The 144,179-nt window shown below is 42.7% G+C and overlaps 1 protein-coding gene and 1 non-coding gene across 2 annotated transcripts; one reads left to right on the top strand and one right to left on the bottom strand.

The window, feature by feature from the left end:
- Positions 1-42,927: 42,927 nt before the first annotated feature.
- On the bottom strand, positions 42,928-115,863 carry LOC124777277 (prostate-specific antigen-like). The gene is made up of 5 exons (XM_047252651.1): positions 115,778-115,863; positions 75,592-75,796; positions 61,579-61,874; positions 55,294-55,486; positions 42,928-43,065 (listed from the first exon to the last, which is right to left on the bottom strand). Exons 1-5 carry the CDS (start codon positions 115,861-115,863, stop codon positions 42,928-42,930), a joined length of 918 nt encoding a protein of 305 aa, XP_047108607.1.
- Trnat-ugu lies at positions 64,375-64,449 on the top strand. The gene has a single exon. It is a non-coding gene; the product is annotated as a tRNA-Thr (tRNA).
- Positions 115,864-144,179: the final 28,316 nt, after the last annotated feature.

Here is a 144,179-nt window from a genome sequence, read left to right as displayed (position 1 = left end):
TAAAACATTATACGCAGTTGTTCCTTGTGGAATGTAGAGTAGATCGTCAATTCCAAGCATCTTGAAGCTTCCGAAAGTTGTCGCAATGAATGACTGACGCAAGAAAGACAACGTAGTACTATTAATGCTTCAGAAATATTTAAGAATGCGTATTTACATCGCAGAGACTTGATGATGCGTATAATTAATTTTCAGCTTGCAAATTAAAATGTAACATCCCTATTTAGCCCTGTTACCATCGAACCTAGCTTAACATTTCTGCACCAGTTGGAGAAATATGGGCCTCCTCCTCCGCTTACAGCCCTGCTTCCTCCATCCGAGTGATCCTTCTTCGCCAATTGCTACATTTGCCACCTATCAGAACTCGCTTTTTAAAATCATATGCCATTCCAATTTTTTTCTCGTAAAACATTATACGCAGTTGTTCCTTGTGGAATGTAGAGTAGATCGTCAATTCCAAGCATCTTGAAGCTTCCGAAAGTTGTCGCAATGAATGACTGACACAAAAAAGACAACGTAGTACTATTAATGCTTCAGAAATATTTAAGAATGCGTATTTACATCGCAGAGACTTGATGATGCGTATAATTAATTTTCGGCTTGCAAATTAAAATGTAACATCCCTATTTAGCCCTGTTACCATCGAGCCTAGCTTAGCATTTCTGCACTAGTTGGAGAAATATGGGCCTCCTCCTCCGCTTACAGCCCTCCTTCCTCCATCCGAGTGATCCTTCTTCGCCAATTGCTACATTTGCCACCTATCAGAACTCGCTTTTTAAAATCATATGCCATTCCAAATTATATCTCGTAAAACATTAGACGCAGTTCTTCCTTGTGGAATGTAGAGTAGATCGTCAACTCCAAACATCTTGAAGGTTCCGAAAGTTGTCGCAATGATTGACCGATACAACAAAGACAACGTAGTACTTTTAATTATTCCGAAATATTTAAGAATGCGTATTTACATCGCAGAGACTTGATGATGCGTATAATTAATTTTCGGCTTTCAAATTAAAATGTAACATCCCTATTTAGATCTGTTACTATCGAACCTAGCTTAACATTTCTGCACTAGTTGGAGAAGTATGGGCCTCCTCCTCCGCTTACAGCCTTCCTTCCTCCATCCGAGTGATCCTTCTTCGCCAATTGCTACATTTGCCACCTATCAGAACTCGCTTTTTAAAATCATATGCCATTCCAAATTTTATCTCGTAAAACATTATACGCAGTCGTTCCTTGTGGAATGTAGAGTAGATCGTCAATTCCAAGCATCTTGAAGCTTCCGAAAGTTGTCGCAATGAATGACTGACGCAAGAAAGACAACGTAGTACTATTAATGCTTCAGAAATATTTAAGAATGCGTATTTACATCGCAGAGACTTGATGATGCGTATAATTAATTTTCAGCTTGCAAATTAAAATGTAACATCCCTATTTAGCCCTGTTACCATCGAGCCTAGCTTAACATTTCTGCACTAGTTGGAGAAATATGGGCCTCCTCCTCTGCTTACAGCCCTCCTTCCTCCATCCGAGTGATCCTTCTTCGCCAATTGCTACATTTGCCACCTATCAGAACTCGCTTTCTAAAATCATATGCCACTCCAAATTATATCTCGAAAACATTATACGCAGTTGTTCCTTGTGGAATGTAGAGTAGATCGCCAACTCCAAGCATTTTGAAGGTTCCGAAAGTTGTCGCAATGATTGACCGATACAACAAAGACAACGTAGTACTTTTAATTATTCCGAAATATTTAAGAATGCGTATTTACATCGCAGAGACTTGATGATGCGTATAATTAATTTTCGACTTTCAAATTAAAATGTAACATCTCTATTTAGCCCTGTTACTATCGAACCTAGCTTAACATTTCTGCACTAGTTGGAGAAATATGGGCCTCCTCCTCCGCTTACAGCCCTCCTTTCTCCATCCGAGTGATCCTTCTTCGCCAATTGCTACATTTGCCACCTATCAGAACTCGCTTTTAAAAATCATATGCCATTCCAAATTTTATCTCGTAAAACATTATACGCAGTTGTTCCTTGTGGAATGTAGAGTAGATCGTCAATTCCAAGCATCTTGAAGCTTCCGAAAGTTGTCGCAATGAATGACTGACGCAAGAAAGACAACGTAGTACTATTAATGCTTCAGAAATATTTAAGAATGCGTATTTACATCGCAGAGACTTGATGATGCGTATAATTAATTTACGGCTTTCAAATTAAAATGTAATATCCCTATTTAGCCCTGTTACCATTGAACCTAGCTTAACATTTCTGCACTAGTTGGAGAAATATGGGCCTCCTCCTCCGCTTACAGCCCTCCTTCCTCCATCCGAGTGATCCTTCTTCGCCAATTGCTACATTTGCCACCTATCAGCACTCGCTTTTAAAATTCATATGCCATTCCAAATTGAAACTCGTAAAACATTATACGCAGTTGTTCCTTGTGGACTGTAGAGTAGATCGTCAACTCCAAGCATCTTGAAGCTTCCGAAAGTTGTCGCAATGAATGACTGACGCAAGAAAGACAACGTAGTACTATTAATGCTTCAGAATTAATTAAGAATGCGTATTTACATCGCAGTGACTTGATGATGCGTATAATTAATTTTCAGCTTGCAAATTAAAATGTAACATCCCTATTTAGCCCTGTTACCATCGAACCTAGCTTAACATTTCTGCACTAGTTGGAGAAATATGGGCCTCCTCCTCCGCTTACAGCCCTCCTTCCTCCATCCGAGTGATCCTTCTTTGCCAATTGCTACATTTGCCACCTATCAGAACTCGCTTTTTAAAATCATATGCCATTCCAAATTTTATCTCGTAAAACGTTATACGCAGTTGTTCCTTGTGGAATGTAGAGTAGATCGTCAATTCCAAGCATCTTGAAGCTTCCGAAAGTTGTCGCAATGAATGACTGATTCAACAAAGACAACGTAGTACTTTTAATTATTCCGAAATATTTAAGAATGCGTATTTACATCGCAGAGCCTTGATGTTGCGTATAATTAATTTTCGGCTTTCAAATTAAAATGTAACATCCCTATTTAGCCCTGTTACCATAGAACCTAGCTTAACATTTCTGCACTAGTTGGAGAAATGTGGGCCTCCTCCTCCGCTTACAGCCCCCCTTCCTCCATCCGAGTGATCCTTCTTCGCCAATTGCTACATTTGCCACCTATCAGAACTCGCTTTCTAAAATCATATGCCATTCCAAATTATATCTCGTAAAACATTATACGCAGTTGTTCCTTGTGGAATGTAGAGTATATCGTCAACTCTAAGCATCTTGAAGGTTCCGAAAGTTGTCGCAATGATTGACCGATACAACAAAGACAACGTAGTACTTTTAATTATTCCGAAATATTTAAGAATGCGTATTTACGTCGCAGAGACTTGGTGATGCGTATAATTAATTTTCGGCTTTCAAATTAAAATGTAACATCCCTATTTAGCCCTGTTACCATCGAACCTAGCTTAACATTTCTGCACTAGTTGGAGAAATATGGGCCTCCTCCTCCGCTTACAGCCCTCCTTCCTCCATCCGAGTGATCCTTCTTCGCCAATTGCTACATTTGCCACCTATCAGAACTCGCTTTTTAAAATCATATGCCATTCCATATTTTATCTCGTAAAACATTATATGCAGTTGTTCCTTGTGGAATGTAGAGTAGATCGTCAATTCCAAGCATCTTGAAGCTTCCGAAAATTGTCGCAATGAATGACATATACAACAAAGACATCGTAGTACATTAATTATTCCCAAATATTTAAGAATGCGTATTAACATCGCAGAGACTTGATGATGTGTATAATAAATTTTCAGCTTGCAAATTAGAATGTAACATCCCTATTTAGCCCTGTTACCATCGGACCTAGCTGAACATTTCAGCACTAGTTGGAGAAATATGGGCCTCCTCCTCCGCTTACAGCCCTCCTTCCTCCATCCGAGTGATCCTTCTTCGCCAATTGCTACATTTGCCACCTATCAGAACTCGCTTTTTAAAATCATATGCCATTCCAAATTTCACATCGTAAAACATTATACGCAGTTGTTCCTTGTGGAATGTAGAGTAGATCGTCAATTCCAAGCATCTTGAAGCTTCCGAAAGTTGTCGCAATGAATGACTGACGCAAGAAAGACAACGTAGTACTATTAATGCTTCAGAAATATTTAAGAATGCGTATTTACATCGCAGAGACTTGATGATGCGTATAATTAATTTTCAGCTTGCAAATTAAAATGTAACATCCCTATTTAGCCCTGTTACCATCGAACCTAGCTCAACATTTCTGCACTAGTTGGAGAAATATGGGCCTCCTCCTCCGCTTACAGCCCTCCTTCCTCCATCCGAGTGATCCTTCTTCGCCAATTGCTACATTTGCCACCTATCATAACTCGCTTTTCAAAATCATATGCCATTCCAAATTTTATCTCGTAAAACATTATACGCAGTTACTCCTTGTGGAATGTAGAGTAGATCGTCAATTCCAAGAATCTTGAAGCTTCCGAAAGTTGTCGCAATGAATGACTGACGCAAGAAAGACAACGTCGTACTATTAATGCTTCAGATATATTTAAGAGTGCGTATTTACATCGCAGAGCCTTGATGATGCGTATAATTAATTTTCAGCTAGCAAATTAAAATGTAACATCCCTTGTTTAGTCCTGTTACCATCGAACGTAGCTTAACATTTCTGCACTAGTTGGAGAAATATGGGCCTCCTCCTCCGCTTACAGCCCTCCTTCCTCCATCCGAGTGATCCTTCTTCGCCAATTGCTACATTTGCCACCTATCAGAACTCGCTTTTTAAAATCATATGCCATTCCAAATATTATCTCGTAAAACATTATACGCAGTTGTTCCTTGTGGAATGTAGAGTATATCGTCAATTCCAAGCATCTTGAAGCTTCCGAAAGTTGTCGCAATGAATTACTGATACAACAAAGACAACGTATTACTTTTAATTATTCCGAAATTATTAAGAATGCGTATTTACATCACAGAGACTTGATGATGCGTATAACTAATTTTCAGCTTGCAAATTAAAGTGTAACATCCCAATTTAGCCCTGTTACCATCGAACCTAGCTTAACATTTCTGCACTAGTTGGTAAAATATGGGCCTCCTCCTCCGCTTACAGCCCTCCTTCCTCTATCCGAGTGATCCTTCTTCGCGAATTGCTACATTTGCCACCTATCAGAACTCGCTTCTTAAAATCATATGCCATTCCAAATTTTACCTCGTAAAACATTATACGCAGTTGTTCCTTGTGGAATGTAGAGTAGATCGTCAATTCCAAGCATCTTGAAGCTTCCGAGAGTTGTCGCAATGAATGACTGATACAACAAAGACAAAGTAGTACTATTAATGCTTCAGAAATATTTAAGAATGCGTATTTACATCGCAGGGACTTGATGGTGCGTATAATTAATTTTCGGCTTTCAAATTAAAATGTAACATCCCTATTTAGCCCTGTTACCATCGAACCTAGCTTAACATTTGAGCACTAGTTGGAGAAATATGGGCCTCCTCCTCCGCTTACAGCCCTCCTTCCTCCATCCGAGTGATCCTTCTTCGCTAATTGCTACATTTGCCACCTATCAGAACTCGCTTCTTAAAATCTTATGCCATTCCAAATATTATCTCGTAAAACATTATACGCAGTTGTTCCTTGTGGAATGTAGAGTGGATCGTCAATTCCGAGCATCTTGAAGCTTCTGAAAGTTGTCGCAATGAATGACTGATTCAACAAAGACAACGTAGTACTTTTAATTATTCCGAAGTATTTAAGAATGCGTATTTACATCGCAGAGACTTGATGATGCGTATAATTAATTTTCGGCTTTCAAATTAAAATGGTACATCCCTAATTAGCCCTGTTACCATCGAACCTAGCTCAACATTTCTGCACTAGTTGGAGAAATATGGGCCACCTCCTCCGCTTACAGCCCTCCTTCCTCCATCCGAGTGATCCTTCTTCGCCAATTGCTACATTTGCCACCTATCAGAACTCGCTTTTTAAAATCATATGCCATTCCAAATTTTACCTCGTAAAACATTATACGCAGTTGTTCCTTGTGGAATGTAGAGTAGATCGTCAATTTCAAGCATCTTAAAGCTTCCGAAAGTTGTCGCAATGAGTGACTGACGCAAGAAAGACAACGTAGTACTATTAATGCTTGGGAAATATTTAAGAATGCGTATTTACATCGCAGAGACTTGATGATGCGTATAATTAATTTTCGGCTTCCAAATTAAAATGTAACATCTTTATTTAGCCCTGTTACCGTCGAACCTAGCTTAACATTTCTGCACTAGTTGGAGAAATATGGGCCTCCTCCTCCGCTTACAGCCCTCCTTGCTCCATCCGAGTGAACTTTCTTCGCCAATTGCTACATTTGCCACCTATCAGAACTCGCTTTTAAAAATCATATGCCATTCCAAATTTTATCTCGTAAAACATTATACGCAGTTGTTCCTTGTGGAATGTAGAGTAGATCGTCAATTCCAAGCATCTTGAAGCTTCCGAAAGTTGTCGCAATGAATGACTGACGCAAGAAAGACAACGTAGTACTATTAATGCTTCAGAAATATTTACGAATGCGTATTTACATCGCACAGACTTGATGATGCGTACAATTAATTTTCGGCTTCCAAATTAAAATGTAACATCCCTATTTAGCCCTGTTACCGTCGAACCTAGTTAACATTTCTGCACTAGTTGGAGAAATATGGGCCTCCTCCTCCGCTTACAGCCCTCCTTCCTCCAACCGAGTGATCCTTCTTCGCCAATTGCTACATTTGCCACCTATCAGAACTCGCTTTTTATAATCATATGCCATTCCTAATTTTATCCCCTAAAACATTATACGCAGTTGCTCCTTGTGGAATGTAGAGTAGATCGTCAATTCCACGCATCTTGAAGCTTCCGAAAGTTGTCGCAATGAATGTCTGACGCAAGGAAGACAACGTAGTACTATTAATGCTTCAGAAATATTTAAGAATGCGTATTTACATCGCAGAGACTTGATGATGCGTATAATTAATTTTCGGCTTTCAAATTAAAATGTAACATCCCTATTTAGCCCTGTGAGCATCGAACCTAGCTTAACATTTCTGCACTAGTTGGAGAAATATGGACCTCCTCCTCCGCTTACAGCCCTCCTTCCTCCATCCGAGTGATCCTTCTTCGCCAATTGCTACATTTGCCACCTATCAGAGTTCGCTTTTTAAAATCATATGCCATTCCAAATTTTATCTCGTAAAACATTATACGCAGTTGTTCCTTGTGGAATGTAGAGTAGATCGTCAATTCCAAGCATCTTGAAGCTTCCGAAAGTTGTCGCAAAGAATGACTGATACAACAAAGACAACGTATTACTTTTAATTATTCCGAAATATTTAAGAATGTGTATTTACATCGCAGAGACTTGATGATGCGTGTAATTAATTTTCGGCTTTCAAATTAAAATGTAACGTCCCTATTTAGCCCTGTGAGCATCGAACCTAGCTTAACATTTCTGCACTAGTTGGAGAAATATGGGCTTCCTCCTCCGCTTACAGCCCTCCTTCCTCCATCCGAGTGATCCTTCTTCGCCAATTGCTACATTTGCCACCTATCAGAACTCGCTTTTTAAAATCATATGCCATTCCAAATTTTACCTCGTAAAACATTATACGCAGTTGTTCCTTGTGGAATGTAGAGTAGAACGTCAATTCCAAGCATCTTGAAGCTTCCGAAAGTTGTCGCAATGAATGACTGACGCAAGAAAGACAACGTAGAACTATTAATGCTTCAGAAATATCTTAGAATGCGTATTTACATCACAGAGACTTGATGATGCGTATAATTAATTTTCAACTTGCAAATTAAAATGTAACATCCCTATTTAGCCCTGTTACCATCGACCCTAGCTGAACATTTCAGCACTAGTTGGAGAAATATGGGCCTCCTCCTCCGCTTACAGCCCTCCTTCCTCCATCCGAGTGATCCTTCTTCGCCAATTGCTACATTTGCCACCTATTAGAACTCGCTTTTTAAAATCATATGCCATTCCAAATTTTACCTCGTAAAACATTATACGCAGTTGTTCCTTGTGGAATGTAGAGTAGATCGTCAATTCCAAGCATCTTGAAGCTTCCGAGAGTTGTCGCAATGAATGACTGATACAACAAAGACAACGTAGTACTATTAATGCTTCAGAAATATTTAAGAATGCGTATTTACATCGCAGGGACTTGATGGTGCGTATAATTAATTTTCGGCTTTCAAATTAAAATGTAACATCCCTATTTAGCCCTGTTACCATCGAACCTAGCTTAACATTTGTGCACTAGTTGGAGAAATATGGGCCTCCTCCTCCGCTTACAGCCCTCCTTCCTCCATCCGAGTGATCCTTCTTCGCTAATTGCTACATTTGCCACCTATCAGAACTCGCTTCTTAAAATCTTATGCCATTCCAAATATTATCTCGTAAAACATTATACGCAGTTGTTCCTTGTGGAATGTAGAGTGGATCGTCAATTCCGAGCATCTTGAAGCTTCCGAAAGTTGTCGCAATGAATGACTGATTCAACAAAGACAACGTAGTACTTTTAATTATTCCGAAGTATTTAAGAATGCGTATTTACATCGCAGAGACTTGATGATGCGTATAATTAATTTTCGGCTTTCAAATTAAAATGTAACATCCCTAATTAGCCCTGTTACCATCGAACCTAGCTCAACATTTCTGCACTAGTTGGAGAAATATGGGCCTCCTCCTCCGCTTACAGCCCTCCTTCCTCCAACCGAGTGATCCTTCTTCGCCAATTGCTACATTTGCCACCTATCAGAACTCGCTTTTTAAAATCATATGCCATTCCTAATTTTATCCCCTAAAACATTATACGCAGTTGCTCCTTGTGGAATGTAGAGTAGATCGTCAATTCCACGCATCTTGAAGCTTCCGAAAGTTGTCGCAATGAATGTCTGACGCAAGGAAGACAACGTAGTACTATTAATGCTTCAGAAATATTTAAGAATGCGTATTTACATCGCAGAGACTTGATGATGCGTATAATTAATTTTCGGCTTTCAAATTAAAATGTAACATCCCTATTTAGCCCTGTGAGCATCGAACCTAGCTTAACATTTCTGCACTAGTTGGAGAAATATGGACCTCCTCCTCCGCTTACAGCCCTCCTTCCTCCATCCGAGTGGTCCTTCTTCGCCAATTGCTACATTTGCCACCTATCAGAGTTCGCTTTTTAAAATCATATGCCATTCCAAATTTTATCTCGTAAAACATTATACGCAGTTGTTCCTTGTGGAATGTAGAGTAGATCGTCAATTCCAAGCATCTTGAAGCTTCCGAAAGTTGTCGCAAAGAATGACTGATACAACAAAGACAAGGTATTACTTTTAATTATTCCGAAATATTTAAGAATGTGTATTTACATCGCAGAGACTTGATGATGCGTGTAATTAATTTTCGGCTTTCAAATTAAAATGTAACGTCCCTATTTAGCCCTGTGAGCATCGAACCTAGCTTAACATTTCTGCACTAGTTGGAGAAATATGGGCTTCCTCCTCCGCTTACAGCCCTCCTTCCTCCATCCGAGTGATCCTTCTTCGCCAATTGCTACATTTGCCACCTATCAGAACTCGCTTTTTAAAATCATATGCCATTTCAAATTTTACCTCGTAAAACATTTTACGCAGTTGTTCCTTGTGGAATGTAGAGTAGAACGTCAATTCCAAGCATCTTGAAGCTTCCGAAAGTTGTCGCAATGAATGACTGACGCAAGAAAGACAACGTAGAACTATTAATGCTTCAGAAATATCTTAGAATGCGTATTTACATCACAGAGACTTGATGATGCGTATAATTAATTTTCAACTTGCAAATTAAAATGTAACATCCCTATTTAGCCCTGTTACCATCGACCCTAGCTGAACATTTCAGCACTAGTTGGAGAAATATGGGCCTCCTCCTCCGCTTACAGCCCTCCTTCCTCCATCCGAGTGATCCTTCTTCGCCAATTGCTACATTTGCCACCTATTAGAACTCGCTTTTTAAAATCATATGCCATTCCAAATTTTACCTCGTAAAACATTATACGCAGTTGTTCCTTGTGGAATGTAGAGTAGATCGTCAATTCCAAGCATCTTGAAGCTTCCGAGAGTTGTCGCAATGAATGACTGATACAACAAAGACAACGTAGTACTATTAATGCTTCAGAAATATTTAAGAATGCGTATTTACATCGCAGGGACTTGATGGTGCGTATAATTAATTTTCGGCTTTCAAATTAAAATGTAACATCCCTATTTAGCCCTGTTACCATCGAACCTAGCTTAACATTTGTGCACTAGTTGGAGAAATATGGGCCTCCTCCTCCGCTTACAGCCCTCCTTCCTCCATCCGAGTGATCCTTCTTCGCTAATTGCTACATTTGCCACCTATCAGAACTCGCTTCTTAAAATCTTATGCCATTCCAAATATTATCTCGTAAAACATTATACGCAGTTGTTCCTTGTGGAATGTAGAGTGGATCGTCAATTCCGAGCATCTTGAAGCTTCCGAAAGTTGTCGCAATGAATGACTGATTCAACAAAGACAACGTAGTACTTTTAATTATTCCGAAGTATTTAAGAATGCGTATTTACATCGCAGAGACTTGATGATGCGTATAATTAATTTTCGGCTTTCAAATTAAAATGTAACATCCCTATTTAGCCCTGTTACCATCGAACCTAGCTTAACATTTGTGCACTAGTTGGAGAAATATGGGCCTCCTCCTCCGCTTACAGCCCTCCTTGCTCCATCCGAGTGAACCTTCTTCGCCAATTGCTACATTTGCCACCTATCAGAACTCGCTTTTAAAAATCATATGCCATTCCAAATTTTATCTCGTAAAACATTATACGCAGTTGTTCCTTGTGGAATGTAGAGTAGATCGTCAATTCCAAGCATCTTGAAGCTTCCGAAAGTTGTCGCAATGAATGACTGACGCAAGAAAGACAACGTAGTACTATTAATGCTACGGAAATATTTACGAATGCGTATTTACATCGCACAGACTTGATGATGCGTATAATTAATTTTCGGCTTCCAAATTAAAATGTAACATCCCTATTTAGCCCTGTTACCGTCGAACCTAGCTTAACATTTCTGCACTAGTTGGAGAAATATGGGCCTCCTCCTCCGCTTACAGCCCTCCTTCCTCCAACCGAGTGATCCTTCTTCGCCAATTGCTACATTTGCCACCTATCAGAACTCGCTTTTTAAAATCATATGCCATTCCTAATTTTATCTCCTAAAACATTATACGCAGTTGCTCCTTGTGGAATGTAGAGTAGATCGTCAATTCCACGCATCTTGAAGCTTCCGAAAGTTGTCGCAATGAATGACAGATACAACAAAGACAACGTATTACTTTTAATTATTCCGAAATATTTAAGAATGTGTATTTACATCGCAGAGACTTGATGATGCGTGTAATTAATTTTCGGCTTTCAAATTAAAATGTAACGTCCCTATTTAGCCCTGTGAGCATCGAACCTAGCTTAACATTTCTGCACTAGTTGGAGAAATATGGGCTTCCTCCTCCGCTTACAGCCCTCCTTCCTCCATCCGAGTGATCCTTCTTCGCCAATTGCTACATTTGCCACCTATCAGAACTCGCTTTTTAAAATCATATGCCATTCCAAATTTTACCTCGTAAAACATTATACGCAGTTGTTCCTTGTGGAATGTAGAGTAGAACGTCAATTCCAAGCATCTTGAAGCTTCCGAAAGTTGTCGCAATGAATGACTGACGCAAGAAAGACAACGTAGAACTATTAATGCTTCAGAAATATTTAAGAATGCGTATTTGCATCACAGAGACTTGATGATGCGTATAATTAATTTTCAATTTGCAAATTAAAATCTAACATGCCTTGTTTAGTGGTGTTACCATCGAACCTAGCTTAACATTTCTGCACTAGTTGGTAAAATATGAGCCTCCTCCTCCGCTTACAGCCCTCCTTCCTCCATCCGAGTGATCCTTCTTCGCCAATTGCTACATTTGCCACCTATCAGAACTCGCTTTTTAAAATCATATGCCATCCCAAATTTTATCTCGTAAAACATTATACGCAGTTGTTCCTTGTGGAATGTAGAGTAGATCGTCAATTCCAAGCATCTTGAAGCTTCCGAAAGATGTCGCAATGAATGACTGATACAACAAAGACAACGTAGGACTTTTAATTATTCCGAAATATTTAAGAATGCGTATTTACATCGCAGAGACTTGATGATACGTATAATTAATTTTCGGCTTTCAAATTAAAATATAACATCCCTATTTAGCCCTGTTAGCATCGAACCTAGCTTAACACTTCTGCACTAGTTGGAGAAATATGGGCCTCCTCCTCCGCTTACAGCCCTCCTTCCTCCATCCGAGTGATCCTTCTTCGCCAATTGCTACATTTGCCACCTATCAGAACTCGCTTTTTAAAATCATATGCCATTCTAAATTTTACCTCATAAAACATAATACGCAGTTGTTCCTTGTGGAATGTAGAGTAGATCGTCAATTCCAAGCATCTTGAAGCTTCCGAAAGTTGACGCAATGAATGACTGACGCAAGATTGACAACGCAGAACTATTAATGCTTCAGAAATATTTAAGAATGCGTATTTACATCACAGAGTCTTGATGATGCGTATAATTAATTTTCAGCTTGCAAATTAAAATGTATCATCCCTATTTAGCCCTGTTACCATTGAACCTAGCTTAACATTTCTGCACTAGTTGCAGAAATATGGGCCTCCTCCTCCGCTTACTGCCCTCCTTCCTCCATCCGAGTGATCCTTCTTCGCTAATTGCCACATTTGCCACCTATCAGAACTCGCTTTTTAAAATCATATGCCATTCCAAATTTTATCTCGTAAAACATTATACGCAGTTGTTCCTTGTGGAATGTAGAGTAGATCGTCAATTCCAAGCATCTTGAAGCTTCCGAAAGTTGTCGCAATGAATGACTGACGCAAGAAAGACGACGTAGTACTATTAAAGCTGCAGAACTATTTAAGAATGCGTATTTACATCACAGAGACTTGATGATGCGTATAATTAATTTTCAGCTTGCAAATTAAAATTTAACATCCCTTGTTATGTCCTGTTACCATCGAACCTAGCTTAACATTTCTGCACTAGTTGGAGAAATATGGGCCTCCTCCTCCGCTTACAGCCCTCCTTCCTCCATCCGAGTGATCCTTCTTCGCCAATTGCTACATTTGCCACCTATCAGAACTCGCTTTTTAAAATCATATGCCATTCCAAATTTTATCTCGTAAAACATTATACGCAGTTGTTCCTTGTGGAATGTAGAGTAGATCGTCAACTCCAAGCATCTTGAAGCTTCCGAAAGTTGTCGCAATGAATGACTGACGCAAGAAAGACAACGTAGTACTATTAATGCTTCAGAAATATTTAAGAATGCGTATTTACATCGCAGATACTTGATGATGCGTATAATTAATTTTCGGCTATCAAGTTAAAATGAAACATCCCTATTTAGCCCTGTTACCATCGAACCTAGCTTAACATTTCTGCACTAGTTGGAGAAATATGGGCCTCCTCCTCCGCTTACAGCCCTCCTTCCTCCATCCGAGTTATCCTTCTTCGCCAATTGCTACATTTGCCACCTATCAGAACTCGCTTTTTAAAATCATATGCCATTCCAAATTTTATCTCGTAAAACATTATACGCAGTTGTTCCTTGTGGAATGTAGAGTAGATCGTCAATTTCAAGCATCTTAAAGCTTCCGAAAGTTGTCGCAATGAATGACTGACGCAAGAAAGACAACGTAGTACTATTAATACTTCGGAAATATTTAAGAATGCGTATTTACATCACAGAGACTTGATGATGCGTATAATTAATTTTCGGCTTCCAAATTAAAATGTAACATCTTTATTTAGCCCTGTTACCGTCGATCCTAGCTTATCATTTCTGCACTAGTTGGAGAAATATGGGCCTCCTCCTCCGCTTACAGCCCTCCTTGCTCCATCCGAGTGAACCTTCTTCGCTAATTGCTTCATTTGACACCTATCAGAACTCGCTTTTTAAAATCATATGCCATTCCAAATTTTACCTTGTAAAACATTATACGCAGTTGTTCCTTGTGGAATGTAGAGTAAATCGTCAATTCCAAGCATCTTGAAGCTTCCGAAAGTTGTCGCAATGAATTACTGATACAACAAAGACAACGTATTACTTTTAATTATTCCGAAATATTTAAGAATGCGTATTTACGGCACAGAGACTTGATGATGCGTATAACTAATTTTCAGCTTGCAAATTAAAGTGTAACATCCCAATTTAGCCCTGTTACCATCGAACCTAGCTTAACATTTCTGCACTAGTTGGTAAAATATGGGCCTCCTCCTCCGCTTACAGCCCTCCTTCCTCTATCCCAGTGATCCTTCTTCGCCAATTGCTACATTTGCCACCTATCAGAACTCGCTTTTTAAAATCATATGTCATTCCAAATTTTATCTCGTAAAACATTATACGCAGTTGTTCCTTGTGGAATGTAGAGTAGATCGTCAGTTCCAAGCATCTTGAAGCTTCCGAGAGTTGTCGCAATGAATGACTGATACAACAAAGACAACGTAGTACTATTAATGCTTCAGAAATATTTAAGAATGCGTATTTACATCGCAGAGACTTGATGGTGCGTATAAATAATTTTCGTCTTTCAAAGTAAAATGTAACATCCCTATTTAGCCCTGTTACCACCGAACCTAGCTTAACATTTCTGCACTAGTTGGTAAAATATGGGCCTCTTCCTCCGCTTACAGCCCTCCTTCCTCCATCCGAGTGATCCTTCTTCGCCAATTGCTACATTTGCCACCTATCAGAACTCGCTTTTTAAAATCATATGCCATCCCAAATTTTATCTCGTAAAACATTATACGCAGTTGTTCCTTGTGGAATGTAGAGTAGATCGTCAATTCCAAGCATCTTGAAGCTTCCGAAAGTTGTCGCAATGAATGACTGATACAACAAAGACAACGTAGGACTTTTAATTATTCCGAAATATTTATGAATGCGTATTTACATCGCAGAGACTTGATGATACGTATAATTAATTTTCGGCTTTCAAATTGAAATGTAACATCCCTATTTAGCCCTGTTAGCATCGAACCTAGCTTAACACTTCTGCACTAGTTGGAGAAATATGGGCCTCCTCCTCCGCTTACAGCCCTCCTTCCTCCATCCGAGTGATCCTTCTTCGCCAATTGCTACATTTGCCACCTATCAGAACTCGCTTTTTAAAATCATATGCCATTCTTAATTTTACCTCATAAAACATTATACGCAGTTGTTCCTTGTGGAATGTAGAGTAGATCGTCAATTCCAAGCATCTTGAAGCTTCCGAAAGTTGACGCAATGAATGACTGACGCAAGATTGACAACGTAGAACTATTAATGCTTCAGAAATATTTAAGAATGCGTATTTACATCACAGAGACTTGATGATGCGTATAATTAATTTTCAGCTTGCAAATTAAAATGTATCATCCCTATTTAGCCCTGTTACCATTGACCCTAGCTTAACATTTCTGCACTAGTTGCAGAAATATGGGCCTCCTCCTCCGCTTACAGCCCTCCTTCCTCCATCCGAGTGATCCTTCTTCGCCAATTGCTACATTTGCCACCTATCAGAACTCGCTTTTTAAAATCATATGCCATTCCAAATTTTATCTCGTAAAACATTATACGCAGTTGTTCCTTGTGGAATGTAGAGTAGATCGTCAATTCCAAGCATCTTGAAGCTTCCGAAAGTTGTCGCAATGAATGACTGACGCAAGAAAGACAACGTAGTACTATTAATGCTTCAGAAATATTTAGGAATGCGTATTTACATCGCAGAGACTTGATGATGCGTATAATTGATTTTCGGCTTTCAAATTAAAATGTAACATCCCTATTTAGCCCTGTTACCATCGAACCTAGCTTAACATTTCTGCACTAGTTGGAGAAATATGGGCCTCCTCCTCCGCTTACAGCCCTCCTTCCTCCATCCGAGTGATCCTTCTTCGCCAATTGCTACATTTGCCACCTATCAGAACTCGCTTTTTAAAATCATATGCCATTCCAAATTTTATCTCGTAAAACATTATACGCAGTTGTTCCTTGTGGAATGTAGAGTACATCGTCAATTTCAAGCATCTTAAAGCTTCCGAAAGTTGTCGCAATGAATGACTGACGCAAGAAAGACAACGTAGTACTACTAATACTTCGGAAATATTTAAGAATGCGTATTTACATCACAGAGACTTGATGATGCGTATAATTAATTTTCGGCTTCCAAATTAAAATGTAACATCTTTATTTAGCCCTGTTACCGTCGAACCTAGCTTAACATTTCTGCACTAGTTGGAGAAATATGGGCCTCCTCCTCCGCTTACAGCCCTCCTTTCTCCATCCGAGTGAACCTTCTTCGCTAATTGCTTCATTTGACACCTATCAGAACTCGCTTTTTAAAATCATATGCCATTCCAAATTTTATCTCGTAAAACATTATACGCAGTTGTTCCTTGTGGAATGTAGAGTAGATCGTCATTTCCAAGCATCTTGATGCTTCCGAAAGTTGTCGCAATGAATGACTGATTCAACAAAGACAACGTAGTACTTTTAATTATTCCGAAATATTTAAGAATGCGTATTTACATCGCAGAGACTTGATGATGCGTATAATTAATTTTCGGCTTTCAAATTAAAATGTAACATCCCTATTTAGCCCTGTTACCATCGAACCTGGCTTCACATTTCTGCACTAGTTGGAGAAATATGGGCCTCCTCCTCCGCTTACAGCCCTCCTTCCTCCATCCGAGTGATCCTTCTTCGCCAATTGCTACATTTGCCACCTATCAGAACTCGCTTTTTAAAATCATATGCCATTCCAAATTTTATCTCGTAAAACATTATACGCAGTTGTTCCTTGTGGAATGTAGAGTAGATCGTCAATTCCAAGCATCTTGAAGCTTCCGAAAGTTGTCGCAATGAATGACTGATTCAACAAAGACAACGTAGTACTTTTAATTATTCCGAAATATTTAAGAATGCGTATTTACATCGCAGAGACTTGATGATGCGTATAATTAATTTTCGGCTCTCAAATTAAAATGTAACATCCCTATTTAGCCCTGTTACCATCGAACCTAGCTTAACATTTCTGCACTAGTTGGAGAAATATGGGAATCCTCCTCCGCTTACAGCCCCCCTTCCTCCATCCGAGTGATCCTTCTTCGCCAATTGCTACATTTGCCACCTATCAGAACTCGCTTTTTAAAATCATATGCCATTCCAAATTTTATCTCGTAGAACATTATACGCAGTTGTTCCTTGTGGAATGTAGAGTAGATCGTCAATTCCAAGCATCTTGAAGCTTCCGAAAGTTGTCGCAATGAATGACTGACGCAAGAAAGACGACGTAGTACTATTAATGCTTCAGATATATTTAAGAATGCGTATTTACATCGCAGAGACTTGATGATGCGTATAATTAATTTTCAGCTTGCAAATTAAAATGTAACATCCCTATTTAGCCCTGTTACCATCGAACCTAGCTTAACATTTCAGTACTAGTTGGAGAAATATGGGCCTCCTCCTCCGCTTACAGCCCTCCTTCCTCCATCCGAGTGATCCTTCTTCGCGAATTGCTACATTTGCCACCTATCAGAACTCGCTTTTTAAAATCATATGCCATTCCAAATTTTATCTCGTAAAACATTATACGCAGTTGTTCCTTGTGGAATGTAGAGTAGATCGTCAATTCCGCGCATCTTGAAGGTTCCTAAAGTTGTCGCAATGAATTACTGATACAAGAAAGAAAACGTATTACTTTTAATTATTCCGAAATATTTAAGAATGCGTATTTACGTCACAGAGACTTGATGATGCGTATAACTAATTTTCAGCTTGCAAATTAAAGTGTAACATCCCAATTTAGCCCTGTTACCATCGAACCTAGCTTAACATTTCTGCTTTAGTTGGTAAAATATGGGCCTCCTCCTCCGCTTACAGCCCTCCTTCCTCTATCCGAGTGATCCTTCTTCGCCAATTGCTACATTTGCCACCTATCAGAACTCGCTTTTTAAAATCATATGTCATTCCAAATTTTATTTCGTAAAACATTATACGCAGTTGTTCCTTGTGGAATGTAGAGTAGATCGTCAATTCCAAGCATCTTGAAGCTTCCGAGAGTTGTCGCAATGAATGACTGATACAACAAAGACAACGTAGTACTATTAATGCTTCAGAAATATTTAAGAAAGCGTATTTACATCGCAGAGACTTGATGGTGCGTATAAATAATTTTCGTCTTTCAAAGTAAAATGTAACGTCCCTATTTAGCCCTGTTACCATCGAACCTAGCTTAACATTTCTGCACTAGTTGGAGAAATATGGGCCTCCTCCTCCGCTTACAGCCCTCCTTCCTCCATCCGAGTGATCCTTCTTCGCGAATTGCTACATTTGCCACCTATCAGAACTCGCTTCTTAAAATCTTATGCCATTCCAAATTTTATCTCGTAAAACATTATACGCAGTTGTTCCTTGTGGAATGTAGAGTGGATCGTCAATTCCGAGCATCTTGAAGCTTCCGAAAGTTGTCGCAATGAATGACTGATTCAACAAAGACAACGTAGTACTTTTAATTATTCCGTAATATTTAACAATGCGTATTTACATCGCAGAGACTTGATGATGCGTATAATTAATTTTCGGCTTTCAAATTAAAATGTAACATCCCTATTTAGCCCTGTTACCATCGAACCTAGCTCAACATTTCTGCACTAGTTGGAGAAATATGGGCCTCCTCCTCCGCTTACAGCACTCCTTCCTCCATCCGAGTGATCCTTCTTCGCCAATTGCTACATTTGCCACCTATCATAACTCGCTTTTTAAAATCATATGCCATTCCAAATTTTATCTCGTAAAACATTATACGCAGTTGTTCCTTGTGGAATGTAGAGTAGATCGTCAATGTCAAGCATCTTAAAGCTTCCGAAAGTTGTCGCAATGAATGACTGACGCAAGAAAGACAACGTAGTACTATTAATGCTTCGGAAATATTTAAGAATGCGTATTAACGTCGCAGAGACTTGATGATGCGAATAATTAACTTTCGGCTCCCAAATTACAATGTAACATCTTTATTTAGCCCTGTTACCGTCGAACCTAGCTTAACATTTCTGCACTAGTTGGAGAAATATGGGCCTCCTCCTCCGCTTACTGCCCTCCTTGCTCCATCCGAGTGAACCTTCTTCGCCAATTGCTACATTTGCCACCTATCAGAACTCGCTTTTTAAAATCATATGCCATTCTAAATTTTATCTCGTACAACATTATACGCAGTTGTTCCTTGTGGAATGTAGAGTAGATCGTCAATTCCAAGCATCTTGAAGCTTCCGAAAGTTGTCGCAATGAATGACTGACGCAAGAAAGACAACGTAGTACTATTAATGCTTCGGAAATATTTAAGAATGCGTATTTACATCGCACAGACTTGATGATGCGTATAATTAATTTGCGGCTTCCAAATTAAAATGTAACATTACTATTTAGCCCTGTTACCGTCGAACCTAGCTTAACATTTCTGCACTAGTTGGAGAAATATGGGCCTCCTCCTCCGCTTACAGCCCTCCTTCCTCCATCCGAATGATCCTTCTTCGCCAATTGCTACATTTGCCACCTATCAGAACTCGCTTTTTAAAATCATATGCCATTCCAAATTTTATCTCCTAAAACCTTATACGCAGTTGCTCCTTGTGGAATGTAGAGTAGAACGTCAATTCCAAGCATCTTGAAGCTTCCGAAAGTTGTCGCAATGAATGACTGACGCAAGAAAGACAACGTAGTACTATTAATGCTTCAGAAATATTTAAGAATGCGTATTTACATCGCAGAGACTTGATGATGCGTATAATTAATTTCCGGCTTGCAAATTAAAATGTAACATCCCAATTTAGCCCTGTTACCATCGAACCTAGCTCAACATTTCTGCACTAGTTGGAGAAATATGGGCCTCCTCCTCCGCTTACAGCCCTCCTTCCTCCATCCGAGTGATCCTTCTTCGCCAATTGCTACATTTGCCACCTATCATAACTCGCTTTTTAAAATCATATGCCATTCCAAATTTTATCTCGTAAAACATTATACGCAGTAGTTCCTTGTGGAATGTAGAGTAGATCGTCAATTTCAAGCATCTTAAAGCTTCCGAAAGTTGTCGCAATGAATGACTGACGCAAGAAAGACAACGTAGAACTATTAATGCTTCAGAAATATTCTAGAATGCGTATTTACATCACACAGACTTGATGATGCGTATAATTAATTTTCAACTTGCAAATTAAAATGTAACATCCCTTGTTTAGTGCTGTTACCATCGAACCTAGCTTAACATTTCTGCACTAGTTGGTAAAATATGGGCCTCCTCCTCCGCTTACAGCCCTCCTTCCTCCATCCGAGTGATCCTTCTTCGCCAATTGCTACATTTGCCACCTATCAGAAATCGCTTTTTAAAATCATATGCCATTCCAAATTTTACTTCGTAAAACATTATACGCAGTTGTTCCTTGTGGAATGTAGAGTAGATCGTCAATTCCAAGCATCTTGAAGCATCCGAAAGTTGTCGCAATGAATGACTGACGCAAGAAAGACAACGTAGTACTATTAAAGCTTCAGAAATATTTAAGAATGCGTATTTACATCGCAGAGACTTGATGATGCGTATAATTAATTTTCGGCTTTCAAATTAAAATGTAACATCCCTATTTAGCCCTGTGAGCATCGAACCTAGCTTAACATTTCTGCACTAGTTGGAGAAATATGGGCCTCCTCCTCCGCTTACAGCCCTCCTTCCTCCATCCGAGTGATCCTTCTTCGCCAATTGCTACATTTGCCACCTATCAGAACTCGCTTTCTAAAATCATATGCCATTCCAAATTTTATCTCGTAAAACATTATACGCAGTTGTTCCTTGTGGAATGTAGAGTAGATCGTCAACTCCAAGCATCTTGAAGCTTCCGAAAGTTGTCGCAATGAATGACCGATACAACAAAGACAACGTAGTACTTTTAATTATTCCGAAATATTTAAGAATGCGTATTTACATCGCAGAGACTTGATGATGCGTATAATTAATTTTCGGCTTTCAAATTAAAATTTAACATCCCTATTTAGCCCTGTTACCATCGAACCTAGCTTAACATTTCTGCACTAGTTGGAGAAATATGGGTCTCCTCCTCCGCTTACAGCCCTCCTTCCTCCATCCGAGTGATCCTTCTTCGCCAATTGCTACATTTGCCACCTATCAGAACTCGTTTTTTAAAATCATATGCCATTCCAAATTTTATCTCGTAAAACATTATACGCAGTTGTTCCTTGTGGAATGTAGAGTAGATCGTCAATTCCAAGCATCTTGAAGCTTCCGAAAGTTGTCGCAATGAATGACTGACGCAAGAAAGACAACGTAGTACTATTAATGATTCCGAAATATTTAAGAATGCGTATTTACATCGCAGAGACTTGATGATGCGTATAATTAATTTTCAGCTTGCAGATTAAAATGTAACATCCCTTGTTTAGTCCTGTTACCATCGAACCTAGCTTAACATTTCTGCACTAGTTGAAGAAATATGGGCCTCCTCCCCCGCTTACAGCCCTCCTTCCTCCATCCGAGTGATCCTTCTTCGCGAATTGCGACATTTGCCACCTATCAGAACTCGCTTTTTAAAATCATATGCCATTCCAAATTTTATCTCGTAAAACATTATACGCAGTTGTTCCTTGTGGAATGTAGAGTAGATCGTCAATTCCAAGCATCTTGAAGCTTCCGAAAGTTGTCGCAATGAATGACTGACGCAAGAAAGACAACGTAGTACTATTAATGATTCCGAAATATTTAAGAATGCGTATTTACATCGCAGAGACTTGATGATGCGTATAATTAATTTTCGGCTTTCAAATTAAAATGTATGATCTCTCTTTAGCCCTGTGAGCATCGAACCTAGCTTAACATTTCTCCACTAGTTGGAGAAATATGGGCCTCCTCCTCCGCTTACAGCCCTCCTTCCTCCATCCGAGTGATCCTTTTTCGCCAATTGCTACATTTGCCACCTATGAGAACTCGCTTTTTAAAATCATATGCCATTCCAAATTTTATCTCGTAAAACATTATACGCAGTTATTCCTTGTGGAATGTAGAGTAGATCGTCAATACCAAGCATCTTGAAGCTTCCGAAAGTTGTCGCAATGAATGACTGATACAACAAAGACAACGTAGTACTTTTAATTATTCCGAAATATTTAAGAATGCGTATTTACATCGCAGAGATGTGATGATGCGTATGATTAACTTTCGGCTTGCAAATTAAAATGTAACGTGACTATTTAGCCCTGTGAGCATCGAACCTAGCTTAACATTTCTGCACTAGTTGGAGAAATATGGGCCTCCTCCGCCGCTTACAGCCCTCCTTCCTCCATCCGAGTGATCCTTCTTCGCCAATTGCTACATTTGCCACCTATCAGAACTCGCTTTTTAAAATCATATGCCATTCCAAAGTTTATCTCGTTAATTATTATACGCAGTTGTTCCTTGTGGAATGTAGAGTAGATCGTCAATTCCAAGCATCTTGAAGCCTCCGAAAGTTGTCGCAATGAATGACTGACGCAAGAAAGGCAACGTAGTACTATTAATGCTTCAGAAATATTTATGAATGCGTATTTACATCGCAGAGACTTGATGATGCCTATAATTAATTTTCAGCTTGCAAATTAAAACGTAACATTCCTATTTAGCCCTGTGGGCATCGAACCTAGCTTAACATTTCTCCACTAGTTGGAGAAATATGGGCCTCCTCCTCCGCGTACAACCCTCCTTCCTCCATCCGAGTGATCCTTCTTCGCCAATTGCTACATTTGCCACCTATCAGAACTCGCTTTTTAAAATCATATGCCATTCCAAATTTTATCTCGTAAAACATTATACGCAGTTGTACCTTGTGGAATGTAGAGTAGATCGTCAATTCCAAGCATCTTGACGCATCCGAAAGTTGTCGCAATGAATGACTGACGCAAGAAAGACAACGTAGGACTGTTAATGCTTCAGAAATATTTAAGAATGCGCATTTACATCGCAGAGACTAGATGATGCGTATAATTAATTTTCAGCTTGCAAATTAAAATGTAACATCCCTATTCAGCCCTGTTACCATCGAATCTAGCTTAACATTTCTGCACTAGTTGGAGAAATATGGGCCTCCTCTTCCGCTTACAGCCCTCCTTCCTCCATCCGAGTGATCCTTCTTCGCCAATTGCTACATTTGCCACCTATCAGAACTCGCTTTGAAATTCATATGCCATTTCAAATTTTATCTCGTAAAACATTTTACGCAGTTGTTCCTTGTGGGATGTAGAGTTGATTATCAGTTCCAAGCATCTTTAAGCTTCCGAAAGTTGTCGCAATCAATGACTGATACAAGATAGACAACGTAGTACTATTAAAGCTTCAGAACTATTTAGGACAGCGTATTTACATCACAGAGACTTGATGATGCGTATAATTAATTTTCAGCTTGCAGATTAAAATGTAACATCCCTTGTTTAGTCCTGTTACCATCGAACCTAGCTTAACATTTCTGCACTAGTTGGAGAAATATGGGCCTCCTCCCCCGCTTACAGCCCTCCTTCCTCCATCCGAGTGATCCTTCTTCGCCAATTGCTACATTTGCCACCTATCAGAACTCGCTTTTTAAAATCATATGCCATTCCACATTTTATCTCGTAAAACATTATACGCAGTTGTTCCTTGTGGAATGTAGAGTAGATCGTCAACTCCAAGTATCTTGAAGCTTCCGAAAGTTGTCGCAATGAATGACTGATACAAGATAGACAACGTAGTACTATTCATGCTTCAGAAATATTTAAGAATGCGTATTTACATCGCAGAGACTTGATGATGCGTATAATTAATTTTCGGCTTTCAAATTAAAATGTAACATACCTATTTAGCCCTGTTACCATCGAACCTAGCTTAACATATCTGCACTAGTTGGAGAAATATGGTCCTCCTCCTCCGCTTACAGCCCTCCTTCCTCCATCCGAGTGATCCTTCTTCGCCAATTGCTACATTTGCCACCTATCAGAACTCGCTTTTTAAAATCATATGCCATTCCAAATTTTATCTCGTAAAACATTATACGCAGTTGTTCCTTGTGGAATGTAGAGTAGATCGTCAATTCAAAGCATCTTGAAGCTTCCGAAAGTTGTCGCAATGAATGACTGACGCAAGAAAGACAACGTAGTACTATTAAAGCTTCAGAACTATTTAAGAATGCGTATTTACATCACAGAGACTTGATGATGCGTATAATTAATTTTCAGCTTGCAAATTAAAATGTAACATCCCTTGTTTAGTCCTGTTACCATCGAACCTAGCTTAACATTTCTGCACTAGTTGGAGAAATATGGGCCTCCTCCCCCGCTTACAGCCCTCCTTCCTCCATCCGAGTGATCCTTCTTCGCCAATTGCTACATTTGCCACCTATCAGAACTCGCTTTTTAAAATCATATGCCATTCCAAATTTTATCTCGTAAAACATTATACGCAGTTGTTCCTTGTGGAATGTAGAGCAGATCGTCAATTCCAAGCATCTTGAAGCTTCCCAAAGTTGTCGCAATGAATGACTGACGCAAGAAAGACAACGTAGTACTACTAATGCTTCAGAACTATTTAAGAATGCGTATTTACATCACAGAGACTTGATTATGCGTATAATTAATTTTCAGCTTTCAAATTAAAATGTAACATCCCTTGTTAGTCCTGTTACCATCGAACCTAGCTTAACATTTCTGCACTAGTTGGAGAAATATGGGCCTCCTCCCCCGCTTACAGCCCTCCTTAATCCATCCGAGTGATCCTTCTTCGCCAATTGCTACATTTGCCACCTATCAGAACTCGCTTTTTAAAATCATATGCCATTCCAAATTTTATCTCGTAAAACATTATACGCAGTTGTTCCTTGTGGAATGTAGAGTAGATCGTCAATTCCAAGCATCTTGAAGCTTCCGAAAGTTGTCGCAATGAATGACTGACGCAAGAAAGACAACGTAGTACAATTTAAGCTTCAGAACTATTTCAAAATGCGTATTTACATCACAGAGACTTGATGATGCGTATAAGTTATTTTCAGCTTGCAAATTAAAATGTAACATCCCTTGTTTAGTCCTGTTACCATCGAACCTAGCTTAACATTTCTGCACTAGTTGGAGAAATATGGGCCTCCTCCCCCGGTTACAGCCCTCCTTAATCCATCCGACTAATCCTTCTTCGCCAATTGCTACATTTGCCACCTATCAGAACTCGCTTTTTAAAATCATATGCCACTCCAAATTTTATTTCGTAAAACATTATACGCAGTTGTTCCTTGTGGAATGTAGAGTAGATCGTCAATTCCAAGCATCTTGAAGCTTCCCAAAGTTGTCGCAATGAATGACTGACGCAAGAAAGACAACGTAGTACTATTAATGCTTCAGAAATATTTAAGAATGCGTATTTACATCGCAGAGACTTGATGATGCGTACAATTAATTTTCTGCTTTCAAATTAAAATGTAACATCCCTATTTAGCCCTGTTACCATCGAACCTAGCTTAACATTTCTGCACTAGTTGGAGAAATATGGGCCTCCTCCCCCGCTTACAGCCCTCCTTAATCCATCCGAGTGATCCTTCTTCGCCAATTGCTATATTTGCCACCTATCAGAACTCGCTTTTTAAAATCATATGCCATTCCAAATTTTATCTCGTAAAACATTATATGCAGTTGTTCCTTGTGGAATGTAGAGTAGATCGTCAATTCCAAGCATCTTGAAGCTTCCCAAAGTTGTCGCAATGAATGACTGACGCAAGAAAGACAACGTAGTACTATTAAAGCTTCAGAACTATTTAAGAATGCGTATTTACATCACAGAGACTTGATGATGCGTATAATTAATTTTCAGCTTGCAAATTAAAATGTAACAGCACTTGTTTAGTCCTGTTACCATCGAATCTAGCTTAACATTTCTGCACTAGTTGGAGAAATATGGGCCTCCTCTTCCGCTTACAGCCCTCCTTCCTCCATCCGAGTGATCCTTCTTCGCCAATTGCTACATTTGCCACCTATCAGAACTCGCTTTGAAATTCATATGCCATTTCAAATTTTATCTCGTAAAACATTATACGCAGTTGTTCCTTGTGGGATGTAGAGTTGATTATCAGTTCCAAGCATCTTTAAGCTTCCGAAAGTTGTCGCAATCAATGACTGATACAAGATAGACAACGTAGTACTATTAAAGCTTCAGAACTATTTAGGACAGCGTATTTACATCACAGAGACTTGATGATGCGTATAATTAATTTTCAGCTTGCAGATTAAAATGTAACATCCCTTGTTTAGTCCTGTTACCATCGAACCTAGCTTAACATTTCTGCACTAGTTGGAGAAATATGGGCCTCCTCCCCCGCTTACAGCCCTCCTTCCTCCATCCGAGTGATCCTTCTTCGCCAATTGCTACATTTGCCACCTATCAGAACTCGCTTTTTAAAATCATATGCCATTCCACATTTTATCTCGTAAAACATTATGCGCAGTTGTTCCTTGTGGAATGTAGAGTAGATCGTCAACTCCAAGTATCTTGAAGCTTCCGAAAGTTGTCGCAATGAATGACTGATACAAGATAGACAACGTAGTACTATTCATGCTTCAGAAATATTTAAGAATGCGTATTTACATCGCAGAGACTTGATGATGCGTATAATTAATTTTCGGCTTTCAAATTAAAATGTAACATACCTATTTAGCCCTGTTACCATCGAACCTAGCTTAACATATCTGCACTAGTTGGAGAAATATGGTCCTCCTCCTCCGCTTACAGCCCTCCTTCCTCCATCCGAGTGATCCTTCTTCGCCAATTGCTACATTTGCCACCTATCAGAACTCGCTTTTTAAAATCATATGCCATTCCAAATTTTATCTCGTAAAACATTATACGCAGTTGTTCCTTGTGGAATGTAGAGTAGATCGTCAATTCAAAGCATCTTGAAGCTTCCGAAAGTTGTCGCAATGAATGACTGACGCAAGAAAGACAACGTAGTACTATTAAAGCTTCAGAACTATTTAAGAATGCGTATTTACATCACAGAGACTTGATGATGCGTATAATTAATTTTCAGCTTGCAAATTAAAATGTAACATCCCTTGTTTAGTCCTGTTACCATCGAACCTAGCTTAACATTTCTGCACTAGTTGGAGAAATATGGGCCTCCTCCCCCGCTTACAGCCCTCCTTCCTCCATCCGAGTGATCCTTCTTCGCCAATTGCTACATTTGCCACCTATCAGAACTCGCTTTTTAAAATCATATGCCATTCCAAATTTTATCTCGTAAAACATTATACGCAGTTGTTCCTTGTGGAATGTAGAGCAGATCGTCAATTCCAAGCATCTTGAAGCTTCCCAAAGTTGTCGCAATGAATGACTGACGCAAGAAAGACAACGTAGTACTACTAATGCTTCAGAACTATTTAAGAATGCGTATTTACATCACAGAGACTTGATTATGCGTATAATTAATTTTCAGCTTTCAAATTAAAATGTAACATCCCTTGTTAGTCCTGTTACCATCGAACCTAGCTTAACATTTCTGCACTAGTTGGAGAAATATGGGCCTCCTCCCCCGCTTACAGCCCTCCTTAATCCATCCGAGTGATCCTTCTTCGCCAATTGCTACATTTGCCACCTATCAGAACTCGCTTTTTAAAATCATATGCCATTCCAAATTTTATCTCGTAAAACATTATACGCAGTTGTTCCTTGTGGAATGTAGAGTAGATCGTCAATTCCAAGCATCTTGAAGCTTCCGAAAGTTGTCGCAATGAATGACTGACGCAAGAAAGACAACGTAGTACAATTTAAGCTTCAGAACTATTTCAAAATGCGTATTTACATCACAGAGACTTGATGATGCGTATAAGTTATTTTCAGCTTGCAAATTAAAATGTAACATCCCTTGTTTAGTCCTGTTACCATCGAACCTAGCTTAACATTTCTGCACTAGTTGGAGAAATATGGGCCTCCTCCCCCGGTTACAGCCCTCCTTAATCCATCCGACTAATCCTTCTTCGCCAATTGCTACATTTGCCACCTATCAGAACTCGCTTTTTAAAATCATATGCCACTCCAAATTTTATTTCGTAAAACATTATACGCAGTTGTTCCTTGTGGAATGTAGAGTAGATCGTCAATTCCAAGCATCTTGAAGCTTCCCAAAGTTGTCGCAATGAATGACTGACGCAAGAAAGACAACGTAGTACTATTAATGCTTCAGAAATATTTAAGAATGCGTATTTACATCGCAGAGACTTGATGATGCGTACAATTAATTTTCTGCTTTCAAATTAAAATGTAACATCCCTATTTAGCCCTGTTACCATCGAACCTAGCTTAACATTTCTGCACTAGTTGGAGAAATATGGGCCTCCTCCCCCGCTTACAGCCCTCCTTAATCCATCCGAGTGATCCTTCTTCGCCAATTGCTATATTTGCCACCTATCAGAACTCGCTTTTTAAAATCATATGCCATTCCAAATTTTATCTCGTAAAACATTATATGCAGTTGTTCCTTGTGGAATGTAGAGTAGATCGTCAATTCCAAGCATCTTGAAGCTTCCCAAAGTTGTCGCAATGAATGACTGACGCAAGAAAGACAACGTAGTACTATTAAAGCTTCAGAACTATTTAAGAATGCGTATTTACATCACAGAGACTTGATGATGCGTATAATTAATTTTCAGCTTGCAAATTAAAATGTAACAGCACTTGTTTAGTCCTGTTACCATCGAACCTAGCTTAACATTTCTGCAGTAGTTGGAGAAATATGGGCCTCCTCCCCCGCTTACAGCCCTCCTTCCTCCATCCGAGTGATCCTTCTTCGCCAATTGCTACATTTGCCACCTACCAGAACTCGCTTTCTAAAATCATATGCCATTCCAAATTTTATCTCGTAAAACATTATACGCAGTTGTTCCTTGTGGAATGTAGAGTAGATCGTCATTTCCAAGCATCTTGAAGCTTCCCAAAGTTGTCGCAATGTATGACCGATACAACAAAGACAACGTAGTACTTTTAATTATTCCGAAATATTTAAGAGTGCGTATTTACATCGCAGAGACTTGATGATGCGTATAATTAATTTTCGGCTTTCAAATTAAAATGTAACATCCCTATTTAGCCCTGTTACCATCGAACCTAGCTTAACATTTCTGCACTTGTTGGAGAAATATGGGCCTCCTCCTCCGCTTACAGCCCTCCTTCCTCCATCAGAGTGATCCTTCTTCGCCAATTGCTACATTTGCCACCTATCAGAACTCGCTTTTTAAAATCATATGCCATTCCAAATTTTATCTCGTAAAACATTATACGCAGTTGTTCCTTGTGGAATGTAGAGTAGATCGTCAATTCCAAGCATCTTGAAGCTTCCGAAAGTTCTCGCAGTGAATGACTGACGCAAGAAAGACAACGTAGTACTATTTATGATTCCGAAATATTTAAGAATGCGTATTTACATCGCAGAGACGTGATGATGCGTATAATTAATTTTCGGCTTGCAAATAAAAATGTAACATAACTATTTAGCCCTGTGAGCATCGAACCTAGCTTAACATTTCTGCACTAGTTGGAGAAATATGGGCCTCCTCCTCCGCTTACAGCCCTCCTTCCTCCATCCGAGTGATCCTTCTTCGTCAATTGCTACTTTTGCCACCTACCAGAACTCGCTTTTTAAAACCACATGCCATTCCAAATTTTATCTCGTAAAACATTATACGCAGTTGTTCCTTGTGGAATGTAGAGGAGATCATCAATTCCAAGCATCTTGAAGCTTCCGAAAGTTGACGCAATGAATGACTGATACAACAAAGACAACGTAGTACTTTTAATTATTCCGAAATATTTAAGAATGCGTATTTACATCGCAGAGACTTGATGATGCGTATAATTAATTTACGGCTTTCATATTAAAATGTAACATCCCAATTTAGCCCTGTTACCATCGAACCCAGCTTTACATTTCTGCACTAGTTGGAGAAATATGGGCCTCCTCCTCCGCTTACAGCCCTCCTTCCTCCATCCGAGTGATCCTTCTTCGCCAATTGTTACATATGGCACCTATCAGAACTCGCTTTTTAAAATCATATGCCATTCCAAATTTTATCTCGTAAAACATTATACGCAGTTGTTCCTTGTGGAATGTAGAGTAGATCGTCAATTCCAAGCATCTTGAAGCTTCCGAAAGTTGTCGCAATGAATGACTGATACAACAAAGACAACGTAGTACTTTTAATTATTCCGAAATATTTAAGAATGCGTATTTACATCGCAGAGACGTGATGATGCGTATAATTAATTTTCGGCTTGCAAATTAAAATGTAACATAACTATTTAGCCCTGTGAGCATCGAACCTATCTTAACATTTCTGCACTAGTTGGAGAAATATGGGCCTCCTCCTCCGCTTACAGCCCTCCTTCCTCCATCCGAGTGATCCTTCTTCGTCAATTGCTACTTTTGCCACCTACCAGAACTCGCTTTTTAAAACCACATGCCATTCCAAATATTATCTCGTAAAACATTATACGCAGTTGTTCCATGTGGAATGTAGAGTAGATCGTCAATTCCAAGCATCTTGAAGCTTCCGAAAGTTGTCGCAATGAATGACTGATACAACAAAGACAACGTAGTACTTTTAATTATTCCGAAATATTTAAGAATGCGTATTTACATCGCAGAGACGTGATGATGCGTATAATTAATTTTCGGCTTGCAAATTAAAATGTAACATAACTATTTAGCCCTGTGAGCATCGAACCTAGCTTAACATTTCTGCACTAGTTGGAGAAATATGGGCCTCCTCCTCCGCTTACAGCCCTCCTTCCTCCATCCGAGTGATCCTTCTTCGCCAATTGCTACTTTTCCACGTACCAGAACTCGCTTTTTAAAATCATATGCCATTCCAAATTTTATCTCGTAAAACATTATACGCAGTTGTTCCTTGTGGAATGTAGAGTAGATCGTCAATTCCAAGCATCTTGAAGCTTCCGATAGTTGTCGCAATGAATGACTGACGCAAGAAAGACAACGTAAAACTATTAATGCTTCAGAAATATTTAAGAATGCGTATTTATATCACAGAGACTTGATGATGCGTATAATTAATTTTCGGCTTGCAAATTGAAATGTAACATCCCTATTTAGCCCTGTTACCATCGAACCTAGCTTAACATTTCTGCACTAGTTGGAGAAATATGGGCCTCCTCCTCCGCTTACAGCCCTCCTTCCTCCATCCGAGTGATCCTTCTTCGCCAATTGCTGCATTTGCCACCTATCAGAACTCGCTTTCTAAAATCATATGCCATTTCAAATTTTATCTCGTAAAACATTATACGCAGTTGTTCCTTGTGGGATGTAGAGTTGATTATCAGTTCCAAGCATCTTTAAGCTTCCGAAAGTTGTCGCAATGAATGACTGATACAAGATAGACAACGTAGTACTATTCATGCTTCAGAAATATTTAAGAATGCGTATTTAGATCGCAGAGACTTGATGATGCGTATAATTAATTTTCGGCTTGGAAATTAATATGTAACATCTCTATTTTGCCCTGTGAGCATCGAACCTAGCCTAACATTTCTCCACTAGGTGGAGAAATATGGGCCTCTTCCTCCGCTTACAGCCCTCCTTCCTCCATCCGAGTGATCCTTCTTCGCCAATTGCTACATTTGCCACCTATCAGAACTCGCTTTTTAAAATCATATGCCATTCCAAATTTTATCTCGTAAAACATTATACGCAGTTGTTCCTTGTGGAATGTAGAGTAGATCGTCAATTCCAAGCATCTTGAAGCTTACGAAACTTGTCGTAATGAATGACTGACGCAAGAAAGACAACGTAGTACTATTAATGCTTCAGAAATATTTAAGAATGCGTATTTACATCGCAGAGACTTGATGATGCGTATAATTAATTTTCTGCTTGCAAATTAAAATGTAACATCCCTATTTAGACCTGTTACCATCGAACCTAGCTTAACATTTCTGCACTAGTTGGAGAAATATGGGCCTCCTCCTCCGCTTACAGCCCTCCTTCCTCCATCCGAGTGATCCTTCTTCGCCAATTGCTACATTTGCCACCTATCAGAACTCGCTTTTTAAATTCATATGCCATTCCAAATTTTATCTCGTAAAACATTAATCGCAGTTGTACCTTGTGGGATGTAGAGTAGATCATCGGTTCCAAGAGCCATGAAGATTCCGAAAGTTGTCGCAATGAATGACTGATACAAGAAAGAGAATGTAGTACTATTTACGACTAAGAATTATTTAAGAGTGCGTATTTACATCGCAGAGACTTGATGATGCGTATAATTAATTGTCGACTTTCAAATTAAAATGGAACATCTCTTTTTAGCCTTGTGAGCACAGAACCTAGCTTAACGTTCTCCGTTAATTGTAGAAATTTTGGGCTTCCTCATCAGTTTACAGCCTCCTTCCTCTGTAGGAAAAGACCTGAGACGGCAATAGCAGCATTCAAACACTCTGCGCCATTCTGATCTGTAAAGATCAGTTTCCTGTTAAGGAATTTTTTACTTCCATTTGTAATTAAACTTTGCGTCCGCTGTAATAATAAAATTGAATACCGTTCCTTAAGCGACTAAGCGTAGAACCTAACTCAACATTTATCCGTTGACGGGATAACTATATTTCCTCCTGTTCGACTTGCTGCCCTCCCTCCTCTCACCAGATGTGCCTTTTACGGTAATAACAATATTTTTTGCGATCTAAACTCGTTGCTTAAACTCCTGTGGCATAGGAAGTGAAATCTGTTTAAACAACATTTGTCATTCTGTCTGAAGTTTGGCCCTGTTTCGTATGAAAGAGATCTGTTATTTCACATAAAAACCCCAAAAGGCCACTTCATCAAGCTTCTATCGTACAATACCCAATTACAATACCAATATCTCAGTTCATTGATTCAACTATCGCTGGATTTTCGTCTGTATTTGAAAAATTCACTGTGTTGGATTTGTTTTGATAAGATGGCGCGCCATCTGGAAGAAAATATATTTCGCCTTGGCAATATGCAACCAACAATGAGCATTAGTAGTAGGAATTGCGCAACCGGTTTCGTTTGTTGCGCTGTGCGGGTGAGGGGATTGGGTGACGTAGCCAGATCAGTCCATGTTTAATTTTACTGAAAACTCACAACAGTGTTGGCCATAAAGCTACTGCCCTTCAGATGTATTCATGGTGCCCATTATACAGCGATAGATCTATCATTGCTTCAGGTAAGTAAAGCCAGCGTTTATCTTTTTTAGAATTAATCTGTGATGCTTGTCATTAATTTTAGTAGGCTTATATATATTTTAAGTTTTCATTTATGCTGAGCTGGTACACCAATCTACATTTGCAATGTGTTCTCCTCAGACCCTTCTTTTCATCTTATTAGTAGAAATTAAATAATACTTAATTGTAATAATGTGCTTTTACTGATGACGTTAAGGATTCCGCATTAGAAAGGCAGGAAAGGCACTTCTCGTGAAACTTCAGTCACCTTTCTTTCTCTCTTGTTTACAGCAATTAATGATGTTATCAGCTTGAAATGTATAATAGTTTTAAGAAACAATCACAACGATAGATGTTTACATGGGGGTCGAAATTTTAAAGTAAGGCTGCTAGGTTAAGTGAAGCATATGTAGTTTTTTTATATTTATCATACATTACGTTCAAAACAAAAATATCAGTTTCCTAAAGCGCTTTAATAGTACTCCCAAAAATTCTCGAGTGAACAGAGTATGAAGCTTTCCTAACGCCATAATACTTAAATGAAAGACCGATAACTCGATGGGCAGTTTACTTCCGGTGTGAAGCAGAGTTCTGCTTTGAAACATTCGTGCATAGTTGATACATATTTTTAAACAGAATCCCATGCTCTGCAAGCTTCCGTGAAGCGTGAAATACAAAAGCATTGGACAAAATAATCAGCGCCAGATACGTAAGGGCTGGAATGCTGGTTCGAGTCTAGACCCGGTCATTACTTTATCACTTTTTTTTCCCTCAGTTCTAATACCTACTACATACAAAAATATGCTAATCAGCGCAAGTTTAATTTTCATTTTTATGAAAACTGCGCGTCTTCTTAATTCTTATTACTTACCACACGCAGAAACCCAGTTTTTATTGCAGATATAAATCACTCATCACAGATCCTTTACATATAAAAGAATCAAAACATTAAAAATTAATTTTTTCCGTTTTCATGTACCCTATACTTCACGGAAATGCCTATGGATCATGAAGGTATGTTTAAAAAATTACTACAGCTGGGAATCGATGGCCTCCCATGTGGCAGTCGGGATGGTCCATCGATCGTGACCGGGCCAAATATCTCAGGAAATAAGCGTCAAACGAAAAAACTACAAAGAACGAAAGTTGTCTAGCTTGAAGTGGGAAACCAGATGGCGCTATGGTTGTCTCGATAGATGGCGCTGCCATAGGTCAAACGGATATCAATTGCGTTTTTTTTTATATAGGAACCCCCATTTTTATTTTATATTCGTGTAGTAGGTAAAGAAATATGAATGTTGTAGTTGGACCACTTTTTTCGCTTTGTGATAGATGGTGCTGTAATAGTCACAAACATATGGTTCACAATTTTAGATGAACAGTTGGTAACAGGTACGTTTTTTAAATTAAAATATAGAACGTAGGTACGTTTGAACATTTTATTTCGGTTGTTCCAATTTGATACATGTACCTTTGTGAACTTATCATTTCTGAGAACGCATGCTGTTACAGCGTGATTACCTCTAAATACCACATTAATGCAATAAATGCTCAAAATTATGTCCGTCAACCTCAGAGCATTTGGCAATACGTGTAACGACATTCCTCTCAACAGCGAGTAGTTCGCCTTACGTAATGTTCGCATATGCATTGACAATGCGCTGACGCATATTGTCAGGCGTTGTAGGTGGACCACGATAACAAAGATCCTTTAAACTTCCCCACAGAAAGACATCCGGGGACGTCAGGTCCGGTGAACGTGCGGGCCATGGTACGGTGCTTTGACGACTAATCCACCTGTCATGAAATATGCTATTCAATACCGCTTCAACCGCACGCGAGCTATGTTCCGGACATCCATCAAGCTCGAAGTACATCGCCATTCTGTCATGCAGTGAAACATTTTCTAGTAACATCGGTAGAAGATTACGTAAGAAATCAGCATACATTGTACCATTTAGATTACCATCTATAAAATGGGGGCCAGTTATCCTTCCTCCCATAATGCCGCACCATGCATTAACCCGCCAAGGTCGCTGATGTTCCACTTGTCGCAGCCATCGTGGATTTTCCGTTGCCCAATAGTGCATATAATGCCGGTTTACGTTACCGCTGTTGGTGAATGACGCTTCGTCGCTAACTAGAACGCGTGCAAAAAATCTGTCATCGTCCCGTAATTCCTCTTGTGCCCAGTGGCAGAACTGTACACGACGTTCAGAGTCGTCGCCATGCAGTTCCTGGTGCATAGAAATATGGTACGGGTGCAATCGATGTTGATGTAGCATTCTCAATATCGACCTTGAGATTCCCGATTCTCGCGCAATTTGTCTGCTACTGATGTGTGGATTAGCCGCCTCAGCAGCTAAAACACCTACTTGGCCATCATCATTTGTTGCAGGTCGTGGTTGACATTTCACATGTGGCTGAACACTTCCTGTTTCCTTAAATAACGTAACTACTCGGCGAACGGTCCGGACACTTGGATGATGTCCAGGATAGCGAGCAGCATACATAGCACACGCCCATTGGGCATTTTGATCACAATAGCCACGATATTGACCTTTTCCGCAATTGGTAAACGGTCAATTTTAACACGCTTGCAGCAGCTTAGTACACTGCTCTACAGCCTACAGACTTTTATTTTAAAGAACGGAAGAAGAAAAGAAACAAGAAAAACAGGCGATAAAACGGTGACGTCAAGTGTAAAATGGCGAAAAAATGCGGAAAGTTAAAACTGAAAGCAAAAGGGGTTGGCAACGTTAAGAAAAGACACAGGAATCAGACAAGTATCATAGTACACACACAATTAAAAAACACGGCGACAGTCTGGTTTCTGTTCGCAAGAGATAAAAGGCACACCCAGCGACAGTATGATGGCCGTTCACAACACGCGGAATGTTGTGTGATACCACGTACTTATACGTTTGTGACTATACAGCGCCATCTATCACAACGCGAAAAAAGTGGTCCAACTAAAACATTTATATATCTTTACGTATTCCACGAATATGTAATAAAAAATGGGGGTTCCTACTTTAAAAAAACGCAGTTGATATCCGTTTGACCTATGGCAGCGCCATATATCAGGACAACCATAGCGCCATCTGGTTTCCCCCTTCAAGGTAGACGGTTTCGTTCTTTGTAGTTTTTTCGTTTGATACTTATTTCGTGAGATATTTGGCCCGTTCACTATCAATTGACCACCCTTTATATATAAAAATTACCAAACTCCAAATGCCGTGTGGCCTCTTTGCCATTTTTCCGACTTATGGTAAAAAATGTCCGTTTCAGTTCATGGCGTAAACTTGGTATGGCAGCTAGTGAGTATATAGGACCTAAGACGAGGAAAGTTACAGCGGAGTTGAGAACTTTCCGCGACAAGTGGACTGTGAGCAATTTTTTTTTTTTCGTGGAACATAAAACAAAATCCATATGTCTGTTATGCAATTAATTTCTCTCGGTTCCTAACGAATACAACATCAAACGGCATTACGAGACTACACATGCAGTTATGTTTGATAAGAACAAGAAACAATTTCGACAACGCCAGGCACACGACTTAAAAAGAAGACTTCCTGTTCAACGTCAGATATTTACAAGGACGAATTCAGAGTCAGCATGCTATGTGAAAGCGAGCTATGCAGTAGCTCTGATACTTGCAAAGGAAAGAATCAAAGCCACATTCAGATGACGAATTGGTTAAGGAATGCTAAGAGACTGTCGTAGAAATTGTGTGTCTACATCTATATCTACATCTACCTCTACGTGATTACTCTGCTCTTCACAATAAAGTGCCTCGCAGAGGGTTCAATGAACCACCTTCAAGCTGCCTCTCTACCGTTCCACTCTCGAACGGCCCGCGGGAAAAACGAGCACTTAAATTTTTCTGTGCGAGCCCTGATTTCTGTTATTTTGTCGTGATGATCATTTCTCCCTATGTAGGTGGGTGGCAACAGAATCTTTCCGCAATCGGAGGAGAAAACTGGTGACTGAGATTTCATGAGAAGATCCTGTCACAACGAAAAACGCCTTTGTTTTAATGATTGCCTCTCCAATTCACGTATCATGTCTGTGACACTATCTCCCCTATTTCACGATAATACAAAACGAGCTGCCATTCTTTGTACTTTTTCGATGTCTTCGTCAGTCCCACCTGACGCAGGTCCCACACCGCACAGCAATACTCCAGAACAGGGCGGACAAGCGTGGTGCAAGCAGTCTGTTTAGTAGACCTGTTGCACATTCTAAATGTTCTGCCAATGAATCGCAGTCTTTGGTTTGCTCTACCCACAATGTTATCTATGTGATCGTTCCAACTTAGGTTATTTGTAATTGTAATCCCTAAGTATTTCGTAAGATTAGATGGGTAGATCACATAACTAATGAGGAGGTATTGAATAGAAATGGGGAGAAGAGGAGTTTGTGGCACAACTTGACTAGAAGAAGGGATCGGTTGGTAGGACATGTTCTGAGGCATCAAGGGATCACCAATTTAGTATTGGAGGACAGCGTGGAGGCTAAAAATCGTAGAGGACGACCAAGAGATGAATACACTAAGCAGATTCAGAAGGATGTAGGCTGCAGCACGTACTGGGAGATGAAGCAGCTTGCACAGGATAGAGTAGCATGGAGAGCTGCATGAAACCAGTCTCTGGACTGAAGACCACAACAACAACAAGTATTTAGTTGAATTCACAGCCTTCAGATTTGTGTGACTTATCGCGTAATCGAAATTTAGCTGATTTCTTTTAGTACTCATGTGAATAACTTCATACTTTTTTTTTTCAGGACAAATTGCCACTTTTCACACCATACATATTTCTTATCTAAATCTTTTTGCAAGTCGCTGTGATCATCTGATGTCTTTACAAGACGGTAAATGACAGCATCATCTGCAAACAATCTAAGTCGGCTACTCATATTGTCTCCTATGTCGTTAATATAGATCAGGAACAATAGAGGGCCTATAACACTTTCTTGGGGAACGCCGGATATTACTTCTGTCTGTCCAGAAAAGAAAAAGGACTTCTCAAGGATCAGCCTGTCTCGTCAAACTATTACTATACGTGTGGACGACATTGGAAGACAAATTGAAGATAATTTAACAAATCGTGCATCTGAGTTTATATTTTATTCTCTAGCTTTGGATGAATGCGCAGATGTCACGGATAACGCCCACGTGGTGGGAGAGGTGTTGATGGCCATTTTAATAAAACAGAAGAATTAGCGGCATCGTATCCACTTAAGAATACCACGAAGTAACGAGATTTGTTGGAAGCAGTTGTTTTGCCATTAAGTCATTTTTCGTTAAAACTTAACAACCTATCGTGACTAACAACGGATGGAGCTCCAGCAATGGCTGGGAAACACGATGGTTTGGTTGAGTTGATTGAAAATGAGGCTCGCAAAGTTGGCAATTCGTCGATGTTAAACTCTCATTGCATTATGAAGTCGAAAGGATTGAATCGCCGTCAGTTCCAAGAATTCCTGAAGTTTTTGGATTCAGAGCATGAAAACATTTCTTATTATACAGAAGTGGGGTTGCTTACCCGAGCGAAAAGTTTGAAAAGAGTGTTTTATTTGGAACAAGAAATACAATCATTTTTTTGAAAGTAAAACAAAGAATCTCCCGGAGCTCGAAGACAAAGGATAGCTTTCCGACTTTGCGTTCTTGGTCGACATAACTAGCTTCCTAAGTTATGTTAATACTCGCCTCCAAGGAAAAGATCGGCTGATTAATGTCATGCATGATCTTATTTCCGCATTCCAAATGAAACTTGGGCTTTGGGAACAACAGTTACGAACAAAAACTTCACACTTTTCCTACACATCAAAGAAATCGGACGTCAGTCAGGCGGCAGTGATTAAAAACGCTTCTTTGATATCTGTCTCGAAATACTAATTGGAAAAACCATTTCAAGATTTTAAAAACACATCGTCTGCTTGTTTATGTATTTTCTATGCCATTCTGCGTAGAAATGAGTTAACTACCGTCACATTTGCAAATAGAAGGCTGAGAAAAGCATTGTGATGCACAGCTGAAAGAGAAATTTAATCAGGTTGGTTTGAAAGAGTTCTATAAAACATATTTGGACAAGAAGAAATATCCAGCGTTTTACAAATATTCTATAAAAATGATTTTATTAGTTGAAAAAATTCACGTGTGTGAAGAGATTTTTAGCCTGATGAGTTACATCAGATCACAAATGAGAACACGAATTACTGATGTTCATGTGGAAAACTGTTTGCGTATAGCAACAACTTCAGCTGACATCAACACTGACTCAATTAGATAAGTCACATAAAGCCAAACACCCCACTAATACTATATTTAATTAATTAAATTGTATAATAAATCTTCTTTCATAAGATTTGTTTGAAAAATAGATAGTTTTTGCTTGTTTTCGTTCAGAAAACAAAAATTTATAATGCGGCCATCGGGGAAATCTCCTCTCAAAAATTTGGCTCGCCTGCCGAAAAGGTTGGCCACCCCTGCTTTAGAGCGTTGTGACACTCCACTACTGATACAAAGACGTAACAGAAGTACTGTTTAAGATTCATAAGTATTTTTTCCAAGAGGAATATCTATCGCAGTGGACATGGTGACAAATGGAAGTTCGTGTCCACTGTGATATTACCTTTCCTCAGCCAGCTAAGCGTAGAACCCTGCTTAACATTTCTCCATTAATTGCAGAAATGTAGGCATCCTCCTCCCCTTACACTACTACTTCCTCTCACCAAATGTGCTTTTTTCGGCATTAACAATATTGATCCTCTCTAAAGTGAAAAGCCTACATGGATGTCTTCTCCTCAAATACTATTCGCTTTTCTATAATGTTGGGCATAATGAGCAATTTTGGGTGAGAGGACGCATGATGGTTTGGAGCAGTGGGATACGTTGCGACTGATAGCTTGACGGAAGAGGAGTTGTGTTTATGGTTCATAAGTATTTTACAAGAGGTGTATGAATCGTAGAAGACGTGGTGACAAACGAAATTTCCTGTTCATTGAGCATCCTACCAATCATCAAATGTTCCTTGGTGGGCCACGACAGTAGCTTTTTCAATGGAAATTTATAGTTTAAAGTCAAATGACAATGCGAGTCATACACCTCAATTACCATACGCTTTGGTGTCATGTCCGGTGCAATGAGCAGTTTTCGGTGAGAAGGGGTGTGATGATTTACAGAATTATGACACTCCACGACAGAAAGAAGGAGGCTACAGGAGTCGTGTTTATGATGAATGTAAATGTTTTACAAGATGAATATGTACCATTGTGTGCATGGAGACCAAGAAATATATTTGTATATATATTACAGCTAATAATAAATTACAATTTCTTTTTTAGCATTGTATGCTTTAAAACTATCTAAACATTTCCTCGTTAAATGCGGAAATATTATCTTCCTCTTCCCTTTACAACCCTTCTTCCTTTCACCCAATGTGCCTTATTAGGGAATAACATTAGATTGTCCGATCTGATCTCATTGGTTGAAGGCTAATGCCAATGTGAGAGACACCTCCTGTAGCACCGTACGCCGTTGTGTGATGTACGGTGGGACGGGCAGTTTGGTGCGTGAAGTGAGGTGACAGCTTTAAGAATTACGACATTCCTCAACCAATAATGGGACTATCAGGGCTCATGTTTAGGGATTTGAAGTATTTTACAAGAGGAATCTTAATTGTGAAGCCCACGGCGTGAAATGGAAATTTCTGGCATCTGTGATAGTGTAGTGCCTCAAGAATTTCGGTGTAAAATTCTAGAAACACTCGGCCTTCCACCGTCGCGAACACCCGATATTTTAGGTACGAGTGCGGGAGAGTGAGAACGTTTCTACCGATCCACCTGTTTCTACGTGCAGGTCGGAAGTTTGTTATTAAAAGGGGCGAGTCACTGACGACGACGAGTTTTTGCCGCCAGCGCCACAGAAGACGTGATGAAAACTCAAGGAATAATTATGTAATATTCTTTGATGTGTTATTGAAAGTGATTACTGTAGAAAAAGAAAAGAAAAAAATTGACTGTATACTTTTAACTTACTTCAAGCCTTAGCTCTGCATGAGGCAGGACTCATGTGATGTCCATAATTTAATGGATTGTTACAATCTATGATGTTGTACTTGTGTTTTATCGAGTCTGACGTTTAAAGACCTCAGTTGGCTTACCAGAGTTTACATACTTATGTGAAAAAAGAGTAAATGTTGCTTTGTGATGAGAGTTCAAAATGTACCATGAATGAACTGAAAGTGTTCCACGAATACACAAATTATTTCAAGAATAGAGACGTAGCTTAATAAATCCTGTAATCCGCTATAGTCTTCGGAGAAGAAGCTTTTGGGAGATAGATGTAACTGATTACCCAGAGAATAGGATCGGCTGCACACAATACGTATGACAACTGCGAGAGACGTGTGAGTTTTGCACCCCAGTTGGGTGATATCTAGGGCTATTGTTTGGTGAATTATTGCACTCGTGGGCTCATAGTGGAACGTATTAGGGTTGGCATTGGTGATTCAGATCTATTTTACAAGAGGAGTATCGTCATGGAGCAAGTGGTTACTACTGAAAATTTGTGTCCGCTGTTTTTGTTAAGTTGGAATACAGTAAATAACGCCCTCAACGATAACCCAAGCTCGATGTTTCTCCTTTTTTGGGGAAATTTCGGCCTCCTCCTCCCGTTGCAGCCCTCCTTCCTCTCAAGAGTGAATATTCATCGGCAATAACAATAGCTTCTCCGATCCCAAACCATTGGTTAAAATGCCAGCGAGAATGACGTCTCCTCTAGTACCACTCGTTTTGGTGTGACGTATGTCGCGGTGGGCATTTTGGGAATTCAGATGGGGTGAAAGTTTGCAGAGTTGTGAGATTCCAGGGCTGATAATGGAACGTCTCAAGACACGTGTTTATGTCTCAGAAATAATTTTCAAGTGTAACATGAATTGCGCAGCACGTGGTGACAAATGAAAATTCGTATCCACTGTAATGTGAAGCTCTAATACCTTTAGTAACATCATAAACTTTAAACGCAGCTTCAAACAGCTGTTTAATAGGTGAAATGTTGGCGTCCTTCTCCCCTTACAGCCCTCCCTCATCTCACCAAATAGATTTCTTCGGCAATAGAAATAGCTTCTTCGAACTGAATTCGGAGGCTAAGTCAAATGCGAATGTGTCCTACACCTTCTCAGTTACCTTGCAACTTTTTGTGAAGTGCGGTGTGAAGAACGGTTGAGGCTGTCAGGTGGGTTTAAGTTACTGAAAATTCTGACATTCCTGAGCTGAAAGTGGGACGCCTCAGGATTCCTGTTTATCCCTCAGAACTTTTGTACAAGAGGAATATGGATCGTGCAGCACATTGTGACAAACGAAAGTTTATGTCCACTGTGATAATAAATTGGGACAGCTCCACCATCTCTCCTTCGCAGGAAAGAGAAGTGTGCTGGCGCCTTTGGAACGAGCCACCAACAACACAGCTCTGTACCGCAGTTTCCGCCATCTCTAGGCGCAGTCCGTTAAGCCTGCAGCAGCCTTTGCTGTATCTGATGGCACCAAATCCGCCAGATATAGTGATGTTATCTCTGGCACTAGCTCGCCACCTCGAGCCTGTTCACACTGGCACGATTTCCGCTCATCTGCCTGTTGGTCGGCCTCACAGGATGCAGTCCAGCCGCTCACCAGTCATTCGATACTGGATGTTCACAGTAGTTGTTCTCTGGGCTAAGAGCCGACAGAGTAAGTTGAACCTAAAAACCCATTCCTCGCAGCACGCCCCACGTTTGTCAGACCTTACGTCTTTACATACCACATCCAACCCTCCGAGCTGCTTCGTCCATGGAGTATACGGACTCTGACATCCGTCGGTGTTACTCTATTAGGACAGACAGTAAACTCTGCTTCGAGATGTAGGAACAGTTATTACGTTTGTGTTATACTCTTATCTTCATGTCAAGACCATCTTTACTTGTATTAATTCAGAAGGTGTCTCAGCAGTATTTGCTTGAGGTACTGTGTAATAAGGTTCTACTCTTATTTCGGCTTCCTGGGGACACCTCTTCATTGTAGCGTGCATCACTTTTAACGGGATTTGGCAGTATTGAATCCGAGTACCCGCTTTAACGTCCTCCGCTTCAACTTAGATTAACATTTCTCCTAAACTGGAGAAATAATCGCCTCCTCCTCCTTTTACAGGCTGCATGCCTTCCTCTCACCATTTTCGGCATAAGCACTACCTTTTTTTAATTTGGACTAATGTCACCGTGAGTGACATATCCTCAAGTATGATTCGGATTTATATGCTGTGCAGTGTGATGGACAGTGTGGGCGTTTGGTGGGGAGTTTAAGATTCTGGTGGCATATCTGGGCTGATATTGTGCTGTATTAGGTATAACTCACAACCGTTTTACAAGAGGAATATCGGTGGTGAAGGACATAGTGGCACATGAATGTTTGTGTCAAGTGTGATATTGAATTGGAATATCTTTTTGATGTCCTCATCCTCAAACCTCGCTTAACATTTGACCTCAATTGGAGAAATAATGGCCTCCTCCTCCTGTCACGGCCCGCCTGTGTCTTGCCAAACGTAGCTTCTTTAGTAAAAGGAACAGCTTTTCCTACGTGGACTCAAGGGGTTGAAGTCAAATGTGAACGTGAGCGTTTTTTCCTCAAGATACCATACGCAATGTTGAGATGTACAGTGAGATGGGCAGCGTGGATGCTGAGGGAAAGGGGGAAGTGGTGCTACAGCATATATATCGACCATGCATTCGATTTCTGTGTGCTTACGCAATACATCACTGTTAGCAGTATCCGCCGGAATATATCTATAAGTAGCAGTTTGAGTCGACCCAAAGGGAGGTGACCCTAAAAAACTAATTGTAGGGCAAACTTATGTTAAGCTGATATTCATTGAAAGATCCACACAGGAGTTCAGATTTGTTGACTGCACGTCACTTGTACGCTTCTTCGCCTTTATTCATTAATAGGGGTCAGTTCACATGTATGATTAATAAGAGATGGAGTAGATGTAACAAGCAACAGCAGGAAGAGATCGATTTGTAAGTGCACAATAACCAAAATTGCACGCTCTGTGAAGTGGTGGGAAACACATTATTTCCTGCCAAATGCTGCTCCACGAGTACAAAACCAGATATATAGCACAGGAAATATAACCAGAAAAAGGTCGCGTTGACCAATAAATATGAACAAGATCGAAATATTTTTAATTTCCGTTAGGCATCCCATATAGGAGTTAAAAGAGTCTGCGACGACTTCTGGGTTGCGCTACACTTTTTAGGCCCGAAAAACCACATTTTTTCAGTTTTTCGCTTATAACTCGAAGCCGATACATCCAAAAAACACTAAATGGAAGAGAATACAATTTAGCCTGTAATGAGCTACTTAAAATCTTAAATCAGTTTATCCTTAGCCAAAAGCGATCGTCGTAATTCGGCAATTTTTACCATATTGGTGGAAAAGTGATTTATGCTCATGTTCCACCGCCCTTGACTCAAGAAACGGCTACATCAAATCAGAAGTTTCATAGGTGAAAGTTGTAGAGCATCAAATTCGCCGTAAAAAAGGGCTCCTAAATTTTGAAATTGATTCACTCATTTGCAGAGATACGGATAATAACGTGAGAGTGCCGACCACGGTGGCCGTGCTGTTCTAGGCGCTTCAGTCCGGAACCGCGCGACTGCTACGATCGCAGGTTCGAGTCCTGCCTCAGGCATGGATGTGCGTGATGTCCTTAGGTAAGTTAGGTTTAAGTATTTCTAAGTTCAATGGGACTGATGACCACAGACGTTAAGTCCCATAGTGCTCAGAGCCATTTGAACCATTTGAATAACGTGAGAGTATACCTAGCGCTGGTTCCTCATCATACTTTGTTGTAAAATCAGATTACTTCTCACACCCAAATCACACTCATTCGTCCAAATATTGAAATTTAAGGGCAATTTAGTTAGAGGCATGTTTACCTAGGTAGTTAGCTTATTTACTACTTTAATTATTGAAGTATGTAATTTACAGTGTTTTGTGTTCATTGACTGTGTTTATGGTAATAATGCAAGGATTATGCAACAAAAGCGATAAGAAGCATAGGAAATATTCAAGAGGAAACCTTTAAGGAAGTCCATTTCCTGAGGAAGAACCGAGTAGTATGCCTACGAGGCGTGAAGTGTACAGTCAAAATGAATGTTGGACTCCTCCCTGTCAGTCCTGGTACATTCTTCCGGTCAGTCCTGTTCCACATGGAGTCACCACAATAGCTCGAGTCATACCTCGTCTCAAAACCAACCCCATCTACATTAACTCTTTTTGATGAGGACGAAATAATGTACGAGAGAATAGGATCTCTCTAATTTGTCCAATCCAGTCAGTGTTAAAATCACAAGCAACACGGACATCGTCCTTGACGTTGGGTTCGCCTTACACCGATATGTTTGGAATACTTATGAAGTGTTTTCCTCCATCCTTATTATTATTTTTTGTTTTGTTTTGGTTTTAGGGCGCAAAACTGCTATGGTCATTACCGCCCGGTCCGTGACTTAGGAAACAGTGAAAAACCGAAAATGGAAACCAGCAGCAATGGGAACGAAAGTCATATAAATGGAGAAACTAAAAGCAGAAGGAAGGCTTAAAAATCCACTACAGAAAGGGGTTGGTTGTCCCCAAAAAAAGCTTCAAATGACTGACGTCATTTCACTGGCACTAGTAAACTCGAGAACGCGATCAGCTGAGCGCGTGTCATCTGCTAAAATCGGCGATATATCAGGCGATAGCTGTAGACCGGAGCGTAACGGATTGAAATAGGGGCACTCAATTAAAAGGTGTCTTACCGTCCACAGCTGAGAGCAGTGGGGACAGAGTGGGGGAGGATCGCCGCTTAAAAGATGTCGATGGCTAAAAACACAGTGCCCTATCCGGAGTCTAGTTAAAATTACCTCCTCCCGACGACGCGTTCGGGAGGAAGAGGTCCAAGCACAGGGAAGAGCTTTCACGTCCCGCAATTTATTATGAGGAAGTGTCGACCAATGCGCGTGCCATAAAAGAACAACTCGACGACATAAAACGCTCCATAGATCGGTGAAGGGAATCGACTGAATAGCTGGCCGAAGAAGAGAGACTGCAGCCTTGGCCGCTATAGCGGCCGCCTCATTGCCACAGATACCAGCGTGTCCCGGGAGCCAAAGGAACGCTACCGAAACGCCCCCCAGGTGGAGCAAGCGCAGACAGTCCTGAATCCGGTGGACCAGAGAGGGTGGACAGGGTAAAGAGCTTGGAGACTGAGGAGAGAGCTGACAGAATCTGAGCAGATTACGTACTGTATCCGCTGATGGCGGCGGATGTAGTGGACAGCCTGGAGAACAGCGTAAAGCTCCGCAGTATAAACCGAACACTGGTCGGGAAGCCGAAAGTGATTTGGGGTGTCGCCAACAATATAGGCACTCCCTACACCTAACGATGTTTTCGAGCCGTCGGTGTAAATAAATGTGGCGTCTGTTATTTGTGCACATAGAGCAGCAAATGCCCGACGATAAACAAGTGAAGGGGTACCATCCTTGGGAAATCGACAAAGGTCACGGAGCAGGCAGATCCGGGGACGGAGCCAAGGCGGTGCTGTACCCCAAGTTGTCAAGGTGGTTTTAGGAAAGCGGAAGGAAAGAGAATGGAGCAGTTGACGGAAGTTCCTCCATCCTTGAAAAGTACAAATACTACCTCAAAGAACGCTTTGGAATCGATTATACTACAGTGTTTTATGGATATGCTGAGGAGAGAGCTGGAGAAAAGGACAAAATCTGTTGAACGTGCCCGAAGTACCCCTGCTATGTCATGCGCTTTTGCTTTATTTCATGAGAAAATGTCACCGCCTATGCCAAAATAATCTTTCTTAATAAACCAATTTAACAATACCCGTCTTATCTCGGTGTTGACGGCAAAAGCATGTGGTGAAGAGTCAAACAGCCTAATGAGGATGCAAGCTCCCTGATTGTTGATACAGTCATAGAAAAATCGAGACAGGGAGGCAACGTCCATTGCTGTGAAGATATTAATTTGTTGGTATTGTTAAGTGACAACATAGCTAATAGTAGTCAGCGTAGAGAGCTGCGCACCAATAGCTTCCTTATGAAACCTGGAAAGGGAGTCAAAAAACATTCATGTACACTGGCAACAGTTGTAAGCTTTCTCAAGAAGTCAAAAACATGTGTTATTTCTTTATGTTTTCAGTGGCTGTGACACCACATCTACATTTCCTAGATATAGTAAAATCGAATTTTACGTCACTCCTGATAAGACACGGGTGGCAGCTTACAACATTTCAATGAAATTCGTCTGCTACAGAGCCAGAGAGGTTTTTGGAGATACAATAACTTCAGTTTGGTATGCTTGCCACCGCTCGTCAGAACTCCCTAACGGTCTGCTTGCAAATTCAGATCTGGCAGCGCAACCACCCAACCACCCATACCCCACGAATTGTTCATCACAATATCCCACACGCGAAAGATTTCATGCCCAACAGATTGTTTCTGCAAGAAAGCGTCAGTAAAGTGCTCGGCTATATGCAACAACTGCAAGGGGATTTTATATTTTAACTCTCTAAGAGAAGAGGACATCTTCCTTGATTGGACACATATCGACAATGAGACTGACATCGTGGAAGAGGACGTCGAGCTAGATCCCATGCCACAAGATGACAAAGGACTGGATTTTTCTTCTCCCGGGAGTATCGTCCTAGAAACACAGAGAAACGTCAAAAAGTGAACTGTACCCTGCCGCGCGGGATTAGCCGAGCGGTCTTGCGCGCTGCAGTCATGGACTGTGCGGCTTGTCCCGGCGGAGGTTCGAGTCCTCCCTCGGGCAAGGGTGTGTGTGTGTTTGTCCTTAGGATAATTTAGGTTTAGTAGTGTGTAAGCTTAGGGACTGATGATCTTAGAAGTTATGTCCCATAAGAACATATTTTTTTGAATTGTACCCTAATGTAATCGCCTCAAAAATGTTTTTAAAAATGTGTCGCTCATCAATTCTATATTGTAATTTGAAGTATTTTTCCATTAATAAAACATTTCATATCTTTTGTTTATTTGTAAATTCGCTTATTATCATCTTCGACCGCCGTGACAGTTAATTTTAACAAATAGAGCTAACTTCTTACGTACGTAGGTACCTAATCAAATTGCCCTTAAATATAAATACTTGGACGAATGTGGATGAGTTGAGGACAGAATATAATTTCATTTCACAATAGAGTCTTAGCAGATTTAGCACTACGAATACTTTCAATCTTTTATTTGCAACTTTGCAAAGGAGTGAGTTAATTTTAAAATTTAGGAAGCTCTATTTGGGCAGAATTTGATGCTTTACAACTTTACTTTACCGCTAAGTTGATAAAAATTGCCGATCTCTGACGATCGATTGTGGCTAACCTGCTGAACCGATTTTAACATTTAAGTAGGTCATTCTCAGCGAAATTTTACGTTTTTTAATTTCGGTATTTCAGTAATTTTTGGTAGGCTGTATCGTTTTCGATTTATAAGCGTAGAACTGAAAAAAGTCGAAAAAATTTCGTGGTTTTTCGGTCCTTAGAAGCTTATCACAATCCAGACATCGTTGCATACTCATTTAACATTTATCTGCGGTACCTAACGTTAGTTAAAAATGGTTCAAATGGCTCTGAGCACTATGGGGCTTAACATCTTAGGTCATCAGTCCCCTAGAACTTAGAACTACTTAAACCTAACTAACCTAAGGACATCACACACAGCCATGCCGAAGGCTGGATTCGAACCTGCGACCGTAGCAGTCCCGCGGTTCCGGACTGCAGCGCCTAGAACCGCACGACCACCGCGGCCGGCGCAACGTTAGTTAAAATTGTTTCCAGCTTGTGTAGCTTCATTGGCCAGTAAAGGTCTAATTTTCCTACACTGTTAAGAGCTCATACAGGTAGTTTCTGACAGTGGTTACAGCTGCATGGTTACAGCTGCATACACATCACAAACGGAACAGGGAAGTGAGTGGAAAATGACGGTGGTACAAAATGTTTCCTCCGCAACACATCGTAGGGGATCGCAGAGTGTAGGTGGTGATGAATAATTTGATAAAGACGAAAATGAACACGAAGATCTACTTCAAAGCAACTACTAAAGCACTGATGTAGACCCAAAGGTAGATTACAGGGTGTAGGTGTAGACACAAATTTCCGTGCAGGTACAGGTGTAGTTATAGAGTTGGATGCAGATGTAGATGCAGTGTAAGGCAGCTTGTAGGAGGTAGACACAGACGTAGACGCGAATGTAGATGTAGACATAGACATGTACACTGATCAGTCAGAACGTTGTGACCACCGACCTACTATCGATATAAATCCGTCCAGGCGATGGCAGAGCCACCTGGTGACGAACGACTGCTACTCAGACACACGCACGGTGCATGTACTGCGTTTAGTATCAGAGAGCATGCTGTCCGTGTGTAGAATGAGGAAGACGCGGGATTTATCTGAGTTTGACTGAGGCCAGAATGTGATGACCCGGAAGTTTGGCACAAGCATTTCAGAAACTGCACGACTTGTCGGGTGTTCGAGGGATGTTGTGGCGAGTGTCTTAAACACGTGGCGAAACCAAGGTTTTTAAGGCTGGGCAGAGTACAAATATTTCTGTACTCACAATGCACCGAACATTACAAACGACAGGCCTCCAGAGACGACGACCCATGTATGTGCCAAAGATAACACCACGACACCAGCCATTACGATTGAAATGGGCTCGTGACTATCGGCACTGGACGTAGGTGCAATGGCAAAGCGTTGCTTGGTCTGATGAATCACGATACCTTCTTCATCATGCCGAAGTGGGACCACGAACCTGTCGTCTTCCAGGGGACAGCTTATTGACACCTGTACTGCGGGACAGAAACAAGCTGGCAGTGGCTCCATCATGCTCTGGGAAACATTCAGGTAGGCAGCCATTGGGGCAATGGAGCTCGTGCAAGGCAGTATGACGGCCAAAGAGCATCGTACATTGGTTGAAGACCACGTACACCCCTTCATGACGATCAGGTTTCCTGACGGCAGTGGCATTTTTCGCCGAGATAGTGCGCCATGTCACAAGACCGAGAGTGTGATGGAGTGGTTCGAGGAACACAGTGGCGAGTTCCAAATGATGTGCTGGCACCCCAAATCGCCAGATCTGAACCCAATAGAATATATCTGGGATGTGATTCAATGCGGTCTCCCCCCGTAATTTACACAAATTAGGTGATTTGTGTGTGTAGATATGGAGTCAATTTCCTCCAGCGACCTACTGAGATGTAGAGGAACTGTAATGTAGCTTGCATTGGATAGATAAAGATGTAGATGTGGACGTAAATGTGAGATGAAGATGTAAATAAAATGAATATGAAGATTAAGATGAAGATGTAGATGTAGATGCAATATCAGATAGCATGAAGAGTATAAATGTACATATAAATGTAGATGTCCAATAATATAAAGTAGCTTTCAGTGTACAGGTAAAGATGTAGATGTAGGTGAGTATACATCTAGGTCTACGTGTACGTGATTACTCTGCTCTTCACAATAAAGTGCCTGGCAGAGGGTTCAATGAACCACCTTAACCACCTTCAAGCTGTCTCTCTACCGTTCCACCCTCGAACGGCACGCGGGAAAAACGAGCACTTAAATTTTTCTCATGATGATCATTTCTTCCTATGTAGGTGGGTGCCAACAGAATGTTTTCGCTATCGGAGGAGAAAACTGGTGACTGAAATCTCAAGAGAAGATCCCGTCGCAACGAAAAACGCCTTTGTTTTAATGATCGCCACTCCAATTCACGTATCATATCTGTGACACTATCTCACCTATTTCACGATAATACAAAACGAGCTGCCCTTCTTTGTACTTTTTCGAAATCATCCATCAGTCCCATCTGATGCGGATCCCACACCGCACAGCAATACTCCAGAACAGGGCGGACAAGCCTGGTGTAAGCGGTCTCTTTAGTACACCTGTTGCACCTTTTAAGTGTTTGCCAATGAATTGCAGTCTTTATTATCTATATCATCGTTCCAATTTAGGTTATTTGTAATTGTAATCCCTAAGTATTTAGTTGAATTTACAGTCTTCAGATTTGTGTGACTTAACGCGTAATCGAAATTTAGCTGATTTCTTTTGGTACTCATGTGAATAACTTCACACTTTTCCTTATTCAGGGTCAATTGCCACTTTTCGCACCATACAGATATCTTATCTAAATCATTTTGCAAGTCGTTTTGATCATCTGATGACTTTACAAGTCGGTAAGTGACAGCATCATCTGCTAACAATCTAAGACGGCTACTCAGATTGTCTCCTATGTCGTTAATATAGATCAGGCACAATAGAGGGCACATAACACTTCCTTGGGGAACGCCGGATATTACTTCTGTTTTACTCGATGACTTTCCGTCTATTACCACTAACTGTGACCTTCCTGACCGGAAATCACGAACCCAGTCACACAACTGAGGCGATACTCCGTAGTCACGCAGTTTGGTTAGAAAACGCTTGTGAGGAACGGTGTCGAAAGCCTTCTGGAAATCTAAAAATATAGAATTAATATGACATCCCTGTCGATAGCACTTATTACTTCATGAGTATAAAGAGCTAGTTGTGTTCCACAAGAACGATATTTCTGAAACCGTGCTGACTATTTGTCAATAAATCGTTTTCTTCGAGGTACTTCAAAATGTTCGAATACAGTATATGTTCCAAAACCCTACTGCCAATCGACGTTAGTGATATAGGTCTGTAATTCAGCGGACTACCCCTATGTCCCCTTTTGGGTATTGGTGTGGCTTGAGCAATTTTCCAGTCTTTCTGTGAGAGATTGGTTGCATATAATTGCTAAATATGGAGCTATTTTATCAGCATACTCTGAGAGGAACCTGACTGCTATACAATCTGGATTTGAGGCCTTGCCTTTATTAAGTGATTTAAGCTGCTTCGTTACACCGAGGATATCTACTTCTATGTTTCTCATCTTGGCAGTTGTTCTTGATTGGAATTCAGGAATATTTACTTATTCTTCTTTGGTGAAGGAGTTTCGGAAAATCGTGTTTCATAACTCTGCTTTAGTGGCACTGTCACCTTTGTCATCGCTCAGTGAAGGTATTGATTGCGTCTTGCCACTGGTGTGCTTCATGTATGAACAGAATCTCTTCGGGTTTTCTGCCAGATTTCGAGACAATTTCGTTGTGGAAATTATTAAAAGCATCTCGCATGGAAGTACGCGCCATATTTCGAACTTCTGTAAAACTTTGCCCATCTTGGGGATTTTGTGTTCTTTTAAATTTGGCATGCTTTTTTCGTTGCTTCTGCAGCAACGATCTAACCCGTTTTGTGTACCATGGGCGATCAGTAACATCAGTTATTAGTTATGTCGGATATATATCTCTCAATTGCTATCGATACTATCTCTTTGAAAACATTCCAGAACTTTTCTACACTTACATGATCAGATCGGAAGGAGTGAAGACTGTCTCCTAAAAAGGCGTTAAGAGCATTTTTATCAGCTTTTTTAAATACATATACTTTGCGTTTCTGTTTGATGGCTGTAGGTGTTACGGTATTCAGCCTAGCAGCAACTGCCTTGTAGTCGCTAATCCCTGTATTCGTTACAATACTCACTATTTATCCAGGAATATTTGTTGCTAAAAGATCAAGTACGCTTTCACAACCTTTTACGTTTCGAGTGGCCTCGTGAACTAATTATTCAAAATGATTTTCTGAGAAAGTATTCAGTAAAATTTCGGATGACGCTTTATGCCTGCCGACGGCTTGAAACGTATAGTTTTTGGAGAAGAACGAGGGTAAATTGTAGTCACTATCGACCATAATTGTATGAGAGGGGTACTTATTTGAAATGAGACTCAAGTTTTCTTTGAACTGTTCAGCAACTGTATCTTCTGAGTAGGGGGGGGGGGGGGGGGGTAAAACGCTCCAGTTAATAGTTAAGTCCGATTGTCAGGTATAACCACTACCATTACTATTTCACACGAACTATCTACTCCAATTTCGCTACAAGGTAAACTACCTCTGACAGCAATAAATATTCCAGCACCAATTGAATTTCATTTACCCTTTCTGGACACTGTTTGATCGTTTGTTGAAAAAGTTTCGGCTGAACTTATTTCCGTCCGGCTTTAGCCAGCTCTCTATACCTACAACTATTCGAGCTTCAGTGCTTTCTATTAGGTCTAGGAGCTCTGGTTCTATCCCAACACAGCTACGACAATTTACAACTACAACACCAATTGTTTCTACAACTACCTTACTGTGTTTTACCTGCCCACTTTTAGACAGACGTCCCTTCTGTGGTTCCCTGAGACCCTCTAACCTAAAAAACCGCCCAGCCCTTTCCACACAGCCCCCGCTGCCCGTGCAGCCGCCTCCTGTGTGTAGTGGACTCCTGACCTATTAAGCGGAACCCGGAAACCCATCAAACGATGGCGCAAGTCAAGGAATCTGCAGCCTACACAGTCACAGAAGCGCCTGAGCCTCTGATTCACACCCTCCACTCCTCTCAGCATCAAAGGACCACAGTCGGTTCTATCGACGATACTGCAAATGGTGAGCTCCGCCTTAATCTCAGAAGCAATACTGACAGTCTTTACCATTTCCGCTAACCGCCCGAAACCAGACAGAATCTGCTCTAATCCAAAGCGACACACATCACTGGTACCGACATGAGCCACTACATGCAGTTGGCTGCACTCTGTATTATTCATGACGTCCGGAAGCACCTTTTCCACATCCCAAATGACTCCCCCCGGAATGCACACGGAGTGCACACTGGCTTCCTTCCCCTCCTTGGCAGCCATGTGCATAAGGGGTCCCATTACGAGCCTAGCTTAGGAGCTCCCAACTACCAGCAAATTCACCCTCTGTGAGTGCCCAGACCTTGCATGCCGAAAAGCTTCCTCTGGAACAGTGTTGGACGACTGCATCCGGCTCAGAGGCATCGTCAGCCACAGATAATGCCCGAAATCTGTTCGTCAAACGAACTGGGGAGGCCCTACGATTGGCCCCTTGGAATGTTTTTTCGCTGCCTGCCAGACTTTGGAATGATCTCCCACTCGACCACGGGTGAGGGGTCAACCTCAGTGCAGGCAGTACCCGGTGCGGCCACAGCAGTGGACCGATCGGAGGACACGTTGGACATGCTCGACGTCCCTCGCATCCCTGCGTTCGATCCCTCACAGTGATGCCTCCTGGCAGCAGCCTCAAGCTGTGTTATGGAAGCCAAAGCAGCCTGGAGCTGTGAGCGAAGGGTCGCCAACCCATCTCGCGTCTGTACAGTCACAGTTCCTATCCATTACTGCAGTCGCTCCTGTTTGAGGCTTGTAGAAATATGCAACAAACGAACGGTGTACTCGCCTTATTAGCAGCAGGAAATCGAAGTGCTCCCTCACTGACAGTCTAACTGACATTGAGCTGTTCTAGCAAAACAAACAAAAGCCTGTACGATACGAGGGTCGACAGCAACGACGGCACTGTACACTGCACTGTTATTGAAATAAAAGGTTGTGCCTAGGTAACCACGCAAGAATTTACAAAAATAGTCTGTGATCTACCAAGATAACTGAAAAAAGTCGCTCCTGTTTGAAGCTCGTAAAAATATGTAACAAGCGAACGCTCTACTCTCCTTATTAGTTGTAGGAACTAGCGGTGCGTTCTCGCTGACTGTCTAACTGACACTAATGCAGATTCAGTCAATCATTTACGCTAACTACATTTGACGAAGAAGACTGTGACTGACTAGCATTGGTAGCAAGTGAGCTCTGCCATGTGGTACGCATTAGCTTACAGAGTGAGTGAGGCAGGTGGGGACTCACCATGAAGGTGCGGTTTCCGCCGCAGGCGACCTGCTGCAGTTGCTCGGGGCTCTTGAGCAGCTCGTCCCTCGCTGGGTCGGCGTCGACCAGCGCCTTGGAGACGCCGAGCAGCAGCCCGCGACACACCAGCGGCGCGCCGCCGTCGCCGAAGCACAGCGACTTGCCCTCCTCTGCCTTGGCGCACAGCATGCCCCTGCAGACGCACGAGAGGTGCCAGCAAGGCGTTCGGCACACGCTCTATATCCAGCTTGACACGGCCAGGATGTAGTCGAACGTGTGGATCGAGTACATTGGCCGAGTCGCGCTAGACATAGTAGCCCTCCTGTATCACAATATGTGGAAGATATCGCAACGAGGCTTTCAGCAACGATCAAGAACAGAAGGAGCTTGTTCTTCGGACACATATTTGGAATGGACTAGGCGAGGCTGACACGTTAGACGATACACTCTCATGCATCAAACGACGCATCACGTACGAATTAATCGAATGGGATGGAATTCAGTAGATGTGTTCTTTATATGCATGGGACAAACAAATGATTAAAATTTCAGAAAAACCTGTTGACTTATTCAAGAGAAAGACCTCCACAAACTGAACAATTCAATAACGCACTGGTCCGCTTCTGGCCCTTATGCAAGCAGCTATTCAACCTGGCTTGATTGATACCGTTGTTGGATGTCCTCCTGAGGGACATCATGCCCAGTTTTGTCCAGCTGGTGCGTTAGGTGGTCAGAACCCCAAGCTCTAAACGTTCTCAATTGGGGAAAGATCCGTCGATCTTGCTGGCCAAGGTAGGGTCTGGCAAGCACGAAGTGAAGCAGTAGCAACTCTCGCCCTGGGTGTACGGGAATTATCTTGCTGAAATGTAAGCCCAGCATGGCTTACCATGAAAGGCAACAAACTGGAACATAGAATATGGTCGACGTACTGCTTCGCTGTAAAGGTTTCGCAGATGAAAACCAAAGGTCTCCTACTATTATGGCACCCAAGACCATCCGCCCTAGTTGTCAGGCAGTATGGCGGGCGACAGTCAAGTTGGCATCCAACCACTGTCTGGGGCATCTCCACACAACTCTTCGCTGGTCATCGGAGCTCACTTCGAAGTGTAACTCATCACTGAAGAAAGTTCTACTCCAGTCAATGAGATTCCAGGCCAAACACGTGTCTGGAGACGCCCCAGAAAGCGGTGGGACTCCAACCTGTTGCCCACTATACAGCCGTAGAACCCGGAGTGATGGTCTAGGGTGCCATTTCTCTTCATAGTAAGACCTCTTTAGATGTCATCTGCGGCACACTTACAGCATATCGCTACATTGATGGTATTCTGCACCCCGTTTTGGTGCCCTTTATGCAAAGCCATCCAGAGCTTACAGTCCAGCAAGATAATACCTGCCCGCACAATGGGAGAGTTTCCACTGCTTGTGTTCGTGCTTGCTAAATAGTACCTTAGTCATCCGCGTCGCCGGATGTCTCCCAATGGGATATGTTTGGAGCATTGTGGGCACAGCCTCCAACCACATCGGGAACCAACGTACGTTGGACGTCGAGGAACAAAGTGATTTGGAATAAATGGGAATAAAGGAAACAGAGATTTGCGACGCTTCCATTATAATTATCCGGGCTGTCATAACGTGGTCGGTTGATGAATTCTGTGTCAATTCCCAACGTTTCGTCCCCATCTGCGGAGGACATCTTCAAGGGGGTCTGTAGTTCGATGGAAGGTCCAACACACCCACTGGCTCGCTACTGACAGCCTGGATAATTATAGTGGACATGACATTTCCGCCCGTGAAAGTCTATATTTTAGTATTTGCGACACTTGTAAGAAGTGAATCAAGAAAGACTGTGGAACCTTGCACGGAGCCCTGTTGGTCAATATTTACACCACCGCAGTGAATTCCTGCCGTCTCGTTGCTCAGTTATGGAACACTTTTCTGCTTCTTTTCTGAAATGTTTTGATACCAAGAAACGCTGTATCACAGCAGTCTTCTTTCCAATGCTGTTGAAGGGAGTACTGCATGCCATTTAGAAAATGGTTTTTGTTTCAATGTCTTGGTTGATACAAAACTTAACAGCGTTAACTGTACAACGAAATATGTTTCTTTCTGCCTAATGCAATTGGCGGAAAGCCTCGTTTTCATATTATGAACCACTCAAGATAGAAAACGTGCGTTAAGTCTTACACGTGGAGAAAAATATGTTCAAAAGCAGGATATAAGTTTCTGCAGAAAGGAACAGGGCAGATATAACATTTTTATGTAGCTTCAGTGTAAACAAGGAAATTAAGCATTGCGTTACAGCTACAGAAAGCCTCCCAGGTAGAGTAGCAAGACTTATTTAAAAATAACCATGGAAGTTGTTGAGAGAAATTTGTTACATTTACTGTGTAAATTAATTTACATGGTAATGGATTCATTACATACATTTATTAGCGATAAGTAATGCATTTGGTTGCGGCTTTTGCACTTAATATCACAGAAAACGATTAGCTACGCCAGACGCACGAAAGTAGTTAGAGTGCGATAAATTATCTACTTTGAACATGGCTTGCAGTTAATCCTTGCAATGTTTGAATGTTGCTCAGTATGTTTCTCTCAAGCAATCACGTGTTTCCATGACACATACAGATAAAAAACAACAATATAGCATTGAGTTAATAATTGTCTGAGGGTGACTTACCTGGCTGTTAGTTATGACTTTCAGACGAACAAAGTACTGGCAGATGGAGTGTTTCAGCAGAGGTTTGGTGCCTGTCATCACCACACGGCGGTCGGTCAGTAGTCATGGGTGGCTGTGGTACCACGTGTCTGCGACTGACGTCAGCAGGCGGCGCGTGCAGGCGGTGGCTGCGGCTGTGCTCAGCTGGGCTACTACTGGCATCTACTGGCAATGACTTTGGCTGTCTCTGCCTAACCTTCGACCAATGTCTTCAGTGAACTACCAGCAGATGCTGGTATGCTTCACCTAAGGCCTAGAAGGCCTAGTGTCTCACAAAGGAGTATCTGACCTCAAAGTTTTGCACATGTTTCTGTAAGTGTCTTCGTTCCACCATTATAAATATTTGTTAGTAACTTTCGGTGGTGTTGTGTGACACCCTGTTTACCCAAACCGAACGAATACCCGTTAGCGAAAAATGTTCTTTTCTAGAACATACTTACTTTTTCCAAATGTGTAATCTCCATGTCCTGTTGAGTCATGAATCTAGTCACGCCCCTGTGATAGGTTCCTCTAGGGTACTGCTTGTCACTGATTTTGCAGATCGTGTCGGTGAGTACCAGTCCTTGCTATCTATACTCAGAAACACAGACAATAACGCTTATAGTTGCCTATCTGGTCACTGTCTGCAGAAATGCCTTCTCTCGCTTCCACGTCCTTTGTGCCCCCCTCACACAGGTGTATTACAAAACCCGTGCACAAACATTGTCACATTGTGGTCGAAAGGCGTTAGACTTTACAAAGAGTTCATTTGTTTGTTTTGTTTTTTGTTTAGGGAGCCAAAACAACTAGGGTCATAACCGCTCACGTCGAAACTGTAGAACACGAAGACAAAGAGGAATTAAAGACGACTACATTTGAGTCCAAATCGACGGAACAGAAGACAGCTAAAAACAGGCTATAAAATATCCCATATAGAAACCGAGGTCCAGAACTAAAAATTAAATGACCTTCGCCATATTGGTACGGCGGATAAAAAGTAAAAATCGGTCTACAGCCACCGCGTCGTTCGCTAAAACGGCTAATAACGCAAACAGCAAACACAAACGAGAAGGTAAGCGATTAAAAAAAAGGGAATTCCGTCAGGAAATTGCGGACCGTCAGTAGCCGATCGCAGTGTGCACAAATGATGATGGCCAAAACGACAGTGCCCAATACGCAACCTAGTTAAAAAGATCTCTTCGCGACTAGAGAGCCGAGAGGAAGACATGCAAGCCGCTGGGAGAGGCTTAATAACCAGGAGCTTGTTCCCTTGAAGGGAGGAGCAGTGGTGATGCCAAAGTGACACCACCTGCTGACAGACGGCAACGCAGAGATCATCGGAGGGAATGTAAGAACTAGCGGGCTGAGGTACGAGAACTGCAGTCTTGGCGGCAGTGTCAGCGGATTCGTTTCCTGTCAGACTGACGTCATCAGGGATCGACATAAACACCACAGTGGCTCCATCAAGAGTGACCAAGTGACAGCTTTCCTGGACACATTGCACCAAGGAATGAGTAGTGTACAGCACACAGAGGCTTTAATGGGTACTGGGAGAATCAGAGCAGATGACCCAATTGAAATGCCTGTGTCACCGGATGTACCGCGTGGTCTGATACAAGGCGGAGAGCTCTGCTGTAAACACTGAGCAGTGTTCCGGAAGCCGATACCGAAAAATATCGGCACCAGTACGATGAGTTATAGTGACTACCGACTGACAGTAAGTCACGTTGTAAAATGAGGACGATGGTTCAGAAGGAAACTTGTGATACAATACAAAAAATGACAGAGGTCAAGAATTTGTGAAAATTTTCTGAGATCAGCAACGTGTTGTCGTTAATACACTCTGTCAGAAAAACAAACAAAAAATCGACTTGGCAGTGTCCAAGTTGGATTAAAATTAAAACTGAGTTCATTTTATTGGACTTAATTAACCCTCGAGCAGGCGCGCCACATTTTCGTTAGTCGAGGAGGCGCACGGGGCACTTTATACTCCAGTAAATAATTTACATAACACAGTCTCAAACTTTGGGAAAATGATGCTTGTTTTGTGAATACTGTTACTGGGCGTTTTAATTCTTTTTTTTGTGAACCTGACTGATTATTTGAATTTTTATAGGCTAAAATTTAAACATTTCATGAAAAGTTAATACAAAGTAATACAAAATTGGCGTTTCCAGGCCATGGTCCCGTACCTCAAATTTACACATTTAGCGTTATACGTCATCCCTGAAAAAGAGACGCACCAACAAGAAATTATACGATTGAAACGGAAATCAAACGTGATGTACATGTCCACACACAGAAATGATTACAACGTCAGAAAAATTGGATGATTTATTCGAGAGAAATAGCTTCACAAATTCAGCAATTCGGTAACCAATTCGTCCAGATGTGGCCCTTATACAGGCAGTTATTCGGCTTGGTATTGATTGACAGAGTTGTTGGATGTTCTCCTGAAGAATATCGCGTCCAATTCTGTCAAACTGGCGCGTCAGATCGTCAGCATCACGAGCTGGTTGGAGGCTCCTGCCCATAATGCTTCAAATATTCTCAACTGAGGAGAGATCCGGGGACCTTGCTGACGAAGGCTGTGTTTCGCAAGCACAAAGAGAAGCAGTAGAAACTGGCAGAGTGTGCGGTCGGGCATTATCTTGCTGAAATATAAGTCAAGGATGGTTTGCCATGAAGGCCAACAAAACGGAGCGTTGAATACGGTCGACGCACCGCTGTGCTGTAAGGGTGACGCAGATGACAACCCAAACGGGTCCTACTGGCCATCGGAGTTCGATTCGAAGCGGGACTCGTCACTGAAGACGATTCTACTCCAGTCAATGAGATTCCAGGCCGAAGACGTGTCTGCAGACGCCCAGGCGGGATACCAACCAGACTGTCGCCTGCCATACCGACCGGTAACGAGGAGTAATGGTGTGGGGTGCCACTTTTTCTCATAGCAGGACCCCTTCGGTTGTCATCCGCAGTACTCACACAGCACGGCGGCACGTCGACGATATTCTACTTCCCGTTCTGCCGCCCTTCATGGCAATCCATCGTGGGCTTACATTTAAGCAAGATAATGCCCGCCCGCATACTACGAGCGTCTTTACTGATTGCCAAACGCTACCTTGGCCACCAAGGTCGGTGGATCTCTGCCCAGTTGAGAAAGTTTGGAGCATCATGGGCATGATTCTCCAGCCGTCTTGGGATTTAGACGATCTAACGAGCCATATGGACAGAATTTGGTAAGTTATTCTTCAGGAGCACATCGAACAACTCTCCCAACAAATGCCAAGCCGAGTAACTATTTGCATAATGGCCAGATTTGGACCAGTGCGTTATTGGCAAATTTTTGAAACTCTTATCTTGAATAAAACATCCATTTCCAATCATCTGTTTGTCTGTGCGTGTACGTCATATCTACTGATTTACGTTCCGTTCAAATAATCCCTTCGTGGTGCGTCTCTTTATCATATTCATTTATTATTTATTTATTTTAGTGTATTTTCACAGAAAAGTTCCTCAGACTAAAACTGGACGCTATACATAAACTGATATTCGTAAGTAATCTGAGTGTGATGCTTTGTGAGTACCTGTGGAGACGCACACCGTAGTGGCGCTGGCAGAGGCGGCTGTTGAGGACGTGCACCAGGACGTATCGCAGGAGGTAGAGCGTGCCGTGCGCGGTGCCGTTGGCCCGCTGCCAGCCGGCGGCCATGCAGAGCTCCCCCCGGCGCGGGAAGCGCCAGTTTCGGCCCAGCGGCAGAGAATTCACCAGCAGAGACTCGCGGAAGGGGTGGAGCGACCTGACCAGTCCCATGTCGAACAGCAGCCGCACGTGTGACGGGAAGACCGCGAGCTCGCTGCATCCGCGCTCCTGCTCCCACTGCTGGAAGTTGCAAAAGCTCGCGGTGTAGAACTACCTTAACCTACCAAAACTAACTGTGGGCAGCTCACCTCTTTAAGAACTAACCTGTAATGGATTGTGAGCAAACTTGAAAGGATGATTCGAAAATTACGCGCCTAGGCACAGCTCTTAAAGTAAGGGAATCTCAAAACAAATAGCTCACTCTGACTAGCGGTATGTAACTGGAGTAACATGTTGGTTAAGATTTTGTCCTGATGTCTAATATCTCTCTGGACACAGACTACGCGCCTACACGCACGCACTTTCGATGCAGTTCCGCACTGTCGCCTGATACACAAAGTAAGAGCCTACGAAATATCAGACCAGCTGTGTGGCTGGATTGAAGAGTTTTTAGCAAACAGAACACAGCATGTTATTATCAATGGAGAGATGTCTACAGACGTTAAAGTAACTTTTGGCGTGCCACAGGGGAGTGTTATGTGACCATTGCTTTTCACAATATATATAAATGACCTAGTAGATAGTGTCGGAAGTTCCATGCGGCTTTTCGCTGATGATGCTGTAGTATACAGAGAAGTTGCAGCATTAGAAAATTGCAGCGAAATGCAGGAAGATCTGCAGCGGATAGTCACTTGGTGCACGGAGTTGGTTCAAATGGCTCTGAGCACTATAGGACTCAACTGCTGTGGTCATAAGTCCCCTAGAACTTAGAACTACTTAAACCTAACTAACCTAAGGACATCACACACATCCATGCCCGAGGCAGGATTGGAACCTGCGACCGTAGCGGTCGTGCGGTTCCAGATTGTAGCGCCTTTAACCGCTCGGCCACTCCGTCCGGCCGGTGCACGGAGTGGCAACTGACTCTTAACATAGACAAATGCAATGTATTGCGAATACATAGAATGAAGGATCCTTTGTTGTATGATTATATGATAGCGGAACAAACACTGGTAGCATTTACTTCTGTAAAATATCTGGGAGTATGCGTGCGGAACGATTTGAAGTGGAATGATCATATAAAATTAATTGACGGTAAGGTGGATGCCAGGTTGAGATTCATTGGGAGAGTCCTTAGAAAATGTAGTCCATCAACAAAGGAGGTGGCTTACAAAACACTCGTTCGGCATGTACTTGAGTATTGCTCATCAGTGTGGGATCCGTACCAGGTTAGGCTGACAGAGGAGATAGACAAGATCTAAAGAAGAGCGGCGCGTTTCGTCACAGGGTTATTTGGTAACCGTGATAGCGTTACGGAGATGTTTAGCAAACTCAAGTGGCAGACTCTGCAAGAGAGGCGCTCCGCATCGCGGTGTAGCTTGCTGTCCAGGTTTCGAGAGGGTGCGTTTCTTGATGAGGTATAGAATATATTGCTTCCCCCTACTTATACCTCCCGAGGAGATCACGAATGTAAAATTAGGGAGACTCGAGCGCGCACGGAGGCTTTCCGGCAGTCGTTGTTCTCGCGAACCGTACGCGACTGGAACAGGAAAGGAAGATAATGACAGTGCCCTCCGCCACACGCTGTTAGGTGGCCTGCGGAGTATGAATACTGATGTAGATTTTCACATTAAAAAAAGTGAAAAAGTCGAAGAGAAACAATGATAAATTCAATAGTCCAATTTATTCATAAACACAATTATGGTACCAACGAAAAAATTGAATAATCCAAAACCTATAACAACCATACCACCCATTTTTGCATTAAGATTAAATGGAAAGCAGTGTCGCTCTCCTGTCAATGAAATAACTTCTTGCCCTCTCAAGAATTTACTCTCTCTCGGTGTTCCAGATACCTGGCAACAATGCTCCATCGGAACAATGACTGAAAGTTGGCGATTAAGCCACACATTCAGTGCCAGTGCAAAAGGAGATGAGACAGGCGATCGACTTGGATTCCAGAAGTGTGAAATGAAATTGAACTACTCTGCCGGTGCCGGCCGCTGTGGCCGAACGTTTCTAGGCGCTTCAGTCCGGAACCGAACTGCTGCTGCCGTCGCAGGTTCGAATCCTCCCTCGGGCATGGATGTGTGTGATGTCCTTAGGTTAGTTAGGTTTAAGTAGTTCTAAGTCTAGGAGAATGATGAACTCAAATGTTAAGTTCCATAGTGCTTAGACTCATTTGAACCATTTACTCCGCCGGTGCTGCAAAATATGGTCACTGTAAGGGAGTGTTTATACGAGGGAAATAAGATCCGATAGGGCGCGAAGTGGAAACCACAGTGCAAAATCCGATGAAGCTTCGCATACAATGTTGGGCAGTATCTCTTGTATACCCGTCGATCGCGTCAAGTCGCTCGTTTCAGTTCTGAGCGCACAGTGAGCACGAATATTCCAAGGACAAAAGTGTCTCCATATGAAGATGGTATTTGTTCTTTCGGACATGTCTGAAAGAACTGCGCGAGTAATGAGTATAGTGGGCAGCGGGCACTACAAGTGCAGTGTGTGGACAGTAAGTTGGAAATGTGGGTCTCACAGGGAGCATACAGAGATAAGTCCCTGGAGTCACACTACGCTCTGTGTCCTCGATGGCTCAGCTGGATAGAGCGTCTGCCATGTAAGCAGGAGATCCCAGGTTCGAGTCCCGGTCAGGGCACAATATTTCAACCCTTGATATTTATCGACGCCTGCAAGCAGCTAAAGGTCTCGATTTCATTGTAATCTCAAAAATGTCTCCCATCAAGTATGAAATCCTGGTGAGAGATTTCGCCTGATGTTACGCAGGCGCATAACATGACTGTCATGCGTTTCGTTCTTCATGACAATTCCCGGGCGCGCTCTGCAGGAAGAATGAAGATGCTCCTATAGCGTTTTCGATGGGAAGTGTTTTATTACCCGCAATACAGACCCTAATTGGCTCCTTCTGAGTTTCATGACTGCTCACATGAACAGCTGGCTATTAAGATAACATTTTGGCACAGACAACGAGCTGTGCACCAGCGTAGGAAGTATCGGAAAATGCAGACGGCTGGCTTGTATGGCGATGGTAGTGGAATATTGCTTCAACGTTATGACAAATGTCGAAGTCGGAGAGGCGACTACGTAGAGAAGTAGCTGGAAGGTGTAGCTAACTGTTGCAAATAAAACATTTTTAATTTTCATAGTAGTTTCCTTTTCGCGATCGATCAGACCTTACTTTCCGAATCGCCCTCGTACCTATACGCCTTGCGGCTAGTTGTCGTGTGGCTGTACCTTGCCACACACGGAAGTAGAGGAGCCCAGTGTGAACACTGCTGGAAATGAAATCACTCGCACGCACATTTTGAGGAAGAGGCATGCAACCTACACGCGTTCCTCTACTTGCGTGAGGTGGAAGCGCAGTCGCATGGCGACTAGGTGCAAGGCGCACAGGTGTAAACACACCATAGTATGACATAGTATGAGCTGTGTACTGCGGAAGTGCTGTCAGCCTACGTGAAGATGGAGTTCTCAGCGTCTTCGCAGGACTTCAAAGGTGTGGCACTGCTGCGCCAAGTCGATCAGGGCACCCTCGCGTCCTACCGGGATGTCGGACCAGTGATCCTCGCGTCCTAAGATCAAGTGTGTCTCTTGCGGTTCTCACTTACACCCTCTGTGATCCTAGTCACCAGAAGGTGCCAGTCGCCTATCGCATAATTAGAAACCACTGCATTCCAATCAAGAAGATTGTCTCTGACAGAGAATTTCGTCAAAAATAGCGCATCTTTTCCAGCCTCCATTGACAACACTCCTACCACCAAAAAGCATTCATCTCAACGTTGCGATCTTAGTTCACACATCTCTACGCCAACCGCACGTTCTACCGCCAATGTTCCATAGCCTCGTTATTGGATTCCAGAAATTCGTAGAGGACAGCTACGAGGCTAGAGTGTGTTTCCTGTGGCCTGTGCTTGTCACAAGCAAGTTACCATGTTCTGAGGTGAAAGCACGGACATTGCTGTTATGAAACAATAGAAAATCTGAACAAAGCAGCCGTCTATGAAAGAGCAAAGGGACACATGGAATTGACAGCTACAGACATTTTAATCGTTATAAAATTAATAATGAGAGGGAAATGGAACGACAAGAGAGCTCTAAATACAAAGACAAAGGTTGTGTCATTGTGGTTATAGACTCCTTGCACGAGAAACATCAATATCCCAGGAGACTCACGAACATTACATGGCACCTAACATTCATAGATTGCTGCTACACGAAGCATCTACACCGTATTGATCTGGTCCCATCTCTAATTGTGCGCCTGCAGTGAGAAACAGGATATCAATCACTTTTTTTTTTTTTTTTTTTTTTTTTTACCGGCTGCCCAAACAAACGCTACATGTTACCTGCTTCAGAGTCTAGTAGTCACGGATTGCTGTTGGTCGACATGCGTCACCGTACTGCTTTGCTTGAATGACTTCAGAGTATATCAACTTTTATATGCATTTTTGTTAGAAGAACGGGTCCATTTTTAATCTCATTGTACAATAATTTTATGTTTATGTTAGTGTACAATGTATTGAACTAGACGTGTACGTTTCTACGTATCTACAACTATACTCAACAAACCACTATGAAATGCATGGCAGAGGGTATGTCCCATTGTACCAGTTATTCGAGTTTTTCCCTGGTCCATTAACGTATGGAGCGCAGGATGAATGGTTGTTTCACTGCCACTGTGAATGCGGTAATTATTCTAATCTTATTCTAATCTTGTCCTCATCGCTGCAAGAGCGATACGTAAGGGGTTGTAGTATATTCCTATTGTCATCATTTAACGCCGATTCTTGAAACTTTGTAATCAAGATTTCACGGGACTCTTTACGTCTATCTTCGAGAGCCCGCGAGTTCAGTTTTTTCAGCGTTTCTGTGATACTCTCTCACGGATCAAACAAACCTGTGACCATTCGTGGTGCCCTTTGCTATGTACGGTCAACATCTCCCTTCAGATCAACTTCGAACGGTTCCCACAAACTTGAGCAGTATTCTATGATGGGTCAAACGAGTGATTTGCAAGCAATCTCCTTTGTAGACTGACTGCATTTCCCCAGTATTCTGCCAATGAACCGAAGTCCAGTAAGCTTTATCCACAACTAAGCCTATGCGCTCATTCTATTTCACATCCCTACAAACTGTTACACTTACGTATAGGCATGAATCAACCGATTGCAACTGTGGCTTACTGATGTTATAGTCATACGATACTACATTGTTTTTTATGAAGTGCACAATGTTACGTTTCTGAACATTTGAAGCAAGTGCCATCATTCCACCACTTTGAAATCTTTTCAAGGTCTGACATTATTTTTGCAGCGTCTTTCATCGTAGATAACTGCGTCATCTGCAAAAATCTATTAATATTATCCTCAAGGTAATTAACATAGAACGTGAACAGCAATGGTCCCAACACACTTCCCTGGACCACACGCGAAGTTACATCTATATATTCGGCTAACAGCTGTCCACCAAACATAACTTGCTGCGTTCTACCTAGCAAAAAATTCGCTATCCAGTCACTAATTTCGCTTGATATCCCATACGATCGCACTTTTCATAATAAGCGATGAAATGCCACAGAGTTAAACCCTTTTCAGAATTCAAGAAATACTGCATCTAATTGACACCCTTGGCCCAAAGCTTTCAGTATATCATGCGACAAAAGTGCGAGTTGGGTTTCAGACGATCAGCGTTTCCAGAATCCATGTTGTTGTTGTGGTCTTCAGTCCTGAGACTGGTTTGATGCAGCTCTCCATGCTACTCTATCCTGTGCAAGCTTCTTCATCTTCCAGTACTTACTGCAACCCACATCCTTCTGAATCTGCTTAGTGTATTCATCTCTTGGTCTCCCTCTACGATTTTTACCCTCCACGCTGCCCTCCAATGCTAAATTTGTGATCCCTTGATGCCTCAAAACATGTCCTACCAACCGATCCCTTCTTCTAGTCAAGTTGTGCCACAAACTTCTCTTCTCCCCAATCCTATTCAATACCTCCTCATTAGTTACGTGATCTACCCACCTTATCTTCAGCATTCTTCTGTAGCACCATATTTCGAAAGCTTCTATTCTCTTCTTGTCCAAACTAGTTATCGTCCATGTTTCACTTCCATGATGGTGCGTAAAGGAGGTCATTCTGCTCTAGATACCTAGTTATATCTGAGCTCAGAATATTTTGTAACATTCTGTAACAAATCGAGCCACAGATACTGGACGATAGTTTGATTAACTCGAATCAACCTCCTTGTAAAAGATGGGCTCACTCAGCTGCAAATTCAGTACAGAATCTTACAGGTATTTCATCAGGTTCTCGAGTTTTGTTCAATTTTAATGATTTCAGCTGTAGTTGAACACCGCCAACATATTTTTCACTAATCTTTTCAGTGGTGCGAGGATTAAAATGGAGCAACACTCCTCGGTTTTCCGTTGCAAAGGAAATTACAGAATAGAGTTAAGTATTTCTGTTTTTTGTTTTCCGCCCCCACTTTCAGTTCCTGTATCATCCACGAGTGACTAGACCTTATCTTTGATCCAGTTACATCCTTTACATACGATCTGAATTTTTTTTTCGGTTTTGTGAAAGATCATTTGACAAGTAGTCAAGACGGTAGTCGAAGATTTCATCCACAATTTCTCTAAATGCTCCTGTCCTGTTTTAAAAGTTTCAAATTCTTCATTGAGATATGACACTACTGCTTTTTTTATCTTGGTTGTTGGACGTATATATCTTTGTACTTGTTTTGGGTGTCCTTTATATTTTTGTAGTCATTGTTGCACAGCCACCTCATGGTCGCTGTTACCAGTTTCGATGTGGACATGTTCAAAGAGATCTGCTCTTTCCGTTGCTAACAGATGTAATACACTCGTATTTCCGTCGTGAGTGGTGTTGCGAAATATGTGTTCTATGTAGTTTTCAAAGAAGGCATGCAGTAATGTTCCGCAGGATGTCTTGTCACGCCCACCACTAGCAAATCTGTTCCCAGTTGATTGTCGGATGATTAAAGTCTCCACTAATGATCACAGCATGTTTTCCCTGAAGTTTTTGGTTACATCTAGAGGTGAGACTGGTGGTCTGTTCATGCCCACAGATGGTACTGTGTTGACAAACAATCTCGCACGCAGCTTCAATCTCTCCCTCGATGGATTAGAGTTTCTTGTTTACTACGACAAAAACGTCGCCTCTATTTCCCATTAGCTTGCCCTTGGCAATATACACCCAAAATTTTCCACAAAAATCTCACTGCTGTCTGTTATGTCTTTCTTTACATGCTGTGAGGTTATTTAGTGGATACTTGTGCGACGAACAGATGCTGATCATGAACAGAGAATCCAAATATTAATCTATTCTGCATCTAACATCAAACACTAAAAGTAGTACACAACTTCGTTGCTAAAGTTGTAGCGTCAGCTGCTAACACTAGATTTGAACGCAGAAATCTAAACAGATACAAAAGTTTTATAAATCTGTCACTCTTCGCCGGCCGCGGTGGCCGAGCGGTTCTAGGCGCTTCAGTCTGGAACCGCGCGACCGCTACGGTCGCAGGTTCGAATCCTGCCTCGGGTATGGATGTGTGTGATGTCCTCAGGTTAGTTAGGTTCAAGTAGTTCTAAGTTCTAGGGGACTGATGACCACAGCAGTTAAGTCCCATTGTGCTCAGAGCCATTTGAACCTTTTTTTTTTTTTTTTTTTTTTTGTCGCTCTTCGGTATAATTTATATTCAGAAGATGTCGAACCCTGGCCACTATGAAAGTCTGTAAATTTTGCTCGACTGCCAAACACAGAAAATGTGCTCAGTGCATAAATGTTCGAACTTGAGTAATCCGCCGCTGAAGTACGGGAGAGGGGGTGCATGCATTTCAATGGCAGCGGCGTAATCATTCGTAGTAGCGCCCTCGTGTCACGGGTGTCCCAGTGACGGCTGAGGGAGACGCGGTGGCGTAACTGAAAGTGCTGCCGATGCCGCACTATCTAATTCATGTTTTCACCAGTTTTCTGTAGCTAGTATTATGTGATATTCACTGCTCTTAAAAAGCACTTCAATTTAGGGGACTTTGTTTCGAATGCTTCAGCAGCTAACTACAAGGATTTTAATTCTCTCGCTTCTCTCGCCTGTGGGGGGGGGGGGGGGGAGGAGGGAGGTCGTTCCTTTGGATCGTACAGTTATACAATTATCGTTATCTTGACTGGATGGAGACTCGCCTCTCCACACACAGTGCCTCTTGGGTAGCACCTCTGATGTGTAGTGCTCACTTGATCTGTGTAGGGGGATCCTACAGTTCTCAAGCTTGTGACAGAGCTTCCGAGGTCTCTTGTTCAATCCTTTTACTCGACTCCGAACCAGGGAGTCGCGATCAGTCCTGGGGAGAGTGCTACAAACTCTGTGCTCCAGGCTTGTCTTCTCAACCTCTTCTGCGAGTCGTAGGAACAATCAAAGTATTCCCACGGAGCCCAGACGACCGGTATGTTTGTATCAACGCCCGCCATAATCTGTTGTTGATTGCACCCTGTTCCCTCAATGGCTGTCAGGATAGCCTCTTCAACATGCTCAATGAGGCCCCTGGGCGTACTCACTGGTGCGCCTGGTGTTCCTTCCTGTGTCCTGCTGCTATTTCCCTACGGGATACCGTTATTCGTCAGACGTTTGAACTGCCGACGAGTAGACCTCAGTCCTCCGGTGTTTGCCTCCTCTTCACACAGAACAAAGCAGATTTCCCAACATGCAAAGCGAGTTCCGATAGCTCAGCTTCAGTGTCAGTCGAAGACACCACCTTGAACCAGTTGATTAGGGGGACCCAGAGTACTCCCTGCTCCCTACCTACCGTGTACAGGACTCGTATACAAATCACTGACACGCCACTAGCAGTCGGGTGGACGGGTTGTGACACATCCCATGCTTCCTGGGACAGGAATCGCGTGAGAAGATAGAACCTGAAATGTCCAAACGTCCAAAGGAACAGGCACTGCGGCGAGTACAGCCGTTATTAAATACATTAAATGAATTCGCAATTGTGAATGAGGACGACCATCAGCTGTAGAATGGATTGACGACAACCAAAATTTGTGGCAGATCGGGACTGGAACCTCGCTATCAATGCACGACACCCGGCCAACCCCAAACCTCCATATGTCGTCAACCATGCGTCTACGACCTGTTCTCGTAGATCCATTATGTGTACTTCCGTACAGGTGAGACGCTGTAATTGAAAGTTGCTTGACCGGATTCGGCAGATAAATACGATATTACAGTGCCTGTCTTATTCTGAATACGAATCAAAGTTCATGCATGCATGACGATTCCGGGCAAGCGACTTTCAGATACAACTGATTTTATTATTAACGCCGATTTCAACATTTGTTCACTTTGAGCACCAGAGATGTCGACGGGATTCTGCATTCGCAAAAGAACGTGATCAACAGTTGCTCGCAGCAAGTCCGGTGGAATCTGAGCAACGAGTTCATTTATATTGGCCTTCAGATCAGGAAGAGACCGAGGAAGAGACCGAACGTGTCCCTGGTAAATGGGTTCCTTTAGATATCCTCTGAGTCAACAGTCATGCGGATTTAGACCAGGTGATCTTGCAGGGTACCCACCTGGAAAATCTCTGGAGATAACACGGAGATCTTTCACTCGGCGAGCGACATGAGGTATTGTCCCATCGTGCATGAAAACATTGGTCTCCGCACAGCTGCGCTCTTCCAAGGCGGCAATCACATGTTGTACAACAAGGTCCCGATAAACTGCTGACGTCATGGTACACCACACATTCCCTCTGGGTATATTCTCTCCAAAGGAGAACGGACCGAGAATAAAGGTCCATGTGAATTCACACCACACAGTCACATACGGCGAGTGCAACTGCTCTTCGTGCACAACACGCGGTTTAAGAGTACGAAAAAATTCTGCAGTTCTGTGTATTCACTGCAGTCCTAAAATGTGTCTCTCCTCATCATGGAATGATCCCCTGCCACATAAACTTCGATCAGTGCCAGAAAGGAAAGAGCAATTTCAGAACGTTGCTGCGTATCGTGAATTTTCATTGCTGCACTGTCTGGATCTTGTACGGGTGCCAGTGTAAAATAGACCGCTTAACTTTCTATTGGGATGGACAATTGTCGTGACATTGCATGAGCACTAACGCCACCCGAAGTACGTTTGCATGGACAGTTACAGCAACAGCAACCTCGCTGATTACTTCCACTGGGATGGGACGACATCCTCTTTCAGGTGCTGCACCAAGTTCACCTATGTGTTTGAATTTCAGTATCATCTTCTTGAACCCATTTAACGATATCAGGCCTCTCCTCAGACCTTTAAATCAGCGATATTCTCTCAATGCAGCACTGTAACTGCTGATGTTCACATAAGACAATTTCACTAACAAGACACCTTCTCTCTTCTCGATAGCCACACTGATCCCTCACTCTATGAATTGTCGAATGGCAGCGTGGATATCATACCGTCATACAGTGTATAGCACCAGATTCGCACCCGGTGGCCAAAACTGAAACTAATTTTTTTCTAGCATAAATCGGTTCCGCCTTATCGCATCGGCGTTTCTACCAAGTTTCGCTGCCATACGATAATTACAGCCCATACTGGACCTGCGTGGGTACCTGCACTTTAATTAAAACCTCTCGATATCTATGGTGAAGTACTCGTTTGTTCCTCGCCATCATCGTTTATAAAGATAAATTCCTTAGCGAAGAAAGTAGCTCCTTCCAACTTGGCATCAGAGGACGATTACTGTTACGCAGGCGCTACAAGGTGAAGCGGGAAGAGGGTATGGTCGGGGTGCAGATCCATGATGCGTTACCAACTGATTTCAGTTTCCACAGTGCATGGAGACTAATAAGTACAAAGTACTCGAAGCGCAGTGCCTCGTCGACAGATTCCTGGACATGATTTGTTGGAAAAATTTCAGGTGTCAGAAATCGTTTTGTAATCATTAACTTCATTCTTTTTACATATCAGTCTTGTTTCCTCCGAAAATGTTCCCTTCATCAATTAAATACTGACAGAGATGTTGTTTCTAGTCTTCGTAGCAACTCTCGAAGACTTCCAGGGGAATATCTTTCAGCTCATAGTTACGGTTTTCTGGGTCTTATCCAAAGTACCGAAGTCACGCACATTCAATCCATTTTTCAACGCGGGTGGATAAAAGGAAGTCACAGGGGGTGAACATAGGGGGGGGGGGGGGGAGGAGGGGAAAATTCGTTGACAGAGTGTGCCGAGCAACAGACACTGTTGTAGCAGAGCAGCTACGAAGTGTTGGCAATGGTTGTGGCTCACGGATAGCTAGAATTACAGTTTTTCCTGGAGGCATAAATTCTTTATAGACGATCTACCAACTGCCAAGAAAACAAATGAGCACAGAAATGATATTGGATTTACTCATGTCTCGGGATGGCACAGTTCGAAGTTTGCACACGTGACTTTGGCATTTTGTATCGGCGTCGTATTAAAAAACCCGTTATTCATCACTTGTGGCAACACGGCTAACGAATTCTGGTTTCTTCTGCGGGCGCTCCAGAATACGAGGAGGCACGTCCTCCCGATTGTACTTCTACTCAGTCGTGAGATGCTTTGAAACCATCTTTAAATACACTTTTCTGATGCCCAAATCCTATGTTATAATTGGGCGAGTCTTAAATTCGTTCATTTTTTACCAACTTCTCCTCGTTCTCACAATCAATCGACGATCTGATCCCACAAGGCCCTTCACTTGTTTCTAACTCTTACCACTTGGGGAGACCGAAAACGTTTATCGCGAATGTCTCAACCAGGGCAAAGTCCCATACAACTGGAAAATATCGCAAATGACTCCTGTATATCACAAAGGCGAAAGAACTGACCCGAAAATTTACAGACGAATATCTGCAGAATTCTTGAACATATTCTCAGTTCGAAAACAATAAATTTCCTTGAGATGTACAAGCTTCTGTCCATAAATCAAAAGCCGGCCGGAGTGGCCGAGCGGTTAAAGGCGCTACAGTCTGGAACCGCACGACCGCTACGGTCGCAGGTTCGAATCCTGCCTCGGGCATGGATGTGTGTGATGTCCTTAGGTTAGTTAGGTTTAAGTAGTTCTAAGTTCTAGGGGACTTACGACCACAGCAGTTGAGTCCCATAGTGCTCAGAGCCATTTGAACCATTTTGAACCATAAATCAAAACGGACTGAAAAATCGTCTCTCATGCGAAACTCAGCTTTACCTTTTCTCGCATGATACACTACCGACCATGGATTAAGGAGAACAGGCAGATTCCATATTTCTAGAATTCCGGAAACCGCTTCACGGCCTACCCCACTGCAGACTGTAAACGAAGGTGCGTGCATACAGAATAGGTTCCCAGACATGTGAATGACTCGAAGATTTCCTAAGTAGTAGAACCCAGTACTTTGTCGTCGATGACGAGTGTTCATAAGGAACGAAGGTATCGATGAAAGTTTTCCAGGGAAATACGCCAGGACTCCTCTTATTCTCTGTATACATAAATGACGCAACGGGCAGGGTGTACAGCGATCTACTGTTGTATGTCTGATAGACCGGAAGGTGTCGTCGTGGAGTGACTGAAGGATGATACAAGACGAGTCACACAAAATTTCTAGTTCTCGTATTGAATGGCGACTTGTGGATCAGTAGGAGAAACAAACATGTGATGTTCGAATACAGCGTTAGTAGTGGGCTGCTTGAGGCAGTCACGTAAATTAAATGTCTAGGCGTAACGTTGCAAAGCAATATCAAACGGAACGAGCACGTAAGGACGGTAATAGCGAGGGCGATGGTCGACATCGGTTTACTGAGAGAATTTTGGGAATGTTTGGTCCATTTGTAAAAGAGACCGCATATAGAAATAGTCGGTCTGTTCTTGAGTACTGCTACAATGTTTGGGAACGCTACCAGGTCGGATTAAAGGAAAACGTAGAAACAATTCAGAAGCGCGCTGCTAGAATTGCTACCATTAGGTTCGATCAACACACAAGTATTAAGGAAATGCTTCGTAAACTCAAATGGGAATCCCTGGAAGGAAGATGACGTTCTTTTCGAGATACGCTATTGACGTAATTTAGGGAAAGGGCACTTGAAGTTGACTGCAAAACGATTCCGCTGTCGCCAACGTACATTTCGCGCAAGAACCACGAACATAAGATAAAAGAAATTACGGCTGTTAGGGGAGGCATATGGACAGTCGTTTTGGCTTCATTCTATCATTCAGGTAAAGGAAAGATTAGTAGTGGTACAAGGTACCCTTCGCCATGCACCATATGCTAGCTTGCAGAGTATGTATGTGGACGTCTTCAGCAACAAGCTTAGTCTCCTATCTATTCTCGATATGCTAAACAGGAATAGCGCCGCTTGATCACTTCTACCATGGGTAGGTAACGTTCTCCATAAGCCCTGGAACTTCTCATAAGTCACAGTAGTGGTTTCGCCAAGGTCCATCCAAAATCTTAAGGCCTTAGCGTTCTCCGTATTCTCGTCAGCGCATGTTCGCAACGTACTTGACATATCACTTCAAATACCCTGAACACTCGCGAAGCAACTGCAGCAAGCTGTAACTACCACCGAGTCAAGAGCAGGATTCAACGTAACTCTTGCACGGAGAGGAGATTCCACAGCTTCTTTGGTTCGTTCACAGTATACGCAGTCGCATTATTTTTATGACACACTGCTGTGACTGTGTTCTACCATTACCTGGTAGTACACTTGTCTTGCTGAACTCATGCGTCCCATATTTTGCTGAATATACAGGCAGTAGTACGGCAGCGTAGCGACCACGCACCTGTTGTTCGTCGTCGTCCGTGGGCTCGCGGTAACCGGCCTTCAGCTGGATGTCGGAGCGGCGCGAGTGCTCGATGCAGTGTGCCGCCGTGACCACCCACTGCATGGAGACCAGCGAGCCGCTGCAGACGCCGACCCGCCGCACCACCAGCAGCACCATGAAGGGCAGGTTCTCCAGCTGGCCGCCCACTAGCCGACTGCCCCCACTGTCGGCACACCAGAACGCCTCAGCACTCACTGCAGTCATTCGATATGGCTTTCACGTCATCAGTTTAGAACCCAGATTCTAGCACACCGTAACATCACTTCCACAGAGAAAGATTCATTCTACGAATTTCATTTGGAATTTTGGGTGGAAGGGCGGAGATTGAGGGTCCGAGAGGGGTAGCACTGGGTGGCTGGAGGGGCACTCAGACTATAAACAAATTCGAGGGGATGTTGTTGTTGTGGTCTTCAGTCCAGAGACTGGTTTGATGCAACTCTCCATGCTACTCTATCCGGTGCAAGCTTCTTCATCTCCCAGTACCTACCGCAACCTACATCCTTCTCAATCTGCTTAGTGTATTCATCTCTTGGTCTCCCTCTACGATTTTTACCCTCCACGCTGCCCTCCAATACTAAATTGGTGATGCTTTCATGCCTCAACACATGTCCTACCAACCGATCCCTTCTTCTAGTCAAGTTACGCCACAAACTTCTCCCCAATCCTATTCAATACTTCCTCATTAGTTATGTGATCTACCCACCTAATCTTCATCATTCTTCTGTAGCAAAACATTTCGAAAGCTTCTATTCTCTTCTTGTCTAAACTATTTATCGTCCATGTTTCACTTCCATACATGGCTACACTCCATACAAATACTTTCAGAAACGACTTCCTGACACTTAAATCTATACTCGATGTTAACAAATTTCTCTTCTTTAGAAACGCTATCCTTGCCATTGCCAGTCTACATTTTATATCCTCTCTACTTCGACCATCATCAGTTATTTTGCTCCTCAAATAGCAAAACTCCTTTACTACTTTAAGTGTCTCATTTACTAATTTAATTCCCCCAGCATCACCCGACTTAATTCGACTACATTCCATTAACCTCGTTTTGCTTTTGTTGATGTTCATCTTATATCCTCCTTTCAAGACACTATCAATTCCGTTCAACAGCTCTTCCAAGTCCTTTGCTGTCTCTGACAGAATTACAATGTCATCGGCGAACCCCAAAAGTTTTTATTTCTTCTCCATGAATTTTAATACCTACTCCGAATTTTTCTTTCGTTTTCGGAGGGATACAGAGGAAAAATTACAGAAATACCTCACTGAAGCAGCAGCCACCAGGCGTTGGTTCATTTCAAGTTTAGGCTCATTGCTACTCTAGCAGAAGAAGTTGCACGTAAAATTGATATACTCGCCAGCTACGACATGTGAATATTCAACTGCTTTTGTGAGGCACAACAGATTGAACATCTGCCTCGTAGTGATCGAGCGAGGTCAACAACCCTAAGTTATGTTCGCTATCTACAAACTAGCTAAAGAGAACGTCACATAATTGCGCACTGCCTTTTTGGAGGCCACTGGGACGTTTATGTTGATCCAGACACCGCATAATTTCTCCACACTATCAGTTCGGGCTCTAGGAGTCAATTACGAACAACAGTGGAACCCTCAGCAGCGTGGCAGTCGAAGAAGGTGACCAAGAGAACTCCTGGAATGGAGCTTGACTCAGTAGTGTCGGGTTCTCTTCACAGACTAGGGGAGGTTTTGCCAGGCGTCTGGTGATCGTCGTAGAAAGGGGTGGAGTCGGAGAAGTAGGCTACCAGCGCAAGTATTCAGCCCCACGAATTTCGCAGGCAGCAAGGCCGCTTTTGTTTAGAGTTGCTATCATATGCAGATGGTTCAGCGATCGGTGGTAATTAGCGAGTTTGCAGTATCGAGACAGGAGACTCCTACTATAGTTCAACCTCACAGTCAACATTTCAGCGACACGTCCAACTTTTAGGACGGTATGAGCAAGCGCTCCTTGCCTCTGTATGAACACTTACTCCAAGAAGGCTCATTCAACCGAATAGCATGTTCTGCACTATCAGCTGACAAGAACACCAATAAGCAGTTTAAATTTGCGGTACTTCGTCACAGGGAGCCTCCTTATACCATGGGCCACCAATGAAGAGTGAAACGAGCCAACTTTGAGCAAACACATAGAAAATTCAAATAACTTCCGGGAATTCAGCCAGGTAACACTTTCAGCGACCGCCGATATTTCGGCGGGAGAACACCCCGCCATTTTCAAGGCAAACTGCAACGGACAGGCGACGTACATGCAAATTTAATACCTCGGTTCTCGGACCCAAGCAGGAAAGATAACACACACACACTGAACACTAGTGCCACCAAAGATGGCCAAAGTCAGAGCTGTCGATAGTGAGACTATGAATTCGCAGGTGAGGTAGCATTGAGTCTGTCCCTCTGTTTCTTGACAAGGGAGAGAGCCGGATTCCAAACAGAGTTTAAACAGAAACCTCCATCCCTGTTAACAAGGTTGCTCGCTAATTTAATCTCAACTGCCTCCCGAATCACACTGTCCCAATAGCTGGACGTGCATGCCAATATCTCGGTGTTATTATATAACATGGAGTGACCAGTATCCAAGCAATGTTCGGCAATAGCAGATCTATTTGGCTGCTGTAATCGTGTGTGCCGTTTATGCTCAGTACATCTGTCCTCCACGGTCCTGATAGTTTGACCAATATATGCCATGCCGCAGCTACAAGGGACACGATATACACCCGCCTTACGCAGTCCAAGATCATCCTTAACGGAACTCAAAAGTGCTCTAATTTTAGATGGAGGTCGGAAAACACATTTCACATCGTATTTCCGTAAAATACGACCGATCTTATTGGACGTGTTTCCTACGTAAGGCAAGAAGGCAGTAGACTTAGGTGTTGACTCAGAATTATCATCAATCACCTGATGTACAGTTGGTCGATAGCGCAACGCACGTTCAATCTGTCTATCACTGTAACCATTTTGACGAAATGTAACTTCAAGATGGGACAGCTCAGCTGGCAAAGTCTCAGCGTCAGAAACGATATGTGCCCTGTGTACCAAGGTACGAAGTACCCCTTCACGCTGAGCCGAATGGTGACAACTATTAGCTTGTAAGTACAAGTCGGTGTGAGTACGTTTCCTGTAGACTGCATGTCCCAATGATCCATCATCCTTCCTCCTAACCAACACGTCGAGAAAGGGAAGGCAACCATCCTTTTCCACCTCCATCGTAAAACGAATGTTCGGGTGGATCGAGTTCAGATGTTCTAGAAAGACATTCAAATTCTCCCTACCGTGAGGCCAAACAACGAAGGTATCGTCAACGTATCTATAGAAACAGGCGGGTTTTAAAGGCGCCGACTCCAATGCACGTTCCTCGAAGTCTTCCATAAACAAATTTGCGATCACAGGAGACAACGGACTACCCATCGCAACTCCATCTGTCTGCTCGTAATACTGGTCATTAAATAAAAAGTAAGTGGATGTCAACACATGCCTAAAGAGATTAGTTAAATCAGCACCAAACCTGGCTTCAATTAACCGCAACGAATCAGACAGAGGAACACGAGTGAAGAGAGAGAGACCACATCGAAACTCACTAAAATATCAGAGTCATTCAGCCTCAGTCCCTCCAAACGACGTAAAAAATCAGCTGAGTTCCTGATATGATGTTCACACCGTCCTACTTGTGGACTCAACAGAGATGCAAGATGCTTGGATACACGATATGTCGGGGCGCCGATGTTACTCACTATAGGACGGAAAGGAACCCCTTCCTTATGAACCTTTGGAAGGCCATATAACCTAGGGGGAACCGCACTATAGGTGTTAAGCCTCTTGATTGTGTCTGCGACAAACCACTTTTCTTCAGGAGGCTGTTGGTCTTTCTCTCAACACTTTTCGTGGGGTCAGCATCGATTCTGCGATACGTTGAATCAGATAGTAAACGTTGCATCTTTTGTACATAATCATGTTTATTTAAAACAACGGTGGCATTGCCCTTGTCAGCAGGTAAAATAACAATACTGGGATCAACCTTGAGAGAGCGTAAAGCAGCCCTCTCTGCTGCTGTTACATTACTCTTGGGTGGACATTCGTTTTACGATGGAGGTGGAAAAGGATGGTTGCCTTCCCTTTCTCGACGTGTTGGTTAGGAGGAAGGATGATGGATCATTGGGACATGCAGTCTACAGGAAACGTACTCACACCGACTTGTACTTACAAGCTAATAGTTGTCACCATTCGGCTCAGCGTGAAGGGGTACTTCGTACCTTGGTACACAGGGCACATATCGTTTCTGACGCTGAGACTTTGCCAGCTGAGCTGTCCCATCTTGAAGTTACATTTCGTCAAAATGGTTACAGTGATAGACAGATTGAACGTGCGTTGCGCTATCGACCAACTGTACATCAGGTGATTGATGATAATTCTGAGTCAACACCTAAGTCTACTGCCTTCTTGCCTTACGTAGGAAACACGTCCAATAAGATCGGTCGTATTTTACGGAAATACGATGTGAAATGTGTTTTCCGACCTCCATCTAAAATTAGAGCACTTTTGAGTTCCGTTAAGGATGATCTTGGACTGCGTAAGGCGGGTGTATATCGTGTCCCTTGTAGCTGCGGCATGGCATATATTGGTCAAACTATCAGGACCGTGGAGGACAGATGTACTGAGCATAAACGGCACACACGATTACAGCAGCCAAATAGATCTGCTATTGCCGAACATTGCTTGGATACTGGTCACTCCATGTTATATAATAACACCGAGATATTGGCATGCACGTCCAGCTATTGGGACAGTGTGATTCGGGAGGCAGTTGAGATTAAATTAGCGAGCAACCTTGTTAACAGGGATGGAGGTTTCTGTTTAAACTCTGTTTGGAATCCGGCTCTCTCCCTTGTCAAGAAACAGAGGGACAGACTCAATGCTACCTCACCTGCGAATTCATAGTCTCACTATCGACAGCTCTGACTTTGGCCATCTTTGGTGGCACTAGTGTTCAGTGTGTGTGTGTTATCTTTCCTGCTTGGGTCCGAGAACCGAGGTATTAAATTTGCATGTACGTCGCCTGTCCGTTGCAGTTTGCCTTGAAAATGGCGGGGTGTTCTCCCGCCGAAATATCGGCGGTCGCTGAAAGTGTTACCTGGCTGAATTCCCGGAAGTTATTTGAAAGTTGTATACGCCAGGAGAAACTCAGGTCTCACATAGAAAATGTTGTGGGGAAGACTAACCAAAGACTGTGTTTTCTTGGTAGGACACTTAGAAAATGTAACAGATCTACTAAGGAGACTGCCTATACTACGCTTGTCCGTCCTCTTTTAGAAAACTGCTGCGCAGGGTGGGATCCTTACCAGATAGGACTGACGGACTACATCGAAAAAGTTCAAAGAAGGGTAGCACGTTTTGTATCATTGCGAAATATGGGAGAGAGCGTCACTGAAATGATAAAGGATTTGGGCTGGACATCATTAAAAGAAAGGCGTTTTTAGTTGTGACGGAATCTTCTGACGAAATTCCAATCACCAAATTTCTCCTCCGAATACGAAAATATTTTGTTGACGCCGACCTACATAGGGAGAAACGATCACCACGATAAAATAAGAGAAATGAGAGCTCATACGGATAGATATAGGTGTTCTTTTCTCCCGCGCGCTGTTCGAGAGTGGAATAATAGAGAGTTATTGTAAAGATGAATCGATGAACCCTCTGCCAGGCACTTAAATGTGATTTGTAGAGTAGCCATATAGATTTAGATGTAGATGTAGAAACTTGTGGACAAGTGACAACGCTCACGACGGAGCATCACGCTTTTGATTGGTATATTGACATTGTTTTGAGCATCGTTTTGCTTTCATGTCCAAATAATGTTATTTTTTAAATTCCTAACGCCCCTCCTCCACTCCAATCTTTGCCCTCGCATCTTTCCAGATGTGCAGGTTGTGCAAAGCAACAGTATGCATATTTCTGGGGGTTATTTCCTCCAGATATAATTATTACCAACCGAAATAGCCTGTCTCTCAGAAGTAGTAGCACATAATAGCAGTTGACCAGGTGATTCACTTACCTTACAGGAAAAGCTGCATCCGCTCATCAAAAGTTGCCAATATAATAACATGCCACAAACACGCGCGGTCGTCGGCGTTACCGCCGAAAACATTCCGAGCAGATAATCAGAGTAACTGCCTTTAACCGTCACTTGGGTAAGCGCCACTTCCAACTAACCAAAATGAACCAAACTCACCATAGAACCATAGTCGAGCAAACTTGACTGACGGAGCTGCCACTGCATGAGCTTGCTATACAATCGTCCCTTCCCGTCTGTTGCCGGGGAACCGTCTACGACGTGCAACAATAAACGTTTTCCTTCTAACGTCTCTTGTTTTCGAAACGATAGCGAAGGGAAGGGGGAGTAGGTTACTGTTCCACCTCTGGAAATGTATGCTAAGAGACATACGAGTACGGTGGATGCCGCGTCTGGTGAAGCAAACCCTATACTAACAGATTGATACTTTCTAGCTACGTATAACTCTCCCTGTAAGGTCTAAGTTGTGCCATGAGTACATCATAAGCCTCATCAGCCGACGTATTCAGTGTACAATCACATCTCTTAATCAAGGATTTTAATGATTCTTAGGTACGTTGTAGAGAGACTGGTCCTCAATGCCTAGCTAGCAAATTTTCATGCCAGTTCTAGTTTCGACGAAAACCGATGTGGATATTTTATCCGTACCTCCTGTCTCTTAACGTTAGTTTCCTTTCAACCCGGTGATCGCAGCACCACGGTTAAGGTTAACAATCGCCATGCTGTTTGTACGGTTTCAAATTTTTCCCGTATACCTTCTGTTTTTCAGTATCAGCGTACAGGTTATAGTAATTAAATAATATATGTCAAGCAAAAGTTTTCAGCAATAGTAGTTTTTGCCGCACTAATTCCATTAATAAATCAGGCATTACAGTAGACTGTTTTAAAATGTGTATTCCATTTGTTACAGAATAGATTACAGAATCGACTTATTCGCTATTGCTTGCATCGCTTGCTGTGATAGAACGGATCTTTTGTCGTAGAAGCAACCGAAACGCAAATTAGTAGAGCATGAAAGCTACTGCCTTGCAGGCACACGGATTTTTCAGAACCTACCCCGGACAATGCAATTCGTTTGAATTCCGAAAGATAGTTCTCTCTTCGGCCAACTTCGATGCGAACCACGCGTATATGGTAATTCCCGTGAATGCAGGTTTACAAAATAACTGCTGAATTAAAGAATGTACTATTATGGACTCTTCCCTCGAAACGATTTCTCTATGTGTCTTTAGCAAGTAGAAAACCTGTGTTATGAAAATTTTAACCCGCCTGTAAAAATAAACATCAAGAGTTCGTAAAGCGGAGTACATTTGTGTGGGGTAATTTTTTACGGCGTAAGTGCATGCTTCCCTTTCTTCTAAAGAGATGTGATCACAAAATATCTCACCAGTACGCTCTCCCCACGAAACAGTAACGTAAAGAAATTTTTCTTGTCCCACGTACGGAAGAATGAGATATTTTAAAAACCCTTCGCACAGTACTTCCGTGAAATTCCCTAATTTCATGCAGGTCACAATTACATTTATTAATTTGTGAGACGACTCGTCCACTCCACCCAAAACTTCCGGCTGGTTCTCGCATATTTAAGAAAACATATGGGAATACCTTTCCTGACGCAATTATAGTGCATTGTTTTGTGAAGGAATGACAAATGTAGGTAAATTCTTTTTTGTGGACATAAACGGGTTTCGCTCCTTGTCCTGCAAAGGATCTATTGAACGTCGATTGGAACTGGAATTGGAATTGTTCGATATTAATTACGTATTGGAGGTTAAAATTAGGGTGAGTTCTTTCGTCTCTATGTGGGATCTTTCCACAGCCGCAAATACTTCGTCCATCGTTGTGAATTTCTTGGAGCTGTCCAGATACTTAGAATTTTAGCCACGAGGCACAAACGGAATATACATTTGCAGGACGTGTGCTGTAGTGATTGATTAATTAATGTAGGTACGACGGCGAAATGACTGTTTCTGAACAAGTCTTGCTTAGCATATATTATTTAATGATATGCGTACGACTTGAACTCGTACCGCCAACTCGACAGCGGCGAACTTTAGCTGCTGCACTACGCTCGCTTGGTCGAAACATGACTAACGTTACGGGCGCAGGAAGTAGCCACAAAACTTCAACATCGATTATCTCGGGAATGAGGGTCGTCACATGAGAAGCCGCTTGCCAAGTACTCAGGGCAGGTTCCTCTACAACATACCGAAGACTCATCAAAATCCGTGATTAACAGCTCTGCTGGTTCCCTTGTCAATGTTGTGCGGTACAGCAACCTACTGCGCGGTCGCGTGCGTCCGCCTCCTTGTCGACAGCACCCAGCTGGCAGTATGTAGCGCTCACGAACACATCAGTCGCTAACTAGGTCAGAAGAGTTTTACGAACAGTATCTACATCTACATCTACATTTATACTCCGCAAGCCACCCAACGGTGTGTGGCGGAGGGCACTTTACGTGCCACTGTCATTACCTCCCTTTCTTGTTCCAGTCGCGTATGGTTCGCGGGAAGAACGACTGTCTGAAAGCCTCCGTGCGCGCTCTAATCTCTCTAATTTTACATTCGTGATCTCCTCGGGAGGTATAAGTAGGGGGAAGCAATATATTCGATACCTCATCTAGAAACGCACCCTCTCGAAACCTGGCGAGCAAGCTACACCGCGATGCAGAGCGCCTCTCTTGCAGAGTCTGCCACTTGAGTTTATTAAACATCTTCGTAACGCTATCACGGTTACCAAATAACCCTGTGACGAAACGCGCCGCTCTTCTTTGGATCTTCTCTGTACGAGGATTATAGCGCTTGTATTGCTTTGCCGACCCCGTACCACGCAGTCACGTGACTTGAGCTCCACTGAATGCATTTAAAACACCAACGGGCAAAACGTGGGAACCCAGCTCCATGCAGTCTCCTTGTTCTGCGTAATGAGCGAGTTGGCGCAGTGGTTACCTTTTGGACTCGTATTCTGGAAGACGATGGTTCCAATCCGCCTACGGCTATCTAGATTCGAGTTTTCCGCAATTTCTCTAAATCGCAGGGTTGATTCCTTTGAAAGAATGCGGCTGATTTCCTTCCCTATCCCTGAAACATTCCGAGCTTGTGCTCCGTTTCTAATCATCTCGATGTTGACGGGACGTTAAACCCTAAACTCTCTTTTCCTTCTTTGCGTTACGTTCAGTAGTTGAACGGCGATCTGTCAGGATAGCAAGCCTAACCACTCTGAGCATCTGTTACGTACACATCTGCATTTATACTCCACAACCCAGTTTATGGTGTATCGTGGAGGTAACTTCTGTACCGCAGACACTTACCACCCCCTTTTGCCGTTGTAATTTCGAATGGTACGTGTGAAGAGCAACTGTTTGCAAATATCTGTATGACCTCCAACTTAGGCTTTTTTACCTTCCTTCATGCTCTTTTAGGAAGACATGAAGGCTTTTCCAAAATAGATGGCAGAATTTCAGGTGTTTATTCCCCACATGTAGACAGTAAACACTCATTACAAAATGCGTTCGGAAATGCTTGGTTTCGCAGTTGTGGTCTGAAGTGAGGAAAAAGTTCCGGTGAATGTCGCTGTTTTGAAGAACGTAATTTAGAATCAAGGATTTCCGGACGCATGTCCTAATAATGAACAACATTGCTGTCTACATATGGGGAGTACATATCGGTGGTTATAATTAAAGTGCAGCTACCCACAGAGTCCTATGTGGACTGTTAGCTGTGGTGCGGGAGAAGAACTTGGCAGATATGCTTATGCGTTAATGTGCAACCGATCTGCAACGGAAAAAAATTCAGTTCCAATTCTAGGTACCAGGTGCAAATCTTGTGCTGTGAATGAAAGACAGACGTATACAAATGTTCCCATATATCATGGATTTGAAACGGGACATGGGCAGAAAAGGTCAAAGAAGTGAGAAAGTCATAATGATGATTTTATTATTAACTTCCGGTTACATAATTTGTTCCATAAGAGCACTGAAGACGTCAACGAGATGCCGCATCAATAAAACGAATTGATCAACAGTTGCTCACAGCAGATCTGGTGCAAACTGAGCAACGTTTTCCTGTATACTGGCCTTCAGATCAGGAAGAGTCCGAACGTGTCCCTGGTAAACACGTCCTTTTTAGATATCGCCAGAGGCGAAAGTTGCATGGATTCAGCTCAGGTGATGTTGCATGCCATGCATCTAGGAAATGTGTGGAGATTAGACGTTCGTGGAAGGAGGGATTTAGCAGATCTTTCACTGAGCAAGCGACATCAGGTGTTGCCCGTCTTTCATGAAATCCGTGATTCCACACAGTTGCTCTCCTCCAGAGCAGGAATCACATGCTGTACAAGAACTTCTCGATAACACGCAGCCCTCACGGTTGACATGATGTGCCCTCTGGGTGTATTGTCTTGAAATAATAATGGACCGACAATAAAAGTGCTCTGGGATCCAAACCGCGCAGTCACATACACTCCTGGAAATGGAAAAAAGAACACATTGACACCGGTGTGTCAGACCCACCATACTTGCTCCGGACACTGCGAGAGGGCTGTACAAGCAATGATCACACGCACGGCACAGCGGACACACCAGGAACCGCTGTGTTGGCCGTCGAATGGCGCTAGCTGCGCAGCATTCGTGCACCGCTGCCGTCAGTGTCAGCCAGTTTGCCGTGGCATACGGAGCTCCATCGCAGTCTTAAGGGGATACGGAATCACCTATCCCCGCAATGTTAATATATGCCTACTATAGGGAACATTTTCTCACAAACTACTGGAGACAGAGGTAAAAATTTTACTGTATGTGCATTCATATGTTACAACAATACTGAAACAACAGTTTATTGTCAAAGTATTTTCTTACAGAGATATTGTACATTTATTTTTAAGTAAATTTTTTCCATCGCTTTTTACTAGACTATCACCCCTAAGTCTTTTGTAAATCAAGTAATTAAAAAATCGTTGTTTCAGTATGTAATAGGGACCTATGTCACTACGTCATAAAAATTTCAGACTTCTAGGTTGACCAGTACCTGAGATAATGTTCCTAGATGAAGTAAAAAGTAAACTTACGGGAAACGGAGAAAGAAGATTAAAACATTCCTGATCCGTAGCTAATACCCCCTTCACAGTCTTCATAATCATCTTCAAGTCTTCTTTTGGCACCCCTCTGCACCTGTCTTGCTTTTTTCACTAATGTCTTGATTATATTATCAGCATGCCTTAGTCTGTGCTGATCTAAAAAGAACATAGCACGTACCGTACGGGAACCAACACACATACCCAACTTTTGAAGGACCTGGCATTTAGTTATATTTCCAAGATTGAAGGTTGCCACAGCATCATACACACCAAAATGTAGTGTATTAATTCCGACAAACACTGTTTTTGGGAGACGATGCCACATCACACTATTCAAGCACTCGTTGGGGTTCTGCGTTTTTCCGTGAAGACATTTCATCAGAAGACTTCTGTCAGCCAGATCTCTGAAAATGGGCTTTATTTCTGCCATGATGGCTGATGGTAGACTGTGGTGGTGAATGTATTTCTCTCCTGTTGTTAGTCCCCTATTGTATTTACACCAGCTGTTTTCACCTTTGGGGCACAAACCATGTTGTGGATGCTCATCCGTGGATGCGGTGTGGAAATATAAAGCCCATATAGCTCTCCTCATTTCTTCAAGATTGCCTGTATTTTGCCTGATTGCAAGGCCATAGCAGTTCTGAATGTGGTCTATTATGGAATCAGTCAATCTTCCTCTGCCATCCAAGGTTTTCCCATCATCTAGTTTTTTCCCTTTCATAACTGATTTTAACCTTCTCAGCCTGGCACCCATTCTCTTCTGCACATGTCCTATACATTCAAGTTTGCTTATATTTACACTGTTCCCATATGGTTTGCTTTCCAAAACTTCTTTGAATGCTTTAGAGTCACCATCTCCCAGATATTTGACATAGCGAACATTATACCACTGTGAAGAGCGATGAAAAATTTTCTTCACCCCAGCAACCTCCATGCCACCACTACTACCATAATAATTAGCAATACAGTCATCACTGTGTTCATTTTTCAGCCTGCCTGTGCACCTACAGTATTTAGACATTATTGCAACATCAATAACCTTGCCAGTATCAACACTAGTTGCTGTTACAACACCATTGTTGGAGGTGTGGCCCCTTTTCTGCCACGTGCCATCAAACGCCACTGTGAGGTCACGACTGCCGTCATTTTCTTCCACTGCTTCTTCCACAGCAACCTGCATTGACTTCTGTGCTACATCTTCAACTGCAGATCCTAGTACATAATTGTAAGCTTCAAACTTTGAAGGTCCACTTGGAAGATTTAGAACACCACATAGCATATCACCAGCTGCTTTGCCCTTACCAATTGCTCGCAATCCATAAACTAACCTAATATTTACACTATAAAGTTCAGTTTTCTTGTATCCATTATTTACAGTTACTGAAACCGAACTTGGAAACTTACAGCTGTATTTACAAACACTGCATATTAAATTAAACTGGGCAGCCAGGCCAACATGGGATTCTACTTTCAGAGAAACGTTTCCATGACATTTTTTGCAGCACAAACTGTTTTCAAGAGCTTCACACAATATATTCGTATCAATGAGTTCAAAAACTTCATTCCCTCTATCAAGTAAATTATATTTCTCTTCCAAATCTCTTAGTTTTTTATGAGAAGCACTGTTTTCATTTGGTGTAAGTTCGTTCGGCAAATCAGTAATAAGTGGATTCACATTTTCCAACAGTGATGATGATGAACTGCTTTGCTTTGCTAATGAATCATTATTTCTTTTCTTTTGCCAGTTCACACGCTTTTTAAATACTTTTGCTTTAGCTCTAGGCATTTTCACTGCGAAAAATGAAGCACTAAATACGAAATAACTCAACAACAACTACTTTCTTATATCACACTGTTTACAAAACAGTCCCGCCACAAAGTCAAGGAGTAACTTGAGGAAACCAGAGAGAAACATTTTCGGGCAACTGGTGTATAAATAGTCGCTGGAAACCGGGATATTTGAATTCATGTCACTTTAAAGGTACTGCCAAAAAGTTCATGGTCAGCCACGAGAGACGTGTATAACTAAAGCGCAATACCCGATCTCACAAATATATAAAAATAAAATAGTTATAATTGTAGTAGAGCTATGTATGATACGTCATTTTAAAGAGGAAACATGGCAGAATATAATACGCCAATAAAAAAAAATTCGATTTTTTAACCCAAAATCCGATTCCGTATCCCCTTAACACCGGTAGCATGCCGCGACAGCGTGGACGTGAACCGTATGTGCAGTTGACGGACTTTGAGCGAGGGCGTATAGTGGGCATGCGGGAGGCCGGGTGGACGTACCGCCGGATTGCTCAACACGTGGGGCGTGAGGTCTCCACAGTACATCGATGTTGTCGCCAGTGGTCGGCGGAAGGTGCACGTGCCCGTCCACCTGGGACCGGACCGCAGCGACGTACGGATGCACGCCAAGACCGTAGGATCCTACGCAGTACCGTAGGGGACCGCACCGCCACTTCCCAGCAAATTAGGGACACTGTTGCTCCTGGGGTATCGGCGAGGACCATTCGCAACCGTCTCCATGAAGCTGGGCTACGGTCCCGCACACCGTTAGGCCGTCTTCCGCTCACGCCCCAACATCGTGCAGCCCGACTCCAGTGGTGTCGCGACAGGCGTGAATGGAGGGACGAATGGAGACGTGTCGTCTTCAGCGATGAGAGTCGCTTCTGCCTTGGTGCCAATGGCGATCTCCTACACTGGCCGTACACCACTGGTGATCGTCGAGGGGACACTGAATAGTGCACGGTACATCCAAACCGTCATCGAACCCATCGTTCTACCATTCCTAGATCGGCAAGGGACCTTGCTGTTCCAACAGGACAATGCACGTCCGCATGTATCCCGTGCCACCCAACGTGCTCTAGAAGGTGTAAGTCAACTACCCTGGCCAGCAAGATCTCCGGATCTGTCCCCCATTGAGCATGTTTGGGACTGGATGAAGCGTCGTCTCACGCGGTCTGCACGTCCAGCACGAACGCTGGTCCAGCTGAGGCGCCAGGTGGAAATGGCATGGCAAGCCGTTCCACAGGACTACATCCAGCATCTCTACGATCGTCTCCATGGGAGAATAGCAGCCTGCATTGCTGCGAAAGGTGGATATACACTGTACTAGTGCCGACATTGTGCATGCTCTGTTGCCTGTGTCTATGTGCCTGTGGTTCTGTCAGTGTGATCATGTGATGTATCTGACCCCAGGAATGTGTCAATAAAGTTTCCCCTTCCTGGGACAATGAATTCACGGTGTTCTTATTTCAATTTCCAGGAGTGTATGGCGAGTGCAGTCGGCTTTTCGTGCACAACAAGCTGCTTAACAGAGCCTCATATTCGGCAGTTCTGTGTATCCCCTGTTCCCTTAATGTAAAATACCCCTCGTCACTCCATAGAATATTACCCGGCCTCTTGCCATCAACTTCGATCCGTGCCAGACACCGAAGAGCAATTACAGAGCGGATCACAAGTTTTCTCGATCTTTTACGGGTACCAGTATAAATTAGATCGCTAAACTTTCCATACAGCCGACCATGGGATGAACAATTCTCGTTCACGAACACTAGCATTGTTCTAGACACTTGCTGAATGCTCACGTACAGCAATAGCAATTTCGTCAATTACTTCCACCGGGATGGAATGCCTTCCTCTCCAAAGCGATTAACCAAGCTCAATCGTGGTTTAGAATTTTATTACCTTCTTCTTTAACCATTTAGTGAGATCGGACCTTCCTCAGACTTTTCAGTCGGAGATTCTGAATGCAGCGCTATAACAGTTGCCGTTCACAGAAACGGTTCACTAACAGCGTGTGGTCTCTCTTCGAGATAGCCACAGTGTTCACTCACGTTAAGGGTTGTCAAATGACAGCGTGGATGTAATATCGTCATAGAAATAGTCTACAGCGCCAGATTTGTACCTGGTGGCCAAAACTGGAACTTTTTTCATCGTCAATCGACTTCACATTAACACATGAGTATGAACACAAAATTTTGCTGCCATACGATAATTACAGCTCATCCTGCACGTCCGTGAGTAGCTGCACTTTAAATGTAACCACTCGGTACTCAAAGTTAAGACCTCTATGTTTTTGAACGGCCGGCCGCTGTGGCCAAGTGGTTCTAGGCGCTTCAGTCTGGAACTGCCCGCCTGTTACGGTCACCGGTTCGAATCCTGCCTCGGGCATGGATGTGTGTGATGTCCTTAGGTTAGTTAGGTTTAAGTAGTTCTAAGTCTAGGCAACTGATGACCTCAGATGTTAAGTCCCATAATGCTTAGAACCATTTTTTTAACGCCTGTAGAGAGGGACAGATGCACAGATACATCCAGAACGAGTAAATACACTTCTAGATAAAGTAACTCAGCATATTAATTACTCCCAATCGTGCGCAAAAGGTTTGAAGTGTCATGGCGATAGGTCAGCGCGACTACAGCGCTCAATGGAGCTGCCATCCAGACACGAGGCAAACAGTTAGAGCGCACTGCGGTGATGATCTTCATCACAGCATGGCCCAGAGGCAACATGTGCACAACTTCGCATGGGGCAGAACTATCGGTAAACTGGAAGAAGGACGAAGTGTGTCGGGTATAGCCTAGGAGTTTGGTACTGCTCACACCATTGTTCGAAGTGCATCAGGAGAGTTCCGTAGCAGAGGCACTGGTGCCCGATGGAGACGAGCTGGTCGACCAGGCTCAACTACACCAGCAGATGACTGCTGCGTTGCGCAATAGACTAGGAGGGACTCACGTCAAATTGCAGGAGCAATTGCAGCCACGTTCAACAGGACTGCTACGCAGCATGCACGGCGATTGTATGGTGAAGGTCTCTTTGCCTCACGACCAGTACGTTGCGTTCCGCGTTATCAACCGCTCACCGGCGGCGCCGTTTGCGAGGTGTCAAAAGCGTAGGGACTGGACCAGTGAAGAGTGAGGTCACGTGCTCTCCTCGGACGTGAGAAGATTCAGCCTCAGTAGAGATTCTGGACGGACCCTCATGTGGTGGGAAGTGGAAATGAGTACTACACCCAGGAAACCTGTCGAAAATGATCGTTTTGGCGGTCCACGTCTTTCTGACCCTAGACGGCCCAATCGGGTCAACTGTCCACGTGGCGCGACCGAGTGATGTGACACTGTTTGCCACTGGCTTCATCGGATGCGGTACGGAGGTTCATGTAGTCAACTCACCACTCTCCCGATTGTCGTCGGGTTTCTTGATTTTGAAACTGCCACTGATCGGTCGAGTAACTCCTCATTTGGCCTCAGGAGAGTGAGTGCTGCACCCCGTAACAGTCCTCGCACCAAGGCAAAATTCCTAGCAGCACCGGGAATCGAGCTAGGGACCGCTACATGGTAGTTAGTCCCACTGACCATTCACCTATAGAGGCAGCCAGTGTTATGGTGTCGTGAGGCATAATGTTGCGTGAACGTGCTGACCTTCAGGAACACGGCACACACACCGGTCAACATTGTTATGACACTGTACTTCTTTTCAGGGATGCTTGAAAATAAATGCATTATTTTCTCCGTTTTGATTTAGTGGCTTGTTTTAAGACCAGCAACATTTTAATTCTGTAAGCCTTGAACTGCAAACGCTTGGGGTACACATTGCTGAGTACGTCCCATTCAGTTCTACGCTGGAAGGAATTGTGGATTTACTGAATCGTCTTTCGTTGCTGGTATGTATGTTTTCCACTACCTCAGTCTCGATGGATGGATATTCTGTGGTTTTCTTCTTGCACGTGCGTCCTGTCGCCCGAACTAAAAAAATGGTTCAAATGGCTCTAAGTAAAATGGGACTTAACATCTGAGGTCATCAGTCCCCTAGACTTAGAACTACTTAAATATAACTAACCTAAGGACATCACACACATCCACGCCCACCGCAGGATTCGAGCCTGCGACCGCAGCAGCAGCGCGGTTCCGGACTGAAGCGCCTAGAACGGCTCGGCCACAGCAGCCAGCCGCCTCAAACAGCTTTGCTCATCTAGCAACGTTGAGAGGTTGTGGTGCCACTTCATTAAACTTCGGCCGAAAATGTCTTTGAACAACGACTATTGATGATGTTTTTCTGCATTTTCTATGACGCAATACAGCTTTCCTATTGCGGATGCCACTATTCTGAATACTAACACCACTGACGAAAAACAACGGCGATTTACCACTGTTTCATTGCTATAAACGTAAACTGTGAGAGGTAAGCTTTCAGTCTACATGTTTATTTCTGAAATAAAGTCATTGCTGTAATCACAGGAGTACTTTCTTTTGTCCCACTCATTTTTAACCACTCTGTATTAATAATTGGCTCAGTCATTTTGCAGGTCGTACAGTTATCTATAATGAAGAATTTTCTGAAAAAAAAGAAAACACACACAAGTATCCGGACAGAACTGTATAAGATTTCAGAGTAAGGCGAAGAGCGCCAAATTGCTTAAAACGTCGAGAAACGTAAAACTATACATTTCACGAGTCGCAAAGCATAATATCCTACGGCTACAATATTAACGAGGCACAACTGTAGTCAGTCGGCGAGCGAACGTCTGGGTGTAACAATTTTTGGAGATATGAAATGGAATGACCACATATGCTCGCTGCACGTTCATTCATAGACTGCGGTTCATTCGTAGGTGGCTAAGAAAATGCTATCAGCCTACAAAGGATATTGCTTACAAACTATCTGTGTGACCCATCCCGCAACATTGCTCAGTTGTATTCAATCTGAACCAAATAGGACTATCTAAGATTATTGAATGTTTACTAAGAAGGGCATCGCGAATAGCTAAACTTTTGTGTGATTCACGTGAGACGCCTGAGGGTAGACGACGTCTATTAAGCATAAGTCTTCTTACAAGTTTTCAAGAACGATCATTAAGTGAAGACCTAGCAACACACTTCAGCCAGTTAAATATCGCTCCTGTGTGGACCGAAAAGACAACATTGAACTACTTACAGAGCGCACAGAGGCAGTTAAGCATTACTCCCACGCTACACAGCCGAACAGAAAGGGAACGAACCCTAGAACGCTTTTCTGTGCTACATTGAGAGTACCCTCTGTCTTCACTGTGGTTTTCAGGCTACGAAAGTTCGTGTACATGTAGATGTAAGAATAATTCTGAAAATCAGACAGTTCACTAGTTCTGTCTAGATTCTAGGAGTATGTAAAGGAACAGAAAAATATTGAAATTTTTTATTTTGTTTTGGTACTTGCTTATCGTCCCACACACATCCATCAAAGATATTTGGTGCGTTTTTGACACCTTAATAAGAGCTAATGGTGAATGACCTGTTACGTTTTTGCATAAGCGTTTCGTGTTCAGTAAACAAGAAAGATGTGTACTGTACAATATCTACAAGAACGAAGAGGAAATATTAAGAGTGGAAGACCAAGAAAAAAGTGCTCAGATAAAAAAGGGTGTAACGTAGGGACGTACTCTTTCGTCCCTACGGTGAAATCTAGACACAGAAGACGCACTGTCGGTAGCCAAGGAGTCTAAAAACCGGGATGAAAGCGTATCAATGATAAGAGTTACTGATGACGTTACTCTCCAGACTGAAAGTGAAAAAGACAAGAAAGACAAAAGAATACAAGACGTGTTGAATGGAATACATAGTCTAATGAGTACGGAGTACTGCTTAAACTATAGCAAAAAGGGAAGTAATGAGTTGTAGCAGAAACGAAATTAGCGACAAACAGCAAAATTGGGGATCACGAAGTTGACGATTATAAGGAACTCTGTTACATTGGGAGCAAAATAACACATGATAGATCAAGAACGGAGGAATAAAAAGGAGATCAGTGCAGCCAAGAAGTGCAATCCTGACCAACTGAAGTCTCTTAGTATAAAAAGTGGTTCAAATGGCTCTGAGCACTATGGGACTCAACTGCTGAGGTCATTAGTCCCCTAGAACTTAGAACTAGTTAAACCTAACTAACCTAAGGACATCACAAACATCCATGCCCGAGGCAGGATTCGAACCTGCGACCGTAGCGGTCTTGCGGTTCCAGACTGCAGCGCCTTTAACCGCACGGCCACTTCGGCCGGCTCTTAGTATAAAAATCGGTCTTAACTTGTGGGACAAATTTCTGAGATTGTGCTTTTGGAACACAGCATTCTATGGTAGGTAATCGTGGACTGTGGCGAAATCGTGAGAGAAGAGAGTCAAAGCGTATGATTTGTGGTGTTAAGGAAGAATGTTAAAAATAACGTGGACTGGTAAGGTAAGAAATGAGGAGGTTGTCAGCAGAAACGTCGAGAAATGGAATATATGGAGCCGGCCGGAGTGACCGTGCGGTTCTAGGCGCTACAGTCTGGAACCGAGCGACCGCTACGGTAGCAGGTTCGAATCCTGCCTCGGGCATGGATGTGTGTGATGTCCTTAGGTTAGTTAGGTTTAATTAGTTCTAAGTTCTGGGCGACTGATGACCTCAGAAGTTAAGTCGCATAGTGCTCAGAGCCATTTGAACCATTTGAATATATGATAAACACTGACAGGAGGGGGCAAGGAAGGTAGTTCTTGTGTTAAGACATCAGAGAATAACTTCCGCAGTACAAAAGGAAATTGTAGAGGGTAGAAACTGTATAGGAAGACAGATATTGGAAAGTATCCAACAAATAATTGAGGACGTTGGGTGCAAGAGATGAAGAGGTTGGCACAAGAGAGGAATTCGTGGTGGGCAGCATCGAACCAGTCAGAAGACTAATGACTCTCCAATACGTGAAGTACGACGCTGTATAGGCTCCTCGTGACTACGTTCTGGTTATTCAGTTTTGAGGCTCACTTTTGCCACTCAGTTTCCGTGTAGCGCATGATCAGAATTAACACAAATCGCTCGCTTAACTGGCCTCACTCTTAAATGGTTCACGCAGCTAACAGCTCTAAGTCACATGCTAAGATGTCTGAGCTGTGTGTAATATATTTTAACTTGCTGTTAATTCTGAGATCAGCAGAGGTGACATGGAGTGACAGTTGGACAACGACTGGGAGTGGCTATGCCATCCTGTGCAACGGTTGTAACGGCATTCGCATAAAGTGATTTATGGACATCAACGTTAGACAAAATTAGTAACAAAAACTTTTTTGCGCCATTCGAATACGTATCCTGTGTGGCACGCAGTAGTTCACCTCGTATAACGTGTATTCTGAGCGCAGTTCGCGACAGAAAAGCAGTGCCTTCAATATCACATCTAGTAGCATATTGTTGGTGCAAACAGCACATGAAACTTTTGATCCCCCCTCGCTAAGACAGCCTCTAGTTCTATTACGACCGAGCGTTGCAGAACCAGACTGACGAAAGAGATATCCAGCGGTCCCTGATTCCTATAACAAACACCGTCCCAACAGGCCTTCAAGGACCAACAGCACTGACCGTCCGCAACGTCATACTCAGGCCTTAGGCGTCTCCGGATGCGGATACGGAGGGGCACGTGGTTAGCACACCGCTCTCCCGACCGTTATCAGTTTTCGTGACTAGTGCTGCTACCTCCCAGTCAAGTAACACCTCAATTGGCCTCACAAGGTCTGAGTTCACCCCAATTGCTAGCAACACTCGGTGACCCATCGAGGTGCTAGCCAAGCCCGTCATACTCAGGCCTTAGGCGTCTCCGGATGCGGATACGGAGGGGCACGTGGTTAGCACACCGCTCTCCCGACCGTTATCAGTTTTCGTGACTAGTGCTGCTACCTCCCAGTCAAGTAACACCTCAATTGGCCTCACAAGGTCTGAGTTCACCCCAATTGCTAGCAACACTCGGTGACCCATCGAGGTGCTAGCCAAGCCCGATAGCACTTAACTTCGATGATCTGACGGGAACCGGTGTTACCACTGCAGTAAGGGCTGCAGTAAGGTTGAAAAACAACAAGGCGGCAGGGACACATGGTATTCCAGCAGAACTGTTCAAGCAAGGAGGCAGAAAGCTGGAACAAAGCCTTCTAAAAATGGTTACCAGAATATGGGAAGAGGAGAAAATGCCCCAACAATGGAAAGAGGGTATCATATGTACCATATATAAGAAAGGAGATAAGATGGTGTGTGGAAATTACAGAGGGATCACACTACTTAATTTGGGATATAAAATACTCTCTAATATACTATTCGACAGAATACTCCCGATCATACAGAGGGAGACGGGGCCGTACCAATGCGGATTCCTTCCTGCGAAGTCAACTATAGATCAAATATTCACCTTAAGAAAAACAAACGAATACGGAGTTCGCACGCATCACCTCTCTATAGATTTCAAAGCAGCTTATGATAGCATAAATAGAGAGCAGTTATATCAAGCTCTAGATGAACTGGGAATCTCGAGAAAGTTGGTAAGGCTGGTGAGAATGACAATGAGCGAAAGACAAGGTAGTGTATGAATAGGAGGAATGATGACCAATACATTGACTATTAAAAATGGAGTGCGACAAGGGAATGCATTGGCATGCCTTCCCTTTAATGTCGCCCTGGAGAAGGTGATGAGAAACGCAAACCTTCTGAATAGGGGAACGATCTTCCATAAATCAGTGCAGATACTGGCCTACGCAGATGACATAGATATAATAGCAAGAACCCAAAAAGCAATGGAAGAGACATTTACGGCTCTTGAACAGGCCAGTAGGAACATGGGCTGAATTATTAGCCAACAAAAAACAAAATATATGGCAGCTGGAAAAGCACATAGAGAAAATATGCCAAATGCAATAACAATGGGCAATTATACATTTGAGGGAGTTGAACATTTCAAGTATCTGGGCTCTACAGTTACACATCTAAATGATACCTCCTATGAAATTAAGCAGAGATTAATACTGGCCAACAGAGCCTATTGTGACCTAACAAGACTTCTACCCTCAAGGCTCCTGACCCGTACCAGGAAATTAGCTATGTATAAATCACTTATACGACCAGTACTTACATATGCCTCTGAAGCCTGGAAATTAATAACTAAAGATATTGAAACACTGGATGCATTTGAAAGAAAGGTACTTAGACGAATTATCGGCCCAATCTGTGAAAGAGGAAGATCGAGGAGGAGGTACAACCATGAGTTGTATATCATATACACACAAACCCATCAGAAGGATAGTGAAATCATCCAGACTGAGGTGGGCGGGACATGTGGCTCGCATGAATGATACAGAAGTACCAAAAAGAGTATTACAAGGAAAGCCAGGAGGGCAGAGAGGACGTGGTCGACCAAGAGCCAGATGGGAAGATGGAGTAATCGAAGATCTTAGGAAGATGGGCTGTACAAACTAGAGAGTATTGGCAAAGGACCCAGAGAAATGGAAGGAAATTGTAGAAGAGGCCAAGGCTCATCATGAGCTGTAGAGCCAAGAAAGAAGAAGAAGAAGAAGAAGGTCTTTGGCTTTTCTTATTACAAAATATGTAACTTCAGCAGTGATACAAGTTTCCTGCTATTATACGTTAAGATATCGTTTCCTGTTATACGTTAGCATAGCGAGACTGAATGCGGCTCAGCATGTGATGTGACAAGGAATGCACGTAAGCGGAGCAGAGATAAATGGGGAATCAGTCCGGCGATTACACGTGCGACAAGGAACAAAATACCCTTACGCAAGCGACATTGACAAAGAGCAGGCTGGTATGACCTACGGCTTGCGAATTAGCGTCTCGTAAACGTCAAGGATGGTCTGCTGTTCGCGGGGTTACATCAGCCGAAAGTGGTTGCAGGACGATGGAACTACGAGTGGCAGACAAGATGTTGGAGGGTCACGCCTCATGACAGAACGTCTAGGTCGGAGACTTGCCCACCCTCAACAGCTGCCAACATGAGTAACGTACAGCGGTGAAGCAACTTAAATCACTTAATAAAAGCGAGTCTTCCGGCTCAGACTGTATACCAATTATGCTCCCTTCAGAATATGCTGATGCAATAGCCCCATTCCTAACAACCATATACAACCACTCGCTCGACGACGCGTCCATACCCAAAGACTGTAAAGTTGCAAGTCACGCCAATATGCAAGAATGGCAGTAGGAGTCATCCATCAAAATGTAGATCCATATCATTAACGTCGATATGCAGCAGGAGGCTGGAACATATATTATGGCAGAACGTTATGAATTACCGTGAAAATAACGGTCTATAGACACACAGTCAACACGGATTTAGAAAACATCGTTCTTGTGAAACACCATTATCTCCTTACACGAAACGTAGAGTGCTACCGACAAGGTATTTCAAATTGATTCCGTATTCGTAGATTTCCAGAGGGCTTTTAACACTGTACCTAACAGTCGGCTTTTAACCAGATTGCGTGCTTACAGAATATCGTCTGAGTTATGTGACTCGATTCGTAATTTCCTTTCAGAGGACACATTCGTAGTAATTGGCGGAAAGTTGTCGAATGAAACAGAAATGATTTTTGGCATTCCCCAAGGTGGTGTTATAGGCCCACTGCTGTACCTTATCTATATAAACGATTTAGGAGACAACCTGAGCAGCTGTCTTAGGCTGTGTGCTGATGGTGCTGTCGTCTAGTAAAGTCATCAGATGATCAAAACAGATGACAATGGTTCGAAAATTGACGATTGACCCCAAATAACGAAAAGTGAGCGGTCATCGACATGAGTGCATAAGCTCTCTTCGTCTTAGCAGATTAAATGGGTTAATTAATGATTATTATGTTACAATCCTCTTATTGTAGTTGACCGTGTATATCGAGACTTCGTTCATTGTTAAATGGAGTGGGTGGAGACGCATTAAGAAGTGGTAAGATTTAATTTATTTCCTTTATCACACTGCACAAACATAAACACACTATTATTCAAACTGTGTGCCACTAATATTAAACATAGAGATAAATCCTTCGCTACGCAACCGCCTTTGGCTCACGCAACCTACACCTTCCACAGCCTCTCAACAACTGCCTCTGCTTGCGGCTCTCTGCGCCACTGGGCATTGTCGCCCTCCAAAGAACAACCACTCACAGATATTACACACCAGTATCCTCACAAGTGCTAAAACGAATCCGTTAAACTTCGGTTATACGATCAATTAGTCAAAACTAAAGGCCGTAGATTCGACTAAATAGTGGAGAGGGCGAACCAAAGACTGCGTTTTATTGGGAGAACACTTAGAGAATGTAACAGGTCTACTAAAGAAACTACCTACACTACATTTGTCCGTTCTCTTTTGGAGCACTCCCGTGCAGTGTGAGATACTTACTACATAGGAAGAGCAACAGTTTTTGTATTATCGAAAAATAGAGGAGAGAGTATTACTGACATGATTCAGGATTTGGAGCGAAAATCATTGAAACTAAGGTGTTTTTCGTTGCAGCGGAATCTTCTCACGAAATTTGAATCACCAACTTTACTTCCGAATAAACAATAGTTTGTTGATGCTGACCTACAAAGGGAGAAACGGCCATCGTAGTACAATGAGGGAAATGAGACCTCGCACTGAAAGATATAGGTGTTCGTTTTTCTATGCGCGCTGTTCGAGATTGGAATAATAGATAATTATTGTGAAGGTGGTTCGATGAAAGCTCTGGCGGGCACGTAAGTGTGATTCGCAGAGTATCCATGTAGGTGTTGGTGTAGAAGGTAGATGGCGATAACGCTGGTGCAGTTTGCAAGTGTTTTGGAGCACGCCGTTCAGAGCACACTGCCGAACATGAGGCTTCTCAGCAAACGACTCCTACGATTTATCATGTTGACTCCGCGACGTCGTTACTTACGACTGCAGAGAGTACCGAATCATCGAGATTGGACAACGGATCATTGGGAACGCATAAACTGGTCGAGTGATTCACGCTTCTTGTTCAACCCCACAGCTGTGTCTGGCGAACGACTACTCGACACATGTACCGCGTCACGGATGCAGGTCGGGGAAAGGATATTTACCCGGATATTTATGTTCAAAAATGGTTAAAATGGCTCTAAGCACTATGAGACTTAACATCAGAGGTCATCAGTCCCCTAGACTTACAACTATTTAACCCTAACTAACCTAAGGACATCACACACATCCACGCCCGAGGTAGGATTCGACCTGCGACTGTAGCAGCAGCGCGGTTCCGGACTGAAGCGCCGAAAACCGCTCTGCCAGAGCGGCCGGCCATGGGACATGTGAAAGTAATCTAAGGCACAGTGACAGCTGTGGGCTGTGTCAACCATATTGAGCGTCACCTGTGTCTTTCCGTGTTTGATGTTTTCTCGAACAGTGAACGGCATCTTACAACATATTCCACAGGTCCATAATCGTTCCACAGTATTTTGAGGAGGATAATAATATACTCACGTTCATGTCTTGGCCACCAAATACGCCACTCTGAACCCGATGGAACACCTCTGAAATTCTATCGATCGGCAGCCTACAAATAAGCGGCTCATAATTCAAGGGAATTACGTGACCTGTACACAAATAAAGATCTGATGCCACGTACCTTCAGAAATCTACCAAGGAGTTTTCATATCTATACCACGCATAATAGCAGATCGTTGCGTTTCAAAGGTGAACCAACATGCTATTAAAGAAGCGGTCGTAATTTTGTTGCTCACCAGTGTACAGTGGATACTGCGGAATTGTAACACAGTCTTTCTCTGATACAGGATCTTTTAAATTTGCGCAGCGGAATTCCCTCATGAACAATATCGCCTATTTCTGTCAAGGAATCGATTTAAGTTCCCTGATCCTCTGTGTTACTCTTTCGTATGGGCAATACCGACATGTAATGATCCTTACACCTGTGGTAACAGTAAATCACATATATAAGGGGAAGTCATCAAGTAAGCATTTATTTTTTTACATGATCTTATTTGCAATAAATTTTTATAGTTTATTACAACAGTACAGAATTTTTATTAAATTTTCATTGAAATAATTTTTCAACGTAGCCAAAATGATTTCCAATGCACTTGGCTCACCGCTGCACAGGTTTTCCAGATATCTCTGAAAAAAAAGTCTTTTGCTTGTGCAGCAAGCTACGTAAGCACCACTTCCTTCACATATTGATCGGAGCTCAATCGACGGCCTCTTAAATCATCTTTAAGTGGGCCATCTCCAGTGATGATTCGTTTCGGAACAGATTCACCTTCGTCAGCATGACGGTCCGGTAGGTGCTGACAGATTCTCACACGGTGCTCATCCTCGAATTATTTTGGGACCCATCTTGCGCAGACTTTGTGAGAGTTGACCCTGTTACGCACGATTTCACATGCTGAACCGTGACTAATCTGCACATGGTTTGACACAACATCAACAGACACTCGTCTGTTATTCAGAATCAAGGCACAGACTTGTTCAGTATTGAAATCAGTTTCGCTATAATCGTACGTCCTGCTCTGTCGTCATCCATCGCGAGCGTTCGACCACCTTGGAACTATTCAATTGACGATAAAAACTTAGCTGTGACAAAACACTGTCCCCATGCTGCGCTGAAAGTCTTAAGTCAACTGCTGCTTCCAGTACAGTTTCAGATCGCAGAAAACGGATTACGGAACACTGTTTTCCTATGGCGCAAACGGCGAGTGGCGCAGTCTTCACGCCGCAACAGGGCAAAGCAGGCTCATTTGATAAAGCTGCAACCTGCTGCAGGTCATCAAGCGGACGGTCAGTACACAAAGCCGCAGTTACTCTTAGGTGCAGATACTTATTGACTTATCGGTTTCGGAGGTATGGTGACCTGCTATGATCTCACTAGTAGACTCCTACGACATTTCCTGTATCACAAGGGGGAAAAAACACCCTTCTGCTACCGGAAAATCTGGACAAACTGAAACAGAACAAGAATGAAACCAGCGTAGATGCGCAGATTTGCTACACCGATCGGGAAAGGCAGTTTCCGTTGAATATCACTGAAGTGTCAACTCACAAGCCATCTACCATACTGCAGCAGAAGGGTCGTTATGGGGTTACTCTCATCACCGATCTTACTTCCACACTGTGACCCAAGGGACAATGAAATATGTAAAAGCCTGACGGTCACTTTGTGCATTTATTTCCTACGTGATCTCTCACACCTGTATTATTTTGAAGCTATTATTGGTATGAGTAGATGTCAACGATCATATGCGATTATCTGTGCCACACGCTAAACAAGTAGAGTCATCTGTTAAATCTGCTTTATTGCAAAGTGAACACAAGCGTTTGCACTAGAGGAAACTGAAGAGAATACGATGAGGTAACCTACGAACACTGTTTTTTTTTTTTTTTTTTTTTTTTTTTTTTTTTTTTTTTTTTTTTTTTTTGTAATTTTTGGCGCTGACAATTGGCGCACAGAAAGATATATACTTACAGTCACGATGCTAATCTTTGATATTCATAAATAAATATTATGCGTGACGAGCGCACTGTTTATCTACATCTACATCTACATTGATACTCCGCAAGCCACCCAACGGTGTGTGGCGGAGGACACTTTACGTGCCACTGTCATTACTTCCCTTTCCTGTTCCAGTCGCGTATGGTTCGCGGGAAGAACGACTGTCTGAAAGCCTCCGTGCGCGCTCTAATCTCTCTAATTTTACATTCGTGATCTCCTCGGGAGGTATAAGTAGGGGGAAGCAATATATTCGATACCTCATCCAGAAACGCATCCTCTCGAAACCTGGCGAGCAATCTACACCGCGATGCAGAGCGCCTCTCTTGCAGAGTCTGCCACTTGAGTTTATTAAACATCTCCGTAACGCTTTCACGGTTACCAAATAACCCTGTGACGAAACGCGCCGCTCTTCTTTGGATCTTCTCTATCTCCTCCGTCAGACCGATCTGGTACGGATCCCACACTGATGAGCAATACTCAAGTATAGGTCGAACGAGTGTTTTGTAAGCCACCTCCTTTGTTGATGGACTACATTTTCTAAGGACTCTCCCAATGAATCTCAACCTGGTACCCGCCTTACCAACAATTAATTTTATATGATCATTCCACTTCAAACCGTTCCGCACGCATACTCCCAGATATTTTACAGAAGTAACTGCTACCAGTGTTTGTTCCGCTATCATATGATCATACAATAAAGGATCCTTCTTTCTATGTATTCGCAATACATTACATTTGTCTATGTTAAGGGTCAGTTGCCACTCCCTGCACGGAGTAAGCAAAATGCCATAGGAAAAGAAGAATTTACGCGCCTGAATTTATACGCATACGTGAAATGCGTTGAAACCGTGCACTAAATCCAGCATCGATTTCTCTTAACGTGATTCCGAAACTTTACACATATGGCGGTTGAGCCGGCTGGTGTGGCCGAGCGGTTGTAGGCGCTTCAGTCTGAAACCGCGCGACCGCAACGATCGCAGGTTCGAATCTAGCCTCGGGCATGGATGTGTGTGACGTCCTTAGGCTATTTCTAGGGGACTGATGACCTCAAATGTTAAGTCCCATTGTGCTCAGAGCCATTTGAACCATTCGGCGGTTGATGCTATGCGCTAGCTTTTCACTGCAGCTGAGGAAAAAATTTAAAAGTGGAACATTGATTAAGAGACAACCTACAAGACCTAAAGGAGGAATGCCATTTACACTCTGGTTATGACGAACTATAGACATTTGCGTTAGTGGCTGTTTTGCATTTTCAGTAGCTGCTATATCGCCGATAGTTTCTGACATCTGCAGTAATATAGGGCAAGCACTTCAAGAATTTTATTGAAATACGTATAAGGAATAAATAATAATAAAATATGATTTATTAAGTGTGAAATATCCATCTGGCCTGTTATATAGGATACTTAACAAAATCTGCTACATACTTTGTTAGAGGGCCCATAGTGTAATCCTGGGCAAACTATTTTTTACTAACGAAAACTACTAAAATAACAGTGAAAAATCAGCCTTGTAATTACTGCTACCATAAAAGTAAGCAACGGGGACCACCAGGTCTTTCGCGTAATTTTAGCTTTTATCAGCCTAATAGATATACATTCGCACCTGTTATCTTTCAGAGTTACTTACTGCGTTTCCCTTTTTTAATGAAAGGAAATGCAAATCTCGGGCCTATTCACATCGTTCCTGCCTGGTGCAAGCATCTAATGAATTTGTCGTCTCTCTTGCGACCTCATTTTGGCCTTAGCGTGTTTCGGCAATCTGCTCCCGATCATACTTCTCTTCATAACCCTTCCATAGCTTGGGGCTACAGTCATAAAACACTGTTTAAATAAAAGTTGCGCGATTTGCCCGTATAGATCGTTTATTCTACTTTACAATCAAGATTGTGGCCTTTGGTCATTTTCAAGTCCCAAAACATTAAGCACAATCTATATGACTTTAGATAATGGTCCCTGCACATGTAATGATTATTTTTGATGATAATTTTACGGTACAGTTACTAAATTTGTGTGAGACATGTTAATTCTGTTTCTGACAGACACTTTGTGAATATATTCTCATTTATGAACTGTGTCACCTACAGTATATAGCGTGGTCCATTGATCGTCACCGGGCCAAATATCTCATGAAATAAGCGTCAAACAAAAAAACTACAAAGAATCAAACTTGTGTAGCTTGAAGGGGAAAACCAGATAGCGCTATGGTTCGCCTGCTAGATGGTGCTGCCATAGGTCAAATGGATATCAACTGCGTTTTTTAAAATAGGAACCACCGTTTTATATTACATATTCGTCTAGTACGTAAAGAAATATGAATGTTTTAGTTGGACCACTTTTTTCGCTTTGTGATTGATGGCGCTGTAATAGTCACAAACATATGGCTCACAATTTTAGACGAACAGTTGGGAACACGTACTTTTTTTAAATTAAAATACAGAACGTAGATACGTTTGAATATTTTATTTCGGTTGTTCCAATGTGATACATCCGGGGACGTCATATCCGGTGAACGTGCGGGCCATGATGTGGTGCTCGACGACCAATCCACCGCTTCAACCACTCGCGAGCTGTGTGCCGGACATCCATCATGTTGGAAGTACATCTCCATTCTGTCATGCAGTGAAACATCTTGTAGTAACATCGGTAGAACATTACGTAGGAAATCAGTATACATTGCACCATTTAGACTGCCATTGATAAAATGGGGGCCAATTATGCTTCCTCCCATAATGCCGCACCATACATTAACCCGCCATGGTCGCTGATGTTCCACTTGTCGCAGCCATCGTGGATTTTCCGTTGCCCAATAGTGCATATTATGCCGGTTTACGTTATCGCTGTTGGTGAATGACGCTTCGTCGCTAAACAGAAAGCGTGCAAAAAATCTGTCATCGCCCCGTAATTTCTCTTGTGCCCAGTGGCAGAACTGTACACGACGTCCAAAGTCGTCGCCATGCAATTCCTGGTGCACAGAAATATGGTACGGGTGCAATCGATGTTGATGTAGCATTCTCAACACCGGTGTTCTTAAGATTCCCGATTCTCGCGCAATTTCTCTGCTACTGATGTGCTGATTAGCCGCGACAGCAGCTAAAACACCTACTTGGGTATCATCATTTGTTGCAGGTAGTGGTTGTCGTTTCACATGTGGCCGAACATTTCCTGTTTCCTTAAATAACGTAACTATCCGACGAACGGTCCGGGCACTTGGATGATGTCGTCAAGGATACCGAGCAGCATACATAGCACACGCCCGTTGGGCATTTTGATCACAATAGCCATACATCAACACGATATCGACCTTTTCCGCAATTGGTAAACGGTCCATTTTAACACAGGTAATGTATCAAGAAGCAAATACCGTCCGCACTGGCGGAATGTTGCGTGATACCACGTACTTATACGTTTGTTACTATACAGCGCCATCTATCACAAAGCGAGAAATGTGGTCCAACTAAAACATTCATATTTCTTTACGTACTACACGAATATGTAATAAAAATGGGGGTTCCTATTTTTAAAAAAAAGCAGTCGATATCCGTTTGACATATGGCAGCGCCATCCAGCGAGCCAACCATAGCGCCATCTGGTTTCCCCCTTCAAGCTAGACGAGTTTCGTTCTTTGTAGTTTTTTCGTTTGATGCTTATTTCGTGAGATATTTGGCCCGGTCACTGTCAATGGACCACCCTGTATAACAAAGCTTAATGTATTTCGACGAGGACTTCGTTTACAGACGCCTGCTCGTGCTCCAAATTTTAGTACAGAATAATGGCCAGAGGTCGAAATCATGAGTGTACAGTAAAATTAAGAATCTATACGCTCAAGTGAAGGAACTTTGATTCAAAAATATTTCTTTACTTTCAGCATTTGTGCTATGGATCTTTTGGCTCTCAGAAGCACTTATCATATCCATGTTATTCCATCCATCAGAAACCTTACATTCCCTTCTTACCACTCCATCGCTCACGCAACTGATGGCAAGAACAACATAAGTAGACACCGAATCAGACAAAAACTTTTTGTTCTGCTAGCGCCACTAATGCGAACCGAATACGATCTACTGCAGTTCGCTCACCCACCGTTTACGCCAAGGAGAATTGCTCGCTCGCTGATGTTCGTTCGCTTGTCTTCGTTCCGCTGTTAAATCAGGATGTACAATTCTGCTGGCGTGAAAGGTTTTTTGTAGTCCAATATTAAGCCCACTGACCGAGAAGTATGTTGTATCATTGGCTCGTTCTTTCATATCTTATGATTCATAAAGGAAACCCATGTTCAGTGATAACGAATCTAACAAACGGCCCACTCGATCTAATGGGGGATGGTGTACCGAGAGTGAAACTACGGTACGAACGAATGGCGTAGCCTCGACGCGATATGAGCACTGTTTCGAAGGACGTGGAAGCCGAAGACGTGAAAACACAAAAAGCAGAAAAAAACCAGTCACTTCGCGGGCCTCGCCTTTTTGGTAGTGGATGCGGAGGTAGGTCCATGCGGACGGTTGGACACGTTTACTGCTGGGAGCCAGACAGTGACGTCATCAGCAACCGCTCTCAAGACAGCTACAATTGATACAATTAAAAATGGAGACTATATATCTACAAACCAAATCAAAAAATGTTCCATGCACATTTGACACTATCGCACTGTTGTCATATATACAAAGAATGTGTGTGTGTGGAGGGGGGGGGGGTAGTGAGTTACGGGTGATCAATGACGAATTTATCAGGGCCGTTACTAAAATTAGTAGAAACAAATGCGTTTCAAACGTCTAAAGCATTATTATTGAAATAAAAGTCATATAAAACTGCACTCAATCTGTCCCATCTTACTCATGTTCACACACACACGATCACAGTGTTTCATACACTTTAAAACATCGTACATTTAGTCAAACATTCTAAAACTCTAAATTAAAACACGAGTAGGGGAAAACCGGGCAAAATATCCATGGCGTGAAACGTGGCAGTTGGGATCCCGGGATCTGAGAGATTCCGTCGTCGCTCAGGAAATGCCTCAACATGTTCTCCCTGGAGGGCTCAGCCACCCCATGAAGCCTAACCTGTCTCCTGCGTCGCACCTCAGAGTTATAATAATTTTTGTGGATTTTAGCTGTCCTCGTGTAACATACGTGGCCACTTTGTCTGATTACTACTGTGACAAAATGTAACTTCAGTTCTTGTTAATGAAAGTCAAAAGTTTCATACCTTGACTCCATAATCTTGATTTAGTTATTGAAAGGTCGGTCATGCTATTAGAGCGTCCAGCGTTTAAGTAATGGTGTCAAAGCGAGCAAGGTCCCACCTCGGTGGTGGCTCTGGCCATTTTGTGCGGAGGAAAAGGTAACAGCAGCGACCGGAAGAAGGGCTCCGAGGCGATAATTACAGCGAGTCATAATAACAGTGACCTAGAAACGGTTAATAAGGAAGGAAACGAAAAAGAAAGCAAAAAGATAGAAAAACGGGGAACATGGGAAGAGAATAAAGGTAGTAAAAAGAAAATTGCGAAAAGCAGAGAACGAAACCCTAGAAGAACCCTTTCTGACGCCAACGATGAAGATACAGAGCGGATTTACTGCGAAGAAAAACTTTCAGATTGAAGCCCAGAAGATCTGTATATTAACTACCAGTTCTGCTGCCAAAGAAATCTGTATATGAGCTGAGGAATACAGTTCGACGTCTGTTTGTGAAAAGCGTAATTCGAATAATGTTTCACAATACAATATATCTAGTTCTTTTCAAAAAACTTTATATCCCTTATTTTTTAATCTAAAGGTAAGTGGCCACTTTGCCCGATCCTGTCGGCCAGAACGGCAAAACTGTGCTGCCTGATTTACACCGTTTTGCAACTTTGTGAAAATTGAATTCCCTGAAGTACTTAGTTTGATTCAAAGGTGATTCATCTATTCCGTATTATACGTCAATAGCTGTAAATTGTATACACATATCTATACATTGCCGTCTATTGCTACTCTGCTTAAAAATTAGGAATACCTTAGCATTGGCACTTTGTCAGGCACATCACTAACACAAGAAGAAAGCTATAAAGTTGTATATTGTTGGCAGGACACTAAAAAAGTCATGGATGAGCCAGCCACCCTAATAACACATTAAAAACTACTCCCAACAATTCTATGCAACAACTCAAACTTTTCACAGAATCTTAAAAGACGTAGCACATCGTTCTCACTGTGTTAAAATAGATGGGAAACCTGTACGTAAATTAGCTGTTAACCTCTTGTCTGAATATAAAGCAAAATCAACTAAAATTTTGCTCACTGTTATCTCTACAGCACCAGCATCCCGCATTGTACGCTCCTCCAGCTGGAACAAGAAGCCATGCACAATAGGGCTATGTCGCAAGCGAAGTGAGCGAGAAGGACTCCATCTCGTATGTGCGGCAGGAAGCCGGTACACCATGGCCGGACTGGTGACTTTAGTAGGGGCAGTTTAATGTCCGTCACTTCCATCCGCTCTTTTTCCCACCTACTCATGACTCTGTATCTGAACAGCGAGATAATAGCATCTGAGGGGAAGGCACACACTAACCTCGGCTACTGCAACTGCTTATCCGTTTCCCTGAATAACCATTCTTCCTGGTGTCCAGCAGAATCACACTTCCTTTTGAGGCCTCTGTAGCCAAAGAAGGTACTACTGTACCTGCTGGGTACGAGTTGCACAGTATGAAGTACACTCAAGCAGTAAGAACAGGTAAGGAATTTAGCAGCCGCAAGGCCAGGAAAAACGACCGAGCAGCAGGGGGTATCCCCCTGTTTAGACCCATGTGTGAAGAAAGCTATAAAGGCTATACCATAATTAGTGGCATGAACGCATACACATGAAAGTACACGACACTAGAAGCAAAAAGGTCTCGGCAAACTAGGGCTCTAAAAGGCATACCTTAAGACCTACGACCACCTATTCATCTTCTATACTATGAAACAAATCTCTTTTACTGAACACGTCTTCATAGCTCTCAAAGTATGCACTTTGGAGCCTCGTTAATGGACACCTCTCAAAATATGAAAAGCAGTGAGCTTGCAGTAGAAGAGATTTGTTTCACGGTATCGAAGATAAAGAAGTGGCCATAGCCAATGCCTTTTTACAGCTCATGTTTATTGAACCTTTTTGGTTCCACTGTCGTGTACTTTCAACTGTACACATTTACCCTTTTTGTTATGGGACATCCTTTATACCTGTGGTCCTCATTTAAAATGTAGAAAAAAATATTGACCTGATAAAATATGTAAGGATGTAAATATGGCTAACTGTTCGTGCAGCTACTAGAATGAACCGGCCACTATGAAATAAATTAAAACTCTCTGTCCAATGAATTTGGAGAGAAGCTTTGACAGCGCTCAAAATTTCAAAAGTTTTCTAACTGTCGTCTCTTCATCGCCAAACCCCGAAGGCATCGCTCTTCAGCGTATGAAACACAAGGCGTTACAACACGATCCATTACGACTGTTACTCGACAACCACTGCATTGCGTTGGGTCTTAACGTCAATGTTGGGCGCGACGGGCACGTAATGCGCTAAATAGAACTACGCAAGGAGACGAATACTAGTTCCTCAACAGTGAGAAAGCACTTCGCGATCCATGATTCTGCTATCTTCAATGAAACCAGCAGAATCGAACATAATACTCTAACTTGCAAACAGTTTAGTATTTCGCAGAGAAAAGGATTGGTAACTAAGTCTGATAATTACCACCGAAATACAAAAATCAAGTACTTTTTCCGATACACAGCACAGATTAAATAGTAATTTGTTTCGAAATCTGCGAAAAGTTGACAAAAATGACGCACAATACAAGCACAGTTAGAAATACCCAGCAAGAAATTACCTCACAACAGCCATTACCATTGCGTCAGGGGTCAAGTCGACGGGTAGTATAGCAAATTTCACTTGATGCCGAAAATCTATCTTCATGTCGTAAGTGTCGAAGAAAAAAACCGAAAAAATATCTCACGACGTTCCGAATCGTGAACTTCGAATGTCTGACTTAACAACATGTGAAAGGTGTGAAATTTATGTAAGTCCAATACAAGATGACTAAAATTTTACTAGCGGTACAACGCGAGCCACCGTTAGAAGCGATGAGGGCGGTTTCTTCGTGCACTCTGTCAGTCGCAGTCTTCTTCTCAGGCCTCACCTGGAGGACCATTTTAACCATTCACAGGCAAGAGCGTGGCATGTCGGACATGGGAGCACGGAATACATCACTCATATCGTTGATACGTTTTTCTAAAATTCGCCCATAAAAGAAGCATATCTAACATATCCTCTGTGGTACACATGTCTGCGCCGGCCGTGGTGGCAGAACGGTTCAAGGCGCTAAAGTCTGAGACCGCGCGACCGCTACGGTCGCAGGTTCGAATCTTGCCTCGGGCATGAATGTGTGTGATGTCCTTAGGTTCGTTAGGTTTAAGTAGTTCTAGGGGACTGATGACCTTAGAAGTTAAGTCCCATAGTGCTCAGAGCCATTTGAACCAACACATGTCTGCGGACAAGAAACATGTAGAAGTGAGTTTTCGCATGACAGAAGTCAAACTACGCACAACACATTTCCTGTTAGACGGCAATGTATACAAGTAAACAGCCGAAAGGTTTGAAATGCCATGATAACCCCGCTACTGCTGATTACTGTCAATTTCAGCACAATTGTAGGATTATTTTTCGAACAGTAATGTTCTGAAATCCATGGGTCAACGTGATCATGTAGATGATGTATGTCATACTATGTGAGTGCACTTATATAACTGATTCGCTTCGATGGGCCATGAATCTACGACCTTCAGTGCGGAAGCATAATATCGTCCGATGCCCGGCGGGAATCTAAAATTAGCGATCATGGACGACATGAATGGATACTGCGGACAGGTGGCACTGGTTGGTAATGTGAGTTGACGGGGGAGTCTGCCAAAATGGTCCGTGCAAGTGCGAAATCCCGGTTTCGAGTCCCGGCGCAGCACACATTTTCACTCGTTACCGTCGATTACGTATAAAGTCCCGATGCAGTTGATATCTTCAGTTCCTTCCCTTCACCTTCCCTTCTCACTCCTCCACTTTCAGTTTACATAGTATATATGCCTTGACTCTCGAAAGAATTTTACTAAGTATCACATCAACGCTTATTCAGGCAACTGTGACCGTACTGGATATCAAACGAAATTCTAACTGGTCTGAAGACGTAGCGTTTTATCTTGGAGTGAAAGACGTTCACAGATGTAGGAGCAGCGTACCACAGGGAAGTGCATTTGGGCCCTTACTGTTTGTATTTTATATTAATAACCTACTGGAGAATATTTATAGTAACATCAGACTTTTTGTAGATGATGCAGTTATCCAAGATTAAATACCATATCAAAATTGGCAGAAATATCCAGTCGGGTGTTGGTAGTAAGTTCTTCTAAAAGTTCAGAAATGTAACACTGTCTCTTGCACAAAACGTATAAAATGAACTTCCTATGAGTACAATATCAATGAGTCACAATTGGAATCAGTCAACTCATACACACACCTGAATGTAACAGTTGTGTGGGTATTGTGTGCAATGATTATACAAGACCATTCGCTGGTAAAGTTGGCGGCAGAGTTAGGTTCCTGGTACAGTATTGGGGAAATGCATTCAGTCTCGAATGGAGATTGCTTAAAAAAGACCCATACGATCTATCTTGGACGAAGTGGAGGCCACGACTTGGAGATCATGAAGGCGTATCAAGCGACGGTTTGACTCCCGGCGAAACGTAGCATTTTTTTTTTTTTCATCACTGGTCGTATTATTTGAATTATATGACATTTGAGAGGCAATATAATGAAAAAAAGACCATGTGTATTTGCGTGAAGTTTCAATTTATGTCCCCGTGTCTGTGTGACAAATACCATTCTGCAACGTTTCATGTCGAGAACACATTCAACGATTAACTGTACATCTCCCTTGTGGTCTGACACTTTGTGACTTACTATATTACTTATTGCGAATAACGTCGTTCGCGTTATTATTTATCGAGGTTTGACTTGGGCTTTCCAAGCCTGTCCCTAGTCCTTGAAAATTTAATTACAAATAGTAAAGAGTCATATAAAACTTCATGGAAATGCACATGGTTTTTTTCCATTATATTGCCCCCTCAAATGACATATAAATTAAATAACATGACCACTGATGAAAAGAGTATAGATTGAAAAATAAGTATTGGAGGAATGCGAACCATCGCCTCGTCCACGACCTTCTAGCAAAACGTTAACCGTAGCCGCTTGACCACAATGACTTCTTACGGCAAGCCTCTACGCACAGATATATCAGTAACATAACAGACACGTAAAACTTCTCTTTCGATTTTCTCGGAATTGCCAGATAGTGCAGCTTACTACTTGCACGTTATGTTGTTTTAATGGCCTACTAAAGGTGTACAAAGGTTGATGCAAATCTGTGATCCCAACGTCGTGGGGTGTGAGTGACTAATATCAGATACCACTAACAGGATATACTGAACTTAGACAGCGGGGAGCAGCACGAATGGTCACAGGTTTAATACTCCCTAGAGATTGTCTCCGATATGCTGTAAAACCAGAACTGGCAGAATGGCTTGAAGGGATATCCTACGAAAACCGGCACTTATCGAGTTTAGGGGGACACCCATGAAATATTTGATTTTTTACCGATTATCGTCAATTTGACTATGCTGATCACGAATATGACATTTTTCATCAGTTTCGAAACAGTAAAACAATATATTGTCATTTAATCAAAATGTAACAATACAACAACATAACAATCTGATTGAAACAATAAAACAACATGTTCTCATGTAATCGAAGTATAACAATGAGTAAAGATCATTGAAGTTAAATTGCAGCAAGCTAAATCGCAGCATTCGGATAAACGCGCCTGATGTGATCAATCAAATTGTGAAATGGGCTTGATCCAAAGCGTTGCCGCCATAGAAACTCGGCCAAATAGTTGGACAGCATATCGCGATGAATACCAAACATGCGCTTGTTTTTCTGTTTCGCTTTCTGCCATACGCTTTCAACATGATTAGTAGTTGCGTGAGTAACTGGATCAACGAAATGCATGGAATGATTAACAGTCAAATGCTGATAACCTAGATTCTGGACTGTGTTATGCGCTCCCCACAAATCGGAAACATTAGTGGTCCCAGGCCGCACATATTGTTGTAGGATGGGCAGCAAAGTTGCAGCATCTCTTCGAACTACAGGAACGAGGAAGCTTTCTCTGGTCTTAGTGTCGTATCCGCCTAATACCCACTGTTCCTTAACCTTGTGACCTCGATTGTATTTTCGACGGACAAAACAGCTTTCGTCGATCTCAACTGTACGCCCCTGACCGCCTAAAACAATCGGCTCTTGCAGGAAATACTCGTGGCAAATGTCTCTGCAGAACTGTTTCCAATTCACAGCCGTATTAGCCGAGATTTAAAGTGCACGCATCAAAAATTCCTGTTCATCGAGTTCGAAGCTCCAGAAGTAAGCCATTTTGATAATGCATTCGATAAGACAGATGACTCCACGTAAAAAAAGCATCTCTGCGAATGGAAATCTTCTTCCTGCAAATGCGTCTTACAGAGCAGCCCCAAATACGACCGTCGGCAGATTGCTTGCGCTCTAAGAACATTTTATTCGCACCGCCAAGGCACTGTCCATCTTCATAGAATCTCTCACGTTTCAGCAAACCATGACCGAAAGCCCATTCAATAGTTGAATCACTATCACGGCAAACGTCGAACAAATTTACCATACGAAATTCGGTCAAATCAGGGAAAATGCTAGTCATTATTAGTTAGTAGAACAAACACCGAACTAACACTTAACTACACTGTTATTTGACTTTAGTGTAAACTGAATGAGGCGGTTTTATCCGAGCGCTTTGATGTGCTACGATTTAGCTTTAATCATGTTTGCAAATAACATATTCGTGGTCCGGTCAAAAAATGAGAAAAACACTTTTTCATTAAAAAAAATTTTCTCTCGATATATTAAAAAGTTTTTATCGGGGATGGAAATAAATAACATCTTCGAGATCATCATAGTCTAACTGATCAAATAGTGAGAAAAAGTATTTTCGAAAATTTTGTCCCCCTAAACTCGATAAGTGCCCGAAAGCCTACGCACTAAGTTCGAAAACCAGTATGAAGTGACAAATCCCCAAATGTACTGCCGTCTCCAAAGTATCGGAACCGTAGGAACCGCGTAGACAAGACGGACTAATTACAGCGGCCACAGAAGCATTTAAGTAATCTTTCTTCCCGAGTTCCATAAGTGAATGGAGCTGCATGGAACTCTGTTGTAGTATTGAATTGGGTGTACTCTCTGCCATGCGCTTCACAGTAATTTGCGAAGTAGGGGTTTAAATATAGAACACTGTTTTTGAATTACTAGACGCGTCACTTAATAAAATTTAAAATAACGTTAAAAAACGTATACAACCCCATTAAAAATGCTTGCTGGTCTGTTCATACAACAGGTGATATTATTAATTATGTAGCAAAATTACGTGACCGTCAGCGCACTATTATTAGCAAGAAACTGTCTTTCGATATCTTTAAATTGGGGATATGTTTGAATTATTCGCTGCTTTGACACTTAGACACTATACCTACATACAGACACGTGTGTTATGTCAGCGCCGTGAAATCAGTAAACAGAGAATCGTCATTTATCTCTGGAGCTGACCAGAGGAAGCACTTACCTTATAGCATAAGGTGGCTCCACGCCGTACACATTCAGTCTCTCCGTGAAAGCCATCAAGATAAGCAGCACACACAACGACGACATCTCGCCTTCGCAGCAGCTGCGAAATGAATTCCGAACAGATAATCAGCATCCTTCCTTTTAAGTGTGACTTTCCATTTCAGAAGAAGAGATGAACTCACCGTAATATAAAACTCAAGCAGACAGATTGGAGAGGCGAGTACGTCAGGAAGCTACGGCTGCATTTGTTTCTTCCCCTCGGTTACCACGGAAACAGCCACGACTTGTATAAACAAACTGCTTCTCTCGAACTTCGTTTGTTTCCCAAAGGCCCGTAATTTCTTTCGAATATACAGCCTTATTTACATTCATTTTTAGTTGAAGTACGGATCATCTTTCAATGCAAAACACTTGAATTTTACTTTTTAAGTCGACGTTTACAAATATATGTGTATGTGTGTGTGTGTGTGTGTGTGTGTGTGTGTGTGTGTGTGTGTGTGTGTGTGTGTGTGCATGCATCCGTGCGTGCGTGTACGTGTGTGTGTATATGTGAATGTGCCCGCAAGCGTGCGTGTATGAAAGAAGTAACACAAGTGGGTTTACAGCCCTACATTTAAATCAGAATATCCACCCGTATTCTGAAAACCACTGCGATGTGCATGGCAGAGAATACTTACTAATATTGTCTACATTTCAGCGTAGCTGCGTTCGATAAATTTTATTGTCTGATTACATTTGAAGCTGACAGGTGAATACGACACCAGCGTTCCTGCTAATTCCGTTCAAGTATTGCAGTCAGTCAGAGAAAAACAATTGCTTAAATGCCTTTTGTGAGTGGTTGATTAGTCTCTGTAGGGTAACCGTGGGAGTCATTCGTTAGAGGCTGTAGTACATTACTATACACTGAGGTAACAACGCTCATGGGATAGCGATATGCGCGTATACACATGGCGTAGTACAGCGTACGTAAGGTACAAAGGGGCAGTGCATTGGCGGAGCTGTCATTTGTACTCATGTGATTCATGTGAAAAGCTTTCCGACGTTATTGTGGTCGCACGACGGAAATTAACATACTTTGAACGCGGACTACTAGATGAATTAGATACATCGGACATTCAATTTAGGATATCGTTAGGGAATCGAGTATCCCGAGAACCACGGTATCAAGAGTGTCCGAACAATACCAAATTTCAGGCATCATTTCTCACTACGAACAACGCAGTGGCCGATGGCTTAGACTTAACGATCGAGATCGGCGGCGTTTGCGTATAGTTGTCAGTGCTAACAGACAAGCAACACAGCGTGAAATAACCGCAAAAATCAATTTCGGTCGTACGACGAAAGTATCCGTTAGAACAATGCTGAGGAGTTTACCGTTAACGGGGGTATGGCAGCAGACGACCGAAGCTAGTGCCCTTGCTAACAGCACATCGCCTCTCCTGGGCTCGTAACCACATCGGTTGGACCCTACACGACCGGAAAATCGTGGTCTACTCAGATGAGTCCTTATTTCAGTTTGTAAGACCTGATGATAGGATTCGAATGTCGCGCAGACCCCACTAAGTCATGGACCCAAGTTACCAACAAGACACTGTGCAAGCTGGTGACGGCTACGTAACGTTGTGGGCTGTGTTTACGTGGAAACGACTGAGTCCTCTGGTCCAACTTAACTGGTAATTTACTGGAAAAGCTTACGTTCGGCATCTTGGAGACCATTTGTAGCCATTCATGGAGCACATGTTGCAAGACAACGATGTAATTTTTATGGATGGCAATGCCCCATATCAGAACGTCCTGGACAATTCTACCCTAATGATTTGAACACTCACATCGCCCGACACGAATCCCATCGAATATTTATAGGACATAATGGAGAGGTCAGTCCGCGCACTGGATCGTACACCGGCAACACTTTCGTTAATTATGTACGGCTGTAGAGCCAGCGTGTTTCAATATAACTGCAGGGGACTTCCATCGACTTGTTGCACTTTGCCGAGCCAAAGGAGGTCTGACACGGTATAAGGAGGTATGCCATGACTTTTATCACCTCGTTGTATTCCTATTTAGTACTGGTTCTCGAAATTTTGAAGTAAACTTTCGATAGGTTATTGAAATCTGTCTTCGAACGGCTGCCATTTCACGTATTTCAGCACATTCGCCATGCTCCCCAGTGATGTAAGCCGGCCGCGGTGGTCTCGCGGTTCTAGGCGCGCAGTCCGGAACCGTGCGACTGCTACGGTCGCAGGTTCGAATCCTGCCTCGGGCATGGATGTGTGTGATGTCCTTAGGTTAGTTAGGTTTAAGTAGTTCTAAGTTCTAGGGGACTGATGACCACAGCAGTTGAGTCCCATAGTGCTCAGAGCCATTTTGAACCAGTGGTGTAAACAAACCTGTGACTATTCGTGCCGTCATTCTTTGTATTTGTCTAATATTCCCTGTTATTCGTATGTTGTATGGATTCCAATATTCTGGAATGCATAGCACGAGTGTTCCGTAAGTACCTCAGTTTGCTAACAGATTGCGTCTTCCTAGTATGCTACCAATGAAACGAAGTCTACCACCTGCTTTATCTATGACTAAGTCTGTGTGATCATTCCGTTACGTATTCCCACAAACTGATGCACTCAGATATTTGCATGATTTAAATGATCCAAAATGTGATCCATTGGTACTTGCGGCGTACCTGTATTTGCGACACTTAAGTTCAATGGCTCTGAGCACTATGGGACTCAACTTCAGTGCTCATCAGTCCCCTAGAACTTAGAACTACATAAACCTAACTAACCTAAGGACATCACACACATCCATGCCCGAGGCAGGATTCGAACCTGCAAGTCTGGAACCGAGCGACCGCTACGGTCGCAGGTTCGAATCCTGCCTCGGGCATGGATGAGTGTGATGTCCTTAGGTTAGTTAGGTTTAAGTAGTTCTAAGTTGTAGGGGACTGATGACCTCAGAAGTTAAGTCCCATAGTGCTCAGAGCCATTTTTTTTTCTAATCTGTGACCGTAGCAGCAGCCTGCTTCAGGACTGAAGCGCCTAGAACCCCTCGGCGACAACGGCCGGCAGTCGAATTATGGAAATGAACATATTGAGACACGCGAATTCACGACATGATTCCCTTACTCCAGCTAGTATATGTCCTAAACGTGTAACCGAAATAAATTTAAGTTGACTCTTGTACACCATCCAATGCTCACGAAAATGTTAAACTTCTAGTCAGCTCTCAGAGACTAACTTCTACATGACATCGATGTTTTTATTAAGTACAAACAGATGTTAAAAGTATTCGTGGAGCTGCTGCCTGCCCAAAAGCCAACATTTTACCGCACTATCAGGTCCACTATGCGTTACCTGAGGAGTGGCCTGCATCGAGCATGACTGCCGAACCCTTTACCGACACGACACAAAGTGTCTTCAAACTCAACTTCACCCTGAATTCCTTCTTGTTCCCAAGAGCCAAGAGCCACTCTGCGACCCACAATGCAAGAACATCTCACCCCCTTGCGCCAACCAGAACTAACGTTCCCCCACCAAAAACAAGCACAATTTACTTAAATGTAAAAAATGGACCACCATTTGAATAATAACAAAGAAACTGATCAGACATATAACAGATCATTTTCTTGCAGTTCTGTAGAGGCCAAACACAATATCCTACCAGCGAAAAATTGCTCCTGTCTGAGCACAAAAAAGGCGAATACGTTCCTCTTTAAAAAAACTCTGACATTCCACCTTCCTCATAAAGGATTTTTGAATACGAACATATTCCCGCTCCTTTAAAAAAGAACATTGTAAACCCTTTTACCCAGTCTCTCTTCGTCCGCAGCTCGTGGTCGTGTGGTAGCGTTCTCGCTTCCCGCGTCCGGTTTCCCGGGTTCGATTCCCGGCAGGGTCAGGGATTTTCTCTGCCTCGTGATGACTGGGTGTTGTGTGCTGTCCTTAGGTTTGTTAGGTTTAAGTAGTTCCAAGTTCTAGGGGACTGATGACCATAGCTGTTAAGTCCCATAGTGCTCAGAGCCATTTGAACCATTTTGAACCAGTCTCTCTTCGTAGTTAACCCTTCGTACTCAGTATCTCCCTCTCATTGCCACTGTCGATACAGGGTGTTTCCATAGGAGCGTGCAAAAATTTAACAGGGCACAGCTGGTGCTCCACTAAACAATTTGAGATAAGGAACCAGGGATCGGATAAGTCAGCTTGAGGAGATGATAGGAATAAATTCACATACATTTATTTACGTTAGTTACAGTTAATAGAAAATACCCTCACTGACACAATGAACGCACCATTTGTATTGTATCTCACAAAATGTGCTGCAGCTGACGACAGTCGGCCTCCATGCAAAGCATGACATCAGCGAACAAGATTCTGACCAGCATGACAAATATCTCTGGTGTGTCTCGAATCACATCAGAAACAATTACAATTCTGACAACTAATTGCATCTCCGTATCTACTGCAGTATCATACACCAGTGATTTTAGATATCCCCATAGGAAATAATCAAGGGGATTCAGGTCAGATGACCTCGCAGACCATGGAATAGGACCCAGGAAATACTGTACCGGTGCTGCTCCATCGTATTGTATACAGGGTGATTATAATTTAACTATCAAAACGCTGTAGAAGTAATACCACTGGTCCGACTTACGTCAAATTGCATCGGAATATTATCGGAGAAGGGGGAAAATGTATGGCAGAAAAATATAGTGTGAAAAGTGCTCAATAGATGGCGCCGTATGTGTCAGAATACGTAAACGAAAACACGTGTCATGCGCACGGCCCACTGAAGTTGGTATAAACACGCCGGGTACACGGCTTTTCCTCCCTTCACGTCTGCGACGTTCACCATGACTGTCTCAATGCAGGATCTCGCTCAGCTTATAGTGCAGTAATACAAGAATGATGACTGTGCACATGTCGCTCTGCAGAAGTTCCGGACACTGAGGGGTTTGAAAAAGAGCGTTGGTCCGATGACTGCCGTAGGTCTGGAGAAAATAATTCGGAAATTTGAAAAGACGGGTTCTTCTGGTGTGTAACCAGGTAGAGGGAGGAAACCAATTGATTCGACATCGGTGGAAGCAGTGACCATAGCAGTGCAGGAGGAGACAAGTGGTGGTGTGCAAACGTGTAGTGGTCCCTTTGTTGCAGGATCTTTTTACGACCGTAGCGATGAAGAAGTTTTGATATTCATGGTACACTCGTGAAATGGTCGTACGGGAAAATCCCCAATTCATCGCTAACTCGGAGTAGCTGCGTCGCATCTCTCGTGCTCCAACTATAACATCAAACTCAAACTCATTTATATCTTGATAATCTCCCATTGTAACAGCAGTAACTGATTGAACAACTGCGCCAGACAGTTGTTTTATACAGGTGTTACCGACCTTAGCGCCGTATTCTGCCTGTCTACATATCTCTGTATTTAAATACGCATGCCTATACCAGTTTCCTTGGCGGTTTGGAGTGAAATAAGATGTCTTTCCATGCAAGAGAAAGTAAGCATAATTGAAGATGTGCAAAGAAGTGCTAGTGAACCAAAAGTGAGCATCGCAAAGCATCTCAAAACCCCATATTTTGCCTTAACTAACGCAATGGACAATGAAACGCAGATCTAGAGCTTCGAAAGCTTGGCCAAGCGATGAGAACTGCAAGCGTATCCATGGTGGAAATTTTTCAAACGAGGAAAAATGTCTCCAGGCATGTTTTCAGCAACAGCGTGCAGCTAATGTAACTATTTCAGACTCAAAACTGAAAGAAATGCATTAGAATTCGCAAAAAATTAAATGTTGAAAACTTTTCAAGATTGTTCTGGTTGGTTACGCCGCTTCAAAGTAAGATGTGGCATTACTGGCTGCAGAGTTTGTGACAAGGCTAACAGTGTGGATAATGTCACCGTTGAATGCTGGAAAGAGCGTGATCTCCCAAGTATAATTGCAAAATACAGTCTGATAGATATTTACAGCACAAACGAAACAGGACCCTTTTTTAACTTGGTGCCGGGCAAAACACTGTCATTTAATGGCGATCCCTGCTTTGAGGGAAAGAGATGCAAACAAAGAGTGACAGTACTCCTCACTGTAAACGCTGATGGCTCTGACAAACTCCGCCCACTAACGATTGGGAAGTCAGCGAAGCCCATGTTTCAAGGGCTTCAATTTGTATCCCACCAAGCATGAGTCAAAGAAGAAGGCATAGATGAAAAAGCGAAGTACAGGAAAATGCTGCTTGATATCGACAGTGGGAGGGAAGATCCTAAACTGGACGTGTTGCAGGTAAACCAGAGAATTGCATTGTAGGTTAGGACACTCTTTACACACACTACTACGTATGTATAGCATTCCGTGTCAGTTGCCTCTGAACTTCACTAAAGTTTTTGGATTAAATGTATAAATTAAATTAAATTCAGCGAAGATAGCTTTTTCATTTATTTTTCTTACCTAGGCAATGCAGTACATAATGAATTTTTGGCATCAATTGAAGCCAATCACAATACGCAAGTGTTTTCGAAAAGCTGGCATCACGAAAAATGAAACTCAAGCTGATCCGGAAAATGTTGAACATTTCGATGACGATTTCGATATACCAGAAGACAATGACTGGGCTTGTATTTCAAATGGAATTGATTTTTATGATTTTGTTGATTGTGATGCTGATACTGCCGTGTGTTATGTACGAAATGACGAAGAAATAATTAAAGAAATTGTGCCAGTATCAGATGAAATAAATAGTTCTGAGGAATCTGAAGAATCAAATTGTGAATCTGTGGATCCTCCCAGTCTGCAAGTATCTCGACGTTACAGAGGATCAGGAAACATTAGTGATGACAAGATGTGCATAGTGGTTGCATATGGAAACTTGATTTATGAATGCAATATTGCTTCCAACCAGACCTAAATAATTTTAATTCTCCTTAACTTAGGCATAAGCCTATTTGAATTACTGTACAATATGTGTAACTTCCGTTTGCGAGAACTTGAGTTTAATAGAAACATATTAAAAAATGCCATTTTAATTTTGGTCTCACTTGTAGATTTAGTTTATCAACCCCATTTAAAAACGTATAAACGAGGTTGTTAGTACATCATTGAATGGCATACACTTTAAGAAATATAAAGTCATAAGCATTGAGATGCACGTAAAATTGCCGGATTATGCATGTAGTTTTAAAACATGTATTCTTTACTGCTAAGAAACTAGTACTGTCGAGTCGAATTAAGGAAACCCCTGACAGTGGCAACGATTCTGGCAGTTTTCAACTGCGAAGCGCAAACAGCTATAGGCGTAAAGAGTAGCCGCCTCTAGATGTATGAAGAGGCGTTGTTATAGAAACGTTAACAAAATCGCGTTGTAGACACGTGAAGTAACTGCTCCCGTACTACAGAAACTGTCCAGAAGCATGTTTCTTAATTTGGATACTATACACTATGCATATTTCTTTGCACGACTGTTTCATAATAGAGATTGTGTTTTTACGAATATATGGAAATGAAATTTTTTCGATACTTCACTACAAACAGAGTCCATTTTTTGTTTCCGTTCTAATGGGAAACCGACAAAATGTTTACCTGGACAATGCTCGGTTTGCCAGCTAGATATGAGATACGAGAACTGCCATACTGCGTTCATTTGCTGAGTAACTATGGAAATATGATGGTATGACATGTTTTCGTAATAAAAATATATAAGAAACCTAATAACTCGATAAATAAGACATGATAGCTAAAGCCCTAAGTTATCATTTAATATCCTGTTTATTAAAGTCAAACGAAGTTTTCAGCAGTTATTAATTTTCAACGATCATTGGTTGGTTGGTTGTTTCGGGGAAGGAGACCAGACAGCGAGGTCATCGGTCTCATCGGATTAGGGAAGGATGGGGAAGGAAGTTGGCCGTGCCCTTTGAAAGGAACCATCCCGGCATTTGCCTGGAGCGATTTAGGGAAATCACGGAAAACCTAAATCAGGATGGCCGGACGCGGGATTGAACCGTCGTCCTCCCGAATACGAGTCCAGTGTCCAACCACTGCGTCACCTCGCTCGGTCTCAACGATCATTGTAAGAATATTTATTTACAGTGAAAACCTGACTTTTATATTTTTTGGTATTTATAGTAACATATCAGAGGCGTGCTAGGGTAGTGCGTGTGGTTTGTAGTGACTATCGTGTCCGAATGGCGTAGTGGTCAGAGCATCTGTGTACCAAACGAGACACCAGGGTTCGAATACTGGTCCGGCACAAATTGTCAGTTTGCTCCATTGGTATAAATCAATGACCACTGGCAGGTAATATCTTAAATTCCTTTGTAGCTTCATTCATAGTGGCTACAGGAGCAAAACAGCGTCTGTCCGAAAGAACAGACAACACATATAATGTTTCAATACACGCTCCTCAGTGGCGTGATACTCCGATATGACAGATCGAATTATTACAGAATTAAGAAATATTTCAATACCGTCATCTTCCAACAGGTACCAAACGCCGCCACTGCACACGCCTCTTGAATCAGGCCATACCTGCGGCCGGCCGGAAGCTCACCCTGGCCGTAATTTCCTTGGGAGAAACTGTCGTTTAGCTGCCTCTGATGACCCCTTTGTCGACAAAAGCTTGGATTGCTCTGAAAGTCCCTTCTGTCACCTCCCACATCGATATGCCTCCGCCAGGCCAACTCTTACATCCCACATCCCAAAATTTTTCCAGGCCAGCATATGGGTCATCTTAAATATTGTTATCAAGGGACGTTATGTTTTTTGGAGTGGAAAACTTTGTATTTTTGAACGTTTAAGACAAATTTCTGATATCTGTAGCACTTTGAAATATTATCAACATACGATGGGATATTTACGAAAAATTTTCTGGTTGTTTGCTTGCATAACCATCCTCATCAGCAGGTTTTGTAATGCATTTTGTTGATGCTTTTAACTTAAGCTTAATTGCCATTAAATAGTATTTTTCACCATACGAGTTTTGCTCAAAATGTTCAAACGTGTGTGAATTCCTAAGGGACCAAACTGCTAAGGTCATCGATCCCTAGACTTACACACTACTTAAACTAATCTATGCTAAGAACGACACACACACCCATGCCCGAGGGAGGACTCGAACCTCCGGCGGGAGGGGCCGCGCAGTGAGTGACGGGACGCCTCAAACAGCGTTTTTTTTTTTTTTTTTTTTTTCTTCCCCAAGTCGCGACTTCTTATCTAGGCCGCGCGACGCTCACAATTTATTTTTTGCTCTATCAACTTTTTTTTCTATTTTTTTTCCTTAGACCTCTTCCACTTTAGGCGTTTGCACTTATCATCCATATCCCCCCAAAATCCTATCTAACCTAAAAAAAAAAAAAAATAGTGCCACGCCACTCTCACCCTTACCTACCTTTTTTAAATAATATATAAAGAAACTGAATAAATCTTCTTTCCGTGGCAAACTGTGGGATACCCATAAAACAGAAGAACACGAAATCAATCAAGCACCTCTGATTTGTTTTAAGTTACGGCTTCTAGCAAAATTAGTTTTCCTGAGGCACTTTGACTTGCCGTACTATAAAAATAAATAAATAAATGCCAACTTAATTGTAATGAAGCAAAATTAGTATCGACTCGCTGTAGTGTTGTGCACCAACCAAAAATTACCCCTTCATTATGGCAAAGTGTGAAGCAAGAAATTTTGAAACAAAGCTTTGTATTTCCGACTCGTTTTAAGATTCAAAAAAATGGTTCAAATGGCTCTGAGCACTATGGGACTTAACTTCTGAGGTCATCAGTTCCCTAGAACTTAGAACTACTTAAACCTAACTAGCCTAAGGACATCACACACATCCATGCCCGAGGCAGGATTCGAACCTGCGACCGTAGCGGTCGCACGTTTCCAGACTGTAGTACCTAGAACCGCTCGGCCACTCCGGCCGGCCGTTTTAAGGTTGTGGTGGTCTTCCATTATATACTGTATGTACTCGTCTATACTTGCATGTGTATTCGTAACTGCAAGATATGCAAACTGGCCCATAATCTAAGTGCAGCTATTGTGCTTTGTTGCAGGAAAGAAATGCCAGTCTGGTTGAAGTACCTCTTTAAGTGTTATAGCAGAGTCTGTAGTTCTAGTAATTATTGCGAGTTTTGTCCTAGTCCAGTTCCATATGTGGTATTGGTCTCGGCAGATGAGAATGTGTGCCAAGGTATGATCGCAGGTGGAATGATCGCAGTACGGACTCTGCTTCATTTTGATATTGTGCAGCTTTTCACCTGTGGGGACCTTCTCGTTTACAATGTCATACCATGTGGACACTACTTTGGAGTGGAGAATGGGATTGTTAATGTTTTTCCAGACGTTACCCCAGTTGACCACTGGATATTTCGCGTCCATTGGGTTTTGCCTATGGTGTCTCTTGAGGTGGTAATAGGTCCTTCGGGTGTTAAGCAGCTGTGAAGCATCTTGAATATAGCTCATTTCCAGGTAGTAAGTCCGGACGTGATCGAGTTGAGCGCTGATGCGACCAACATCTACTGGGACCTTTTTGCTCGTTGTGCTAACCTGTTGAATAACGTTTTCGTAATTATCGGATGGGGTGTCTACAGTATTTTGCGGATTCGATCCATACATATGGCAGTGCATTGGTTATTGACGTCTTTGACGCCCAAACCACCAGCGGCGCGGGTTAACACTATGGTTGGCAAGGTGACTTTAAAGATGTTTCCGCTCCAGGTGAACCAATACGCTGCAGCTAAAAGCTTTTGCGCTGTATCCTTGGGTACTGGTGACATTGCTGCGATGTTTATATATTTTGCTTAGCACATAGCTGTTAATCAAGAGAGCTCTCTGTATCCGACTGAGCGTTCTAGTTTTGTGTTCATGGAGAGTAGCCCTGAATATATTTAGTTTATGTTCCCAGTTGGCTACTGTCATCTCTCTTGGGTTGGACATCAGAATCATACCTAAATGGTTCATCTTCTTTGTCCTTTGCAGCCATGTTCTTTGAATAGTCTCCATATGGGGTCCGACAGGTAAAATTTTCGATTTGTGTTCATTGAGTTTGGCTCCGGAAGAAGTGGCTTTAGCGTGGATTATATGTTGAACGACTTCAATTTCTGTGTCCGTGTTAACTACTACATTGATGTCATCAGCATAAGCGTGACACACTGTTTTTGTACCAAACACCTGTAGACTTTGTAACCTGTGATGTAGGTTTAACAGTAATGGCTCTACGGCGATTGCGTATAGTGCCATAGAAAGAGGGCATCCTTGTCTCACTGATTGCTTGATCGGGACTGGTGAACTTAGCTGACCATTAATTTTGATTCGAGAGGAAGTTCCGACTGTACATTTGCGTATTATCTGAATAAAATGAGCACTAGATTAGATTAGATTAGATTAATACTTGTTCCAAAGATCATGAATACGACACTTCGTAATGATGTGGAACGTGTCAGATTAATAAAAGATGTCTGTACAAGATATTACATTACACAAAATATTACATTACACAAAATATTGCATGACACTAATGTTTAAGTTGTTGTTGTTGTTTTTTTTTCCTTAATTTGTATCTAAAAATTCAGCCAATGAGTAGAAGGAGTTGTCATCTAGAAATTCTTTTAATTTATTTTTAAATGTCAGGTGGCTATCAGTCAGGCTTTTGATGCTTTTTGGTAGGTGACCAAAGACTTTTGTGGCAGCATAATTTACTCCTTTCTGTGCCAAAGTCAGATTTAACCCTGCATAGTGAAGATCATCCTTTCTCCTGGAGTTATAGCTATGCGCACTGCTATTACTTTTGAACTGGGTTGGATTATTAACAACAAATTTCATAAGTGAATATATATACTGTGAGGTTACTGTGAGGATGCCTAGATCCTTAAATAGATGTCTGCAGGATGACCGTGGGTGGGCTCCAGCAATTATTCTGATTACACGTTTTTGAGCAATGAATACTTTTCTACTCAACGATGAATCAGAAAAGTATTCATCGCTCAAAAACGTGAATCTCATCCGTTGCATTACAGTTAGTAGAAAGTGGTGGTTGATGCGGTCAAAAGCCCTATCGAAGTCTAAAAACATGAGACCAACATTGCATTTACATAGCCACGACAAATATATTATGTCCCTATACTCACATAATGCATTTGACATTGATCTCCCTGGGACAGCACTCATTTGATAAGGACCAAGTACTTTCGGCAGCACCGTCTTCAGTCTACAGTTTATGAGTCAGGTGAAGATTTTATAGTCGGAATTGAGCATAGTTGTCGAAAATCCTTCAGCGTAGTGCTTCGTGGTTTTTGGGGATCAGAACAATCAGTCCTTCAGTAAACTGAGATGGCATCTGCACATCTCCCAATAATTCATTGCATATTTTTTTGAATTCCGGTCCTATGATGTGCCAAAAACAAGCATAAAATTCTATGGGTAGGCCATCTAAACCAGCAGATTTCTTTGTAGGCGAATCTTTGATTATGGCACATACTTCTTCCTCAGTTATGTTGGCTACAAGGTCGGCGTTGGCAGTCGGGTGGACCGTGGATTGAATGTTGGATAAAAGCGGCTCACTTGCCGTCGAATCAGTCGCCGACGCGGAGTAAAAATCTGTATAATGTTGCACCACGTAGTTTTTTACTGTAACTTGTTGATCGTATTCGTTCCCCTGTTCATCACTGAGAGTGTGGAGTAACTTTTGTTTACCTCTCTTGGCTTCCCGTATCACGTGATATACGGACGTATTCTCCTGCGTCAGTTCAATCGGAGGACGCGATCAAACTTTTTTCCCCTCTAGTGATTGTCGTACCAACGCCGTTGTTCTTGCTTTAGTGTTCTAGAGCTGTTTGCTACTAATCCCACGGGGTCATCATATAGTTCGCGGAGGCAAAGAAAGTGGTACTCCAAGGTGTGTTTTCGCCAGTACGCTTTCATACAACCATATCGTGCGATGCAATTTTTTATCTGCGTTTTCGCAGACTGTAGCCACCACATGATGCGCGTTGGATATCTGGATTGCGTCCGAAGACAACGCTGCCATGTATCATGGATCTCCTGTTTCACTACTGCATCCTCCAAAAGTGACACGTTTAGCTGCCATACGCCCCTTCCCAGGAATGTTTTTTGTTTAGTGTGCTGCGCGGTTATATGAAATGCGCAGTGGTCCGAGAAGTTAAGAGGCCGAATTTCGCAGTCAGTTACATTATGGATAAAACCTCTCGTTACATACAGCCTGTCTAGTCTGCTTGCCCAAGTACTGGATACGTACGTGTATCTTCGGGTGTGCGGGCGAAGATGGCACCAAGCATCTATCATATCTAGTCCGTTAATTAACATCAACAGCTCCTCACAAAAGTTAAAGTTCGGGACTTGATCTTCTGGACTCAATACGCAGTTAAAATCTCCTCCCAAAATTATGTGCAGTCGAGGATCCGTTATTAATGGGACAATTTCGTTCCGGAACAGGTTGCCCCTTGCTCGTTTTCCGCTGGATCCAGAGGGAGCATACATATTAACAAGAAGTAGATCATATATTTGTGCAGTTATGTCTCGTCCAGATTCAAGTCTTGCTTTTGCTGTACCTGGTATGCCGTGTTTGAACAATATTCCCGTTCCACATTCATTGCCTATGTTTAAGATCGCCTCATATCCGTACACATCCGCTATTTTGGTCATAACTACCTCTTGTAACATCGCTATGTCAATGTCGGCGGCATATAAGTAGTCCTTCACAGATTGTAACTTTACGTCCGAAACTATTCTGTTTACACTGACCGTGGCGATTTTATACGCCTGCGTCACTCGGTAGTCCAACTAAGGGCATTCAGTGTCGTCAGACCATGCTGTTTCCGTATCTGGCCCACAGCGGTCAACAGTTTCCATTGGTTCTTCAATTGGAGAGGCGAGGTTCATCTGTACGTCCTCATTCTGGTTGGGGATGTCTGGTTTTCCGATGTCTACCGCGCCTTGTTTTCCGCTTCCATCTCTTTTAAGAATTTTTTTGGTACGTGAGAGTTTTTTCTCCAGTTCTTGAATCTCTTCAGGGCTCTGTTTTCGTGTTTGCCGTTTAGGTTTCACCGGCTGCTGTCTGACGTTGTCTTCCTCAGCATTCTTGAAATCTTCTAAGCGGGTGGTGTTTCGAGCCAAATTGTCGACCGTGCTCTTGGTGGATGATGGTGTCAATAGAGAAATGGGTTCACTATGAGGTTGCTCATTCCGAGATGGTTCTTGCATGTCATTGTCAACAGCGGAGGAATCAGAGAATTTGCTGTAGCCCCCAATACCTTTCGGTGTCTTTGGTGTTGAAACTGTTGAAACTGTCACGATTTCCTTAGGTTCGGGTAGTCTCGCTTCTGTTGTATCAGTGGCGGCAATCTGGGCTTCTTTTCGAATTGAATGGTTCTCCGTGTTCACAGCAGGGCTTGGGGTCAGGATTAGGCCGCGGGCAGCCGTAGCGTAAGTCGGCGCCTCTCCAGCCGGCAGCTGCGCCAATCGCCGCTGTAAACACTCTGCGCGGACGTGGCCGGGAGAGTTGTACGCCGCGCACGTCCTCGGCTGACCGTCGTATATAACGATACCTCGGTATCCACAGAAGCCGATGTATGACGGTACATGCTTGTGCTAATCGACCTTTAATTGTCTTCGATTTCGTGTAGTTTATGTCGGGCATAATTACGATCAAATGAGAATTTCAAAGTATCTTGTCTGTTCAAGTGGGCCATCACGGATTCATATTTCAAATTTCAATATGCGTAGTAGTTCTGCAACGCTGCAAGAAGCACTGCGACTTACCACGCCGAAGCACAGCAGACCGCGGCCCACGAAACTCAGGACACGTCCGCACAGCACGGCTGACACGGCGAGACTGCGTGGCCACACCGCGCGGCACACGTTTTGCTTTTAATACACAGCATTCTCCTTAGTTATTCCGTAAATATGCTACTGTATGTCTCTATATTTTGGTACATATAGCTCAAAAATAGATTTCTTCTCTTTCTTGTATATAAGAAGCGGCAAAGATGCTGTAAGTAAATTGTGCGACAATTTTGTAAAGAAATGCTTTTTCTAATTTATAAATACCAAAATATAGGGACATACTATATGTGCTGGCGTAAGCTGGCGCCAGCACAGCATCCAGCAAAGAGGTTGCGAGAAGATCCATAGAGGCCAAAGACAGAACGCAAGAAACGAATTGCCAACGCCCTCTCGGCCGCCTGTGTTTAGATCGCCGCCGCGGACTGGAGGGCGTGTCTGCAGCAACCAGTGGGTTCCAGTCTGTCACCCAGAGTGTCACCGAGACATCAGTGGCAGCCCAGTCACTTGCAGTCAGAGGCAGCACAAAGCGACCAGAGTAGCGTTCATAGCGGACTTGTACTTCACCAGCAGTGAGGCCAACGTATTACAAAGAGCTTGTACCACAACACCTGGACTACCTTGAGTTCAGTAATTTTCTATTCTTACGAATATATGCATGCAGTTCGTGTTATAAAAAGAGGATAAGGGGCACCAACCAACATCGTCTCCTTGCTTCCCATGGTACAACCCTACAGTGGCAATGAGACGACACAAAAGTATGTATACCGTACGATATTTCCAGAATGGCTGCAGAAAGTTCTTTATAAATAAAACAAAACGTGTCTGGTGAAAAATACTCTTTAAGGGCAATAAGATTAGACGAAAAAAACGAATGATAATTTGTTTCTGACAATTCTTTACTGAAATATTTATACGTTGCCGCGTACACGAGTACCTGCACAGACGCAAAATGAATTTTTTCTCTTAAGTTGTAATTGGCGAGGATATTACTGAAACTGTTTGCCATGCCACGCACTAGTGCAGTGGATGCACAATCTAGCAAATGAATATTCTTGGCAACATTCCAGCTGTGCATAGCTCCTCTTATATGCGTTTACGTGTTACTCATACTTACATTGCAGTAATGCTTGAAGCAGGTTCTTACAAACATGTAATACATAGGGCTCCCAGAAAGGAACGAGGAGTCGACTGGAATCTTGACGGACTGAGGGGTTATTTGATCGTAATTCAGTAATTGCAAAATCAGGTAAAGAATTTGCAAATATGAACCCACTTATCAGTACGACGGTCCACCCCCTCTGGCCTGGATGAATGCACTTATTCAGTTGGGTAGGGTGTCATAAAGCCGTTGAATACTGTCTTGAGGCAAGACACCTTGCAGGTGTTGGAACTGGTCGCGCCGTGGCGGATGTTCGGTTTTCATTCATAATGCTTGGTGACTTTCAAGGGGTAAAGTCGTATTAATGTGACCACCTATCAAAAGACTGAATAACCACCTATTGTAGCGCAGACCGCTGACAGACGTGCAGAAAGAGAGACACTGTGGCTCTAGAAGGTATGTGGAGCCATGCCGAATGAAGTACCTTGGACAGCTGCGCTAGGTTTCTCGATCGAGGATCCGTGGCGTGAAGAGCCCCATCAAGCTGGTCCCACAGATTCTCGATTGGGTTTAAATGCAGGGGGTTTTGTTGGCCAGAGTAGTACGGGAAAGCCATCCTGGTGCTTTCCGAAAGACTCACGTACACTGTGAGTATGTGTCGCACTGTCCTGCTGGTAGATGTCATCGTGGTGACGAAAACGAAACTGCATGTAGGGGTGGACATGATTCCCAAGGATAGATGCGTCCTTGTGTTGATCAATTGTGGTTTCCCGAAAGACGATATCACGCAGGGGAAGTCATGGAAACATTCCCCACACCATAACGCTCCTCACCCGGCCTGGACCATTGTGGCGACTCTTGCGGGGTCATTGCTTTCGGCCGTTTCACGTCGATGGAGCATAAAAAGTTATACATCTTAAAAGGCCACCTGTCGCCACTCAGATGATGTCCAGCCTTCTTCGCCTATGAACAGCAGGCAGCGTGGGTGCATGAACCAGGCACCTGCTGCGGAGGCCCACGTGCTGTAACGTACGCTGAACGGTTGTTGCTTAGGCACTGCTGGTCTTGGATTCATCTGGGCGGTCAGTTGCTCAACAGTTGCACGCACACATCTCTGCAGCCGTTGTTCACACCGCAGGCCTCGGTGGTCTAGCGGTTCTAGGCGCTCAGTCCGGAACCGTGCGACTGCTATGGTCGCAGGTTCGAATCCTGCCTCGGGCATGGATGTGTGTAATGTCCTTAGGTTAGTTAGGTTTAAGTAGTTCTAAGTTCTAGGGGACTGATGACCACAGATTTTAAGTCCCATAGTGCTCAGAGCCATTTGAACCATTTTGTTGTTCACACCAGTCATGTTTTGTCCGTGTTGCACCACAGTTGCCTCTGCGCCTCTTTTCGATAGCGCTATTCTGCCATGCATAGTATACTTTAACCACGGAGCCTCACGAACAGCTAACAGACTTAGCCGTTTCGGGATTGCTTCCACACTTGGCCCGATAGCCAATTCGGGCGTCATAAAAATGTTCCGTTTCCGGATAACGACACCGGTTGCATCGTTTCCCGCTTTATATACCCTCCACTGCTAGTGCTGCCACCTGCAATCTGTGAGTGGCCATCGCAAGTTTACGTCGAACGTAGGCGGTGGCCACATTTATCTTACTAGACCGTATAAATATGCTTAACGCTTCACCTCAAGGTTATCAGGAAACTGTCATCTCTTGGAGTGCGGAAGTAGAGGTTTTCATAAAGAAATTATAACTGAGGCAAAACCGATGTAAAGCGTTATCCTAGATATGGTCCCTGCTACACTATCACTGTTAGAGGGCACAGGTAATCCGATGGAGGTAAATGACTCCCTTCTTCACCATCCTGCAACGTTGAAAGTTCACTTCGGAAAGAATTTCAGCGACGACTTTCATCAATTTAATGGGATTAAAAATCCATTCACAAACGCTCGTTTGCCATCATGTCTAAATATAAATGGTTCAAATGGCTCTAAGCACTATGGGACTTAACATCTGAGGTCATCAGTCCCCTAGACTTAGAACAACTTAAACCTAACTAGCCTAATGACACCACACACATCCATGCCCAAAGCAGGATTCGAACCTGCGACCGTAGCAGCAGCGCGGTTCCGGACTGAAGCGCCTAGAACCGCTCTGCCACAGCGGCCGGCTCTAAATATAAAAGAGCAAAAAAATCTTATTGATCTCACTGATGATGCTTCACCGAAGAGTAATTTAATGAAGGGTCTTGGTTGGGGTTTTGGGTACATATTAGTGAGGAGTTCTCAACGCTGACTGAAAATGCTTTGAAGATCCTGAATCCTCTTGCAACAGCGTACTTATGCGAGACCGGCTTCTCAGTTTTGGCGTCTATGAAGTCGCTCTACCGTCCAAAGCCAAATGTAAGCAAAGCACTTCGAGTGGCTGTTTCTGCTATTACACCACATTCTGAGAAGCTTCATTCTCTAAAACAAACTCATTCATCACAATGAACTCTGTAACGTTTTGGAATCCCTATTTGCTGAATTGTTAATATTGTTCACTTCACAGTTTCTCCGTAAATGTAACTGTGATAAAAGTAAAAATTCGTTTCGCATTTTCAGGTGCTGTCGCTGAGTACACAATCAGGCCTGAACTGAATGAACATCAGAAACGATGACTCCTTTATATCCCTTCGTATAGTAGCTTCTGTTTGCAAATCTGTAAAAGTACAAACTAGATTCCATCGTTCACGTGCTGTCTGACAATAATAATACACTACGATAAAGTAGTATTCCTGGTTCCCTTCTTTCGTATCTACGCTATGTGATCAAAAATATTCGGACACCCCCAATGAGCTGCCACCTACTGCCAGGTACTGAATATCAGAAACCTCAGCAGTCATTAGACATCGTGAGAGAGCAGAATGGGGGGTGCTCCGCGAAACTCACGGACTTCGAACGTGGTCAGGTGATTGGGTGTCATTTGCGTCATAGGCCTATGTCAGTACGCGAGATTTCCGCACTTCTAAACATACCTAGGACTACTGTTTCCGATGTGATAGTGAAGTGGGAACGTGAAGGGACACGTACAGCACAAAAGCGTACAGGCCGACTTTTGTGGCGGCGTTCGTAGCGACAAGCAATTCGCTGTAGAAACGGCTTACGAAGTCACCGCCACACTTTTAATAGCGGTTCGACCGGTCCGCTGGAACAGTGAACAGAAAGATGAAAACCCAAACACTCTGATTAAATAAAAGTCGGTACTTATCTTTATTAACGAAGATACAGCAACACAGTAGTGAACTCCGTGTCTACAGAAATCTGTCTAGTTCGAGTCGGAGCGGCTAGGTCAGCGTCGGCTGACGACAAACAACAACTCTGCTGCGATGAACACACAACTGACTAGCAAGTACACAATTCGGTGGCGAGTATACAACTGAGCGGCGAATACAGAACTGTCCTAGCGCTCGCGACTCCAGCGCTTAAGAACCCAGAAGCCAGCGGTGGCGCGCGCAGACTTGCGGCGATTTCCTGTCTCGCTGGCGCTGCTTATGCGGACGGCGTCCGGACTTTGATGCTGCCAACCTTTTGGCAGCGGGCTCGGGTGGCATTACTGGCTAGGATGTAACACCGACCTCGTCTGCTGACTGACAGAGACCGCCAACAGTTGAAGAGGGTCGTAATGTGTAATAGGCAGACATCTATCCAGACCTCACACAGGAATTCCAAACTTGCATCAGGATACATTGCGAGTACTACGACAATTAGGAGGGACGTGAGAATACCTGGATTTCATGGTCGAGCTGCTGCTCATAAGCCACACATCACGCCGATAAATGCCAAACGTCGCCTCGATTGGTGTAAGGAGCGTAAAGATTGGACGATCTAACAGTGAAAAAACGTTGTGTGGAGTGACGAATCACGGCACACAATGTGGCGAGCCGATGGAAGGGTGTGGGCATGGCGAATGCCCGGCCAACGTTACCTGCGAGCGTGTGTAGTGCCAACAGTAAAATTCGCAGGCGGTGGTGTTATGCTGTGGTCGTGTTTTTTTATGGAGGGGGCTTACACCCCTTGTTGTTTTGCGTGGAACTATCACAGCACAGGCCTACATTGATGTTTCAAGCACCTTCTTACTCCCCACTGTTGAAGAGCAATTCGGGGATGGCGATTGCATCTTTCAGCACGATCGAGCACCTGTTCATAATGCACGGCCTGTGGCGGAGTGCTTCCTGTAATAGACTGGCCTGCACAGAGTCCTGACCTGAATCCTGTAGAACACCTGTGGGATGTTTTGGAACGCTGACTTCGTGCCAGTCTTCAACGACCGACATCGATACCTCTCCTCAGTGTAGAAATCCGTGAAGAACGGGCTGCCATTCCCCAAGAAACCTGCCAGCACCTGATTGAGCGTATGCCTGCGAGAGTGGAAGCTGTCATAAAGGCTAAGGGTGGGCCAGCACCATATTGAATTCCAGCATTACCGCTGGAGGATGCCACGAACTTGTAAGTCATTTTCAGCCATGTGTTCGGATCCTTTTGATCACATAGTGTATTTCATGTAGGATTGAGACAGCAATGTTCATCAACTACGAAAAACGTTCACTGTACTATTTTATTATGAGGGCTGACGTCTTTATTTCAGCTGTCACGTGCTGACAGGTGAAATTACATTTACTATAGTCCGATTCACGAACACTGCCGGTTCGAGATGGTCCAGGCACGGACGGAGATTGCAGCACGGCGGGCTCCAAGCGACTGTTGCTGTGAGCGCATACACGTGCACTGCTTTCGAAGAAAGCGTGTACCCTGAACATCATGTCTCTACCTTGCTTATGTAGAAGTTGACGCTTAGCATTGTGGTGTCACCGCCAGACACCACACTTGCTAGGTGGTAGCTTAAATCGGCCGCGGTCCATTTAGTACATGTCGGACCCGCGTGTCGCCACTGTGTGATCGCAGACCTAGCGCCACCACAAGGCAGGTCTCGATATACGATAGAGCACTCGCCCCAGTTGTACGACGATATTGCTAGCGACAATACGGACAAAGCCTTCCTCTCATTTGCCGAGAGTCAGTTAGAATAGCCTTCTGCTAAGTCCATGGCTACGACCTAGCAAGGCGCCAATTGTAACCGTGCATGTATCTTACGAGTCGCATTTGTATAGTCAAGAGAGATGTATCACAAGGAGTCATTAAAGTTAAGTATAAAGCAGCTACGTACTTTTCTTGCTACCATTCAATAGTTATCCTGTTCCAGACTTCACGCCCGTCTGCGTTAGATAGCGTGCCTATCGGCCCCCTCAAAATAACACTGTTTCGGCACATCTGTCGACACATCAAGCATCACCAATAGCGACGACAGCTCGCAACAAATTAGATCAAATTTCACTAAATATCTTGCCACGGTCACATTTAATTTTCGCGTTGGCTACAGTATTCAAAGCAGAACGCGAAGAACAATATTGAACGCTCGTTGGTTGTCGGAGAATGCGTGAAGTTGGTGCGCAGAATAAGCAAACTCGCCAGCCATCATTCATAACTGCAAGTAGAGCAGAGGTTCCCACTAGAGATGGGGGATGCACTCTTGAACTAATTCATAGAGTTGAATCTTTCAAAGGAGTGAACAACCAGTGATTCAGAAAAAAAGAACGGTAGCTCCAAACGTTTCCCACGGCAGAGAGAGAGAGAGAGAGAGAGAGAGAGAGAGACGGAGCATATCAGCGGCGCCTCTGCTGGTCACAGCACAGTGCACGCCACACAACACAGCCAGCGCCGGCCTCTGCCCTGCTTCTACCTTGGCTGCCTCCATTGTGCAGTGCCCCATTGGATTTAGTGTTTCACATATGCCGTGCCGTGTCTGTGCGTCGTCTGCCGCGCGCAGTGTCTGGCGCAGCTCGACTTCGCATCGCACTCTGTCGGCGATCGTTTCAGTCGCACGTCCTGCCCTCTGGGCAGTTGATGCGAGCAACAGGACAGAGCCACCTAGCGGATAACATAGGAACTACTTGCAACAACCTGCTCGCAAGAGAACAGACGATTTGTCTCGGAGCGGGTGAGTTCACCGCTCCCCCCACCCTCGGAACTCGCCCGCTCAACGCTCACCCCACCGTCTCGACTCTAGCCAGAGCGTTGAGCAAAGCGACTCAGGTGTCACTCTGGTCTCTGCGGTCTCAGCTCACGCAGTAATACAGCTCGCGGCTCGACCTGCTCGACTCAGCGGCTCTGCATCGGAGTTCGTCTCTACTGGATATTGTTCTTCGTAGTAATACCGCTACGTATATTACATTATTATGTTATGTATACATCATTTGTTTTTATTTTATTTTTATTTGTTTAAACTGATTAGTATCGCAAAATGTGATACACCAATATTTTCCTTGTTTTATTCTGCGTAAGGCTATATGCAGCACTTTCGTTTTACAGTCAAATTTATAGTTTTTTTCTTATTCTGGTACGGATTTTGCGATTTTAGGCGTCTTCGGAAGGAAACGTTCACTTTAAAAATATATGGCTTGCGATGTATTTGTATGAGGTTAATGAAATTTTAATACATTGTAGCCAAATATATTGTTAATGTAAATCTCAAGTTACAACATTTTCCGATCACCCAAAAAACCACGATAGTGCAAAATAAATCAATAATCAAAAACTTTGTCATATCGTGGAAATTTCAATAAACAATACAAAATTCTTACTCATTATCTGTTTTACTTCAAAATAGGATCAAATAAGATCAAAATACAGGTATAGTACTGGAATAAACCAAGTTTAAAGGGCAATGTGCCTTCCATTTATTTTCTATTGTAAATGAGTGGTGAGTCATGAAAAAGAGCTAATTCATTTCAGGGAGTGAACAGTTCTGATCCGATCTCTGAAAAGAACAGTTTTGCCCATCTCTAGTTCCCACGCCGTGGGCAATTACCCCTGAGGGGTAAAATGAAATTTTCTGAGGGGTAAAAACTAAACGATTCCATTCTGTTTCGCTCACGAAACTAAATTAGTTTCAAAAGGCAATTACTATTATAACCATTTTCTAAGACTCCAATGATTATACAGGGTGATTCAAAAAGAATACCACAACTTTAAAAATGTGTATTTAATGAAAGAAACATAATATAACCTTCTGTTATACATCATTACAAAGAGTATTTAAAAAGGTTTTTTTCACTCAAAAACAAGTTCAGAGATGTTCAATATGGCCCCCTCCAGACACTCGAGCAATATCAACCCGATACTCCAACTCGTTCCACACTCTCTGTAGCATATCAGGCGTAACAGTTTGGATAGCTGCTGTTATTTCTCGTTTCAAATCATCAATGGTGGCTGGGAGAGGTGGCCGAAACACCGTATCCTTAACATTCCCCCATAAGAAAAAATCGCAGGGGGTAAGATCAGGGCTTCTTGGAGGCCAGTGATGAAGTGCTCTGTCACGGGCTGCCTGGCGGCCGATCCATCGCCTCGGGTAGTTGACGTTCAGGTAGTTACGGACAGATAAGTGCCAATGTGGTGGCGCTCCATCCTGCTGAAATATGAATTGTTGTGCTTCTTGTTCGAGCTGAGGGAACAGCCAATTCTCTAACATCTCCAGATACTGTAGTCCAGTTACAGTAGCACCTTCGAAGAAAAAGGGACCAAAAACTTTATTGGCTGAAATGGCACAGAAAACGGTCACCTTAGGCGAGTCACGTTCATACTGAGTTGTTTCCCGCGGATTCTCAGTGCCCCATATACAGACATTGTGACGGTTGACTTTCCCGTTAGTGTGGAAAGTTGCTTCATCACTAAACACAATCTTTGAAACGAAAGATTCATCTGTTTCCATTTGAGCAAGGATAAAATCACAGAAATCGATTCTTTTAATCTTATCAGCTGCAGACAGTGCTTGAACCAATTTCAGACGATAAGGTTTCATAACTAACCTTTTTCGTAGGACTCTCCATACAGTTGATTGTGGAATTTGCATTTCTCTGCTAGCTCTGCGAGTCGATTTTCCTTGGCTGCGAACAAATGCTTTCTGGATGCGTGCTACATTTTCATCACTCGTTCTCGGCCGTCCAGAACTTTTCCCTTTGCACAAACACCCATTCTCTGTAAACTGTTTATACCAACGTTTAATACACCACCTATCAGGAGGTTTAACACCATACTTCGTTCGAAATGCACGCTGAACAACTGTCGTCGATTCACTTCTGCCGTACTCAATAACACAAAAAGCTTTCTGTTAAGCGGTCGCCATCTTAGCATCAACTGACGCTGACGCCTAGTCAACAGCGCCTCAAGCGAACAAATGTACAACTAAATGAAACTTTATAGCTCCCTTAATTCGCCGACAGATAGTGCTTAGCTCTGCCTTTTGTCGTTGCAGAGTTTTAAATTCCTAAAGTTGTGGTATTCTTTTTGAATCACCCTGTATAGCTGATGAATAATTATTTTTTCTTAATTAGCAGCAGTAATGTGGTGTAGGTTACAGGTTCCTCACATAGCCCACCTACTACACACAAGTTGTGTTTTGTCCCGTACATCGCTGATGATAAAAGTGAGACATATACGTAACACATGCTAAATATCTCAAGAAAAAGTCTTCTCCAAGTTGTAAATAGCATCTACATAAGTCCAGAAATTGCTTCATTACTCGCTTCCAAAGAGGTAAATGAATTACTTGACAGCATGACGTAGTAGTAACTACATAAGGGTTACTAAAGTGCTATACACAGTTATTATTATTATTAGAGTGGTTAGACACAAATCATTAACAGCTTGAAGTCGTCCAATTTCTGCCAGTTCAAAGGTAAGAAGTGCAGCAATGAAGTTATTTACGAACGGTCATTATAGTGCGCACATCTCAACTTGTTTGTTTTTAAATGGTGTTGCAGTGTGCAGGTCAAGCAAGTACCGGCAATGGAGAGGAGTAATTCAGGGGAAGCATGTTTTGTAACAAGTTTCCACCCTCACTGTGAATAGTTAGCTTTCTTTTCTGAAAAGAAGCTGTGGGTAGCGATTGCTTCTTCCGTCACTGTGTCCAACACACACACACACACACACAGAACATAAGCATCTTTCATAATTAAAAAAAAAGGAAAAAAAAGTGTTCCAAGAAAAGACTTTCATTCTACAGTTAGGTACTAAAGTTGGTGACGCATAATGTGAGCGGGGGGTGGGGGCGAAGGGGGAGGTGGAAGGGACCAACAGCTAATGTCTGATTGCACTCAGTGGTAGTGGTCTAAGTAAGATTGGGAACCACTGAACCAGAGTGTAAGGCGTTCACAGAACTATTTAGATTAGGGCAACGCAGAATAATCGAACAGTCCATCAAATGTGTGAAAAGAGTGACCACTCCAGAGAAAAAGACAAACAGCGCGTGCCTGCCGCTGTGGTAGAGCAGTTCTAGGCGCTTCAGTCCGGAACCGCGTTGCTGCTACGGTCGCAGGTTCGAATCCTGCCTCGGGCATGGATGTGTGTGATATCCTTAGGTTAGATATGTTTAAGTAGTTCTAAGTTCTAGGGGACTTATGACCTCAGCTGTTGTTCCCATAGTGCTCAGAACCATTTGAACAAACAGAGCGTACGTTTGGACGGAGTATAATTTATCTTGCCTCCTTTTGTAGTCACTCACACCTTTCGATTATAAATAAACTGAATCTCGCTGTGTTCCTACCTCTCCATTAGATTGCCACCATTTTACAACACTAAGGTTTTTCATATGAGACTGGTTCTTCATTGCAAAGCGCTCTTCCAAAGTTGAGTCCAGCAAGAAGCAAAAACCTATCTCGGAGTATCCCTTTCTGCGCGTGCGCGGACCATTGCGTTGTAGCTGTCAGGAGCGTATTCTCTTACTTCCATCCCTTTTACCGGTGGGTGGCAGCTGCGCTGGACCTGTGTCGTTCGTGGCGATTGGTCGCGTAATAACCCGACTTTATCCTTTTTACAGCCACTGACGTCTACGTGCTGGGAATGCTATGGCAACTACGTATATTAACATTTTGGGTCCAGTATTGCAGTTTTGTGGATCCAATTGCTGAACTAATATACAGCGTGATTCACGAAGATATGCAAATATTTTAATATGTTATTCTACAAGTAAAACTAAAGAAAAAAGTTAGTATAAACATAGGTCCACAAATGTTTAGTTACGGAGTTACGGCTAGTAAAAGATTTTGCCTGAAATTTAGCAACTTCGCTAATACGAAGCCATCGCAAGACTGCACGAGGTTAATTCCATTTATTTTGTTGTTATTGGTCTGGTGAATCTAACAAAACACGTCCCAGACGTGTATATGCAGCAGTTTTCCAGAACATCCAAAAAAGGAAAGAAGTAATCTCGTAAAATTTTTAATTTATTAACTACTTGCTCCAATATCATTTTTAAATTCCAGACAATTGCTTAAAGTTTTCAACAGAAGTTGCAGAGAATTTAGCTTTGGAAAAATGACGGTAATAACGTTAACTGAAACTCTATGAAAATATCAGATAACCTGCTGTTATTAATACCACAGCACACGTGAATTCATGTTAAACCGGAACAAACAAAGCTCAGAGGTAAGGAAGTTGTACATTGTACTTGCAGATTCACAATAAATGTTCAAAAATGTCTCCACCGAGTTCAGTGCATTTAGTTCCATGTGTATGAACAGATTTCGTTTCTCGTTTAAGTTTCCAAGTGTTGTTCTTAATTTTGTCATTGCATTCATAATGCGAGCAAGTAGTCGCTCACGAGCATTGACTTTGTCCTCATAAACCATGTCTTTCATCCATCCCGCTACACAAAAATCCATTCCTGTTAAATCGGGTGATCTGGGTGGCCACAGACGTGTAGCACCATGACCAATCCATTTCCGGGGAAAATGTTCATTTAAATGCGTAGCACTTGCGTTGGTGAAATGTGGAGGCGCGCCGGTATGTTGAAAATACATCTGCAATCGCGTAGCAAGTGGAAGATCGTCGAGCGAGCTGGGCATTTCTTCTTGAAGGAATTATCAGTACGTCTTGCCAGTTAGACGTCCTAGGAAAATGAATGGTCCAGTAAAGTGAGTGTTGACCGTACTACACCTCACATTTATGCTAAATCGCTGCTGGAAATTGCGTTGTACTGTTGAATGTGGGTTTGCTTCTGACCATACGCGCACGTTATGTAAATTGTTTATACCATTTCGAGTAAACTGTGCCTCATCAGCAAATAAAATGTATTCGCATAACTGCACATTAGTATTTAACCAGTTGCACAACGCCAAGTGAAGAGCAGGATCTCACAGATGTAAATGATGAATTTTTTTTTTTTAATCGTAAGAATGCAGATTATTGTACTTCAGTGTACGGCATACCTTAAATTGCGAAATGCCTAATCGTTGAGAGATACGTCGTGTATTGGTACCCGCGCTACATTGAACAGCATCCATAATATCCTCGTCATCGTCTTCACATATCGAGCGCTCGTACTGATTATGAACGCTAGGAAGAGAACCTTTCTCCCGTAACATTCGAAAAACTCCACTAATGGTTCGTGCATTCGGGATCCTCGGAGTTGGATAACGAACGCGATATCTAACTGTAGCCGTAACATTACCATCATATTTGCATAAATAAACACCATGTCGGCGTATTCCTCCGCCGTAAATTTGAAAGGCATCCCTATTTCGTTTTCTACGAACTACAACAGTTACTATGTGGTTTCACTTAGGTACACTGCTGTTATTACGTTCTTTTACTGAACAATACAGAAGACTAACTCGTTTCAAGGTTAGGAAACGACTGAAACAACTCCATAACGGTTGCTAACAATGGCATAAACGTTTCTACATTCTTAATGGAAAGTAAACAAATTTACTTGTATAATTAACTTTGCTTCTCTGGATGTTCTGGAAAACTACTGTATGGACATGTTTTATTAGATTCACCAGACCAATAACAACAAAATCAATGGAAATTGTGCTTTACTTTAACCTAGTGCAGTTTTCCAATGGCTTCATACAAGAGAAATAGTTAAATTTCAGGCAAAATCTTTCATTACCCGTAACTTAGCATTTGCGGACCTATGTTTATATGAACTTTTTTTTTTTAGTTTTACTTGTAGAATAACGTATTTCAATATCTGCATATCTTTGAGTCACTCTGTATATAGTCAGGTGTGAATGATGAGGTTTGTGGCTGCTGAGGATCAAATGAAGCGTCAAGTGAGCTCCAACACGGCGGCGAGATGAAAGAGGCTTCTGAAGACGCGCGTTACGTCAAGAAGAAGCGGCCCGTGTGGACAGATCCGAAGCCTCATGCCGGCAGCTGTTGGTCTGCTCGCTGACAGGGCTCGTTGGCGGCGCGTGCGCTTTACTGCGCGTGCGTCAGCCACACCCGATACGTCCGGCCAGTAATTGAAGTCCGCACAAGACGCGCCTTTGATTGGCTCCCAACACCAAAATAAAGCGGGCCGCAAAAAACTGCGAGGACTACCGACCGGCGTTTGACCTCTGCTCCGCTGATGCAGCTCACAACTTTGGTCTGGAGTTCTCACTAGCTGCTCGCTAACTAAGCGGATTTCAGGTCT

This window comes from Schistocerca piceifrons, chromosome 1 (genome assembly GCF_021461385.2).
Source record: "Schistocerca piceifrons isolate TAMUIC-IGC-003096 chromosome 1, iqSchPice1.1, whole genome shotgun sequence".
NCBI lineage: Eukaryota > Metazoa > Arthropoda > Insecta > Orthoptera > Acrididae > Schistocerca > Schistocerca piceifrons.
Note: the sequence above shows the minus strand (reverse complement) of the source record. Positions and strands in the feature narration are given on the sequence as shown.

Excerpts from the sequence above, each read along its gene's own strand:
- LOC124777277 (XM_047252651.1), bottom strand. The coding sequence starts at position 115,863 with ATGTCGTCGTTGTGTGTGCTGCTTATCTTGATGGCTTTCACGGAGAGA. Across the intron at positions 75,797-115,777 it reads GAGCCACCTTATGCTATAAG|TGGGGGCAGTCGGCTAGTGG; the intron begins GTAAGTGCTTCC and ends GTGTGCCGACAG. Across the intron at positions 43,066-55,293 it reads GCGGAAACCGCACCTTCATG|GCAGATGAGCGGAAATCGTG; the intron begins GTGAGTCCCCAC and ends GCCGACCAACAG.